At 47.7% G+C, this 144,179-nt stretch overlaps 1 protein-coding gene and 3 pseudogenes across 1 annotated transcript; 2 read left to right on the top strand and 2 right to left on the bottom strand.

The window, feature by feature from the left end:
* The first annotated feature begins 42,166 nt into the window (after positions 1 to 42,166).
* On the top strand, positions 42,167 to 131,768 carry AIF1L (allograft inflammatory factor 1 like). Its single transcript, XM_083160866.1, has 6 exons — positions 42,167 to 42,322; positions 42,537 to 42,598; positions 74,357 to 74,423; positions 87,859 to 87,900; positions 89,287 to 89,449; positions 131,130 to 131,768. The coding sequence occupies exons 1-6, from the start codon at positions 42,298 to 42,300 to the stop codon at positions 131,215 to 131,217; spliced, it is 447 nt and encodes a 148-aa protein (XP_083016992.1). The 5' UTR covers positions 42,167 to 42,297; the 3' UTR covers positions 131,218 to 131,768.
* LOC146039916 (5S ribosomal RNA) lies at positions 106,528 to 106,646 on the bottom strand (annotated as a pseudogene).
* Positions 113,136 to 113,254, bottom strand: LOC146039915 (5S ribosomal RNA; annotated as a pseudogene).
* On the top strand, positions 116,681 to 116,799 carry LOC146039914 (5S ribosomal RNA; annotated as a pseudogene).
* Positions 131,769 to 144,179: the final 12,411 nt, after the last annotated feature.

Raw genomic sequence — 144,179 nt, 5'->3', positions numbered from 1 at the left:
GGTAAGAGGATTGTTGTCTGTGTGCACTTCAAATGGTACTCCATATAAATAGTCATGAAGTTTGTCAACAATTGCCCACTTAAGGGCCAGGAACTCCAACTTGTGCACTGGGTAGTTTCGTTCACTGGGTGAGAGGCCTCGACTGATGTAGTAGACTGGTCTCAGCTTTCCTTCTTTCACTTGGTATAGCACTCCTCCAAGTCCCTCGAAGGAAGCATCTACATGAAGAATATATGGCAACTCTGGATCAGCATATGCCAGAACGGGTGCTTGAATCAGGCAGTTTTTCAAACCCTCAAATGCTTGTTCACACGATTCATTCCACCTTTCACCAAAGGTATCATTTACCCGGAACAATGGTTTTTCTTTCTGGTGAGAGCCTCTTGGAGCTGGGTAACCCCGAGTTAGATCTGTAAGAGGTTTGACAAGTTTACTGTAGTTGGGGACAAACCGTTTGAAGAAGTTACCAAACCCCAAGAATGACCTTAAGTCCTTCAGTTTTGTTGGTCGAGGCCACTCTATCACTGCTTCTATCTTTGCCGGATCTGTAGAAATTCCATTCCTGTCCACAATATGTCCCACATACTTGACTTTGGCTTGGCAGAAACTACACTTGTCAAGAGATAACTTCAACCCCTTCTTCATTAAGCGATCCAGCACCTTGAGGAGTCTTTCATTGTGCTCTTCTAATGTTCGGCCAAATACTATCAAATCGTCCAAGTAGACCAGCACTTCTCTGAAGTTCATGTCACCCACAACTTCATCCATGTATCTTTGGAAAGTGGCTGGGGCTCCTTTTATTCCTTGTGGCATTCTTTTAAACTGAAAGAATCCAACTGGACAGATGAAAGCGGTTTTGTCAGCATCCTTCCGACTCATCAATATCTGATAGTATCCACTGCGTAGGTCCAGCACAGAAAACCACTTGCTTCCCTGAAGACAGTCAAGGGCTTCATCTATCTTAGGGACTGTGTACTGGTCCGGAATAGTGCGCTTGTTTAAAGTCCGATAATCCACGCACATTCGTATTTTCCCATTCTTCTTTCTAGCTACTACAATAGGGGATGCATAGGGGCTCTCTGATTTCTCAATTACATCATTCTCGAGCATCTCTCTTAAATGTTCTCGAACATCATCCAAGTCAGCAGGTGCTAGGCGTCTTGACCGTTCTCGGAAAGGCCTGTCATCTGTCAGCCTGATGTGGTGTTCTACCCCTTTGGCTTGGCCCAAATCCCAGTCCCCTGAGGAGAAGGCAGCCTCTCTTTGCAGCATCTGCTCAACAAGCCATTGTTTGTCTTCTTGACCAGCATCACTTCCAGCAAAGCAGTGATCAAAACTTTGCATGTGTAATTTGGTATCTTTTGAAGAACTCTTTCCCTCTTCCTTCTTCTTATAAGCATCCAAACACATAGGGTGAATTTTAAGAGTTTTACCATAATTTGCCCCTCCTGCCTCTTTGCACCATTTGGCCAGTATCTCAAACAAGTGGGAGTTTGTTCCAATAATCACTGGGACATCTCGAGGTTCTCCTTCACTATTAGGGCAAACAAGTGCAACCACCTCTACCTCCTCTTCTATTCCAGCTATTTCTTTTGGGAACTTCAATGGTACAGTGATGTATCCGAGGTAGGGATAACTCTTGTCACTCAAGCCCCAGATAGTCAGTCCACATAATGGCTTGATGGGGAAGTCAGACAGATTCTTTCGGTACCAGTTCTCAAACACAATGGACACTTGAGAACCACTATCTAGCAAAGCTATACATGATCTTCCATTCAACGATGCAGGAACATGAGGCGTAGGGCCTAGCAATCCTTCAGGAAAATGGCTCCATCCTGGGTTAGAGTTCCCCACAGTGTTAATGTTCACTTTCTTTAGAGGGCCAGTGTGGGGTATCCTGGTCCTCCCCCTCAGTTTTCCGCCGGCTTCCCATTCCTTGGGCATGGTGAAGGAGACCTCCTCTTTCTCCACCTATGTGAACATTGTCTAGAGAAGTGCCCAACTTCTCCACAATTGAAACACTCTCCCTGCCTCCGAGCGGAGATATCTTCTGACATGGGTAGTCGTTCTGCAAGGTGGCCTTTCTGCATCTGGGACTGGATCTGTTTCTGCATCTCCAACAGCTGGGCAATCTGTTCCCCTTGTTTCTCCACAATCTTCATTAGCTCAGCGCCGGGAAGGGCAGCATCAGGTTTTGGCTGTACAACCTTGACTTTCTTGGTCACCCTTTCTCTGGACTCGACTATAGATTCCTCTTGCTTAACATCCTCTATTAGCTGAAGGAAGGTAGGTGATGTTTTCCCAAGTTGATAATTTCTTATCTTCATTGCTACTGGGTCAAGGGACAAAGCTCCCCTTAACAACTGTTGCATACGCATGTTGTCCACTTCTGCTAGGGATATCCCTTTCTTTGATACGATAAAATGGATAAGCTTGTCCAGCCGATAGATATAACTGGACAATTTCTCCCCGGACTCCTGGTAAGTGTGGCGTAGCTGGTATAGAAGATCAGTGGCATCCCCTGCTATCCCATATTCCCGGTCCAGAGCCGCTAAGTACTCTTGAGCAGTGGCTTGGGAATTACTTCTCCTTACAGCTTGGATTAATTCTCCAGCTGGACCTCTCAGGCTTTCCACTACCCGTTGTCTCTTATAGGGTTCTGAGCAATGCCATTCTGCCAGGTATTGGGAGGCCATCTCCCTCCAAGCTTCATAAGTTTCTTCCCCAGCAGGGACTGGCGTTAGTCCTGAGAAGATTCTGAGCCTTCTGTAGCTCCCATCATGCTGTGACTTTCCTAACTGTTCCACCAATTGCTGTACTGCAGTGAGGAACAGTTCACTTTGACCCTTGTCAGTTTCACTAGTACAGGAGGACGGCATAGGATTTTCTTCCCTGGTGGCAGAGAATACTTGTTGGCTAATATTTCCATCAGACACTTCAGCAATAAGAGGTGTTGTAGCTAGGGGTGTTGGCTTCAAAGGAATAACAATGTTCCATCTTTGTTTACTTGGCCCAACTATGATGGAGGGAAGAAAATCTCTATCCAATTTTGCTTGTGTCTCACATAATATCAGGCTGGTCTTGTCAGCATCTCTATGTTTCTGTCCAAGTATTTTAGGCTGTTCAATCCCATAAACCCTGTGAAGCACCTGCATGACTTCCTCCTCGGTCACACCTTGAGAATCCCCATAGATCCCTAAACATTGGGTTGGGTCTGCAGCCTGCTGTTCACACCACAAATACATTTCCTCTCTTATACTATCCATGGCGTCTGTGCTGAGTGGTGTTCACTGAGGGTGTCTTCAGAATCTCAGCATGTGCCTCCACTGTAACACCCCCTTCTGTAGTATGCGAAGTGAGGGTATATATGTACCAGATGATGTAGGTGTATCTCACCTCTGAACTTTATTGGCAGTGCCTCCACCCGAATCACGGCTTCTCTTCTGGGGAGTGTTCTGGAAGTACACCAGGGGGAGATTCGGGAAACCCCCTGCCCAGTACTAATATGCTGTGACACACTGTGTGCTGCAGAAGCCAACTTGGCACATTTATTTAACTGGGGCAACTAAATGCAGCTTTTATAATTTTATATGAAAATCATACATTGGAATGACATGACAGAATGACGGGAACAATACAATAATAGGACATTGGGGATGAAAGCATAACACCAGCTCCTAGCTTATACTGTGAACAATCGCTTAGCACAATAACTCTAAATGATTCCAACAGTCTCTGACATAAACATCACTTGTCATACACTGTTACACTGACTCAGTATCTCAGAGACTAACCTTACAGGTGCTGGCTAATGGGAATAACCACATGTGCTGTATGTAGCATATTTACTTATACCTCTACAATACCTTCCATGCACAATGATACCACACACAACCACACAAATGGAGCAGTGCACTGCAAGTTGGGGCCCTTCTATATTGATGTAAGCATGGCTTGGAAACACTCTCTGTCCAGTTTACAGCTTTGCAGGAGTTGTTAATCCTTTGCAGTAAAGTAGAACAATCCCACTGTGTACACATGTATGCAGCAACAAATAGTAATTCCTCAGCATGTATCCTTGCTTAGGTGTATCCTGAGACTTGTAGTTCCACAGCTTTTATTTATCATCAGGGGAATACCATGGAGTATAAGTTCAAATGCATGATGCTTGCTGTATATTTACCTGCCCTCCCATCTATCCCTAACTCTTCAGCCCTTGTGGCCAGACACAGTCCAAACCCCACTTAAATAACAGTTACTTATCTGCACACATGGGGATCACAAGACTTGAACTTGATTCTCATTCAAGATGGCTGACTAGCAATGTGTCCTTCCTCAGAGGTGCATGCAAGCCTCTCCCTGGTGCTCCTCACTGTCACTTCACAGCACTCCCCCTGGCTCTGGAATCCTTCTCTAAAACTGTGAGTTCTGTCTATATCAAGAATATTGTGACTTCTTGTACAGGGTCCCCTCTCCTGGACTTCTCACACAGCACAGTCTCTCTCTCTGGATACTCTTTGATCTCCTCTCCCTCATGCACTGGGGGATTCCAGTCCTCCCACACACAGATCCGTTTTTAGCTCTTCCCCCTTTTTACAGTGGCCTCCTGGGAGGTGTAGTTTCTCTTCCTGGAATGTTAAAAGACATTGTCCATCTCTCTCCTTATTTGTGTAGAAGTTATTAGTAGCCTCTGGGTGCTCAAGTCCAACTGCAGCACTCCCAGGGGTTACAATTACAAGACAAATATGCAATTAAACCAAATATTCAATTTACTAGAAAATGAAAGTGCAGAAATATCCTACTTATGTAACTGGTATATTTTCCTCTTTGACGCTTGGCTGCTTTGGCAGAAGTTAATTATAATGCATTTGAATCTGATAACATGCAGCAGGCTAGGGGTCCATTGATCTGTATGCCGTGCAGTAATGTGCGGTGACACGGGGAGCAATAATATAGGAGGAACCGTTGGGAGAGTGCCAGAAAATAATAGACGTTCTAGACTGCTTCTATACTGTATAAAAGTAACCATTAACATAGAAAATACCATTATTGTGTGTTGTATATTTCATCGACATTTATAATGTCAACACGAGAACGTCATCCTGCAGCATGTCGACATTGACAAAGTCGATATTCATCACGTTAACACTAATGAAATGTTGCCATGATTATAAAACATCCCTGGTGGTCTAGTAGTAACTCTCCTGTTAGAGGGGGGTCCAGCAGGTCTAGCGATGTCTACCGAGTCCGGTGATCATCTGATGAGGATTTGTAGTCGAATCAGCAGAACTTGAAGCTGTGAGCATGCCTAACCATGAGTCATCCCTCTAGTGAGTAACCCTTACCTCCACTTTCACAGCCTAACCCTAACCACCCCTGCAGTCTAATCTTAACCTCCCCTCCCGCACCCTTAACTTCCCCTATCATGGTCAAACCCTTCTGCCACAGCCTAAACTTAACCTCCCTTCCCATAGGCTAACCCTAACCCCTCCCACAGCCTAACCCTCCCCTCCCACAGTACAAACCTCCCCTCCTGCAGCCTAACCACCCCTGCAGTCTAACCTTTACCTCCCCTCCCGCAACCTTAACTTCCCCTATCATGGTCCAACCCTTCTGCCACAGCCTAAACTTAACCTACCTTCCCATAGGCTAACCCTAACCCCTCCCACAGCCTAACCCTCCCCTCCAACAGCCTAACCCTCCCCTCCCACAGCCTAACCCTCCCCTCCCACAGTACAACCCTCCCCTCCTGCAGCCTAACCACCCCTGCAGTCTAACCTTTACCTCCCCTCCCGCAACCTTAACTTCCCCTATCATGGTCCAACCCTTCTGCCACAGCCTAAACTTAACCTCCCTTCCCATAGGCTAACCCTAACCCCTCCCACAGCCTAACCCTCCCTCCCACAGTACAACCCTCCCCTCCTGCAGCCTAACCCTATCCTCCCCTGCAGTCTAAGCTTAACCTCCTTTCCCATAGGCTAACCCTAACCCCTCCCACAGCCTAACGCTCCCCTCCATGCAGCGCAACCCCATATCCTGAAGCCTAACCCACCCTAACCCTACCCGTCCCCACCAAAAGCCCAACCCTCCTCTGCCAGCAAATGCAGAATGTCATTGCAAACACGTCGACATGCTAACTTGTTCAATGTCGATATTTTAACAATGTCAACATCCTGACCATTGACATTGTGATGCTGACATTATAAACGTCGTCAATGTAAATGCCAACATTTTGACTACATCCCCTTCCCTCATCTATCTATAATCTTGAGACATTTGTTTTAGGCAAACTCAAACTACACCGCCCGCAGGGTGATGCTTCTATACTAAACTAGCAGGCAGCAAATACCATGTAAGCCGTTCTGTGAGCATAGAAAACAGATATTAACGTCTCAGAAGAAAATGCAGCCGTCTACCAGCTTGCACAGTAATTTAACAACCTGGTGGCACAGACGACGGGATAGCAGGCATTACGCGGGCATGACGCAAACACAAATAGGTATCTTACACTAATCATGTAACCAAGAACACACAACCTATAAACAGCACTGAGGAATACATGTCTGCGTGTCTCAGTAGTGCAGGCAGTACTGGATCTCCTGTTCTGTACATACAGTACTGTAGATAATATATATATATAATACAAATGGTAGATGAAAACCCTTGGCCCTTCATTTAGAAAAGCAAATGTATTTTACCATCAGCCCGTACTAGTCTAAAGTATCTAATTTAATGGAAAATCTCATCTGAAACCTTCATTTCGAGTGCCTCACTGAATAGAATGTGTCCCAGCTCGCTTCTGGAACAAGTAGATTCGGAACCAACTTGGAATATAAGATTGAGCTTAAACGCTCAGCAAGGAAAAACCAGGGACCTGTATAAAGAACATTCATATAGTGTCAATGGGTCTTTCTGTCTCATATAACGAGTGCTAGAACGTTGTCATGCGGAAGAGATGTATAAAAATCGCAGGGTCTGCAGCATAAATTCTGTTCCCGTCCAATCACCTGCTTCTAACAGGTGAAACTGGCTTTGCCTATAAGCTAATCGCTGCTTTATATCTGGCAGAAATCTAATTGGGGGTATTACATACCTCACAACTGTGCCAAATTCTGTAGGACAGTCCCGGGTTTACCTCTCACGTCCCACTAGGGACTGGCAGTGTCCTGTGGTGTGGGCATGTAAAGGTCAGCATGTGTGATGTCTACACCTAATCATGTGGACCAGGTGCCTGTTACTATTTAGAAAAGAAGAAAAAATCAGGCGCGAGAAATATAGGCAAATAAATGAGATGTAGGCGTCCAGCAATCTGAGCCCAACATATAATATATCTGTATTCTGTATAAGGGCCCAAGCATATACCAGCAGCTCCCAAATAGGTAACTGGACCACTAGAAAATAATAATGAATTGCCTGTTACTATCCCCTTTATAGTCCACGTGGATGGTAACAAAAATTGTCAAAAACGTATGTCGACCTTTATATTTATCCACCATTACCATGACAACATCGACGGATTGACTGTTGACCTAATGCCTATCATTCTATTGTCCAGATTCTCCCTAATAAATGGTGATACCCAAATGTTTTGTGATTGCATTGACAGTAGGCACGGGATAGGTAACATGTATAACACACCCACATAGCACTGGCCCAATGCCCAACGCGTATAGAAACACATAGCCTTATGGAAAGTCAGAATCTGGCTATTACCCAGACCTGCTGCCATTATGGTATGACATCATCATTATGCACCTGCCGCATCATCATCCTTCTCCCTTCTACATCACCGTCAGCAGCAGACAAGGAGGGTAAATGTACGAGATTGCCAATTGCAGGCATCTGCGACTGCACGGCAAGCCTGGCCATTACAACCTGGTTATTACATTTACCCAGGGTTACCTACCCTCCCGGAATGGTGGGAGGCTCCTGGAAATCAGGTCCGCCAAACCCCCCCCCCCCCCCTGGAAGGCGGGCTAGCTTCCCACAATTCCCACTCGGTGTGGGGTCCACGGACTCAATGACGCTAATTGGCGGCCTCCTCTAGCATCCATAAAAACTGTCTGCTATTAGGGGGCAGCCATTTTGTCGTGACATTTTTCATTACTGCAGGAGACGGAGCCCGGAGGCTATCTGCGGTGCCGGACTGAATGCGGCGGCGGCGGCATGCGGAGGGGTAAGGGGGGGTCTGACCAGAGTGCCCGGGCACCGGGGGCGCCACGCTGGCGCTTGCTCCCCCAAGCAGCCGCGGTGGCTGCCTTACGGTAGCTACGCCTCTGATTTGGGCACTTTTCCTGGCCCAATCTATTAAAAACCGGGGGAAAAGGGCCCAAATCATATAAGTGTATGGCCAGCTTTAGCAGAGAGACTCATGATGCTGAGCAGCAGCAGTCTCCATTGCCTAAACGATGTGCGGACGGGGGAAGAGGAGCAATCACACCGGCTGAGAGGTGCACAGCACGATACTGTGCTGTGCACCCTGCTGCAACTAAATTTTCATATCTCTTTAGTAAAGGGGTGTGGCCACACATCCATGATTAGACCACTCCCCCTACAGTACCCAAGTCTCCTCAGTTCTCTATAACCCTGCATATGATACTTACCGTCACACTTTAGTCAGGGGCTGGCTGGCAACCTTATACAATACAGTGACCATTCTATTGACCGATATACAAAACAGGGAGCATTACAGTACAGATAACATTCTAGCAAGCTATATAAATTAAAGATTGCTTACTTAAAAAAAAAAATTTCATGACAGGGGCAGCAGTGGATCCCAGTGCACTGCAGCTGCTGCACCAATGGTAGTTCCACCTCTGGACCATAGTGTCCAGAGTCTAAACCGCTGCTGGCTAGAGAGGAGGGTTCCAGACAGTGTCTACACCTGGGCCTCCTCCTCTCTAGAATGTATGTATCCAATGTTGCTTGTTATTGATGTTACAGTTGTGCATTTTGTGCTTTTAGCACTGGTTTGGACATAAACTAGTTACGTAGCCGTTACTGACTGAGAGCATTGGAACACAATTGATTGCTGGCTGCAGAAGCCACAATTTAAAGGGCACCAGGTAAAATCTTGCCTAAGGCACCAAACTGGTCAGGGCCGGCTCAGCTTGTATTCCCACATCTGACATTACTCCGCATTAAACAGAGAGAACGTTCCAGGGCTGAGTGGCACTTTGAGGACATGCGAGGTGTATAACACATTTGTTATAAAGGAAGGACACTCTTCCTGCATTGATAAAGCAGATTGCTAAGAGTGAGTTTAGGTAAATCCACGACTACTTATGGTATGTGAGACTGAATAAGTTGGCCTGCTTCCGTTCTGGTTCAACTCAGCAAAGACTTATTCCAAATCAGTGACAAAGGTCTTTATTCTGCTACTCCCAGGAGCCATAATGCATATTAGTAGCAGAGGAATCCGGCGTGTGGCACGACTCTGCCACCTGCTGGTAATAATTAATACTGCATGCAGGTGTCTGGCAGAGCTATTCCATTCATTTCATGTATTATTATTGTAGATGATAAGGCTCTATCTGGGCTTGTTTATCTGTATATATATTGCAGCAATCAAGTACTCATGCTCTACAGAATAAGCACCGAGCTATTAGCATGAGAGATAGGTGTAGCAGCACGCGGGATGGAACCTGCAGCATCCGGCATTAACCATCTCACTGCTAGTCTGATATGAAGAATATACTTGCATTGTGATACTGCGTCACTGTATTCATCCAGCTGGATCGGGGCTGAATAGAGGGTGTTGGCGGTTCTAGATTTGGGTGATACAAGGAAGCGACATCTAATCTAATAAAGGATTTTGTTGTCTGAGAGCCAGAGCCGAAGTGTTTGTGAAGCTGTTTCATGGCTCCCACACCCCGAAGGGTGGCAGATTCAAAGCTGCCTCCGTGCAGAGAGCAAACAGAGAATTAAAACCCGATAATGCACAAAGTGGTGGTTATGGAGCCCTGGAGATTTCGGGAAGAGATTAAACCTGTAAATCACATTCATTCTACAACGTTACAGTCAGATGGCTCAGTTGGGGCAGAGGAACATCAGGACAATGAAATGCTTTGGAGGATGATCATTGCAGTGAGCCTATTGTGCAATGACGCTATTACTGAGTATGAGTCTATTGAGTGGGCCGCTGCCGGGACAGACTATGCTGTGATCATACTGTATGTAGTATACTGCCTCTGACAGCTAGCCACAACCGCACACTCTAATCATCTGCCGGGACAGACTAAGCTGTGATCATATGTAGTAGTATACTGCCTGTGACAGCTAGCCACAACGGCACACTCTAATCATCTGCAGGGACAGACTATGCTGTGATCATATGTAGTAGTATACTGCCTCTGACAGCTAGCCACAACCGCACACTCTAATCATCTGCCGGGACAGACTATGCTGTGATCATATGTAGTAGTATACTGCCTGTGACAGCTAGCCACAACCGCACACTCTAATCATCTGCCGGGACAGACTATGCTGTGATCATATGTAGTAGTATACTGCCTCTGACAGCTAGCCACAACGACACACTCTAATCATCTGCCGGGACAGACTATGCTGTGATCATATGTAGTAGTATACTGCCTCTGACAGCTAGCCACAACCGCACACTCTAATCATCTGCCGGGACAGACTATGCTGTGATCATATGTAGTAGTATACTGCCTCTGACAGCTAGCCACAACCGCACACTCTAATCATCTGCCGGGACAGACTATGCTGTGATCATATGTAGTAGTATACTGCCTCTGACAGCTAGCCACAACCGCACACTCTAATCATCTGCCGGGACAGACTATGCTGTGATCATATGTAGTAGTATACTGCCTCTGACAGCTAGCCACAACCGCACACTCTAATCATCTGCCGGGACAGACTAAGCTGTGATCATATGTAGTAGTATACTGCCTCTGACAGCTAGCCACAACCGCACACTCTAATCATCTGCGGGGACAGACTATGCTGTGATCATATGTAGTAGTATACTGCCTCTGACAGCTAGCCACAACCGCACACTCTAATCATCTGCCGGGACAGACTATGCTGTGATCATATGTAGTAGTATACTGCCTCTGACAGCTAGCCACAACCGCACACTCTAATCATCTGCGGGGACAGACTATGCTGTGATCATATGTAGTAGCATACTGCCTGACAGCTAGCCACAACCGCACACTCTAATCATCTGCGGGGACAGACTAAGCTGTGATCATATGTAATAGCATACTGCCTCTGACAGCTAGCCACAACCGCACACTCTAATCATCTGCCGGGACAGACTATGCTGTGATCATATGTCGTAGTATACTGCCTCTGACAGCTAGCCACAACCGCACACTCTAATCATCTGCCGGGACAGACTATGCTGTGATCATATGTAGTAGCATACTGCCTCTGACAGCTAGCCACAACCGCACACTCTAATCATCTGCCGGGACAGACTATGCTGTGATCATATGTCGTAGTATACTGCCTCTGACAGCTAGCCACAACGGCACACTCTAATCATCTGCCGGGACAGACTAAGCTGTGATCATATGTAGTAGCATACTGCCTCTGACAGCTAGCCACAACCGCACACTCTAATCATCTGCGGGGACAGACTATGCTGTGATCATATGTAGTAGCATACTGCCTCTGACAGCTAGCCACAACCGCACACTCTAATCATCTGCCGGGACAGACTATGCTGTGGTCATATGTAGTAGCATACTGCCTCTGACAGCTAGCCACAACGGCACACTCTAATCATCTGCAGGGACAGACTATGCTGTGATCATATGTAGTAGTATACTGCCTCTGACAGCTAGCCGCAGTACACAAAACAGCACCGTAGGGTCAGCAGTGCACAAAACAGCACCGTTGAGTCTGCAGTGCACAAAACAGCGCTGTAGAGTCAGCAGTACACAAAACAGCGCTGTTAGAGTCAGCAGTACACAAAACAGCGATGTAGAGTCTGCAGTACACAAAACAGCGCTGTAGAGTCAGCAGTACACAAAACAGCACTGTAGAGTCAGCCGTACACAAAACTGCACTGTTGAGTCAGCAGTACACAAAACAGCACCGTAGAGTCAGCAGTGCACAAAACAGCACCGTAGAGTCAGCAGTGCACAAAACAGCACCGTAGAGTCAGCAGTACACAAAACAGCACCGTAGAGTCAGCAGTGCACAAAACAGCGCTGTAGAGTCAGCAGTGCACAAAACAGCGCTGTAGAGTCAGCAGTGCACAAAACAGCGCCGTAGAGTCAGCAGTGCACAAAACAGCACCGTAGGGTCTGCAGTGCACAAAACAGCGCTGTAGAGTCAGCAGTGCACAAAACAGCACCGTAGGGTCAGCAGTGCACAAAACAGCACCGTAGAGTCAGCAGTACACAAAACAGCACCGTAGAGTCAGCAGTGCACAAAACAGCGCTGTTAGAGTCAGCAGTACACAAAACAGCACCGTAGAGTCAGCAGTGCACAAAACAGCGCTGTAGAGTCAGCAGTGCACAAAACAGCGCTGTTAGAGTCAGCAGTACACAAAACAGCACCGTAGGGTCAGCAGTGCACAAAACAGCACCGTAGGGTCAGCAGTGCACAAAACAGCACCGTAGAGTCAGCAGTACACAAAACAGCACCGTAGAGTCAGCAGTGCACAAAACAGCGCTGTTAGAGTCAGCAGTACACAAAACAGCACCGTAGGGTCAGCAGTGCACAAAACCGCACCGTAGGGTCTGCAGTGCACAAAACAGCACCGTAGGGTCTGCAGTGCACAAAACAGCGCTGTAGAGTCAGCAGTGCACAAAACAGCACCGTAGGGTCTGCAGTACATACAGTAGAATGTAAAGAAACCACTCCATGAGGACAAGCGGGTGTGGACTGGAAACAGTAGGGTGAGAGGAGAGGGGCCCTGCTTGTGATATCATAGTGCAGGAAAGGGAAAAAAACGCATGGGGTGAGGTAAGCAAAGACTGACAATTACGGGGGGGAGTTAGTTTCGCTGGGGTAGGGCTTTCAAATAATGAGGAGCATAAAGACTTAAGACATGGACGGGGAAATGTACTAAGATGCGTATTCTACTTCACATGTGATGTTGCTATGGGCAACCAATCAGAATCTACTTCTTATATATTTACATACCTCCCAACTTATGTCCGTATGAAATAGGGACACTCGCGCGGCGAAGCCGTGCGAGCGTCCGAAAAGGGGGCGGGGCGTATGCAAATGAGGGTGCGGCTTATGCTAATTAGCCGCGACCTCATTTTCATACGAGAATAGACGCTGTGCGCATGCGCACAGCGTCTATTCTACTAGATTGGGGGTCTCCCAACTGCCACCCCCCCGCAGCGGGACAATGCCTGCCGCGGGTGGGACAGCGGGACAGGACCCGAAAATCGGGACTGTCCCTCTAAAATCGTGACAGTTGGGAGGTATGTATTTAGCACCCTCTAGAAGATAGTAGATAGGATCTGATTGGTTTCCCATAGCAACAACACATGTGAAGTAGAATACACATCTTAGTACATTTCCCGCGGAGTGTTAGCTGGTGATAGATGAGTTGTATTTCAGGATTCATTCGGTGACAGGAGGAGGTGGAAGAAATGAAGGAAGGAGATAAAAACTTGGACAATGGTCTTAAGAGTGCACCCTGGTAACGCTAAACGCGTCCCCTCGCGGGCTTCACAGGTGTCCGCGTCGCCACGGACACCTGTGAAGCCCGCGAGGGGACGCGTATAACTGTGAAGGTATCCGCGTCCCCTAGCGGGGCTCGCTGCGCTCGCCACGCTTCGGGCTCGGTGGCTCGCTGCGCTCGCCACACTATTCTATTCTCAACTCCACGCCGACGTGGATAGTAGGGCATGAAAAGGTCGGAGGACGCGTACCGCCGCCCCTCGCGGCCTCGCTGCGCTCGCCATGCTTCGGGTTGGCGTGGATCGTGGGGTGGCGTTAAAAATGTGGGGGGACATTTAAGGGTTAATTGTGCCTATTTGGGCTCTGTGGCCTATTTAACATTGATTCAAATCGGGTCCATTGAGGCATTTAACAGTAAAATCGCGTCGGTCGGGCCATTTAACATTGATTCCTATGGGAAATCGGGTGCATCGCGTCGTGGGCATCGCGGGTACATTTATGGACGGCCGCGACGCGACCGACGCGATTTCCATGTTTAACATGGGTTTCAATGGGAAATCGCGGGCATCGCGTCGGTCGCGTCGCGGCCACACATAAATGTACCCGCGATCACCACGACGGGCGCCCTTCTAGGTAAAGAGTACCAGGAAGATAGTGAAGGAGAGGAGGTTGTGCTCAGAGATCGGAAAGAATAACATAACTTAGACACAGACATGCAGAGCTGGCCTTGGGCATAGGAAATATAGAATACTTCTGATTACCAGTGTTCTTGGAGTGTGCCCCTGCATTTGGGGCCTACATGAAATAAACCACCATGGCCAAGGGGATAGTCCTGCTGCCAGCATCCAGTAGCGAGTAAAGGGGGTCGGGGAATAGAGTGCTGCCTGTTCAATGAATAGCTCATATTTTCTAGCAATAAATAAGTCTGACAAGCTTTAAATTCTACTTTACAATATTCCGTCCACACTGATGGCCTGGAGCTAGCCGGGAAGTATTAGTACATAGATGACACGGAACACATCCATTGCGATATCATTCCCAGCACAATCATATCCGACACCTGAAACATTAACACCTTCAGCATTCAGTTTACACCTAATATCTCACTTATTATACTGGCTCCCATACTGGGCTTTCCACTGGTGAAGGCACAGGGATTGCATTGCTGGAATTTGCCTCCAGGTCTAGCTACTAAATGAGTTTACCGTTCCCTGTGTCTTCTCTGATGTGCGTCGTCCAATTACAAGCTGCTCGCAGTCCTGTCGCTGTGCCGACTATATGGGGTTAAATGTAAAGATGTCAAACAGGCCTAGGTCGACATGAGTCATGAGTCTAGGTCGACATGGGTTAGGTCAACCGTGTCATTAGGTCAACCGTGTCATTAGGTCGACATGGGTTAGGTCAATGGTCAAAAGGTCGACATGTGGTTTTCACTTTATTTTTTTGAGCCGACGTGCCGACAGGCAGTATTTCATGCCCTACCATCCACTAGCGAGTGGTGGGAGAATAAAATAGGGTACTTGTTTTCTAGCACGGCGCCACCGATTTTAATTGTATGCAATCGGGTTGCAAAAATCGGGTCAATCGCATTGCATGCAACCAAATAGCATGCAATGTGATTGACCCGATTTTTTACATTGGAACCAATGTTAAATGGTCCCTGAGACACGATTTTTACATTGGCCCCAATGTTAAATGCCCCCCAGATCCCATTTTTTATTGTATGCCACCCCATTGTTAACGCCACGATCAATGTGAACCCGAAGCGTGGCGAGCGCAGCGGTACACGTCCTCCGACCTTTTCATGCCCCCACTATCCACATCGGCGTGGAGTTGATTTTCTATAGTGTGGCGAGCGCAGCAGGCCCGAAGCGTGGCGAGCGCAGCGGTACACGTCCTCCAACCTTTTCATACCCCCACTATCCACATCGGCGTGGAGTTGATTTTCTATAGTGTGGCGAGCGCAGCAGGCCCGAAGCATGGCGAGCGCAGCGGTACACGTCCTCCAACCTTTTCATACCCCCACTACCCACGTCTTGATTTTATATAGTGTGGCGAGCGCAGCGAGCCACCGAGCCTGAAGCGTGGCGAGCTCAGTGTGCCCCGCGAGGGGACGCACATTACTTATTACAGACATATTATGCGTCCGCTCGCCACGCTTCGGGTTGGCGTTTATCGTAAAGTGGCATTAACAATGGGGGGCATTTGACATAGAAATTACCCATCAGGTGGATATACAATCAAAAATTGGGTATGGGGGGCCATTTAACATTGGTTCCTATGTAAAATCGGGTCCATCGCATTGGTCGCATTGTATGCCGATTTTACATAGGAATTTAACATTACATACAATGCTTACAACAGTGGTTCCCAAACTGTGTGCCGTGGCACCCTGGGGTGCCTCGGGACCTTTGCAGGGGTGCCTCGGATTTGGGGTCCAGGACCAATGCAAATTATTAGTGGTCATTGTAATAGGCAAAACTACTGCTGGTAGCTGCCAATCATAAACTATGTGGACAAGCAGAAGTGAATCCAGTCCCTTTCCACATAATTAAACCTAAAGATAACATATTATCAAAATCAACCACACAATCAACTTAATTTAAAAAAAAATTCTCCTGCGACCAGCGACCATTAGGCAGTGCACACGGGAGCGCGCAGCTGGCGATTTATTGCCAGCTGCGCTCCAAATCACTTGCAATATGGTCGCTCAGCGACCATACTCCCAGCGATTTTACATGAAATTGCACCCGTGTGTACTCACCTTAACTGTTATACTATAGGATGCATTCCAGGTTTTTCTGAAATAGTTAGATACTTTGTTGTGTATAAATACAGTGAGAAGTCCAATATGCATTCTGAGCATGCTAGCCTATTACACTGGCCGAGTCTCAGAGAAAAGTCGGACATTACAATCTCAGATTCTGTGCGCCTTCTTTCACAGCTGCTAAAATTGCCTCCCATTCCACCCCGGCCATCATGTATCGCTAGTGCCGTTACAATCTCCTAAAATTCACTATACTTTTTGAAGATCACTTTCTTCACCAGCTGGTTCATCATTAAAATATATGGAATCAAAATCTAGTAGAACGAATAGTAAATCATATAGTGGAGGTATAGCAATTATTAAAGGTAGTGCACTGTACATTTGCGGCAGGGGGGAACACTTCACCATAATCAATTCCGGACCTGTGAGTAAATCCCTTTTCAACAAGGTGAGCCTTGTATCAGGAAATTGATCCATCTGTATTTAGCATTCTACAGAAAATCCATATGTTTTTAATTGTTTCCGGAGGATCAGTCTGTTCACAAAAGTCCAAGTCCAGTTTAATTTAAAATTGAATTTCTCTATCTAGAGCAGACCTCCGTTAGGACCACTTTGCTTTTTCTAAACTCTGGGGCTCTGAGAATACAATACTGGCAAACTCCTGACTTTGGTGGAATTCAATTACCAGTGGTCATGCAAGCGGGGCTATCCAATTAATTCTGAAGTCAGCCTGCAGGCTGCCGTTAATGAGGATTTTTTTTTTAAGCCTGAGCAGTTAAATTGGCTTCAGGTGCTATGACTGTGTTAACCAAATTTACCATGCAAGAAAAAGGGTCTGTAATTGAATAGCCTCTTTTACAGAGCTAAGTAAACAACATGCACCTGCAGTTTAATCAGCCTGTCCTTTAAGTCAAACACAATAGTAACACTCCGTTAAAAGATAACTATTAGCATTTATCCATACATGTCAACAGATCCTACAAGCCTGTCGATGGCTTGTTGCAGTATCACCATCGATGGCGACTGCACTGATGGCAATTATTAGAATTTGCACCTGGATCTGCCAATGGTGTTTTCAGATTTTCTCGCTAAAGGCGTGGTGTATGGGCTGCAATCTGCGTGCGCGACACCTATTAGTGACGGAATCCTGCTATTATTCCTTCTCTAGCCGTCGCAAGGTGATTGACAGGAAGTAGGCGTCAGGGGGGTGGTACCTGGCCGTTTAGTGGAAGTGTTAGGAAAAACGGAAACATCCCAGAAAAACCGCTGTAGTGTCCAGCAGGTGTGCTGAAGCATTTTAGCGTGACATCAGCTCCAGGCCGGATATGCCCGTACTCATGGCAGCTGCTGAGTACGTCCCTGGCTACTGGGAACCAAGGATTTTGGTCATTTTCAGTGGTCTGTGAAGTCTTCGCTAGCCGCGTACACATCTAGCACATTCATTCACAAGGTGGGATTTCACTGTAGCGGGGCTGCGTCTACTTGATCACTGGACAATATTCGTTCACACAGCAACGATCAGTTCATCAGGCCCAAAGTCCAAACATTTAGCAACAAGACTACAGTGTTTACTACAACAAATCCTTGACTGTCACCATGATGATGGTGGAATGGCCATAGGAATATACAGAGCTACTATATGGGTGCTGACAGCCATTTCTTCTGTCACAGAAGTAGGCCAGATGTACTACGCTTCTAAAGTGAGAAACAGCCAGCCAATCAGCTGCCACCTGTCATTTTTCAAACACAGTCTGCTAGGAGCTGATTGGCTGGCTGTTTATCACTCTCCATTTTATCACTTTCAAAGCTTAGTGCATCTGGCCCTGTATCCGGCCCCTGGATGGACGATGACTTGGTCAACCACTAATGGTTGACTACGCGACTAGTTAGATGCCTAAAAATGGTCGGCATACTGTACACTTGATATTTACAGAAGGTCGACACTAGCAAAAGGTTGACATGAACATGGTTGCCAAGGTCGACACCAGTTTTTACTGACTGGTTTATACTTTACTATCCCATTGGACGTAGAGGAAGAAAGAAATAGTGTACCAAGCGCAGCGACGCACCATGGCTGAAGCGCATGCGCCATGCGAGGGGATGCGGTACATTTATATGGTGTCCATGTTGACATATGTCGATATAGACACAACAAGCGTGAAAAGCTTGTGTTGACCTTTTCACTGTCGACCACTTCACTGACGCCCTTTTGCTTGTGTCGATTTTCTGTTACTGGAGATCTAGATGCTGCCATCTCTGCCATAACCCTGTAACATACAAACACGTAGCAATATGCTTGTGCACAGGTGTGTCTTCACTCATGCAAGCAGGGCATCATATCTGCAGTAAATCGCCCGGCCTGTGCGCTGTATAACAGTATGTTCTAATCCTTCCCGTGGTCCAATCTCAGAGACGCAGATAAATTGGAGGCGCGACAAGTGCAGCCATGAAAGTACTGCGGCCGGATGATGAAGCTCAGACCCTCATCACTCAACGTGAAGCTTTGACTTATATTCATAAAAGAAATGAACAGCCATGCGCTGGTGACACCGCTTCTCATCTGCAAGACCACGTACTGGGCCCCGCGGCTTTAAACCCTTCCATAAATAACCGGTAGGGTTCCAGGAAGAGATATGGACCCCAGCTGGCACCTCCTGACACTAACAATGAATCTCACAGCTCCATAGGCTGATTGTGTCTGGGGTCCTTGTTCTTGGTAAATAGGGTGGTCATAGACTGCACATGTGTCTACAGAACACAGGAACATCGGGAATACAGTGACAGGGGGTAACTAGCGTCTATTTTTTATTAGGGAAGCTCCATTGACTTTTACATTTATTTATTTTTATCTTTATTTTATTACGTTCCGTGCTATTATATCCTGCCGCATTAACTTTTATGTGTCTAGTGCAGTTTGGGCAGTGGCGGAGCTGCCGGATGTGCTGCTATGGTTTTAGAGCAGAATAGACATTTTTATTTATTAATGCCAGTAAAAATACCCCTCAGAGGGGCGCGTATAGCAAATGCTTCTGCGGTTTTGCAGTGCATATAAAACAATATATATTTTTTTAAGGTTTAACCCTTTGAGGGCCAACATATCTGTGAGAGATGCTAAAAATATCTGCTAAAAAATGCAGACGTCTCTCGCATTTGTTATATAAATTCAAATAAATATTTGGCACTTGTTTCCTAGCACGGCGCCCATCTGGTCCCATCGCATACCTTAACTTAAGGTATGCGATGGGACCCGACGGACCCGATTTTCAGGCTTTTTTTGAGGTTTCCCGACAAATGAAAAATCGGGTCCATCGCATGCCATTATAATGGCATGCGATGCGACCGACCCGATTTTACATTGTAAGCATTGTATGTAATGTTAAATTCCTATGTAAAATCGGGTCCATTGTATGCCATTATAATGGCATACAATGCGACCAATGCGATAAACCCGATTTTACATAGGAACCAATGTTAAATGGTCCCCCATACCCAATTTTTGATTGTATACCCACCCTGATGGGTAATTTCTATGTCAAATGCCCCCCCATTGTTAACGCCACCCCACGATGTACGCCAACCCGAAGCGTGGTGAGCGACCCGAAGCGTGGCGAGCGCAGTGAGCCCGCGAGGGGCGACGGTACTCGTCCTCTGACCTTTTCATACCCCCACTATCCACATCGGCGTGGAGCTGATATTATTTAGCGTGGCGAGCGCAGCGAGCCACCGAGCCCGAAGCGTGGCGAGCGCAGCGAGCCCCGCTCGGGGACGCGTAATACGTCTGAAGTAATGTGTGTCCTCTCGCCACGCTTCGTGCTCGGTGGCTTGCTGCGCTCACCACACTATATAAGTTCTACTCCACGCCGACGTGGATAGTGGGGGCATGAAAAGGTCAGAGGACGAGTACCGCCGCCCCTCGCGGGCTCGCCATGCTTTGGGTTCACGTTGACTGTGGCGTGGCGTTAACAATGGGGGGGCTTACAATGAAAAATGGGGTCTGGGGGGCATTTAACATGGGGGCCAATGTAAAATCGGGTCTCAGGCACCATTTAACATTGGTTCCAATGTAAAAAATCGGGTCGGTTTGGGTCAATCGCATTGCATGCAATTTGGTTGCATGTGATGCGATTGACCCGATTTCTGCAACCCGATTGCATACCATTAAAATAGGTGGCGCCGTGCTAGGAAACAAGTACCAAATATTTTTGTGTAAAAAAGATTGTACTTCCTTTATAAGGTAACATTACAGGTCATTATTATGAATACAAATGTGTGCTTAACAATTTTCACACCTATTTTGACAAATTCACTTGGCACTCGAAGGGTTCATTTTAATTGTTAGCACAAGATGCGGAAAAATCAGCATGTTTGCCATATCGGCAGAAGGAGGTGACGGGAGACAGTGTAGAGGGTACTAATTACCCGGGGCAAGGCTTGTCTGGGGCAGGCATGGCCAAGCTGGGGCTCTCCAGCTGTTGTGGAACTACAAGGCCCAGCATGTCCTTCCACTGATTTGGCATTCCACAACTGGAAAACTGTGAAAGGGCATGCTGGGATTTGTAGTGTCACAAAGCTGAAGAGCCACAAGTTTGCAGGCACCGTTTAGTGGATCTGGCATGAGAGTGTTAGCTTGCGAGCAGGGCCCTCACACCTGTGACTCTTTGTAATACCCTGTTTGTTGTATCACTGTCTCCATTTGTAGAGCGCAATGGAATCTGCTGCGCTATATAAGAAACTGTTAATAAATAAATAATTGAGCCCGGGCATGCCATGGTGCCATCCTTGGTCATGCTAAATGTCCCAGCGACTCTGCATGTCGGAACTGGTTATATTTGCCCCCAGAGAGCCTTCACAATATACATCACCTCTGTACAGTAATGAAGGGCTGATGCAGGACATTAAATATCGCAAGGTCAACAGTCGGTGCACCAGGTTATGAGCCTAATTCAGACTTCCTGCTAATTGAATACCCCCCACAGTATAGCACAATTCTGATGTCATTTGTGTGGAAGAGAAGACTGATCAGGTAGTGTAACTGTAAGCTCTTACACGTTACTGCTCAAGTAAGGGGATTTACCTGTATGGTGATCGCTGTGTATATGTTTGATAAGTAAAGGTGCCCACACACTAGAACTATTTTTTTGCCGATTTCTGATGTTTACCGATAATCGTTCAAAAATCGTCCGATTTCGGTCCGATGCGCGCTCCCGTGGATCTTTTGCTAAATCCTCTGATCTTATAAGATGCATTAAAGATTTAACAAAATATCCATAGGAACGCACACGGGATCTTGAGAGAAATCTTTGGTAAAGACGTGCGCTGCCCAGAACAGACAAAAGATTTGAAGGCTAATTTATGCGCACATCTTAAGATCGCAGATCTTTCTAGTGTGTGGGCACCTTAAGGGTTGTTAATTCACAGTGTTGGCGTGATGTAATGTTATCTGCAAATCTCCTATTCACAGACAGTGCCCTGTATAGCACCTGACGTCTGTGAATAGGACCCACTGTGTGAGGGATCCCTGTGTAGCACGGTGCACCTGACGTCTGTGAATAGGACCCACTGTGTGGGGGATCCCTGTGTGACAATGTGATACAATATCATTGTAGTAACAACCCCAGGCAGCGCTAGAGAATTAATACGTTTCCTACGCTGAGGGGGTAATTCTGGTTTTCTCAGTAAACTGCGCAGTTCAGCAAACACCAGAGCGGCCGCCTGCCGCCTTGATGAATACCTGCCCCTCCCTCCGCCGCTGATCCCCCTCGGTACCATGTGAGGGGATCTGTAACGAAAATACATCGCCTCGCAAGCCTCCGCTGCCGTAGAAATCATTCGATGTTCTCTAACCATCGAATGATTTCTCCTGGCTTTGCAAATAAAAGTCAATCTGAAATGACACCTAGCGTTCCCATGGGCGACCCCCGCTGTGCCCCCCCCCCCCGGCCCACCCGGATGTATGCGAATGGCTCAGCGGCTATGCAAGTCCCCGAAGTCAGCCTGCACATGCGCATAAAATACCACGTACACGCGCAGTCCCAAAACCTTTGAACGGGGCTGAGCAGGATTGCTCGTCAATCAAAATCACCCCCTTAGTTACCAAATGCTGCTGTTCTCCCCAGCGAAGTCTTTCATCATTCTGAGTAAATGGAATAGAAAACACACAGACAGACCAAAATAATAATCAGTTTATTTGAAGCATTTCCATCTCAAACAGTGATATAAACACCAAGACCAATCACTGCTTCCATTACATTTCACACTTTTTCTGAATGACTTTATTTATAAAGGACACCATTATCATATAAGGGGAAATATTCCTCCTAATATGACTTTTATGGGAATCAAAATATAAATTATTTTTTTCATTGGAGTCCCAGTAAAGAATCCAAACAGTGAATAATATAATATGAATATAATCCCACACGTACATGGTATAATATAACATAACAGAGAATATAATCCCACACGTACATGGTATAATATAACATAACAGAGAATATAGTCCCACATGTACATGGTATAATATAACATAACGGAGAATATAATCCCACACATACATGGTATAATATAACATAACGGAGAATATAATCCCACACGTACATGGTATAATATAACATAACAGAGAATATAATCCCACACGTACATAGTATAATATAACATAACAGAGAATATAATCCCACACGTACATGGTATAATATAACATAACAGAGAATATAATCCCACACGTACATGGTATAATATAACATAACAGAGAATATAATCCCACATGTACATGGTATAATATAACATAACGGAGAATATAATCCCACACGTACATGGTATAATATAACATAACAGAGAATATAATCCCACACGTACATGGTATAATATAACATAACAGAGAATATAATCCCACATGTACATGGTATAATATAACATAACGGAGAATATAATCCCACACATACATGGTATAATATAACATAACGGAGAATATAATCCCACACGTACATGGTATAATATAACATAACAGAGAATATAATCCCACACGTACATGGTATAATATAACATAACAGAGAATATAATGCCACATGTACATGGTATAATATAACATAACAGATAATATAATCCCACACATACATGGTATAATATAACATAACAGATAATATAATCCCACACATACATGGTATAATATAACATAACAGATAATATAATCCCACATGTACATGGTATAATATAACATAACAGAGAATATAATCCCACATGTACATGGTATAATATAACATAACAGATAATATAATCCCACATGTACATGGTATAATATAACATAATATAATCCCACACGTACATGGTATAATAGAACATAACAGCGAATATAATCCCACATGTACATGGTATAATATAACATAGCAGAGAATATAATCCCACATGTACATGGTATAATATAACATAGCAGAGAATATAATCCCACATGTACATGGTATAATATAACATAACAGAGAATATAATCCCACACGTACATGGTATAATATAACATAACAGATAATATAATCCCACATGTACATGGTATAATATAACATAACAGAGAATATAATCCCACATGTACATGGTATAATATAACATAACAGAGAATATAATCCCACACGTACATGGTATAATATAACATAACAGAGAATATAATCCCACACGTACATGGTATAATATAACATAACAGATAATATAATCCCACATGTACATGGTATAATATAACATAATATAATCCCACACGTACATGGTATAATATAACATAATATAATCCCACACGTACATGGTATAATATAACATAACAGAGTATATAATCCCACACGTACATGGTATAATATAACATAACAGATAATATAATCCCACATGTACATGGTATAATATAACATAATATAATCCCACATGTACATGGTATAATATAACATAATATAATCCCACACGTACATGGTATAATATAACATAACAGAGAATATAATCCCACATGTACATGGTATAATATAACATAATATAATCCCACATGTACATGGTATAATAGAACATAACAATATAATATATATAATATAACATAACAATACGGACCCATGCACACTGCGATGTTAAAGTAGTAAAACTTGATCCAATGACAATTTATGGGGGAAATATATAAACACAATTTCCAGGAGAAATTTACTGCACATTGTATTTGAGAAGGAAAGTCATTGTAACCATGCCTAGATTATTTATGACTTGTACTTTTATAAAATGTACACTTTTATGGGGGCACTTTTGCATTTAAATGGTGATTTCACTTGTCGCTCCAAATTTTTGTTGCAAGCAATAAGATGGTCCGTAGTAAACCTCGGTGTCCTTAATTTCAGTATTTTCTACAAAAATCTCCCTGCAGTCATATATGGTATGAATAAAGCCGGAGCGTCCAGAAAATATACCTCAGTATTTATCCTGCGAGTTTCCCTGGAATGAGGAACGTTCTCTGGAGAAAGATTCAGGTTTTGTCAAAATTGCAGTTAAGCATTTTATGAAAGATATATTTAATTTTACCAATTCTTCTCAGAAATGTTGGGACCATCTGTATTGGAAGTGAATACCATTATATTAAAATTGCCCAGTTCCAGTTTTTTAATTTCACTAGCATTAGATATTTGGGGCAAGATTTACTAAGCACCTAATTTGTAATGTGACGGATTAATGGCAGGTTTTATGCTGTAACCACAACCACAGTATGTACTAAACTGAGCCTGCTGTTAAACTCTGTTGATTTGTACATCCAGTTTCCATTGCAATTCCGTCACCACCATTGGATCTGTACAGCCTTGCATATTTTTTTTTACATTAGGCTGTAAATGGTAAAAATTCAAATTGCAGTAGCACTAAGGCTGGGGATACTCATAGAGTGTTACCTGTATGTTTTTAAGCTTGAGGCTACAACACTGCGATGTAGAGTGAGTTATATAGCAGTTAAACATGCACCTTGTTATTAGAGATGAGCAGGTTCGGTTCCTAGAGAACTGGACCCTCCCGAACCTACCTGACCTGAGGCCAGCTGTTCAACGATGGCTCGATCTTCCCATTTTCCAGATCCAAAGAGAGGCCGAACGCCATCATCCCGTTGTTGGATTCTCATGAGATTCGGACTCTATATACGTCCCAGTGATTGACGCCATCTTCATTCTGACTGTGAATTTCAGATACGGACCATATCAGTCAGGGGTGCTGCTAAGTGTGCCGTACCAGTCCATGGGTGATACTTAGTGTGCTGTATCAGCCTGGATGATCCAACGCTTCCTGAAACTAAACATGGCTAAAACTGAACTTCTAATCTCCCATCCCCCGAACATCATCTCTTCTCCCACTATCTCCATCAGCATTGGTGAAACTGAGATCTCCACCGACCAAATGCGCTGCCTCGGTGTCATCATTGACTCCTCCCTCTCTTTCACCCCCCACATTTGTGCTCTCTCAGTCTTGCCGCTTTCACCTCCTATTGTTTTTTGTTCCTCCACCCACGTCCTTTTAGTCTGTTAACTCTTATGAGCAGGGCCCTCCTTCCTCACGTACTCACCCTACCTCTTTACCTCACCAGTGCTCCTGTCCTGTTCTTCCCTTCCTCTACATCATCTTCAGTCTCCTTGACAATTTCCACACCTACTTCAGAACTGATGCTGATTTTAGTTCTACCAGCTATACCCCTATTTATGCTGTATTTTATCAACACACCCTGTACGTTACCTTGTAATTTGTTTTTTTGTTTGCTATGTGCGGCGCTGCGGACACTTTGTGGCGCCTTATAAATAAACAAACTACTACTACTACTATCAGTCCAGGGGTGCTGCTTAGTGTGCTGTACCAGTCCAGGGGTGCTGCTTAGTGTGCCTTATGAGTCAAGGGGTGCTGCCTAGTGTGCGGTATGAGTCCAGGGGTGATGCTAAGTGTGCCGTATCAGTCCAGTGTTTGTGCCACCCACTTGTGTCGCTTAGCATAGTCATCCAGCTACCTTGATGCAAGCTTCCGGCTTAAAAACAATATTGTGAGATGTGAGGTGCTCATCATAGACTGGAAATGTTTAAAAATTAATGTTATTGAGGTCAATAATACTGTAAGAACAAAAAAAATAATGTGATTTTAGCTGCTTTTGTGATCTTTTCGGAAAAAAAATACAGTACCCAAACCCAGGCAGGTTGGTATATTTTGACCTGCCCAAAAAAACAGGTGGATTGATGGAGTAGCCGCTAATCCCCCTGCTTTTGATGGAAACACAGACAAAACCGAAAGGTTTTGGCTGTGTTTCTGTCAATCTCAATCCAACATTAAAAGATGCCGGATTGAGGCAGGGAGGACAGCGCTGGTGAGCAGCAGTTTACATGGTGCCGTCTGTCACCACCCACACCCTCAGTCCGCCACAAACACCCTCCCACTGTCTCCTGTACCCACAAGCCGCACTCACCTGTCCCGCTGCTGGGCATCAATCAGCGACCAAATCCGACATCCAGATTTGGCCGCTGCATTGAATAATGGATGCCGGATCCATTCCGGCAAAGTAATATTGGAATGGATCTGTCATCAATTGAATGTATACCAAAACCTGAAAGATGTCTGGGTGCACACCTCTACATGTAATATGAGTTGCAGTACAAGGTGCCAGTTTTGACAGAAGCATGAACAGATCAGTGAGGTCCGTGCATGCTTCTGTCCAGGTGTTGCCTTGTAAATGATGTAGGTAGATTCGCTGCAATTCCCACGCAGCCTGCAATTTGCACTGCAGGCTACTATAAGTCTTATCATTGGTCATCACTGGCCTTTAGGAAAGAGATCCTACAGGGAATGTCCCTCTAAAAATCTACTGTGGCAGATTTCCACAAGGTGAATGCTCGTGTGACCTGTTGGTTTTTGGCCTTACAGCCAGGGCTATTTTTCTGCAGGCTCCAGCAGGAACTGAGGCCCCTATTCTAGTTCACTCTTTCTGACAAAATATTTCTTAGATGGACAAAACCATGTGCACTGCAGGGGGGCAGGTGTTACTTGTGCAGAGAGAATTAGATTTGGGTGGGGTTTTACACCTGCCTCACCTGCAGTGCACATGGTTTTGTCCATCTAAGAAATATTTTGTCAGAAAGAGTGAACTAGAATAAGGGCCTCAGTTCCTGCTGGAGCCTGCAGAAAAATAGCCCTGCTTACAGCCATTTAAGTTTGAGGTGCAACATTGTCCGCGGAAACAACACCTCAATGTGGATGCCCTTTCCCGGAGGTTTGCAGGTCCCGATCCTCCAAGCGACCCTATGGTGCAGCTAGGAGAAGAGGGTGAGGTGGGTGACCTCTTGAAACTGGTAGAGGGCTCTGTGCCTGGGCGGATGAGACAAGTAGGGGTGGGCGAGGTAGAGAGCTCTGAAAATTTAGTAGCTTCACCAGGGTGGTTGAAGCTAAGGGAGAAGGAGTGTGATATAGATGCAGCGTATTTTCACATGAGGAAAATGTGGAAAGTCCAGACCAGGTTTTAGAGCAGCAGCAGCAGCAGCAGGAAAATGAGATCCAGTCCAGGTTTCCTAACTGATGTGATCAGGGTTGGTCTGATTACCAGCACCTGTGGCTTTCTGATATAAGTGTTTCCAGTGCAGGAGGTCGGTGTACCTGATGGTGGACTAGCAGCCCAGGTAATAGGCGGCATGTGGGCTACTGTAGGGACCACTGGAATATACTGAGGAGTTTATACTATGCTGAGACACCTGTGTGCTGCAATGCTGTAACCATACTTGCCTATGCTGTTTACCTGGTATGCTGTTTACTTGCTACAAAATAAAAATCAGGACTTTGTCCAGTGTATGTGATTCCTTGTCACACTACTTTAAACCAATAATAAAATAATTTGCGTATCAATTCCCAGTTGCCGAGCCCTATGGTAGATTAAGTGTTAGAAGTCTCTTGTAATCTCTGCATTTTAGCAAATCGCCGCAGACACGTGAGACAATGGAAGTGGCGCCCAGACTGTAGAACAGCTGGTGACACCACAATAGCAGGGAGGTTCGGTATCAGCGACACAACACCTCATGAGAGCTGACAGTAAAACCTAAATCTGTTTAGCAGCGAGAGAGGCCAGCTCGGCCTCCTTGTGATAATTGGAGTCATCTTGCAGATTAGCAGTACATTGCATGCTAGACATGTGCTGGCGACAAAATATATGGGATTCCTTGCAAGCATTTAAAGCTTCCACGCACAGAACCTACTGTTTGGAATATCAAAATTGTCCTGCTCACTGAGGGAAAAAATAGAAGTTGCTAATTACACGCTGCCATATCTTCTGTAAAAGGGTCTCACACATTCTCCTGCTCTGCGATATATTTTATTGTTGTCAGTGTGCAACTAATTCATGTAACTGTTCTGTGTGTGTGTAAAACACCAGTAAATAGGTGTTTGTGTAGAATTGGTAAAAGCCTGTACACATAGAGCGATCCTGCCGATGCCGAGGTGGTGGCGGCGGGACCTGGCAGGAGGTGCATACACACTTGCCGATGCCGCACATGCGACTGCGGGGGGGGGGGGGGGGGGACGGGACAGTCATGCTGCAGCATGCACGATGTCCTCCCTCGTCGGAACATGCTTGGAGGGGATCGTTAAGGACGCGTAGGAGCATGCATCATTAATGCTGCACAGCGTACATACTGGACAATATTGCTCACAATATCGTTGAGTCCTTTCTGAGCAATATTGTGACCAATATCGTCTCATATGTATGGGCTTTTAGTTTGGGATTAACAATTTAGGCATTGTCTTCACTTCACTACATGTAAACCAAAATGTACCATTAACAGCCCACATATTGTTTTGTAATTCAAACAACCTGCTTTACATGTTCTTATTCAGACATGGTCGACATTGACGGTTGAGCGATGTTAATGTTCTTATTCAGAAATGGTCGACATTGACGGTTGAGCGATGTTAATGTTCTTATTCAGACATGGTCGACATTGACGGTTGAGCGATGTTAATGTTCTTATGTTAAAGCGTCTCACCACCGGATCTGCGGCTAGCGCTAGGGCTGTTGAGCCTGACTCGACGTTGGACCTGAAAGGGTTAATGCTGATATTTAACAATGAAAGTAACTACGCTGAGGTCATATTAAGCTACTTAATATAGGACATAACACACCTTACTGAATGTAAGTGGATCTCGGATTCTTTCCTAAACCCAAAAGTCAACATATTACACTAAATCTTATTATTACAACCTTCTCTCGATACTTATCACAGAAATAAGACATTGGGTTTATTCAGTCCGGGATTGCGAACATGCCGACCGTAGGAATTCCATACATTCTCGCCAGCTTCCGACAGTAACTTGACAGTCGGAATGTGATATTTTGACTGTCTATAGTCGGGAAGTCCGTGGATCGCCCAAAACGGCCTCGGATTGGCAGAAAATGTCCTGCGGATCCACCGCAGCATTGAATAGGCGAGTGCCCATATTTCCACCTGGGAACATTGGCACAGACTGAATATCCCCCATTGTGTACTAGGAGGGTGTTTGAGAAAACACTCATAGGATCACTTCGCCTCTCCTTCGGGACCTGGACTCACTCGATTGGGGTGATTCTGATCCCCACGCTCCCCTGAGTGTTCGTCCAGGGGAGCGATGGTGAGAGAGCTGAAATATTTGTTTGCCATCCTGTTCCCACCTAGCAGAGTCATGGACTCTGTGGGGGGGTCGGGTTCTCCGTGCACACTGCAGTGCGAGCCTGTGGGCGCTCTTGGGATCCGCGAGACCTTTCGGTGTACGCAGCTTTGCCGTGACATTTTACATAAGCCTTGTGGTAACCAGCCCACAGGGTCTGTATTATTAGTAACGTGGATTTAATTTATCCTTTGATTAAAAGTAATCTTTTAATGCACTAAGAGGCGCCCCTTCTATTCTGACGTCAGCGCCCGCCCCGAATTCATCGATTTGTGAGCAGATCCCCCCCCCCCCGCATGTTAGAGAGGGGGGATTCGATCCGCGAGGAGACGGCATGCGGCGCTTACCTATTCACTAGGCTGCAAACAGTGAACAGGTCTGAATCAGGCCCTGTAGTTTTATAGAGGGTGGTACAAGATGGCCGAAGACGAAGCACCTGTTGCCCTATGGGTGATTGAAATCATTGTTGGGGTTTTTACGAGCCATCAGGCAGATTGGTCTAGTCACCAATGTAATGTACACAGGGAGCAGTATTTGGCAGTAATGTTCTCTTCCCTTCACCCCTGTATTTCTGGTGCCGGAGGCGTAGAACGTGTGTGAGCTGCTCCCTAAGCATGCTGGGATTGCTTATTGTTGTACTGTACTTTTCTCACTTCCCCTATTTCTTTGTTTCACAATAGCTCCCAATTTGAGGTCATTTATTTAGTGTGTGGAGGGGAGAAGTCATCGGAGGCAGCGTAAGTGAGATGGAATGAATAGCTGGAGGCATTCTGACTGATTACAGGCACAGAGGAAGTGTCAGCTTGCGCTACACCACAGTTTTGGGCCCTAGAAGTGGCATTTAAACATCTGTTGGGTGGAGCTGATCTGGAAACAGCCCTTGGGTGATAGCCTCACTTGCTGGCGGCCTGCCCCATCCCTCATCCTGCTCCTCGATATGTGCATTGAGCAATAAAAAAAGACTTTTATAGGAAACGTTCTTTTAAGAGGCCACTAAATATGACACATATACAGGTCCTGGAGTCAAACACACGTGGAAATGCGGATGGATCCTGCAGACATCTGTAATTAGCGCAGACACCAATCACAGACTGCGCATGTGCTGGACCATGCATTCATATACTGGATGGAGACCAGCTCTGTTCACACGGTACTCTGTGAATTGGGTGTTTCTCTGTGACATCTGAGTGTCATGGGAGTGATGTGACCCCGTAGGATGGCTCCGCGCATGTGTGGACTGAGAAGCGACGACTGTTTCAGACAGATCTCTGAATTAGAAGAGAGATGATGACAAGTTATCAATAGAGCCGCATGTACCGTGAGCCAAGCAGCAGTCAGATAAATGGGGTGTTACGCCCAAAAAGGCATAAACAGCAAAAGGTCTATAACTGCGCTAACAACAAACGTAATAAAATGTTATTTCAAAGATGGAGGTGCCAATCATTTTGTATATTATGAAAACATGTTTTTAATGAAATTTAAAACAATTCAGATGACCTAAAAATGGTAATAATAAATTAAAAAGGAGATGAAAAAAATATTTTGTTTATACAAGCAAAATAAGTGCAGGAGCAAATAATGTCAGTCCACACAGTATCGTATATTTAGTATGTCCACAATTTGTCCGAGTCGTTTCTATTGTGCCTCATAGGAAAAACATGTCCACAATAATGGCTTTTAGGCGTCCTCTGCTGGTCGCTACATCAGGATTTCCTCCACCATGTACGAGGGTCCCGTGTCCCAAATAAGATCACTGAGGGATAGTACAACCGGGCGCTGAGGTGAACAGTTACCCAAGGAGGCTGCAAGGTTCTCCGTGGGAGATGGTACTAGTGGGCCACAGTGGTAAAAGGTTCTAGAGGCTGGCACAGTTGCCAAAGGACATATGTGGGTACTGAATAGACGCAGGACTGTAATGTGTGTACCCTTCTTCTTCTCCCCTAGCTACACCCTGTGTATAACACATGTAACTGTGACGGGGAACGTGGCCCCTCTCAGCTCTGGGCCCCATAGCAGCGGCACTCCCTGCACCTATGGTAGCTACACCTCTGTATATAACACATGTAACTGTGACAGGGAAGGTGGCCCCTCTCAGCTCTGGGCCCCATAGTAGCTGCACCCCCTGCACCTATGGTAGCTACACCCTGTATATAACACATGTAACTGTGACAGGGAAGGTGGCCCCTCTCAGCTCTGGGCCCATAGCAGCTGCACTCCCTGCACCTATGGTAGCTACACCCCTGTATATAACACATGTACCTGTGACAGGGAAGGTGACCCCTCTCAGCTCTGGGCCCCATAGCAGCTGCACCCCCTGCACCTATGGTAGCTACACCCTGTATATAACACATGTACCTGTGACAGGGAAGGTGGCCCCTCTCAGCTCTGGGCCCATAACAGCTGCACCCCCTGCACCTATGGTAGCTACACCCTGTATATAACACATGTAACTGTGACAGGGAAGGTGGCCCCTCTCAGCTCTGGCCCCATAGCAGCTGCAACCCCTGCACCTATGGTAGTTACACCCCTGTATATAACACATGTATCTGTGACAGGGAAGGTGGCCCCTCACAGCTCTGGGCCCCATAGCAGCTGCACTCCCTGCACCTATGGTAGCTACACCCTGTATATAACACATGTAACTGTGACAGGGAAGGTGGCCCCTCTCAGCTCTGGGCCCCATAGCAGCTGCACTCCCTGTACCTATGGTAGTTACACCCTGTATATAACACATGTAACTGTGACAGGGAAGGTGGCCCCTCTCAGCTCTGGGCCCATAACAGCTGCACCCCCTGCACCTATGGTAGCTACACCCTGTATATAACACATGTAACTGTGACAGGGAAGGTGGCCCCTCTCAGCTCTGGCCCCATAGCAGCTGCAACCCCTGCACCTATGGTAGTTACACCCCTGTATATAACACATGTATCTGTGACAGGGAAGGTGGCCCCTCTCAGCTCTGGGCCCCATAGCAGCTGTACTCCCTGCACCTATGGTAGCTACACCCCTGTATATAACACATGTAACTGTGACAGGGAAGGTGGCCCCTCTCAGCTCTGGGCCCCATAGCAGCTACACCCCCTGCATCTATGGTAGCTACACCCTGTATATAACACATGTAACTGTGACAGGGAAGGTGGCCCCTCTCAGCTCTGGGCCCCATAGCAGCTACACCCCCTGCACCTATGGTAGCTACACCCTGTATATAACACATGTAACTGTGACAGGGAAGGTGGCCCCTCTCAGCTCTGGGCCCCATAGCAGCTGCACCCCCTGCACCTATGGTAGTTACACCCCTGTATATAACACATGTATCTGTGACAGGGAAGGTGGCCCCTCACAGCTCTGGGCCCCATAGCAGCTGCACTCCCTGCACCTATGGTAGTTACACCCTGTATATAACACATGTAACTGTGACAGGGAAGGTGGCCCCTCTCAGCTCTGGGCCCCATAGCAGCTACACTCCCTGCACCTATGGTAGTTACACCCCTGTATATAACACATGTAACTGTGACCGGGAAGGTGGCCCCTCTCAGCTCAGGGCCCCATAGCAGCTGCAACCCCTGCACATATCATAGCTACACCCTTCTCTTACCTGATCTTCACATCGCATAACTCACATCTCTGTGTCCCTATCTGATAATACCACTGTCATCATTATAAACACAAATTCTACTTGAAAATCAGAGGTTGCGCTGTTATTGGACTGGTGCCTTAATCCTTCCCCTCTGTAGGATGACCCCAGAGTTATGACTGAGAATCTATAATACATCTTACATGAAAACACATCCAGCAGACAAATCTTCTGTGTCCTGTAATTCATTCAGTAAACGTGTCCTCGGCCTGCTCCTAAATATACAGGCGCAGATGCTCACTAATCCCATATTCCTCAGATTAAACATGCTGCCAGGGCACCTGACCGCTCGCTGTCATCTTCAGCACAGATGAAACGTCAGCTGTTAGGAGACAGTGATGGATCTGTGACTCACACCTGATTCATGGATGGCCCCCAATCTGTCCCCATAGACTGTAGATTAGAAAACTCTAGGACGCTTTGATAGCAGCAGTTGTTCACAAGCATTTTTCTAAACCCAGAGCATTAGCAATGCAGTCAGGAACAGCAGGACTGATTCAGCACCAGAACACAGCCACCAGTGGAATTATTATTTTCAGCTTCTCTCAGTTTTCACTGAAATGAACTAGAACTCAAGAGAAACAAGAGTACAAGGATTAATACTGGGAGGACTCTGGGGTGGGAACAGCTGCAATCACCAGACTGATAGATTGGATAGATTTTTAATAAATTCCCAGATTTGATTTCAGAAGACTCTGTTTTACACCAGGGGTTCCCAACCGCAGTAGTCACGGCACACTAAGCGGGGTATTTCATTAAGTCCATTTTTGTGCATATCGTTTAGTGTGTACCCACTATATTTTTAACAATGCTTGCTCCCACGGGTTGATAACGATACTCCCGTCAGCAACTGCATGTTCGGCGGGGGTCCCGGTGACATCACTAAACTACAGAGATCACACGTTATGTGGCACCGGAAGGCACAGACTGGAGGAGACAGTAGGAACGGCGAGGACAGAGGCGGAACTAGTGACTGGTCGGCCCAGGTGCAACAATATGCTTTGGGCCTCAATCCCGAATTAGAGACTCTGCACGTGTGCCCAGACGAAAGGCATCACCTTAGGGTACCAGTATTTATGTACCATGTGACTGAAGACTATTAGCAGGCTTAACAGCAGCAGGGTAGGGTTACGCTGCAGGTAGGGTTATGGATAGGCACTGGGGCAGTTAGGATGTGAGAGAGGAGGGTTAGGGTGTGGAAGGGTATGGTAAGGCTTTAGTGGGGTACGGGTTAGGCACTGGGGTGGTTAGGCTGTGAGAGAGGAGGTTTAGACTGTGGAAGGGTATGGTAAGGCTTAAGTGGGGTACGGGTTAGGCACTAGGGGGATTAGGCTGTGGGAGAGGAGGCTTAGCAACAGAAGGGTTAGAGTTGGCTGTAGGGGGGGTTATGGATAGGCACTGGGGCAGTTAGGATGTGAGAGGAGGGTTAGGGTGTGGAAGGGTATGGTAAGGCTTTAGGGGGTTAAGGTTAGGCTGTAGGATGGGAGGCTGCAGGAGGGGAAGTTTAGACTGTGGTGGGAAGTGAGGGTTCTATGGAGCTGTATGAGACGTAGACCCTGCTTGAGGGGACCAGAGCAAGTTAACCAATGGGGGACCTCAGAGTGCCAGAGAAAGGATTATTTATGTATTATATTTAATGTCTATTTCATTTAAATTGATAACAAAAAAGTGTCTTGCTTACTACTGGCTGCACACAGCATAGTGATTTCATGTTGATAATCTGTCCTCTTCCGATTCCCGACTTTATGGCCCAGTCTTCTATATCCCCCAAGACAGCTCCTCTCTCCAGTATGTAGTACTGAGTGCCTGCATACAGTAGATCTTCTAAAGGAGATCAGGGTGACCGCTGGTGACGGCAGTACAGTGCAGCAGTACTACCGTCTCAGCGCAGCAGTACTACCGTCTCAGCGCAGCAGTACTACCGTCTCAGCGCAGCAGTACTACCGTCTCAGCGCAGCAGTACTGCACCGTCCCAGAGCTGCAGAACAGTGTTTCAAATTGGATCTGCGGTGGCAGAAGGGGGATTGCGGGGGAGAGTTGGCAGACAGGGGGGTCCGGGGTACTTACCCTGTATAACCTTCCCTAAATCTGGCCTCGCCCCAGCATACTGTAAGCACCGAGCCCCACTGGACACCACTCAGCAGCCAGCGCTGCGCTACAATAGAGCCAGTGCATGCTGGCATAGAGCACAGCAAGCACCGGAGACAGTGTCCTGGCCGTCAATCAGGAGCAGCCGGTCCATGAACTCCTATTGGCTAGCTCCTTCTGCGTTTTATAACTGAGCTGAACTGGCATCTGTGGTTGTGACCTTGCGGGTAAGGTGGAGTGGCGGAGCGGGGTCCCGCGGCAATGAAAGGGCTCACAGCCGTGAACATTAATAGTACTTATGATAACATCCACCGCTGTAGGCCCTTTCATTAGCGTGGGCCCCGGTGCAATGCACCGGCTGCACTGCCGGTAGTTCCGCCTCTGGGCGAGGAGCTATTAATGCAGCTGGTAGCACTGGCACAGCCTGTATGTGTATACTCCCATGAGGCTTCCGCCTGCTGCTGAGCACTATTGTAGGTATCCGAGGAGCGTGGTAACCAAAGTTTGGTGTTATTTCTATAGAGATGAACCAAGACTCCATGTTTTCCAGTAGCCATGCTCTGGGCTGTGGGCCATTGGAACCCTGCCATGGGCTTTTGGGTGCAGTGGTGTAGTACATGTGTGATAGCCACAGGTGTACGTTGGTTGTGTTCTCTTATCCCGCTTGGATGGTGCTTCTTCTTCTTGGGGAGGAATTGAAGGCGGGAAACCAGGTATTGCTCAAAAGGGTTAACACTTTATTTGCACCACTCTACGGACAACATGTTGCTTTCATTAACGTTACTTACCACAATGACAGTTGAATAATGTACCGTGTACGCTATCTAACTACGACCACTACGTCCTTTGCTCCAAACTACAGGTGTAAGCAAATTAATGCAATTCACTCCTTGCTATTGGTAACTGTAATACTGTCCGGGGGGTACTCTCAACCCTGGGCATCATATTCACATAAATCAGAATAATACCGACAATTGTTATTGCATAGATAAAGATAAACGGTTAACAGTTAAATGTTATTGCGCAATAACCCGATTTTATAGTGCACTGTGAGTACCTGAGTGATATCACTGCTATAGTGTGTACACACAGTAAGATTTGGCTTTCGATGTTCCCGATATAGGGAACATCGGAAGTCAAATCGCATGCTTTTTTAGGGCTTGCGAGCCCGATGCGCTGCCGATGCGCACTCCCGTGTGAGCGCATATCGGCAGCCAGATAGAGAGGGCAGGCAACACTATATAGTGCAGATCTGCACTGTATAGTCTAAATTGTGCCCCTCTGTCATGCCGTGAGATGCGAGTTCCGATGCAATCTGATCGCGTCGGGACTCGCATCTCAGGGCAGGATCTGCCGTGTGTACACACCTTTAGTTCTTAACGCAATGTACCCCTTTCTTGTGTATATCCAAACAGAAGGGTAAAGTTCAGCTGTCCCTTATGAAGTTGGCGAGTGACTGAAATCTGAATCACTTACCTCCAAGTGGGGGTCCCGATGGGTATGTAAAATCCACGGGATTAAATATGTTAGTATGGATAGTGAAATGCCTTCCCTGAGAATTCCTCACCTGTGTTAAGCGTCCCAGTTCAGTGATTCACCATATTCTAGGGTGCTACTTACCAATCATTTCCAAGCAGAGGCTTCCAGTCCTCCCAGCTATGTAGGGGGAGGGAGTAGCAAGGGGTTAATAAGCCTCAGTCTGCTCCCTTCTGCCTTCCTCTCTCTCTCTTCAGCTTGGGCAGGGCACAGGTCTGGCTTCCCAATGGATCTTTGGTGGCGCAGGGGTCTCCGGGTGAGGATGATAAAATCCCTTAGGGGCCCTAATTGTGCAGTATCTTGGGGGTGGGTATCAGCTGCCCACTAATGAGGGTACAAAGTGGTGCCTCAGAGTCAGGCAGGTGTGGGCGGGGGTTGTAGGGACTCACCGGCAGGGTAACTGCGCACCGCTGCTCTGGTCCCTCCGGCTCCCTGGGTTCATCACCGCTGCTCTGGTCCCTGCGGCTCCCTGGGTTCATCACCGCTGCTCTGGTCCCTGCGGCTCCCTTGGTTCAGCACCGCTGCTCTGGTCCCTGCAGCTCCCTGGGTTCAGCACCGCTGCTCTGGTCCCTGCGGCTCCCTGGGTTCAGCACCGCTGCTCTGGTCCCTGCGGCTCCCTGGGTTCAGCACCGCTGCTCTGGTCCCTGCGGCTCCCTGGGTTCAGCACCGCTGCTCTGGTCCCTGCAGCTCCCTGGGTTCAGCACCGCTGCTCTGGTCCCTGCGGATCTCCCTGGGATCTGCACCGCTGCTCTGGTCCCTCCGGCTCCCTGGGTTCATCACCGCTGCTCTGGTCCCTGCGGCTCCCTGGGTTCATCACCGCTGCTCTGGTCCCTGCGGCTCCCTTGGTTCAGCACCGCTGCTCTGGTCCCTGCAGCTCCCTGGGTTCAGCACCGCTGCTCTGGTCCCTGCGGCTCCCTGGGTTCAGCACCGCTGCTCTGGTCCCTGCAGCTCCCTGGGTTCAGCACCGCTGCTCTGGTCCCTGCAGCTCCCTGGGTTCAGCACCGCTGCTCTGGTCCCTGCGGCTCCCTGGGTTCAGCACCGCTGCTCTGGTCCCTCCGGCTCCCTGGGTTCAGCACCGCTGCTCTGGTCCCTGCAGCTCCCTGGGTTCAGCACCGCTGCTCTGGTCCCTGCGGCTCCCTGGGTTCAGCACCGCTGCTCTGGTCCCTGCGGCTCCCTTGGTTCAGCACCGCTGCTCTGGTCCCTGCAGCTCCCTGGGTTCAGCACCGCTGCTCTGGTCCCTGCGGATCTCCCTGGGTTCTGCACCGCTGCTCTGGTCCCTGCGGCTCCCTGGGTTCAGCACCGCGGCTCTGGTCCCTGCGGATCTCCCTGTCTCCTAGCCGCCTGCTGCTGTTGCCATGCACCGTCAGCCCTCTGCTGGATCTCTGCAGCCCTGGGTTCAGCACCGCGGCTCTCGTCTGCTCGCCGCCGGCTCTTCTCTCTCTTTCCACGCCGCACTCTTCCTCACCACGCTGGCTGCCTCCTCCTCCTCTGCTCCGCGCCTCACCCACACACTCCACTCTCCGTCCTCCCTTGCTGCTGACGTCACGCTACGCGCGCTTCTTATCTCCTCCTGCGCCTGGTGACCCTTGACCCCCGCTTCCTGTACTCCATTCCACCACACAATGTAAGTGGATGCGGGCAGCCCAATAGACAGTATATGTATATCACACATGATGATGATGGAAACCGTGCGCTAGACATCAGGAATGGGATTTATGTTGCATAATGACTACTTGGATAACTACCACCCTCAGCTGTTGCCATACCTCCCAACTTTTGATGATTCTGTGGCGGGACCCAGCTGATGCGCGCCGCACGTTCGCAGTAACATGGGAACCGGTAGGCCCGGCAGGTGATTGTAGAGCCAAAGAATCTGTACCTGCAATGAATTTGTATCTGGATGATCAATATGTGGATTACCACATATAATATTGTATTTGCTGATCAGTGGCGTAACTATAAGGGCAGGATGTATTAATATACATCGCCGCCCACCCGCCGCGATGCCAGCGAATATGTACTAACATATGCGACTGGCATCGCGGTGCGGTAATGGAGACCCCCGCGATACCTGTACTGTGGTCTGCGGGGGGTCTCCGTCTCCTCCCTGCCGCCTCCTGCTGCCTTCACGCCGGGGACAGCTAAGCAGCCTGTCCCCGGCGCCTCCTCCTCCCCCCTGCAGCCGGAAGGACGTCCGGCTGTGGTGCTAGGGGGAGGAAGGGCTTACCTTCCGGGGTCCAGGAGGACCTGCAAGAAGGTAAGCCCAAGGGAGGGGGAAAGCGAGGCGGCAGGGTTGCGGCAAGGCGGGGGGCGGTGAAAACAAGCCCATAGGCTTCTATAGGGTATTGCCACCCAAAGGTGGCGATACCCTGGCCGGCGAAATCTGTGCGGCCGGGTAATAGTACATATGAAAATGCAGTAAAACGGGTTTTGCCGCATTTTCATACATCTCGCCCTAAATCTGCATCTCACGCAGCAGGAATGTTTCAGGCACCTCATGTTTCATCCAGGGGTACCTGTTCATTGTCATGGGATTCACTCACACACACACACACACACTTACTCACACTCACATACCCCCTTCACACTGCTGCCTCAGGTACGCCACAGGCCCTGGTGATTGTCAGGGGATTCACTCACACACACATAATTACACACACACACACACACACACACACACAGACTGCCGCCTCAGGTACGCCACAGGCCCTGGTGATTGTCAGGGGATACCCCCTTCTCCACAAGGCCAGGTTTGCACCCCCATACACTTTGCCACTTCTCCCGTCAGCGAAGTCACTACCAATCCCCCTTAAGCAGCCCGGAACCTTCTCGGGCGGCAGGATTGCATGTGGTACTTCTGCATGCGATGTATTGCATGCGATCCCCGCTCCCTGCTGCTGGGAGATGATCCAACCCAGAGATCTTACACGCGGCACTTATGATCTCGGATCCGATGCGCACAGGGTCACACATCAGATCCGATGTCCCACACACTCGGCCCGATCTGCCGGATTCGGGTGAAATCAAGCCCAAATCGCACAGTGTAGAATATCAGAGAAAACAGGTATTATTATAATTTACATGTCGGAGTTGTTAGGAATATCACGCGATCCCTGTGGAAATGTCTGTCAGATCTGTGACCCCACAGAACAGATTATTATTAGATGTATACTGGCAGCACAGTATGTGACTAATGGGAACAATACACTGAACACTCAGCAGAGATATCAGAGCCCAAGTGATAATAATAGGTCATAATAAAGCATGTACTGTACTGTATGCCCTGGTACGAAGTAAATCTCTAGGAAGCAGGTCCTGTAATTGGTGGTATCCTGCTATCATGTATCTGCAATGGGTGTGGTATAGGGTTCCGACAGTCGGGATCCCGGCAGTCATTAGCCCGACGTCGGAATCTGGCCGGACTCAGACAGCATGGCGAGCGCAACAAAGATTTCTGTCGGTGTTTGAACAGTCGGGATCCCAACGTCGGGTAAATGACTGTCGGGACCCCGTCCGGCACCCATCTGTAACCTGTGTTACACATATGTCTAGTAAAACGACTGAAGATTATGTATCATGTCATTTCATTCAATGGCAATAAGCAGAAACAATGGGCCTGATTCTAGTTTGATTCTAGTTTGCTCAGTGAGCTGCAAGGATCGCAGCTTACTAAGTATCTGAGACACCGCCTCGCCGAACACACGCCCCCCGCCGCTGATTCCCCTCACTACCATGTGTAACAAGTCCCCTCGCCTGCCTCCGCTCCTCTAGCATCCTCAAAAACTGTCTGCAGTATGGGGGCAGCCATTTTCCGAGTGTCACGTTTTTTTATTAGCAGCAGTAGCAGGGGGAGCCGGGACACAAGCGCCGGCAGCAAGGGCAGGCGGCAGTGGGTAACAATAGCCCCGCAGACCCCCTGGTGCCCACACCCTCTCAGCGCCTCCCCGCCACCGCGGGGGCTGCGGGGCAATAGTTACGCCACTGGGTCGCCCTCACCCCTAAATCCGCCCCTGATCGCAGTATAAATTTGTTCTCAAAATGGGCAAAATCATGTGCACTGCAGGTGGGGCAGATGTAACATGTATAGAGAGAGTTAGATTTGTGTGAGTTATTTTGTTTCAGTGCAATGCAATTTAGATTTCAGTTTCAACACACCCCACCCAAATCTAACTCTCTGCACATGTTACATCTGCCCCACCTGCAGTGCACATGGTTTTGTCCATTTTGAGAACAAATTTGTAATGCGATCAGATCTGAATAAGGGCCAAACTTATATATATATATTCTTGGTACCAACATTTCCTCTTGTAACAATTGTTTCCCCTTTAATATTACTTTACAATTTATAATAAAAGCGATAATGACCAGAAATGCTGGAGGTAAAGTCCCTGCAGTCCCTCCTCTTCTATCTCTGACTATGACAAGGTGGATAAAGGGGAGATGTCGCCCTAGGGGACGGTAGGGTGTGAAATACATACATGGGTCGACCTTCCCATTGTGTTGACGTTCACCGTAGCCATGTCCACCTCTTTCATGGTTTCACCTAAGCCCTGTCGACCTTTAGTGGTGTCGTCCTTCATACAGTCGACGCTAAGCCCCATACACATTACAAGTTACAGTGGCACAGAGGCTAGAACTCCTGGCTCACAGCACTGCCGGCACGGCCTGATTCCACCCATGTACCCACCGCTGTGGAGTTGGCATGTGTTTAACTGGTCATAAATTAGAAATGTCATTTGACCTGTCAGTAAATGCTGGGCCCAGCCAGCTGCATTCTCACAATGGCCAGCAGAGAGCGCTGCGCTAACTCCAAGGAACAAAGCTACTACAGTACGATTAAGATTGCAGCAGGGCTGAGCTTACTTCTCTGGGCTGCTTAAAACAACCAATGTGAGCAGCTTCCTATAACCATCTGCTCAAGAAGAGCAAAGAGACTGAAACAGGCATCTACGGCTCAGCAGCTAATCTCTCGCAGCCAGTCTCAGACACAGGTCTCGCCATGACATCCAACAACAGAACTCAAGGTAAATCCAACTTTCTGTGCTGTTCTATCGCCTCCTAACTTGTCACAGTGCAGACATCAGATGGATTTGTGCCAGCCAGAAGTATACCGCAGGCAGATCGCAGCCTGCCAGGTATACTGGCATGTGTAGTCCTCTCTCACGCTGAATGAAAGTAATGTATTATTTACACCAAGGTATTGCGTTTCCTAATTCATCTGTCTCAATAATTATCTAGGTGGAAAAGCTTTTGGGCTCCTGAAGGCGCAGCAGGAGATTCGGCTGGAAGAGGTGAACCAGGTGAGCGGATGGGGAACAGGCGGGTTACTGCTACTTGGTGTGTTGGTTTTGGAAAACTTTTTTCTAACTTTCTAGAATGGGAGATTGCTCTGGATCCTCTTCATAGCTGTCTTCTATACCTTATATATAAGCTGCGGCTCCCCACATGCTGCGGAACTAGAAGTCTCAGCAATGACATTCTGGGACTTGTAGTCCCACAACAACTACTGTAGTTGCCAGTGTCTGACTCTGATTGCTGCTGGTTTAATGCAGTGATGACGTACATCTGAGTAGTGAAGAATAACTGTCTATATCATGGGTCTTCAAACTGTGGCCCTCCAGATGTTGTGAAACGACAAATCCCAGCATGCCTTGCCACAGTTTTGCTATAAGGGAGTGTTAAAACTGTGGCAAGGCATGCTGGGATTTGTAGTTTCATAACATCTGGAGGGCCACAGTTTGAAGACCCATGGTCTACATATTACATTTAAATGAACCATTTACAGCCCCCCCCTAATCATAACCCCCCCCAGCGCAGACAGCCTCACATCTGAACTGACAGCTGTAGCCAATTATTCTGTTCATTTGGAGTACCCCCTTTATTAAACCTTTCCCAATCTCGACAAATGAGAGCACCTACCCCCTTCATCATTGCACCCTTCCTAATGTATGAGAGTACCCCTTTAACCCCACCCCATTATGTGGAGTTTTAGTACCACCTCCCTTTCTAGAAAGTGCTTGCAAAAATGTACAATGTAATGCCTACTACACACTATGCCACACACCGTAATGCCTACTACACACTGTGCCACACACCGTAATGCCTACTACACAATGTGCCACACACCGTAATGCCTACTACACACTATGCCACACACCGTAATGCCTACTACACACTATGCCACACACCGTAATGCCTACTACACATTATGCCACACACCGTAATGCCTACTACACATTATGCCACACACCGTAATGTCTACTACACACTATGCCACACACCGTAATGCCTACTACACACTATGCCACACCGTAATGCCTACTACACACTATGCCACACACCGTAATGCCTACTACACATTATGCCACATCGTAATGCCTACTACACATTATGCCACACACCGTAATGCCTACTACACACTATGCCACACACCGTAATGCCTACTACACACTATGCCACACACCGTAATGCCTACTACACACTATGCCACACACCGTAATGCCTACTACACACTGCCACACACCGTAATGCCTACTACACACTATGCCACACACCGTAATGCCTACTACACCCTATGCCACACACCGTAATGCCTACTACACATTGTGCCACAAATTATAATGTTTACATTTACTAAGATGGGAGTTCTGTATAAGATGGGATGTTGCCCATAGCAACCTATCAGAATCTTCTTCTAATTTATTAAGCATCTTCTACAAGATAATAGATAGAATCTGATTGGTTTCCCATAGCAACATCTCATCTTCAATGTAACTCCCATCTTAGTAAATAAACTCCCAATAGTTATGTACAGTATGAGCCATACGCTATAATGCAATGTAAAACAGCTGCAGCTCCCTGACCAGGGGGAAGTAGAATTGTTGTATTTAGCTAATAAAGTGCTGCTGCGGCTTCTGGCTGATCTGCCCATTACCGTGTTAATGTGTAGTGTGCGGCGCTGTGTTATCTGTGGACTTTATACAGTGCTGTGTGTAACCACAGTCAGAGTGTTGGGGGTCACTGAATGATACTGAATAGAACCAGAACTAAGTCACGCTGGGAAATTCCTCTCCGTGCGACTTCTCTTCTCACTACTGGTCTGTAAGTGGAAGTGAGAGCGCCAGTTCCTCTGCAGCTAAAACCATGACATATACCAGAGCCGGTGCCAAGTGTGCGCCAAGCAGACTGCCAGGAACGTTTATCCCTGCGGCTGGAATTGTCTTGGGATGACTGACGCCCTCCCGGACGTGTCAGATCCCTGGGTCGACAATGTCTATGTCGACAGTCACTATGTCAACCACTATTGGATAGCTGCGACTAGGCTGACACCTAAGAATGGTTGATGTGTCCTAGGTCAACAATGATAGAAGGTCGACACAAACTTAAGGCCAACATGACATGGCCGACACTCAAATGGTCGACATGAGGTTTTCATGTTATTGGGGTTTATACCGACTTACTTTACGATTCACGTGGGCATAGAGTTAGATTTGGTACTTGTTTCCTAGCACGGCCACAATCGCGGGCATCGGGTGTAATTTTTAGTGGTCTGCGACGCGACCGACGCGATGCCCCCGATTTCCCATTGAAATGCATTGAAAAAAGTCAAAATCACGTCGGTCGCGTCGCAGGCGGCTAAAAAAGGCTTAAATGGTCCACACTATTCTATTCTCAACTCCACGCCGATGTGGATAGTGGGGGTATGAAAAGTTCGGAGGACACGTACCGCCGCCCCTCGCGGGCTCGCTGCGCTCGCCACGCTTCGGGTTCACGTTGATCGTGGGGTGGCGTAAACTAATTTTGGGGGGCCATTTCACTGTTCAGGGGTGTTTTGGGGGGGGTTCTGGACCATTTAACATTGTTCCCTATGATGATTTGGGTAAATTGAGGCATTTAACATTGTTCCCTATGGGAAATCGCAGGCATCTGTACCATCGCACCCGATTTTTTAGTGCATGCGATGGCCGCGATGCCCCCGATTTTTACTAACGATGCCCACGATCATGATCGGTGTGGCCGTGCTAGGAAACAAGTACCTTAGATTCTAATAGTGCCCAAAGCATACCGCTGTCCTCTCAGCTGTTCTGCAGAATTACAGGTCCCAGAATCCCCCTGTCAGTCACACCGCCGTCCTCTCAGCTGTTCTGCAGAATTACAGGTCCCAGAACCCCCCTGTCAGTCATACCGCTGTCCTCTCAGCTGTTCTGCAGAATTGCAGGTCCCAGAACCCCCCTGTCAGTCACACCGCTGTCCTCTCAGCTGTTCTGCAGAATTACAGGTCCCAGAACCCCCCTGTCAGTCACACCGCTGTCCTCTCAGCTGTTCTGCAGAATTACAGGTCCCAGAACCCCCCTGTCAGTCACACCGCTGTCCTCTCAGCTGTTCTGCTGAATTACAGGTCCCAGAACCCCCCTGTCAGTCACACCGCTGTCCTCTCAGCTGTTCTGCAGAATTACAGGTCCCAGAACCCCCCTGTCAGTCATACCTCTGTCCTCTCAGCTGTTCTGCAGAATTACAGGTCCCAGAACCCCCCTGTCAGTCACACCGCTGTCCTCTCAGCTGTTCTGCAGAATTACAGGTCCCAGAACCCCCCTGTCAGTCACACCGCTGTCCTCTCAGCTGTTCTGCAGAATTACAGGTCCCAGAACCCCCGTCAGTCACACCGCTGTCCTCTCAGCTGTTCTGCAGAATTACAGGTCCCGGAACCCCCCTGTCAGTCACACCTCTGTCCTCTCAGCTGTTCTGCAGAATTACAGGTCCCGGAACCCCCCTGTCAGTCACACCTCTGTCCTCTCAGCTGTTCTGCAGAATTACAGGTCCCAGAACCCCCCTGTCAGTCACACCGCTGTCCTCTCAGCTGTTCTGCAGAATTACAGGTCCCAGAACCCCCGTCAGTCATACCTCTGTCCTCTCAGCTGTTCTGCAGAATTACAGGTCCCAGAACCCCCCTGTCAGTCACACCGCTGTCCTCTCAGCTGTTCTGCAGAATTACAGGTCCCAGAACCCCCCTGTCAGTCACACCTCTGTCCTCTCAGCTGTTCTGCAGAATTACAGGTCCCAGAACCCCCCTGTCAGTCATACCGCTGTCCTCTCAGCTGTTCTGCAGAATTACAGGTCCCAGAACCCCCCTGTCAGTCATACCTCTGTCCTCTCAGCTGTTCTGCAGAATTACAGGTCCCAGAACCCCCCTGTCAGTCATACCGCTGTCCTCTCAGCTGTTCTGCAGAATTACAGGTCCCAGAACCCCCCTGTCAGTCATACCGCTGTCCTCTCAGCTGTTCTGCAGAATTACAGGTCCCAGAACCCCCCTGTCAGTCATACCTCTGTCCTCTCAGCTGTTCTGCAGAATTACAGGTCCCAGAACCCCCCCTGTCAGTCATACCTCTGTCCTCTCAGCTGTTCTGCAGAATTACAGGTCCCAGAACCCCCCCTGTCAGTCACACCTCTGTCCTCTCAGCTGTTCTGCAGAATTACAGGTCCCAGAACCCCCCTGTCAGTCACACCGCTGTCCTCTCAGCTATTCTGCAGAATTACAGGTCCCAGAACCCCCCTGTCAGTCACACCTCTGTCCTCTCAGCTGTTCTGCAGAATTACAGGTCCCAGAATCCCCCTGTCAGTCATACCGCTGTCCTCTCAGCTGTTCTGCAGAATTACAGGTCCCAGAACCCCCCTGTCAGTCATACCGCTGTCCTCTCAGCTGTTCTGCAGAATTACAGGTCCCAGAACCCCCCTGTCAGTCATACCGCTGTCCTCTCAGCTGTTCTGCAGAATTACAGGTCCCAGAACCCCCCTGTCAGTCACACCTCTGTCCTCTCAGCTGTTCTGCAGAATTACAGGTCCCAGAACCCCCCTGTCAGTCATACCGCTGTCCTCTCAGCTGTTCTGCAGAATTACAGGTCCCAGAACCCCCCTGTCAGTCACACCTCTGTCCTCTCAGCTGTTCTGCAGAATTACAGGTCCCAGAACCCCCCTGTCAGTCATACCTCTGTCCTCTCAGCTGTTCTGCAGAATTACAGGTCCCAGAACCCCCCTGTCGGTCATACCTCTGTCCTCTCAGCTGTTCTGCAGAATTACAGGTCCCAGAATCCCCTGTCGGTCATACCTCTGTCCTCTCAGCTGTTCTGCAGAATTACAGGTCCCAGAATCCCCTGTCGGTCACACCGCTGTCCTCTCAGCTGTTCTGCAGAATTACAGGTCCCAGAACCCCCCTGTCAGTCACACCGCTGTCCTCTCAGCTGTTCTGCAGAATTACAGGTCCCAGAACCCCCCTGTCAGTCACACCGCTGTCCTCTCAGCTGTTCTGCAGAATTACAGGTCCCAGAACCCCCCTGTCGGTCACACCGCTGTCCTCTCAGCTGTTCTGCAGAATTACAGGTCCCAGAATCCCCTGTCGGTCACACCGCTGTCCTCTCAGCTGTTCTGCAGAATTACAGGTCCCAGAACCCCCCTGTCAGTCACACCGCTGTCCTCTCAGCTGTTCTGCAGAATTACAGGTCCCAGAACCCCCCTGTCAGTCATACCTCTGTCCTCTCAGCTGTTCTGCAGAATTACAGGTCCCAGAACCCCCCTGTCAGTCATACCGCTGTCCTCTCAGCTGTTCTGCAGAATTACAGGTCCCAGAACCCCCCTGTCAGTCATACCACTGTCCTCTCAGCTGTTCTGCAGAATTACAGGTCCCAGAACCCCCCTGTCAGTCATACCGCTGTCCTCTCAGCTGTTCTGCAGAATTACAGGTCCCAGAACCCCCCTGTCAGTCACACCGCTGTCCTCTCAGCTGTTCTGCAGAATTACAGGTCCCAGAACCCCCCTGTCAGTCACACCGCTGTCCTCTCAGCTGTTCTGCAGAATTACAGGTCCCAGAACCCCCCTGTCAGTCATACCGCTGTCCTCTCAGCTGTTCTGCAGAATTACAGGTCCCAGAACCCCCCTGTCAGTCATACCGCTGTCCTCTCAGCTTTTCTGCAGAATTACAGGTCCCAGAACCCCCCTGTCAGTCATACCACTGTCCTCTCAGCTGTTCTGCAGAATTACAGGTCCCAGAACCCCCCTGTCAGTCATGCCTCTGTCCTCTCAGCTGTTCTGCAGAATTACAGGTCCCAGAACCCCCCTGTCAGTCATACCGCTGTCCTCTCAGCTGTTCTGCAGAATTACAGGTCCCAGAACCCCCCCTGTCAGTTACACCTCTGTCCTCTCAGCTGTTCTGCAGAATTACAGGTCCCAGAACCCCCCTGTCAGTCACACCGCTGTCCTCTCAGCTGTTCTGCAGGATTACAGGTCCCAGAACCCCCCCTGTCAGTCACACCTCTGTCCTCTCAGCTGTTCTGCAGAATTACAGGTCCCAGAACCCCCCTGTCAGTCACACCTCTGTCCTCTCAGCTGTTCTGCAGAATTACAGGTCCCAGAACCCCCCTGTCAGTCATACCGCTGTCCTCTCAGCTGTTCTGCAGAATTACAGGTCCCAGAACCCCCCTGTCAGTCATACCTCTGTCCTCTCAGCTGTTCTGCAGAATTACAGGTCCCAGAACCCCCCTGTCAGTCATACCGCTGTCCTCTCAGCTGTTCTGCAGAATTACAGGTCCCAGAACCCCCCTGTCAGTCATACCGCTGTCCTCTCAGCTGTTCTGCAGAATTACAGGTCCCAGAACCCCCCTGTCAGTCATACCGCTGTCCTCTCAGCTGTTCTGCAGAATTACAGGTCCCAGAACCCCCCTGTCAGTCATACCTCTGTCCTCTCAGCTGTTCTGCAGAATTACAGGTCCCAGAACCCCCCCTGTCAGTCATACCTCTGTCCTCTCAGCTGTTCTGCAGAATTACAGGTCCCAGAACCCCCCCTGTCAGTCACACCTCTGTCCTCTCAGCTGTTCTGCAGAATTACAGGTCCCAGAACCCCCCTGTCAGTCACACCGCTGTCCTCTCAGCTATTCTGCAGAATTACAGGTCCCAGAACCCCCCTGTCAGTCACACCTCTGTCCTCTCAGCTGTTCTGCAGAATTACAGGTCCCAGAATCCCCCTGTCAGTCATACCGCTGTCCTCTCAGCTGTTCTGCAGAATTACAGGTCCCAGAACCCCCCTGTCAGTCATACCGCTGTCCTCTCAGCTGTTCTGCAGAATTACAGGTCCCAGAACCCCCCTGTCAGTCATACCGCTGTCCTCTCAGCTGTTCTGCAGAATTACAGGTCCCAGAACCCCCCTGTCAGTCACACCTCTGTCCTCTCAGCTGTTCTGCAGAATTACAGGTCCCAGAACCCCCCTGTCAGTCATACCGCTGTCCTCTCAGCTGTTCTGCAGAATTACAGGTCCCAGAACCCCCCTGTCAGTCACACCTCTGTCCTCTCAGCTGTTCTGCAGAATTACAGGTCCCAGAACCCCCCTGTCGGTCATACCTCTGTCCTCTCAGCTGTTCTGCAGAATTACAGGTCCCAGAACCCCCCTGTCGGTCATACCTCTGTCCTCTCAGCTGTTCTGCAGAATTACAGGTCCCAGAATCCCCTGTCGGTCATACCTCTGTCCTCTCAGCTGTTCTGCAGAATTACAGGTCCCAGAATCCCCTGTCGGTCACACCGCTGTCCTCTCAGCTGTTCTGCAGAATTACAGGTCCCAGAACCCCCCTGTCAGTCACACCGCTGTCCTCTCAGCTGTTCTGCAGAATTACAGGTCCCAGAACCCCCCTGTCGGTCACACCGCTGTCCTCTCAGCTGTTCTGCAGAATTACAGGTCCCAGAACCCCCCTGTCGGTCACACCGCTGTCCTCTCAGCTGTTCTGCAGAATTACAGGTCCCAGAATCCCCTGTCGGTCACACCGCTGTCCTCTCAGCTGTTCTGCAGAATTACAGGTCCCAGAACCCCCCTGTCAGTCATACCGCTGTCCTCTCAGCTGTTCTGCAGAATTACAGGTCCCAGAACCCCCCTGTCAGTCATACCTCTGTCCTCTCAGCTGTTCTGCAGAATTACAGGTCCCAGAACCCCCCTGTCAGTCATACCGCTGTCCTCTCAGCTGTTCTGCAGAATTACAGGTCCCAGAACCCCCCTGTCAGTCATACCTCTGTCCTCTCAGCTGTTCTGCAGAATTACAGGTCCCAGAACCCCCCTGTCAGTCATACCGCTGTCCTCTCAGCTGTTCTGCAGAATTACAGGTCCCAGAACCCCCCTGTCAGTCACACCGCTGTCCTCTCAGCTGTTCTGCAGAATTACAGGTCCCAGAACCCCCCTGTCAGTCATACCGCTGTCCTCTCAGCTGTTCTGCAGAATTACAGGTCCCAGAACCCCCCTGTCAGTCATACCGCTGTCCTCTCAGCTGTTCTGCAGAATTACAGGTCCCAGAACCCCCCTGTCAGTCATACCGCTGTCCTCTCAGCTTTTCTGCAGAATTACAGGTCCCAGAACCCCCCTGTCAGTCATACCACTGTCCTCTCAGCTGTTCTGCAGAATTACAGGTCCCAGAACCCCCCTGTCAGTCATGCCTCTGTCCTCTCAGCTGTTCTGCAGAATTACAGGTCCCAGAACCCCCCTGTCAGTCATACCGCTGTCCTCTCAGCTGTTCTGCAGAATTACAGGTCCCAGAACCCCCCCTGTCAGTTACACCTCTGTCCTCTCAGCTGTTCTGCAGAATTACAGGTCCCAGAACCCCCCTGTCAGTCACACCGCTGTCCTCTCAGCTGTTCTGCAGGATTACAGGTCCCAGAACCCCCCCTGTCAGTCACACCTCTGTCCTCTCAGCTGTTCTGCAGAATTACAGGTCCCAGAACCCCCCTGTCAGTCACACCGCTGTCCTCTCAGCTGTTCTGCAGAATTACAGGTCCCAGAACCCCCCTGTCAGTCATACCTCTGTCCTCTCAGCTGTTCTGCAGAATTACAGGTCCCAGAACCCCCTGTCAGTCATACCGCTGTCCTCTCAGCTGTTCTGCAGAATTACAGGTCCCAGAACCCCCTGTCAGTCATACCTCTGTCCTCTCAGCTGTTCTGCAGAATTACAGGTCCCAGAACCCCCCTGCCAGTCATATCGCTGTCCTCTCAGCTGTTCTGCAGAATTACAGGTCCCAGAACCCCCCTGTCAGTCATACCGCTGTCCTCTCAGCTGTTCTGCAGAATTACAGGTCCCAGAACCCCCCTGTCAGTCATACCGCTGTCCTCTCAGCTGTTCTGCAGAATTACAGGTCCCAGAACCCCCTGTCAGTCATACCGCTGTCCTCTCAGCTGTTCTGCTGAATTACAGGTCCCAGAATCCCCCTGTCAGTCACACCGCTGTCCTCTCAGCTGTTCTGCAGAATTACAGGTCCCAGAACCCCCCTGTCAGTCACACCGCTGTCCTCTCAGCTGTTCTGCAGAATTACAGGTCCCAGAACCCCCCTGTCAGTCACACCGCTGTCCTCTCAGCTGTTCTGCAGAATTACAGGTCCCAGAATCCCCCTGTCAGTCACACCGCTGTCCTCTCAGCTGTTCTGCAGAATTACAGGTCCCAGAATCCCCCTGTCAGTCACACCGCTGTCCTCTCAGCTGTTCTGCAGAATTACAGGTCCCAGAACCCCCCTGTCAGTCACACCGCTGTCCTCTCAGCTGTTCTGCAGAATTACAGGTCCCAGAACCCCCCTGTCAGTCATACCGCTGTCCTCTCAGCTGTTCTGCAGAATTACAGGTCCCAGAACCCCCCTGTCAGTCATACCGCTGTCCTCTCAGCTGTTCTGCAGAATTACAGGTCCCAGGAACCCCCCTGTCAGTCATACCGCTGTCCTCTCAGCTGTTCTGCAGAATTACAGGTCCCAGAACCCCCCCTGCCAGTCATACTGCTGTCCTCTCAGCTGTTCTGCAGAATTACAGGTCCCAGAACCCCCCCTGTCAGTCATACCGCTGTCCTCTCAGCTGTTCTGCAGAATTACAGGTCCCAGAACCCCCCTGTCAGTCACACCGCTGTCCTCTCAGCTGTTCTGCAGAATTACAGGTCCCAGAACCCCCCTGTCAGTCACACCGCTGTCCTCTCAGCTGTTCTGCAGAATTACAGGTCCCAGAACCCCCCTGTCAGTCATACCGCTGTCCTCTCAGCTGTTCTGCAGAATTACAGGTCCCAGAACCCCCCTGTCAGTCATACCTCTGTCCTCTCAGCTGTTCTGCAGAATTACAGGTCCCGGAACCCCCCTGTCAGTCATACCGCTGTCCTCTCAGCTGTTCTGCAGAATTACAGGTCCCAGAACCCCCCTGTCAGTCACACCTCTGTCCTCTCAGCTGTTCTGCAGAATTACAGGTCCCAGAACCCCCCTGTCAGTCACACCTCTGTCCTCTCAGCTGTTCTGCAGAATTACAGGTCTCTTTGTTGCTGTAAACATTAAACATTCCTTCAGTCTGTTCTTGGAGGTCATGGCTGGGGTCACATTGTTGGTTTGATCAAGGACTAGTGAAAGTGCTGGAAAGAAGCATCAGCCACGTGCACCTTATCACTGTAGTAATACGTACTGCTAAGAGGAAAGATATGGGGCTAGCAGGGGTGTAGCGGAGTGGAACACATGGGTGGTGTGTCTGCTTTAGGGGCCAATCCCAAGTAGTGTGGTGTTACTGTATTTCAGATGGAGTTAGCTGTTTTACCATGTGGGCTACAGATCGCAAAATTTCCCAGGGAGCGGGATCTAAAGGATCCCTCCCTGGAAACGGCTGCTCATGCATGTGTGGTCTGATGACACAGCAGGTCCCTGAACCTGGAAGCAAACTCATCTCATTAGCTATCACTTTTAGCACATGCCAGGGACTGGTTCCCATTTGATTTGCTCCCGTGTGTTTTTTTTTTTTAATACATCCCTGCGATCATTAATCTCTTATAGTTATGATAAGTGTCTTAAATCTAACATTGGATAAATATGTCCCTTAGTATTATAGCAAGAACAAAATAAACATTTCAGGGGACAATGCAGAGGTGGTCGCACAATTGGTGCTAATTCTGATCTAAAAACAAAACAGTGGCTGTAATAATAAGGTATTGCCACGTATAATCTCCTGGGGAGCCCTTGGCAGCATTGGCCCATGCATCTGGTTTGCTATACGTCATCATCGTCATCATTAAGGTGTATTTGCATATTCTCTGTAAAATATATACACATTATTGCTGGTCTGTACTTTGTCTTTGTGAGAACCCCCTTCACATCCCCGTTCTAAGGTTCCACTCTGCTGCAGTCACTTTGTGGACATATACCGCACAAGCTGGCATAGTGCTCACTGTCCTTCATACCCTATACCAGGCATGTCCAAACTATGGCCCTCCAGCTGTTGTGAAACTACAAGTCCCAGCATGCCTTGCCAGAGTGTTGCTATTAGGGAATGCTAAAACTATGGCAAGGCATGCTGGGATGTGTAGTTTCACAGCAGCTGGAGGGCCACAGTTTGGACATGCCTGCACTATAGGAAAGCTGTATCCAGCCTAGGATAGGGTTAAAGTGGCGTAGATATCCAAATCAACCAATCAGCTTCTGACGATTGAAAGCTAGATAAATGACAGAAGCTGAATGGTTGCTTTTAGCAACTTCTCAATTTCCTCTCGCTCCAAGACTTGATACGTCTCCCCCTCCTTTCCGTGTCACTATCATCATTTACCAACCATATGAGTGCAGGCTGTGATGAGGGTTCTTGTGATGTCATTCATGCATTGTGACACATCTACAAAGTTCCTACGTTCATGTGCGGTACTAGAACCTGTATTTCTGCTCCAGCTCCCTCGGGGCGTTTGGCCAGCCACTGATGTATGATAGAAGAAGCAGGTTGAGTGCCTGGTGTTTGAATCGTCGACAACTCGACGGCACAGGTTCATTTGTGCATACATCCCAACTGTCCTGCGTTTATTTAGGACAGTCCCACACCCTGCCTGGGGCCGTCAGTCTCCCGCAGTGGGGGGATGGGCAGCCGGGAGTACCCCCTTCGTATCGCTACCAGCAGAGAATAGGCGCTGTACATAAATGCACAGCGTCTATTCATACAGGCAGAGGGGCTGGGGGCATGGCCAGAAGCTTACAAAGCTCTGGCTATGCCCCAGTAGTGCTGAAAATGGGGGTGTGGCCTGCAGTCAGGGCACCCACTGTGAGGTCACGCCCCCTTTGACATAGGACACTCCCTGCATCCCATTTTCAAGGGTGAAAATGTTGTGAGGTACAGTATGATTGTGGGATTGAGGAAGGTCGTGACACCATAGAATTTGAAACCAGCATGTGTATAGATTATGGGGGAAATTTACTAAGACGAGAGTTCAAGTTCTTTTTTCATGGAGTGAAAACAGCCTGATTCTCCCAAAAAAATAACAGGGAATCGGGAGCATTGAATCCGGCCCAGTATGTTGATGACACACACCAACATGTCCATTAGATATGTAGGGTACCATAATCCTGCCTGTTATCCACACCACAGACACATCACGTATCCTATCATGTAACGGGATACGGTCGTATTGTCGACAGCACTTAGGTCGACATTGTTGTCGACAATACGACCGTTTCCCGTTATATACAGTAGTGACATTTTGCAGTTTCCTTGTGATTTATGAACTAGATCCTAGACATTGGATAAAGCTCATTAAAGGTGGAATTCCATTAGCTGTGATGCATTACAGTGGATAATTTGGGGGGGGGAGATATTTTCACCTGCCGGGTGGAAGAGAATCCCGGATCTTCTGTATGATCCATTTTCGCTATTGTGGCTCATGTGTGGATCCCCAACTGTGCCCATGGGTTTTCCCATAAACATGGGTACGTATTTGCATGAAAAAAAAATAATCAGACTGCAATCCAATTGCCAGATAAACAACAGACAGAAATAGTGGAAACAGAGTTTTTCTGTATTGGAAACGTTTCGTTTTGTTCGGTGTAACCCCCCGGCCGTTGTATTGTAGGTTGGCATGTAAAATACTTACCTACTGTACTTTTCCACCATTCACGTGATTACAATATAATAAGGATTTGGCTACGTCTCCTTCTTCCTCCTATTACTTGGGTGTATTTGGGTTAATGACAAGTTCATCTCATTCACCGTGTAACAGAATTAGTAATCTTTGCACAATACTCTATTTCCCCACAGCTGAATTAGTATAAATGCACGCTGTTAATCACAGTGATTACGGTAATTATCATACTATACTGCTAACTAACTGCTCCGAGTAACATGAATCAGTGGCATCGGACACATAACAAACGTGGGCTGGAATCCAAGAGATGCAGATTAAGGATTTCTAACACGTCACAGTGTCAGTCTGATCAGCTCACGTGCTCCTGTGCGCACTGTCAGTCTGATCAGCTCACGTGCTCCTGTGCACACTGTCAGTTTGACCTTGGTATCAGGAGAGAATTATTCTGGTTTGTTATGCTAGTAAAATAAATATATGTTAGAGGAATATACTTGCTTAAAGTATTGATACAGAGTGGAGGCATGCCCATTATATCCAGGGGGTGATAAAAAAAGAAGATACCTTTATGTGAATTGTATTCCTATGAACAGGGTGAGTGGCGTACGCCTTCTCGCCTATAACTTTAAGTACATAGCCTTCTGTCCTATAACTTTAAGTACATAAGGGACCAGACATAATAGTCTCTGAGTTTGGCAGCCATGTAGGATGCCGGGTGAACTCAGAGGCATCATTTTATCTTGTAAATGATTGCCCCTTTAAAAAACTGACTGGTGAAGAGTAAAAGAAACCTTTATATGTGAGACCAGTTTGTGGTTACGCCCACTTAATAAATACTTAAAGATAAGGTTTGGTGTTGGTTTGGGCATCTATAAATACATTTACCCCACTAAAAATGTATCCACACAAGTGCTATTCATATGAATTGAAGATTATACTACACCTTGGAAAACTGTTATATCATTTATTTCATGTATCACTGAAGAACACATTAATCTACATACGTATATAAAAGTCTCGCTGACTCATCTCAAAATCTCCAGAATCATGAGGACTAGGAACTTGAAATTTGGACAGTAGCTTTCTTTTATGACATAGGCACCCACTAAGAAGGAAGGTTTCAAAGGGGTGAAATGTGTTTGTTTGTTCTTTTTTTATGACTATGTTTGATGGGTGCGGTGATGCTGCTGCTGGCCGGAGACTTCAGACAGACCGTAATAACAGGAATTAAATGAACATATACGCTTGGAGCAGCCTCTAGGAGCACTTTTAAATGACACTTGATGATGTCTACACCAGGCACCGCTCCCAGAAGTGCTGCTGACAGAGGAGACTTTCAAAGTAGGCAACCCTACATCTGCTTCCAAATACAACTGACAGAAATCCGTTCCTCTCTGTGCCAGGGCCCACTTTAACCCCTGGTTACCAATCATTGATGGTTTGTTGCTCTCCACCATTAATGGTACAGACCCCCAGCCAGGGTTGCCTACCCTCCCGGAAAGGGGCACCTTTATTTTGCCCAGTAAGGGGGCTATACATTGGAGTAGCTGGGGGGAGAAAGAACACAATTCAGTGATTTTAAGTATAGAGCCCAGAGACCGATTTATTATAGGCTGAGACTCCGCAGCACATTGATGTTCTTTCTGGCTATAGGGACTTCTTCCGCTTCCCCCTAACTCGCCCATAATGAATGTAGCGAACAATGAGGACTGTAGCGTTCTGGATGACTTTTTGGCTGCTCTCTCCGCTGGGGTGCAGGGGAGGGGGCACGACACAGCTATGTGGGCAGTGCAAGGGGCTGATGCCACAATCGCAATACTGTGGCCCCGCCCACTGCATCAAGGCTGCCCTGAGGGATCATGATGAGATTCATTGCGAATTGCATTATTTGGACCGCCCACGTCACTCTGGGGACCATATATATATACAAAAGGAAGATTAGTTCGCTGGAGAGGTTAAATAAAATGGCTGCATAAGGGGAGGCGGTTACTATGCCGGATGTTGGGGATATCAGAGGTTGGAATTCCCTCACAGGAAACCCAACCAGTAACCACAATACCGGAGCAGGAATCCCAACAGCAGTAGATATGTCAGCGCCGGACTCCCGGTAGCCGGTATGCTGGGGTCTTGTAGGGTTAGGCCACAAGGAAGGGGTTAGGGCCTGGGGGGGAAGGTTATGGTTAGGCACCAGGGACAAGAATTAGGATTAAGCTGTGGGGGGGGGGAGGTTAGGGTTACACACTAATGGGTAGGTGTTGGGGGTGTTTAAAAGTATCCTAGCCCCTTGACCATTATTATTATTTTATTATTATCATCTTTCATTTATATGGCGCCACAAGGGTTCCGCAGCGCCTGACAATACACAGATGAGTGATTTACAGCACAAGGCAAATTAGGACAGGTACATGGTGAGGGAGAGGCAATCTTCCTCCTCTGGTCATTGCAGCCTGATGTCTGGACCTTTGATTATATCTGTTCCTCCAGCATGAGACTGATGTTGGTAATTAAGTGCGTGTTTGATAACTGCACAGATGTCAGTTTGCTTGGCGCTGTTTATGTGCTATGCACAATACTACGTCTGAAGCGATTGCCGCTGTGTTCAATTTAGTAATATTCAAATGCACAGTAATCTGCAGAGCGCCCTTCAGCCAATGAATTGTTCCTTATGTATTTCACCTTCGTGTCACTGTTCGGTTACTTATGATGCTGTATTTTATGCAGATAAATAATAAAATATACTGACCTTTTCTGTGCTCTGCCTCATAGAAGATTACATAACACTGTGTCAAATAAATCAGTAGTTCTGCCGAGCGGATGTAATTCTGTCATCTGATGAGAATTAACATGGAAATGTGTCGTTTTCTCCTGGTAGTTGTATCGTTCATCCATCTTCTCTGTCGATCTATGCTGTCTGGCCCGGTACGCCCAACTAAGCGGCCATACATCAGAACAACCTGCGTGCGACCTGATCGTACGCAGGTCATAAGTGCGGTCAAACGAGCGATCGTATCTGCTATTTTACAACCGCAGCGGAAATGATGTGCGGCACAATGGAGAGGGGGCGGAGCTAAAATGATGCGAAATGAACCATTTCAGCCCAGCCCCCTCCCCGAACTGCCACGAACACAGAGCAATGGGCAGAGGGTCAGGGGAAAATGTGGGTCACTTACCAACCTTTCCAGAGGGCTGGGAGGTGGACTCTATTTTCGGGAGCCTCCACTAGGGTACACTAGTATGAACCGTGCATGGGCTGTGCTCTCGCTCGCAATGAGGATTCCATGGAGAAGTGAATAACAGGAAGGGGCCATTTAGAGGTGTTTATGGGTGGGGGAAACGCAGAGGTGTCATAGATGGTTTTGGGGGTGGGGGTCTGGCTCTCTCTTCATTCCTGGGTGACGTTAGCGTCTTCCTACACTAGAAAATGACCTTTGTATACAAGCATGGATGAGGCCCATAGTTAGAAGGATAATAAGGATATACAATAGGCCAGAGACCAGAAACTATTGATTTTACGAGGATGACAAACCCTTGAAGAGTATAAAGGCCCCCGTACATCAGAACAAGCTGCATGTGACCTGGTAGTACGCTGGTTGTAAGTGCGATCGAACGAGCGATTTAAAAGCACATGCGATCCACTAATGACTGCAATGGCGGCACGTCAGATCTGGAGGCTGACCACTCCCGTGCGCACAGTGCATATAGTGTGCACGCCATCTTGTGTCATCTCTTCTGGGTGTGACCTATTCTACCCAGGGAAATCCTACGTAGTGCGCCAACATGGCTGCCTCACCTGCTACCTTTCGTGGGTGGAATATACAACCTGTGGAAGTTTTCACCCAAAATGACTACTCCTGAGTCTAAACTTGAAATGTTTCACTGAGAGATTGGCACTATTGATGTTCCTATGACTACAGCTATTGGTCAGCACCTGATTAACCCTTTAGGAGAATGACTCCACCACGTCTTGTGCGAAGAGGATATTCCTTTAAACCACAGGCAGACAAAGCTTCTGAAAGTCTGCATATTTGGCATAGCAGCTGGAGGCAAGGAGCGGAGTCCCAGGGGGGCACAAGCAACAGGGTCCTTATATGGAGAATATGACTGGGCCGATTGCTGGATGAGGGAATATTATTCCAGTCCCAACCTGGTGTTTATCTGGGTTATGGGGTTTTCTTTTTACTATTGAAACCTCTGTATTCTATCGCAGCGGCATCCTAATATATATCCGCGTGACTGAGATAGAATATTGGCCTTATCTGTGTGCTCCAACCTTTTGAGCGCATCCGATTACCAAACAATCTGGTAATCTGAAAGGGCCAGGTCTGTGCCAATCTCCCACTTATAAGGAAAGGTTGGATGGATCCTATTTTCGCCACTTTCACCCTGTACTGTGTTTGATAGAGGCTGTTAGTTGTAAACCTAGATGCAATGTAATATTTGTACCAAATTCATTGTTGTTTCATTTTCTCCCCTTTTTACTAAACAGTTATATTCCCAGTACATGCCTACAGTACTATTGGGTGCGGTGTTAAATTGGAAGTGTCCTCTGCTAACTCTGTGTAGCAGTCCGACCTTGTCTAGTGCAATAAGGGAGATCGCAAGTCTCTTCAGGGAGTCAGGGAGATTGCTACTATTTCAGGGAGTCTCCCTAACATTCAGGGAAAGTTTGTAAGTACATTATGACAGATTCATGATCAATATTTATGTGAATACAGGTTTCCGAGCACATAAAAAGGCAAACACTGATACAATGCGGCATTTTATATCCTCTTTTATGTTATCGGCCATTTAGGTTGTGTTTTATGGAGTGATCGGATTCTATAGGTGTGTTATATGCCATAGGTCCTGATTCTAGAGCCGGGTACACACTACGCGAGGTCTGTACCCAGCGATATTGGTGGGGGATATTGGATGCCAGCACAGTGCCTTCATCGCCAAGTGCATACTCACTAGAAATGGCGGCTGGAGGGAGCGATGGACGGGGGAGCAGAATGCAGCGTGCCCATACGTATACTGTCCGAAAATAGCTACATGTGGCCGCACACCGATTTACGTGCGACTCCCAATAAGGCCCAGTGCAGTGTGGTCACCCCATGGGGAAACCCAGGAGTAGTTATTAGCACCCTATCTCCAAAAATACATCAATATAATAGACATTATTTAGAAACATGCTAGTGAAAAGGTGCACGGGGTGGTACAATACGGGACTCATAGTTCTAGAGCAGCAATAACACTGGATCATGAGGTCGGTCAGAGTCTACAATAGTGCCAAATATTAACCAAGAAGGGGCAACGCTAGAAGGCAAATATCCGGTAGGCTGCTCTGTTCCTGAATCAGCACAGAGAGAAGGAGAGGGCAATAACGTAAATGCCCCATGGACTGCTCTGGTCCTGAATCAGCACTGAGAGAAGGAGGGGGCAAGTATGTAAATGCCCCATGGACTGCTCTGGCCCTCGCAGGTGACTCAGCACTGACAGATACATAAGCCGCCGTCTTCCATTGCTGCCCACTCGTCACTGCTGCCTTTGCCAACATCCCTATATCAGTATTCCCCAACCCAAGGCATAATCCCGATTATCTGAGAAAGGATCACAGCGGATGGACTGACGTGAACTGTGCCGGGAGCTCATTCATATAACCTCAGGAACACTGTAGTGTCTGGAGACGGCAAAAGGGAATCTTCTGGTGAAGACATTGTTTGAGTTCTTTAACAGATTGATTATGGGAACATAGCTGTGGCAAATAGCTTACTCTGATTGGTCAGGCCAATTGGGCACTTCTACAGGCCAACAAGACAAAGTGGGGAAGAATAATCAAACTTGGGGAGATTTAAAGTAGCGAGAAACAAAAGACCAACCAATCAGCTTCTGTCATCTTACAGACAGTGTTTTTAAAAATGACAGCTAGGAGCTGATTGGTTGGTAATTTATGTTTCTCCATGCATTGGTAAACCTCTCCCAGTGGCTTATAACCGTCCCAGGCACTTTTCTCTGGCTGTCATGGAGAGGAGGGGGCTACAACTTTTGGCAGGTTTGTGCCCATATCTGAGGACGTCCTGGCATTCCCACACTCGGTGTAGACCCCCGCCAGTAGCTACGTGGACTCAAGAATGAGTTTAGAGAATAGAGGCTGTGAATAGCAACTGGATAATACAATGGGCCTGGCAGTGTCAGTGAGAGACCGCTGTGAGTGTGTAAATGTATGCAGGCAGAGGGTGAGTACACAATGGGGTCTCATTCATGTGTCTTTCCCTATTAACCCCTTCCACGCTAACTGTATCCACCAAGCTACTGTCATCCTGCCCACCAAGAGTTACAGTACCATAAATCTGCATTTCCAGCCTCATTATCAGCATTGCCTAGCGCACAGTGACTGCTGCGTTTCCTCCTCACAGACTGTGTAGTTGTTGTTGTTTCTGCTGATTAAAGGAAACCTATTAGAGGAGACAGCTTCAAAGGACATCGTCCATAAACGTGTGCAGTACAAACAGCTTCATCACCAATATCGTATGAATGCGTAGTCCTATCCCCAATATCGTACGAATGCGTAGTCCTATCCCCAATATCGTACGAATGCGTAGTCCTATCACCAATATCGTACGAATGCGTAGTCCTATCACCAATATCGTATGAATGCGTAGTCCTATCACCAATATCGTACGAATGCATAGTCCTATCCCCAATATCGTACGAATGCGTAGTCCTATCCCCAATATCGTATGAATGCGTAGTCCTATCACCAATATCGTACGAATGCATAGTCCTATCCCCAATATCGTACGAATGCGTAGTCCTATCCCCAATATCGTATGAATGCGTAGTCCTATCACCAATATCGTACGAATGCGTAGTCCTATCACCAATATCGTACAAATGCGTAGTCCTATCCCCAATATCGTACAAATGCGTAGTCCTATCCCCAATATCGTACGAATGCGTAGTCCTATCCCCAATATCGTATGAATGCGTAGTCCTATCACCAATATCGTACGAATGCGTAGTCCTATCACCAATATCGTACGAATGCGTAGTCCTATCCCCAATATCGTATGAATGCGTAGTCCTATCACCAATATCGTACGAATGCATAGTCCTATCACCAATATCGTACGAATGCGTAGTCCTATCACCAATATCGTACGAATGCATAGTCCTATCACCAATATCGTACAAATGCGTAGTCCTATCCCCAATATCGTACAAATGCGTAGTCCTATCCCCAATATCGTACGAATGCGTAGTCCTATCCCCAATATCGTATGAATGCGTAGTCCTATCACCAATATCGTACGAATGCGTAGTCCTATCACCAATATCGTACGAATGCGTAGTCCTATCCCCAATATCGTATGAATGCGTAGTCCTATCACCAATATCGTACGAATGCATAGTCCTATCCCCAATATCGTACGAATGCGTAGTCCTATCACCAATATCGTACGAATGCGTAGTCCTATCCCCAATATCGTATGAATGCGTAGTCCTATCACCAATATCGTACGAATGCATAGTCCTATCCCCAATATCGTACGAATGCGTAGTCCTATCACCAATATCGTACGAATGCGTAGTCCTATCACCAATATCGTACGAATGCGTAGTCCTATTACCAATATCGTATGAACGTATAGTCCTATCACCAATATCATACAAATGCGTAGTCCTATAACCAATATCGTATGAACGTATAGTCCTATCACCAATATCGTACGAATGCACAGTCCTATCCCCAATATCGTACAAATGCGTAGTCCTATCCCCAATATCGTATGAACGTATAGTCCTATCACCAATATCGTACGAATGCACAGTCCTATCACCAATATCGTATGAATGCGTAGTCCTATACCCAATATCGTACAAATGCGTAGTCCTATCCCTAATATCGTACGAATACGTAGTCCTATTCCCAATATCGTACGAATGCATAGTCCTTTCACCAATATCGTACGAATGCATGGTCCTTTCACCAATATCGTACGAATGCACGGTCCTATCACCAATATCGTTCGAATGCGTAGTCCTATCACCAATATCGTACGAATGCACAGTCCTATCCCCAATATCGTACAAATGCGTAGTCCTATCCCCAATATCGTATGAACGTATAGTCCTATCACCAATATCGTACGAATGCACAGTCCTATCACCAATATCGTATGAATGCGTAGTCCTATCACCAATATCGTACGAATGCGTAGTCCTATCCCTAATATCGTACGAATACGTAGTCCTATTCCCAATATCGTACGAATGCATAGTCCTTTCACCAATATCGTACGAATGCATGGTCCTTTCACCAATATCGTACGAATGCACGGTCCTATCACCAATATCGTACGAATGCACGGTTCTATCACCAATATCGTACGAATGCATAGTCCTATCACCAATATCGTACGAATGCACAGTCCTATCATCAATATTGTACGAATGCATAGTCCTTTTACCAAAACAGCCTTTTGTATGTGATATATTTTTCTTTTTTACAGAATAGTGAAAATCATTTCCATAAAGAACGATAAATAGGAGGGGGAGGGGGAGGGTAAGACATGAGGAGAAAAAGAGGGAGGGCGGGGAAAGGGCATACTGTACAGCAACTTTCTCGGGAATGACATAACCAATATCAATCATTCTGTATATAGAAACACTTAGGAGGGTATTTAATCCCGTCCAGTGGAAATATTGGTGTCCGTATTCAATCCCAGACAAAAAGGCTCTGGGCTCACCAATTGTAGAATCCGCGGCCGTTTTCGACTATTGGCAGCCATTTTAACCGATGCACACGGTTTCCCACAACGGAAAAACAGCTGATATTGAATAGGTCGAATGTCAATTCAGGTCCAAAACAGATGATATTTGGCTTGTGGAAATATTGGGCCTGATTCAGTACCGCTTGCTAAGCAGCAGTTGTTCGTTGCTTAGCGAGTGGCTTAGTGCATGCGAATGGAAGCACGCATGTGTAGCTGACAAATCAATTCGCATGCGAGCGTACGAGGGAAAATAATTGGAATGTCACCAACCACTCAATAATTTTATCCCCGATCCGAAATAAGTCAGACTGAACTGACTTTTAGTTGGCTCGGAAATGTCCGAGAACATGGCGGGCACTGATGTCATGTCACCCGCCGCCTCGTATAGGCTTCGACCCCCCTGCGTTCACATGGGGACGCCCAGCATTTTTGTGGGTGTCCCAATGCCCCAGCCCCCTGTCCTTCCCCTGCCAGCCCCCTGCACATGTGTGTATTCGCTGATACTCATGCAGAGTGCCGCACCATTGGATAACGCAGTGGATTCGCTGGGGGCTGACTGATGTTGACACAAGCCCATTGTCTGAGATTGAATACCCCCTAAACGGTTCTAAACATTCTCAGGCTCAGTGGTATAGTACCTAAAATTACCTAAAGGTTGATGTGGTTTACAAAACAAATATTTGGAGTCAATGACCAAAGGTCACAGGGGGGGGGGGAGCACCGTGATATGAATGCCAGGGAGACCAAGCTGAGGAAAACCCAGTGGTTCCCAGTGTACTGAGGCATCCCAAACTGTGTGCCATGGCCCCCTGGGGTGCCTCAGTACCAGTGGCGTAAGTTCATCCCAGTTGCCCGGAGGCAAGATGTATATTGATGCCCCTCAACACATCCACATCCACACACATAACCATATATATATATATATATATATATATATATATATATATATATATACACATACATATACCTATGTCTCTTATGAAATATATATATATATATGGAGTGAGATAAAACACATATGTATTTCAGAACTCAGCCACAGAAGTTATTTTGATGGCTTTCAATTAATGGATTTAAACTTTCAGGGGAGGAGAGGTGCCCCCTTGAGTGCAGGAGCCCGGCGGCAGATGACTCCATTGCCTCCCAGAGTTCTGCCACTGCTCAGTACGCTGGCAGGGGTGCCTCGGGTTGCTGGTACAACAAACATTCTAATTATTTATGGCAAGTATACAAGACGAAACCAGTGCCGGTGGTTGCCCGTCAGAATAAGCAAATACAACAGGAGCACATCCTGTCCCTTACCACATAAATGACCTCAATGATGACCTATAAACACAATCTAGTTAAAATTTTTATATATTTTTTCTATATTTCTTTTAGCCTAAGGGTGCCATGAAAAACTTTTGATACTCTAGGATGCCGTAATTCAAAATAGTTTGGGAACCCCTGCGATAACCATTTATTTTCCACTCTACTGGATAGATCCTCCATATGGTATGTATCCCTATAAAAGAGATTGTAGCGGCCATGGAGGAGATAGATTGAGATTTCCAGTGCATTTCTGATATACCATACTCATTTCTGAGCGGGTCTATCGGTTCCTGGGACAGTGCAAGGTATTAAGTACGATGGTGATGCAAGGACATTACCAACTATGACCCGAGTTATATGTCCTTGTATCGCCTTCCAAATTGGAGTTAGTTTAGAGCACCCCATATGTATATGGAGCAGGGTGCCTTCCATCGCACCGTCCCTCCAGCACAGGTCCAATGAGGATGAAAAAGTTGTCTTAAAATGCATCAGAACCTTGATATATTTTTAAGTGCCTTATAGTTGCCAAGCACCTTTTCAGCTGGTTTCCACCTGTGTCCACCTGAAACTTAATCTGCAGTGTAAATATAATGCTGTCTAACCTTTGTGTGCTACATGCAAAAGCAGCCAGTATTCAACCTGCACAGAAAAAATCTACATGTATTGATCCACTGTACACACCACTGTGGGGTAAGAACTCAACCAAGCGTATCAGCTATAAAACACCTAGCAAATTTGGATACTTACTTTGAATACATTGTATACATTGAAAACATTATATCCAGTTGGTTTAAATGAAGGGTTTGAATTTCTCCCGTTTATTTGAATGTCAGGAAATATAGACTTTAGGATTTCCGAAATAGGCTGTCTAAGTTTTATGAAGTGGGGAAGGCACTTTAGGTTATGATACCGGCAGAGCCTAAAGGCCTCATACACTTTGCCACTTCTCCGAGGGGATTTTGTTGACTGGATAGTGCATGATATGTGTCATTCATCCAAAACTACAGCAAGGTTCAATAGAGGCCGAGGACTTTCTGGTTATTGGATTGACCGTGAAGAAGTTATAAAGAATGACTGTGCTGTGATAGGCCAGCCCTCTGATGAACTTTGTGGTGACGAAACGCGTAGGTACAGTCCCTAGTACAAGAACAGTGATGACCGGAGATACACATCTTCTATGTGGCACATGTGTATAATACTTACGGTGGTCAGTACCCTCCTATTGTGGGACCTGATTTGTAAACTGTTTTCTCTTGAGAGCTACGAGAATGAATACATTTTTATACGGATTTATGAGCGCACTTCTATTTCCCACTAACTTCAGCAATGTCTATACACGTGTACTCGTCCTGCAAGGTCTTGTAAGGTGATTTCTTTATGTACTTTGTTAGGCCCTGCAGATCCCTTGAGGCGCCATATAAATAAAGAATAATAAGAATACGCCTATATGCACAATATTAAGAGTTTGGTGACCGTCTGTGTCAGCTTATCAGCTTCCTCGCGGCTGTAAACACGACCTGTCTAACTCAGTGTTCCAAAGATTTCCTTACGCAAAGAATAAAGCGAACACTACTTCAGTCGGTTGTCGAGTTCCGTCGTACAGACCGGGGAATTGAGCTGGATGGGAAAGTTTAATTCAACTGTTTGAATTTAATGTGGCGTTAAGGTATATGAGTTTATTAACCTTTATATGTATGTTAGAGTAATGAAATATGCTACAGTACATCACATTTTTAGATTTTCAGTTTTGCTTTGCAGTAGACAGAACCTAATCTTATTTTATGGGCACCTGGAGTCTAATTCTTTATGGAAGGGGAAGAGCAGCAGCAGAGTGATGGCAGCTCACATCTATACTAATAGCAGCAGAGTTATGGCAGCTCACATCTATACTATAGCAGCAGAGTTATGGCAGCTCACATCTATACTAATAGCAGCAGAGTGATGGCAGCTCACATCTATACTAATAGCAGCAGAGTGATGGCAGCTCACATCTATACTAATAGCAGCAGAGTGATGGCAGCTCACATCTATACTAATAGCAGCAGAGTGATGGCAGCTCACATCTATACTAATAGCAGCAGAGTGATGGCAGCTCACATCTATACTAATAGCAGCAGAGTGATGGCAGCTCACATCTATACTAATAGCAGCAGAGTGATGGCAGCTCACATCTATACTAATAGCAGCAGAGTGATGGCAGCTCACATCTATACTAATAGCAGCAGAGTGATGGCAGCTCACATCTATACTAATAGCAGCAGAGTGATGGCAGCTCACATCTATACTAATAGCAGCAGAGTGATGGCAGCTCACATCTATACTAATAGCAGCAGAGTGATGGCAGCTCACATCTATACTAATAGCAGCAGAGTGATGGCAGCTCACATCTATACTAATAGCAGCAGAGTGATGGCAGCTCACATCTATACTAATAGCAGCAGAGTGATGGCAGCTCACATCTATACTAATAGCAGCAGAGTGATGGCAGCTCACATCTATACTAATAGCAGCAGAGTGATGGCAGCTCACATCTATACTAATAGCAGCAGAGTGATGGCAGCTTACATCTATACTAATAGCAGCAGAGTTATGGCAGCTCACATCTATACTAATAGCAGCAGAGTGATGGCAGCTCACATCTATACTAATAGCAGCAGAGTGATGGCAGCTCACATCTATACTAATAGCAGCAGAGTGATGGCAGCTCACATCTATACTAATAGCAGCAGAGTGATGGCAGCTCACATCTATACTAATAGCAGCAGAGTGATGGCAGCTCACATCTATACTAATAGCAGCAGAGTGATGGCAGCTCACATCTATACTAATAGCAGCAGAGTGATGGCAGCTCACATCTATACTAATAGCAGCAGAGTGATGGCAGCTCACATCTATACTAATAGCAGCAGAGTGATGGCAGCTCACATCTATACTAATAGCAGCAGAGTGATGGCAGCTCACATCTATACTAATAGCAGCAGAGTGATGGCAGCTCACATCTATACTAATAGCAGCAGAGTTATGGCAGCTCACATCTATACTAATAGCAGCAGAGTTATGGCAGCTCACATCTATACTAATAGCAGCAGAGTTATGGCAGCTCACATCTATACTAATAGCAGCAGAGTGATGGCAGCTCACATCTATACTAATAGCAGCAGAGTGATGGCAGCTCACATCTATACTAATAGCAGCAGAGTGATGGCAGCTCACATCTATACTAATAGCAGCAGAGTTACGGCAGCTCACATCTATACTAATAGCAGCAGAGTGATGGCAGCTCACATCTATACTAATAGCAGCAGAGTTATGGCAGCTCACATCTATACTAATAGCAGCAGAGTTATGGCAGCTCACATCTATACTAATAGCAGCAGAGTTATGGCAGCTCACATCTATACTAATAGCAGCAAAATGATGGCAGCTCACATCTATACTAATAGCAGCAGAGTTATGGCAGCTCACATCTATACTAATAGCAGCAGAGTTATGGCAGCTCACATCTATACTAATAGCAGCAGAGTGATGGCAGCTCACATCTATACTAATAGCAGCAGAGTGATGGCAGCTCACATCTATACTAATAGCAGCAGAGTGATGGCAGCTCACATCTATACTAATAGCAGCAGAGTTATGGCAGCTCACATCTATACTAATAGCAGCAGAGTGATGGCAGCTCACATCTATACTAATAGCAGCAGAGTTATGGCAGCTCACATCTATACTAATAGCAGCAGAGTTATGGCAGCTCACATCTATACTAATAGCAGCAGAGTTATGGCAGCTCACATCTATACTAATAGCAGCAGAGTGATGGCAGCTCACATCTATACTAATAGCAGCAGAGTGATGGCAGCTCACATCTATACTAATAGCAGCAGAGTGATGGCAGCTCACATCTATACTAATAGCAGCAGAGTTACGGCAGCTCACATCTATACTAATAGCAGCAGAGTGATGGCAGCTCACATCTATACTAATAGCAGCAGAGTTATGGCAGCTCACATCTATACTAATAGCAGCAGAGTTATGGCAGCTCACATCTATACTAATAGCAGCAGAGTTATGGCAGCTCACATCTATACTAATAGCAGCAGAGTTACGGCAGCTCACATCTATACTAATAGCAGCAGAGTGATGGCAGCTCACATCTATACTAATAGCAGCAGAGTGATGGCAGCTCACATCTATACTAATAGCAGCAGAGTTATGGCAGCTCACATCTATACTAATAGCAGCAAAATGATGGCAGCTCACATCTATACTAATAGCAGCAGAGTTATGGCAGCTCACATCTATACTAACAGCAGCAGAGTTATGGCAGCTCACATCTATACTAATAGCAGCAGAGTTATGGCAGCTCACATCTATACTAATAGCAGCAGAGTTATGGCAGCTCACATCTATACTAATAGCAGCAGAGTTACGGCAGCTCACATCTATACTAATAGCAGCAGAGTTACGGCAGCTCACATCTATACTAATAGCAGCAGAGTTATGGCAGCTCACATCTATACTAATAGCAGCAGAGTTATGGCAGCTCACATCTATACTAATAGCAGCAAAATGATGGCAGCTCACATCTATACTAATAGCAGCAGAGTGATGGCAGCTCACATCTATACTAATAGCAGCAGAGTTACGGCAGCTCACATCTATACTAATAGCAGCAGAGTGATGGCAGCTCACATCTATACTAATAGCAGCAGAGTTATGGCAGCTCACATCTATACTAATAGCAGCAGAGTGATGGCAGCTCACATCTATACTAATAGCAGCAGAGTTATGGCAGCTCACATCTATATTAATAGCAGCAGAGTTACGGCAGCTCACATCTATACTAATAGCAGCAGAGTTATGGCAGCTCACATCTATACTAATAGCAGCAGAGTTATGGCAGCTCACATCTATACTAATAGCAGCAGAGTTATGGCAGCTCACATCTATACTAATAGCAGCAAAATGATGGCAGCTCACATCTATACTAATAGCAGCAGAGTTATGGCAGCTCACATCTATACTAACAGCAGCAGAGTTATGGCAGCTCACATCTATACTAATAGCAGCAGAGTTATGGCAGCTCACATCTATACTAATAGCAGCAGAGTTATGGCAGCTCACATCTATACTAATAGCAGCAGAGTTACGGCAGCTCACATCTATACTAATAGCAGCAGAGTTACGGCAGCTCACATCTATACTAATAGCAGCAGAGTTATGGCAGCTCACATCTATACTAATAGCAGCAGAGTTATGGCAGCTCACATCTATACTAATAGCAGCAAAATGATGGCAGCTCACATCTATACTAATAGCAGCAGAGTGATGGCAGCTCACATCTATACTAATAGCAGCAGAGTTACGGCAGCTCACATCTATACTAATAGCAGCAGAGTGATGGCAGCTCACATCTATACTAATAGCAGCAGAGTTATGGCAGCTCACATCTATACTAATAGCAGCAGAGTTATGGCAGCTCACTTCTATACTAATAGCAGCAGAGTTATGGCAGCTCACATCTATACTAATAGCAGCAGAGTTACGGCAGCTCACATCTATACTAATAGCAGCAGAGTTATGGCAGCTCACATCTATACTAATATCAGCAGAGTTATGGCAGCTCACATCTATACTAATAGCAGCAGAGTTATGGCAGCTCACATCTATACTAATAGCAGCAAAATGATGGCAGCTCACATCTATACTAATAGCAGCAGAGTTATGGCAGCTCACATCTATACTAATAGCAGCAGAGTTATGGCAGCTCACATCTATACTAATAGCAGCAGAGTTATGGCAGCTCACATCTATACTAATAGCAGCAGAGTTATGGCAGCTCACATCTATACTAATAGCAGCAGAGTTACGGCAGCTCACATCTATACTAATAGCAGCAGAGTGATGGCAGCTCACATCTATACTAATAGCAGCAGAGTGATGGCAGCTCACATCTATACTAATAGCAGCAGAGTGATGGCAGCTCACATCTATACTAATAGCAGCAGAGTGATGGCAGCTCACATCTATACTAATAGCAGCAGAGTGATGGCAGCTCACATCTATACTAATAGCAGCAGAGTGATGGCAGCTCACATCTATACTAATAGCAGCAGAGTGATGGCAGCTCACATCTATACTAATAGCAGCAGAGCTATGGCAGCTCACATCTATACTAATAGCAGCAGAGTTATGGCAGCTCACATCTATACTAATAGCAGCAGAGTTATGGCAGCTCACATCTATACCAATAGCAGCAGAGTTATGGCAGCTCACATCTATACTAATAGCAGCAGAGTGATGGCAGCTCACATCTATACTAATAGCAGCAGAGTGATGGCAGCTCACATCTATACTAATAGCAGCAGAGTTACGGCAGCTCACATCTATACTAATAGCAGCAGAGTGATGGCAGCTCACATCTATACTAATAGACAAGTCGAATATGACCACAGACTAACGTCTGCCTAAATGTTATTCATGTGCATAAAATGGCATCAACTACGGTGACGGGCCGTTTTGGGGGTGTTGCGTCGGCGTTGTGGGGGCACTGAATGGATAACGCAGGTGCGTCCGGACTGTTTGCGGCCAGGCCGAAGTAGTGCAGCTCCTACGCCTCAAAGATGGCGGCCTGGATATTGGCTTTACAGTTAGGCTGCACAGCAAGGGGGCCACATTTAACATGCTAGCGTAGAGTGAAGCACTTGCATGTTAGTGGTGGTGGGGTCTTTGGCTGGGCGGCTTCCCACATAGTAGCACCGTTGGTTGTAGTTTTGCGATTGCTCTCAAAACTACAACCCAAGCTGAATTAGGCTTTAAGTGTGCTTGCATTAGGGGGTGATTCAGGTTGGTTTGCAAAAGCAAACTCCTTCTTTAATGGACCAAGCCATGCTGCATTGCAGGTGGGGCAGATGTAACATGTGCAGAGAGAGTTAGATTTGGGTGGGATGTGTTCAAACTGATATCTATATTGCAGTGTAAAAATAAAGCAGCCAGTATTTACCCTGCACAGAAACAAAATAAATCACCCAACTCTAACTCTCTCTGCACATGTTACATCTGCCCCACCTGCAGTGCACATGGTTTTGTCCATTAACCCCTTCACTTTCAATCCTGGAAATTTTCCGGGCTATGCTTCAGTGGTAACACTGGCATTCACAGAAAATTTCAGGGATTTCCAGTGTCTCCCTCTTCTTGGCGCTGTGCTGAGATAGCGATGAGTTCAGCTTCAGCCGCTGCCCAGCTCCCGCGCCTTCCTCCTGGCTGTGTGCCGCGTGAACTTGCTAACGTGACGCTGCATGTTATATCTTATACCTGAGTTAACAGTTAAAAAGGTATTCAATATGCTATAAAATTAAATAAAAAATAAAAATAATAAAAGAACAGAGATTTTTTTTTACTTGTTTAAAAGCAAAAACACAAAATGTGAGAAAAAGTTAATATTTAAAATAATATTACAATTAAAGGGAAGTTGAACTTCCTTTTCCTATGTTTATCACTGTAATACAATTTATGAAGCTTTGAAAACCAGTATCTTGCCAAAATTACAGAAGTATTCAGATCTGATCGCAGTACAAATTTGTTCTCAAAATGGGCAAAACCATGTGCACTGCAGGTGGGGCAGATGTCAAGGTCGACACAAGCATTAAATTGACAATGTCTAGTTCGACAGTCAAAAGGTCGACATGGTTTTTTACTGTTTTCCTGAATGTCGATATAGTTAACTTGAACGCCGCTGCGCTCGCCATGCTTTGGGCACTATTACAGTATATTCTCCCTATTATGTGGGTGTAGCAATCTATTTCTTTGTACTGGAGATAACGGGGTGCATTCATTGACTTTTGCGAGCTGTGGCAGCGAGCAGTGCTGACTGGTCAGTATTCAACTGATCCCCCTGCAAACGCCGTTTCCACCTCGCTAAGTTTTTGTAACGACGGGGAAACGGCGTGTTTGGCCACTAAAACAGCGAGGCTCGCGGCTACATACATCGGGCTACCTGCATTAGCCACGAGCCTCGCTGTTTGGTAGGATTGGGGGAATCATCGCCGTTCTCTGACAGCGAGGGGTCCACAGAAACATAGAAGAGGGTGAACGGCCGGTGCGGGGGTTAGACAGGTAGGGTGGTTTGTTTTGGGCGATCCCCGCCGTTTAACCCCCTCGCCAGCCACATTGAATACGGGCCAAAATGTTCTTGCTGCTATATTAGGATTCAGTAGAGTGTAATGACAGACTAGGCATGGAGGGGATTAATCCCCAGAGGCGGGGGCAAGCCTGTCGGGCATTATGTGTAAGGGCTTCTACTGAAGGCACTAAATGATATGTCCAACATGCAGGCCGATGGGGGATTTGTATGCAGTTGGCAGATGCCAGCATCCTCGCCGGGTTCTGTTGCTGTTGATGTACACATTGTATATCGTGCACCCAGTTTTAACCTTAGAGATTGTGTGGGGCCTCTTTTGGGGGGCTCCCCCCCCCCCCCCACACCTGCCATATTCTCTAAGGTAGTCATGGCCAAATTGTGGCCCTCCAGCTGTTGTGAAACTACAAGTCCCATCATCCCTTGGCACCGTTTTGCTATTAGGGAATGCTAAAACTATGGCAAGGCATGCTGGGATGTGTAGTTTCACAACAGCTGGAGGTCTGTTTGGCCATGCCTGCTCTAAGCGAATGATGCGTGCCAACGTTGTGCAGAGCAAAAAAAGGGCATGTGGTCTTAAAAGGAAGGGTCATGGTCACACGAGAGGAACCCCTTCATTCAAATGATGTCACACAGTAGCACAATCATATTTTTGCTATGGGGCAATGCCAGCGCTCTGTGATCTGCTTGCCTATAAGCAGCCATGTGGTTTGGGTTGATGGGAGAAGCCCTGTCTGGTGACATCTAGTGCGGTCGTCTGAGAAGTACAGTAGGCTCCTTTCCATTTAGTACACGATGCTCCGGTGACCATTCCTGGTACATAAAACCACCCATAGGCCCAGTTCTTTATGGACTCTGAGAACCAGGACAGCCAATTAGCGCTATACTGTACAGTAGGTCGGTATCACAGATTTGTGCAGGAACATGGTCATATGTGTTTCCATTTCTGGTCTAATTCTACTAAGTCCAACATTTTTATTTTCTGCTCCGCAGGAATTTCTTACGGATGAAAAGTACATGGATATAGAGGATATAGAGGAAAAACTGGCAATGTGCAAAAGTAAGTTTCCCTCCAGCGCTGACATCACCTTGGATCAAGCTCAGTTTTTAAAGCATAAGTCAACTTTTTGGAGTTTTCCAGCAGTCTACTTTTCCGTGCACAGCAGAGATTTAAAGGCCTAATATGTGTAAATACAGCCCCTAGTAATGGGACAGTTCTCTGCACACACGTGCTCCTACCAGCACGTCACCTTCGTCATCTCATAAATCTGTGGGAAATCATTAAATATTAATAATTTTTCAAAAAATGCAAAAATAAATAATTCCTTGCTCATCTCCGCAAACCAATATTTTAGTTAAGTACACTGTTTGTAGACCATACACGGGTGTGATACAAAATGTGAGCGCAGAATCGTGGCACAAGTAAGCTCTAACCCTGACTGTAGTCTGAGGCCCTATACTGACTGAGCGATATTGCGGTTCGATACTGTTTATAATATCATTCATTGAGTACAGTCAATATCGCTAACAATGCACACTCCAGCACATCGTTAACAAATACCCCCCTCAGTTTTCAGAACGGCATGCACAATGTTGGCTATACCCTCAATGGGGCATGCTAGCAGCGGGGGGCCGGGTGAATTGGATTTTTGTGGCACTGCTGGATGAACAATCTATCACACATACACACGTTAACAATATCATTCAGTGATGTCACTGGATAACCCCTTAACCCCTGCTGAGCACGCAGTCATTACTAAGCTGCATGCAGACGATGTGGGGGGGTCATTATTCACCTGCAGAAGCGTGCATCATTCATGGCTCACACAATACACTCTGGGTGATATTTTAAACGATAACGCTCTGGTGGGCTAAAATGATCCCAGCTTACATCAATATCACTAATATCAATGTTTTGAATATCAACATAATGTCCATGTTAAATGAGCAATATTGTTTATAATATCATTCGGTTTGTACGCTCAATATCGTTAGCAATGCACAGTCATGTGCATCGTTAAAGAATCCCCCCCATATCATCGTCTGTACTGCATGCCCAATGTTGACTATATCCCCAACGAAGCATGCTAGCAGCGGGGGCCGGGTGACGTCCGTGAACCAAATCATCATATCGTCCAGTGTGTGTGTGCACTATAACGTTTATCCGTGAGCGCCGACAATATATTAATTATATAATTCCCAGAGTGATTCGTCAAGTGTGTAAGGGTGACACTGTTGGGTGAACAATCTATTGCACATACACACTGAACAATATTGTTACCGATAGTATTCAGTGACATCACCGGACACCCCCCCCCTGCTGAGCATGCGGTCATTTAATGATATGTCAGACTGAGCTGCATGCAGACGATGTGGAAGTGCATGTTCATACCGTACATACTGTGCGATAGTTTAACGATATCACGACCCGTGTGCGAATGCACGTTAACACTAACATGGACTGTTGATATTGTGCCTACTAATATCGATGTTTTGACTATCAACATAATGTCCACATTAAAATGATAAACGTCAACATGGAGACCATGTCGAAACTCTGGCGTTGACAGCACACCGTATAAGTATTAGTGGTTGATGAATACGTAACAGGTGTATTTTTAAGGTTGCACTAACATGAAATAAAAAAATAACAATCTGCTTGCGTTCTGTATTACCCCTTTCAGACATATGACCCAGCAATTACCCGGCATTTAGATTGCTGGGTCATTTTGCCAGGAGCACCCTGACCACCTTTCACACTGAACAGCAAATTAAAAATTTCAACCCGGTAATTTGCTGAATAATACGGGTATTTCTTCTTTCTGAAAGGGTCAACCCGGGTCGTAAATACCAGGTCCTCGACCCTGGTAAATTATTTACGACCGGTGTTGAACGGCAAATTACCGGGTAGAACTGCTTCAACAGGTAATTTTGTTTTCCAGGTGAAAATGGGTATAAGTAATCCAATTAAATATAGATGTTGTCTAGCATGCTATCAAAACAATCAAAAAATATAAAAAAGAAATACCTCGGCCACTAAGTGGTTGATAAATATTGTACAGGGTGGTGTCAGATGGGCCCCTAAGTCCACAGCCATTTCTATGCGTTTTCATCTTACCTTTATTGTGTGCGCACACACTTTAGATTGCCGCAGACTATTGCAGCTGTCGCCATCGGCCACTAGGAATTACTGCCAAAAATGAATTAGACAATAGTAGTAGTGTTAAAATTAAAGGAATTCAAATTTTGGAGATTGGTTTACTGTATAGGACAGTTGTTCCCAAACTGTGTGCCGGGGTGCCTTGGGGGAGTGGTCCAGGTCCATTTCAAGTTATTTATGCCCATTATAATAGTCCAATTGTAGACAAACAGAAGTGAATCCTGTCCATTACCACATAACGGATCCTAAGGATGAGATAGAAATACAATTTATTTAACTTAATATTTGTACTGACTTTCTCAATGAGAAACCTTTAACCTAAGAGAGCAGCGAAAACATTTCTGATGCTTTGGGGTGCCGTGATTCAAAAACTTTGGGAACCCCTGGTATAGGATCAGATCATATACTGTACAAAGTGCTTCGGAATATGCGGGTACCTAATATGTTAATAATAAGGATAATACATGTATTTTGCTGGCCATCCACTTTCCCACAAGCTGCACTGAAACCCCCCCCCCAATGTGCATAATCCTGTTAAACAGATTGTGAGACAGATAATAGCTGCTTTTTCCCTGCACATCATTAGTTCTGACAATTTGGGTTTGTGCACTTGGTTCTCCATTAACATTATGACTGTAGGTGTAAAGCTATGTTCCGTCAGACAGTGGAAGCCTTGAGTAGGGTTCCCTCCTCCAACCCACGTGCATTTGTCCATCTCAAGATTTCCTTAGTGCAGTCCCAGAGTCCCACAGAGTCCTGATTGTATAAGCTCCAACATTCCTCTCCACAGTGGAGGCTTCAGCTGTTCCTTGGGATAAGTCTGCAGAACTGCGATACAGAAAGGCAGATTTTAGTGCAGCTAGGGTGTGTCAGGCGCAGAGTTCTGTCACTTCCACTTGGGATGACATGTTGGGAACTTGTGATCTCAGTAATCTGGACAGTGTTTGACAGATGAACTTGTAAATTCAGTTGCTTTTTTTTTTTTTTTTAAGGAGAACACAGGGGGTTATTCTCGTTCACTCCTGACAGATTCCTTCTTAGATGGACAAAACCATGTGCACTACAGGTGGGGCAGATGTTACTTGTGCAGAGAGAGCTAGATTTGGGTGGGGTTTTACTTCAAAGTGAGACATATATAACAGGTATAAGAGCTGCTGCAGGAGCAGGACGTGTGACTACTGATGGGGGGTCCCAGCTGCCAGTGTCCCGTTCCCGATTGTCGCTGTGCGGTGCTCCGCTCTCGGTGGGTCAGGCTGCGGGGGCTATTGTTATGCTGCTGCGGGTGGTGGGAGGAAGGGGCTGGCGGGGGAATAACAGGTATAAGAGCAGGAGCAGGACGTGTGACTACTGACGGGGGTCCCATCTGCCAGTGCCCCGTTCCCGGTCGTCGCTGTGCGGTGCTCCGCTCTCGGTGGGTCAGGCTGCTGGCGCTATTGTTATGTTGCTGGCAGCTCGGGGTTTTGTTTTGAGTGGATTTTCTGGCTGCACAAAATCGGCCCGCAAGGCCATCGGCCCTTATGGCATTTGCCAGAAGTGCCAGATGGCTAGTCCGGCCCTGAGCGGTGTAAAAATCTCCCAATGTTCTCATTGTCATTATGGGGTATTGTGTGTAGAATTTTGAGAGAAAAATGTATTTATTCCATTTTGGAATAAGGCTGTGAATACTTTCCGGAGGCACTGTATCTGTATACTGGCCATTGGACAGGACAAAGCATTGTACACTGGTCAGTAGCAGCCAGTATACTGGGCATTGGACAGGACAGAGCATTGTACACTGGTCAGTAGCAGCCAGTATACTGGCCATTGGACAGGACAGAGCATTGTACACTGGTCAGTAGCAGCCAGTATACTGGCCATTGGACAGGACAGAGCATTGTACACTGGTCAGCAGCCAGTATACTGGCCATTGGACAGGACAGAGCATTGTACACTGGTCAGTAGCAGCCAGTATACTGGCCATTGGACAGGACAGAGCATTGTACACTGGTCAGTAGCAGCCAGTATACTGGGCATTGGACAGGACAGAGCATTGTACACTGGTCAGTAGCAGCCAGTATACTGGCCATTGGACAGGACAGAGCATTGTACACTGGTCAGTAGCAGCCAGTATACTGGCCATTGGACAGGACAGAGCATTGTACACTGGTCAGTAGCAGCCAGTATACTGGCCATTGGACAGGACAAAGCATTGTACACTGGTCAGTAGCAGCCAGTATACTGGCCATTGGACAGGACAGAGCATTGTACACTGGTCAGTAGCAGCCAGTATACTGGGCATTGGACAGGACAGAGCATTGTACACTGGTCAGTAGCAGCCAGTATACTGGCCATTGGACAGGACAGAGCATTGTACACTGGTCAGTAGCAGCCAGTATACTGGCCATTGGACAGGACAGAGCATTGTACACTGGTCAGTAGCAGCCAGTATACTGGCCATTGGACAGGACAGAGCATTGTACACTGGTCAGCAGCCAGTATACTGGCCATTGGACAGGACAGAGCATTGTACACTGGTCAGTAGCAGCCAGTATACTGGCCATTGGACAGGACAGAGCATTGTACACTGGTCAGCAGCCAGTATACTGGCCATTGGACAGGACAAAGCATTGTACACTGGTCAGTAGCAGCCAGTATACTGGCCATTGGACAGGACAGAGCATTGTACACTGGTCAGTAGCAGCCAGTATACTGGCCATTGGACAGGACAGAGCATTGTACACTGGTCAGTAGCAGCCAGTATACTGGCCATTGGACAGGACAAAGCATTGTACACTGGTCAGTAGCAGCCAGTATACTGGCCATTGGACAGGACAAAGCATTGTACACTGGTCAGTAGCAGCCAGTATACTGGCCATTGGACAGGACAGAGCATTATACACTGGTCAGTAGCAGCCAGTATACTGGCCATTGGACAGGACAGAGCATTGTACACTGGTCAGTAGCAGCCAGTATACTGGCCATTGGACAGGACAAAGCATTGTACACTGGTCAGTAGCAGCCAGTATACTGGCCATTGGACAGGACAGAGCATTGTACACTGGTCAGTAGCAGCCAGTATACTGGCCATTGGACAGGACAAAGCACTGGTCAGTAGCAGCCAGTATACTGGCCATTGGACAGGACAGAGCATTGTACACTGGTCAGTAGCAGCCAGTATACTGGCCATTGGACAGGACAAAGCATTGTACACTGGTCAGTAGCAGCCAGTATACTGGCCATTGGACAGGACAGAGCATTGTACACTGGTCAGTAGTAGCCAGTATACTGGCCATTGGACAGGACAAAGCATTGTACACTGGTCAGTAGCAGCCAGTATACTGGCCATTGGACAGGACAGAGCATTGTACACTGGTCAGTAGCAGCCAGTATACTGGCCATTGGACAGGACAGAGCATTGTACACTGGTCAGTAGCAGCCAGTATACTGGCCATTGGACAGGACAGAGCATTGTACACTGGTCAGTAGCAGCCAGTATACTGGCCATTGGACAGGACAGAGCATTGTACACTGGTCAGTAGCAGCCAGTATACTGGCCATTGGACAGGACAAAGCATTGTACACTGGTCAGTAGCAGCCAGTATACTGGCCATTGGACAGGACAGAGCATTGTACACTGGTCAGTAGCAGCCAGTATACTGGCCATTGGACAGGACAGAGCATTGTACACTGGTCAGTAGCAGCCAGTATACTGGCCATTGGACAGGACAAAGCATTGTACACTGGTCAGTAGCAGCCAGTATACTGGCCATTGGACAGGACAGAGCATTGTACACTGGTCAGTAGCAGCCAGTATACTGGCCATTGGACAGGACAGAGCATTGTACACTGGTCAGTAGCAGCCAGTATACTGGCCATTGGACAGGACAGAGCATTGTACACTGGTCAGTAACAGCCATATTTGTAGGCCTGATACTGGAGTGGATGCGGTCGCGGTCCGTCTACCTTTTCTATTGCTGCCGTTACAACTGCCGGGAGCCTTTCTAAAAAGGTCCTAAATGAACTCTATTTTAGCCCCTATATCAAAGCAAGTGTAGGATTTCCCTGAAAGCAATAGCTCAATGATCCATTGTATTGCAGGGAATTACCCTCCTTGCAGGAACTGTTCGAGGGATCTTCCTGTATCACGCAATTTGCCACACAACGTGAATTGTCAGCACAAAGCTGAGAGTTCCCCGACATCGAGGGTATCCCCTTAGTGATTGCTACATTCTGCCCAAGGCAGCCATGGATCGGAATGTGAAGCAATACTACAGACCGATGCCAGGATTGAAGACATATTGGGACTCTTGCAAAATACAGAAACTACAGAGGGAACCTTCCACAGAGGCATTGTTCGGTTACATTCCAAGCTATTGTTCACAAATTCTTCATCGTTGTGGAACCTGCAGCGTGATTCATGTTACACAGGCAGTGACCATGTAAACTGTGCTGACATCTCACATGGATTTAATGTCAGAGTGAAATACATAAGGATTTTGTGTAGATGACAGACCTCCCAACTGTCCCGCTTTTTTCGCGGGACCGTCCTGCCTTTTTTGGGACATTCCGGGGCCGGCAGTGTCCTGTGGCGGGAGGGGGGGTCAGTTGGGAATCCCTCCTGTCACCCTTGATTAGACTATTCCTGCAGCCAGATGGTCAGCAGCTCACAGTGCCGCTGGCTAGGCCTCCACAGTGGCGAAAACAGGGCATGGCCATGCGGGAGCGTTGCATGTATAGGCCACGCACCATGCCCCCAAAATTGTCGCCTAGTGGCAAGTGCCACTGACCACGCTTCAAGATCGGCCAATGTTTGTAGGTGACTTTGGGTGGATACTGTAGGAGTAGCGGTGTGTCACTGTAAAGGCCCCCATACACTAGTGAGATTTAGGGGGGTATTCAATCTGAGGGTCACGGCAGTCGAGCTTGCCGTGACCCAGTCCCGTTCTCGGTCAGCTCGACAGAGAACATGCAGGCGGGATTCAATTACTCGCCTGCTGGGGAGCGAGAAGGGGGCGTGGCCGCGAGTGTGGCCGGGAAGAGGCGGGCTGCAGCCGGTAGCTCGTCACTTCCCGGCCATTCTCGGCAGAACGAGCCCAACAGCTTGTGATGAAACCCTGCTCAATGCTGTTGGGGAAGACAGCACTGAATAGGGCCCAGAGAGCATCTCCTCCACGGGATTCAATATCCCCCTTGGTTTAATATGACCCGATTCCAACAGATCAGACCAAAAAATCGGACTAAACTTAATCTTGACCCGGGGGTTCTGGGATATAGTGGGGCGGAAGCAGAGAGGTGTGCGGGGGACGCAGCGAGCGATGTAATGCAGAGAGGCATATCATTAAAACAATACCATCAAAGCACAGTTACACACAGCTTGGATGAATATCTGTGTCCAGCATAGTAAACCCCTATCGCCATAGCATCACCAAGTCATCACAGGAACAGACCAGTTCTAAAATCGAAATTAATAAATAAAAATCGGAACACACACACACAGGGCCAGTGTAAGGCTTCTCAGCACCCTAGGCAAAACTTCAACCCACTATGCACCCCATACTGCCACTAATACCCACTTTCCAACCCCTTATGGCATACTGGTCTAAGATTCCTGAACGCCCCCCCCCCCCCCCCCCCCCAGATCCCAGCACCCTAGGCAGATACCTAAAGCTGCTTAATGGTAGAGCCAGCCCTACACACACACACACACACACACACACACACTCTGATTTACATAATAACATGAATTAGATTGGGAAGGGGAAGATAGAGAGTCTTCACTTGGTGTGTGAGCATTGGTCAGTCCTGTCACTATATATTTCTTACGTCTTTATCTAAATGCCTGAAATCTTGTTCAGTGGAAGAGGGATTTACTTCCAAAGATTTACTTCCAAATGTGTGTTATGAATTACTAATGCAAGTTATGCAAATATATTAAAAACAGTGCCCTACAGCGGTAGCGCCTTCAGATTCTATAATCATTTTTTTATTATTTGGATACATTTTTATTAGAAGTTTAATAAAATATAAATGCACCGCAAGTGAAATAATAACATAAAAATGCCCTATAAAACCAGATTGAGGAGGAAGGAGGAGAGGAGGAGGAAGAGAGGATGAGGAGTGGAAGAGAGGAGGAGGAGAGGAAGAGAAGATAAGGAGGAGAGGAAGAGAAGATAAGGAGGAGAGGAAGAGAGGATGAGGAGAGGAAGAGAGGAGGAGGAGAGGAAGAGAGGATGAGGAGAGGAGGCGGAAGAGAGGAAGGAGGAGGAGAGGAAGAGAGGAGGAAGGAGGAGAAAAGAGGATGCGGAAAGGAGGAAGGAGTATATGAGGAATTTGAGGAGAGGAGGAAGGCGAAGAGGAGGATGAGAGGAAGGAGGGGAGGAGATGCAGAAGGAGTATAAGAAGAATTTGAGGAGAGGAGGAAGGAGGAGATACAGAAGGAGTATAGGAGGAATTTGAGGAGAGGTGGAAGGATGAGAGGAGGAAGGAGGGGAAGAGAGGATGAGGAGAGGAGAAGGAGGAAGGAGGAGATGCAGAAGGAGTATAGGAGGAATTTGAGGAGAGGAGGAAGGAGGGAAATAGAGGAGGAGTAGAGGAGGAGGAGATGCAGAAGGAGTATAGGAGGAATTTGAGGAGAGGAGGAAAGAGGAGAGGAGGAAGGAGGGGAAGAGAGGATGAGTAGAGGAGGAGGAGATGCAGAAGGAGTATAGTAGGAATTTGAGGAGAGGAGGAAGGAGGGGAAGAGAGGATGAGGAGAGGAAGGAGGAGATGCAGGAGGAGTATAGAAGGAATTTGAGAAGGGGTGGAAGGAGGAGAGGAGGAAGGAGGGGAAGAGAGGATGAGTAGAGGAGGAGGAGATGCAGAAGGAGTATAGTAGGAATTTGAGGAGAGGAGGAAGGAGGGGAAGAGAGGATGAGGAGAGGAAGGAGGAGATGCAGGAGGAGTATAGAAGGAATTTGAGAAGGGGTGGAAGGAGGAGAGGAGGAAGGAGGGGAAGAGAGGATGAGTAGAGGAGGAGTAAGGAGGAGTATAGGAGGAATTTGAGGAGAGGAGAAAGGAGGGGAAGAGAGGATGAGGAGAGGAAGGAGGAGATGCAGGAGGAGTATAGAAGGAATTTGAGGAGAGGAGGAATGATCAAATCAGAAACATATATCAGAGTAAGAGGAATGGTAAATGGGGATGAAACTATGGAGGTGATACAGACCCGCTTGTTGTGGGCTGAATTTGGTCAATAGTGGGGGATCTGCGCATGGGCAAAACCCCTGAGCGAAGTGGGAGGAATGGGAGCGGGCAGGTGACTGGAGCAGGGGAACACCATGTGTTGTGGGCGTTCCCATAAAACACTGGGCGTTCCCCTGCACACGCAGGAGTGTTGATGCCTGCTTGGGGTGAGCATAACACCCGTCCCAAGATAAAAGTCCATCTAGACTGATGCTCTAAGCAGACATGTCTGCCCACCATTTTTATGGGCAGACCCCAGCAACCACCCCCCTGCCGCCCTCTTCCTGCCCATCATGGAGTGAATGCTTGGTGAGGGGTTCGCTCTGAGGGTTTGCACACACTCACTTTCATGCATGCGCAGACCCCCACCACCGGGGATGGGGACAAATTCGGACCGGTCTGAATCACCCCATAGGATGAACTTGATGGACTGATGTCTTTTACTAGGTTACTGTGAACTCTGTATTATTACACTTCCTTATTGGAACGTTTCTTTTAGATTGATTCCAGACCACCATTGCACTAATCACTACAGTTATTGCACTTATTGCTTTTGACAATTTCCAGGAATTTCTTGGCCTTTATAGAACCAAACCCAGCGCCGTCCCCTCATGACTTCATATCACCAGCTCACACAGGACAGCTGCCAGATTAGTCATCACACATGGCCTCTGCTGAATGATTGTGGTCGTGTGCCAACAACTGTTGTGTAGCGTGCACACTATGTACACAATACAACATGCGGCAATGAAATCAGTGGCAGAACTATACATTTTGCTCCCCCCTTCGAAAAAGTTTGTGCCCCCCCAGCTCCTCTCCAGCGTGTTTCCCCAGCGTGTGACGTGATGTCACACGCATAACGGAGAAGCAGGAGAGAGGCAGGGAGACCAGCAGACACTTCTGCTTCCCCTGGCTCAGATGCGTCCCAGGTCGCCCGAGTACGCCCATCCTGTACACAGTAGCCAATGGCCGTCTCTGTGTACAGTCAATTGAATCAGTGGGGGGATTTGTCGTCACTGTCATGACTGACTCGCCTCCGGTACTCAGCCAGCAGGCAGCTTCAGGAAGCAGCATGTCAGTGCGTCGAGCGGGTGCTGGTGCCCACACAGACCCCGCTACTGCTTGCTCCCCCAAGAGGCTGCTGGGGCTGCCTTACAGTAGTTACGCCACTGAATGAAATAATATGAGCATATATCGGAGGCCTGAGCCACCAGCCCATGTTACCAGTGACTGTGGGTTATCATATGTCTCTGAGTATCTGAGTAGAATAATTGGTGCATTATTACCCATTAACCCTTCAATTGTCAGGTTCCTGTACAAGTATGGCTGGGCATACTGGCAGGCCGCACTTTGCTCTAGTATGTCGGCTACATCCCTTTGTTTCCCCCATGCTGCAGACTGTGTTGCTCCCTGCGAGCAGGTGTACTGTATTTGACAGCATAATGGAATAAATGGGAATTGCATTATTGTGCATTCTAAAGGAAATTCTAGCAGAAACAATGCTTAAGGCCTAATTCTCTACGGGAACGTGCATTGGGTCCTACAGCGTCAGGCACATCAGATTTTGTCCAATCCATCTGAATTGGGTCAAATTGACAAAATCTCATAAGTGTAAGGGGCCCTTAAGTGTATGACAGATTTCTTTAATTTTATTTGAATTTTTTGGGTATATATTTACATACATTATTATTATGTTTATTTATATGGGCTACAAGGGTTCTGCAGCGCATAAATGAGTAAAAACAAACAAATAATGAATGACAGTATAAGACAATTTAGGACAACTAAATGGTAAATAAAGACAGGGGACTGATGCAGCTATCAGGGTGGCAGAGATGTATATATTCTAAGAAAAGCACCTTAGGAGAGAGGGCCCTGCTCGTGAGAGCTAACATGGGTGTGTATAGCGTACTTTACATTGCCTGCCTGTAATTGCAGTAATAATAACTATTATCCTGCAGTTAATATGTGTAATTACATCTATAATATTTACAATGCACTGGAACGTACCCAGAGTACATGGAAAGCTGCCAATGCACCAATCAGGTGCCCTCAGTGTTACTGCCCTTCTGTATACGTTGGAATATCAGAGACTCTGCGGGTCATCTTATCAGAGGTCCCCGGGGGCGTCTTCATCTTATCAGAGGTCCCCGGGGCGTCTTCATCTTATCAGAGGTCCCCGGGGCGTCTTCATCTTATCAGAGGTTCCCGGGCGTCTTCATCTTATCAGAGGTCCCCAGGGCGTCTTCATCTTATCAGAGGTCCCCGGGGGCATCTTCATCTTATCAGAGGTCCCCAGGGCGTCTTCATCTTATCAGTGGTCCCCGGGGGCGTCTTCATCTTATCAGAGGTCCCCGGGGGCGTCTTCGTCTTATCAGAGGTTCCCGGGGCGTCTTCATCTTATCAGAGGTCCCCGGGGCGTCTTCATCTTATCAGAGGTCCCCGAGGCGTCTTCATCTTATCAGAGGTCCCCGGGGCGTCTTCGTCTTATCAGAGGTCCCCGGGGCGTCTTCGTCTTATCAGAGGTCCCCGGGGCGTCTTCATCTTATCAGAGGTCCCCGGGGGCATCTTCATCTTATCAGAGGTCCCCGGGGCGTCTTCATCTTATCAGAGGTTCCCGGGGCGTCTTCATCTTATCAGAGGTTCCCGGGCGTCTTCATCTTATCAGAGGTCCCCAGGGCGTCTTCATCTTATCAGAGGTCCCCGGGGGCATCTTCATCTTATCAGAGGTCCCCGGGGCGTCTTCATCTTATCAGAGGTCCCCAGGGCGTCTTCATCTTATCAGAGGTCCCCGGGGGCATCTTCATCTTATCAGAGGTCCCCGGGGCGTCTTCATCTTATCAGAGGTCCCCGGGGGCGTCTTCGTCTTATCAGAGGTCCCCGGGGCGTCTTCATCTTATCAGAGGTCCCCGGGGCGTCTTCATCTTATCAGAGGTTCCCGGGGCGTCTTCATCTTATCAGAGGTCCCCGGGGCGTCTTCATCTTATCAGAGGTCCCCGAGGCGTCTTCGTCTTATCAGAGGTCCCCGGGGGCGTCTTCGTCTTATCAGAGGTCCCCGGGGGCGTCTTCGTCTTATCAGAGGTTCCCGGGGCGTCTTCATCTTATCAGAGGTTCCCGGGGCGTCTTCGTCTTATCAGAGGTCCCCGGGGCGTCTTCATCTTATCAGAGGTTCCCGGGGCGCCTTCATCTTATCAGAGGTCCCCGGGGCGTGTTCGTCTTATCAGAGGTCCCCGGGGCGTCTTCATCTTATCAGAGGTCCCCGGGGCGTCTTCATCTTATCAGAGGTCCCCGGGGCGTCTTCATCTTATCAGAGGTTCCCGGGGCGTCTTCGTCTTATCAGAGGTCCCCGGGGCGTCTTCATCTTATCAGAGGTCCCCGGGGGCGTCTTCGTCTTATCAGAGGTTCCCGGGGCGCCTTCATCTTATCAGAGGTCCCCGGGGCGTGTTCGTCTTATCAGAGGTTCCCGGGGCGTCTTCATCTTATCAGAGGTCCCCGGGGGCGTCTTCATCTTATCAGAGGTCCCCGGGGGCGTCTTCGTCTTATCAGAGGTTCCCGGGGCGTCTTCATCTTATCAGAGGTTCCCGGGGCGTCTTCGTCTTATCAGAGGTCCCCGGGGCGCCTTCATCTTATCAGAGGTCCCCGGGGCGTCTTCGTCTTATCAGAGGTTCCCGGGGGCGTCTTCGTCTTATTCAGATAGAATAAATGATCAAGTCTAAACTCAGATATCTGATAAGTATGCTGCTATATAACAAGCAACATACAACTTGTTATCTCCTTAACTCATGGAAATGGCTGTTTCTTAGTAAGAAAGGCTCTTTCTACACTTAAAAATAGTTTGTCGTTTGCTGAGCTGCGGCCGTCAGAATGATTTGCAGACATTCATGTTCTTGAGAAAATAGTTACTTAGTCATCTCCCAAAATAAGAAAATATTTAATGAGTGAAGCTGCATTTTGCCTTCGGTGGTAAGGACGAGGCTGTGTGTGGGAGAGGCTGGAAGGAGAGGGTGTAATCTCAGCATAACTACATAGTTCTTATTACAGTATGTACAGTAATATTTATAGGATACAATACAAAGATGCTTCTGTGCTGATTCATTACAATTCCTCCTATTCATCATCTGTTCTCTCCTTGTTCCAGGCAAATTCATGGACTTTGACCTAAACGACCAAGGGGAGATTGGTGAGTGCGTTTATCCACAGTTGCTGGAAGTATTTCCAAATTATATTATTTTTTTAATTAAAGCTAATGGACCCTATTGTAGTAATTTCCAAATGTATGGGGAGATATATCCAGGGGTCATTTCTGGGGTCACAGCTGAAAAGACCTCTTTGGATGTGCCACCAAAAATGTGGGATGTGGCCTCATGGGAAGGGGCGTGGCCATGCAGCCTACATCTCGTTAAACCAGCTAAAAGAAGATTGGTTGATATGAAATATGAACAACAACTTATCCACCTATCAGCTTCTATCTATCGTTTTATAAAATGTACTTGATAAATGATAGCTAGAATCTATATAGTTGCTACGGGCAACTTCACCATTTGTCCTCTATAGAAGCTTTGATACATCTTGCCCTAAATCCATATCGTACTCAGAATTTTCATATATATAAAACTGTTTTCAAGGTAATAATTGATTTTGCTTGACCAAAGCGATCTCTTTGTATCTATGGCTTATTGCGCTGTCTCCAGGCTTCCCTAGATCTGGGTGGTTTACGTAGTTATTACCCCTTTATCCTGATAGTGAGGTCTGCAGGTAACCTGTAACATATGTGGGTGCATCTTAACATGTGGGCACACTGGGCAGCTGCCATGATAGTGGTCTTCCAGCAACACAAGTGTCTGGGCAACCACTGGTCTCTTCCCCTGCGCTGTGTGGGATCCCCTTGTAGTATGCAGGTAAGTTGGTCTGTGCCTGGCAGCTGCAGGTCACTTTGTACTGAAGGGCTACGGAGAGATGCCCCCACGTCATACCCTGCTCCACCAATCAGCTGCTCTGGACCAGCCGATATACTGTAAGGCTTTATATAACTGCAGGGAAAGAGAGAACATTATACCAATAGTGCCAGGGAATGTGCATAATGTGCAGCTGCTCCCTGCGATTGTGATGCAGGTACAGAACGATGCTCCCTGGTGGCTCTTATTGTCAATGACACACAATTTAGGGCAGCCAGGCAGCATTCCCTGCCAGTAATACACTGCCTGGGTGCTATGAATGCCGACATTTAATATGACTTTCAGCATTCCCTACTTGCCCAGCAATCTGCAGCCAGACAGTGTATGCCTAGCATCTTGCTGATTGGTAGATGTCTGGAGCTGTCCACCAGTGAGTGCTGACAGCCAGTCACTGTATGGAGACAGCGCAAGCATACATTATGGGTAATCCCGTCAATGGATAGGTGGGGGCCCTAGGGCATTGCTTTGCCGGGGCCTACAATATTAAGACAGCCCTGTGGGGGTCTGCACCATCAGTATTATGTCGGCCTGTGCTTTTGAAGGATTGGTTCATGTTGTTCTTTTGATTGCACTGAATCGATGAATGGCCTCTGATCTGTTGCCTCCTTTAGACATAATGGGTCTCAAAATGATGATGGAGAAGTTGGGGGTCCCGAAAACTCACCTGGAGGTAAAAAAGATGATAGCAGAGGTGACCGGCGGGAACAGTGACGCTATCTCCTACCGAGACTTCATAAAAATGCTAATGGGAAAACGTTCTTCAGTTCTTAAAATGTAAGTAGTCCTTAGATGTCTTCATAGCCACAATGCAGCAAGTGACTCAAATCAGTGATTCTGTTACACTCTGATTTCTGATTACTGGTTCAAACCTCAACCAGGAGCTCATGTCGGCCATTTTATCAGCCCCTTCCTGTTGTGGTTAGCTTCAAAGTAGCATGCTATATATATATAATTACAATATCTTCCTCCTACTACACCAATTCTAAATGCAGTGTCAGTTTCTCTAGACACAGTTGGATTGCCTGCAGGGGTGTAGGTAAAACCCTCCGTTGGCCCTAACTTGCCATGGGCCCGATGTCCTCTACCTGGTGCCACGTTACACTCTGTTCAGGTCCCTAATGGTCAGCCAAGCTGCTGATTTGGCTGGCTACACCCTCTCTTAATGCTGGACACACATCTTAATTTGGACCCCAATGGGTCCTTCATGCCCCTGGCGGACACTGTCTCTAGATCACTTCTCCCATTTATGTCATCCCTAAATGATTGGTTATTTGCATTAAGTATCTATATATGCATTTCTAAAGTCCCTGTCTATATTTATATATAAAAGGCTAACTACCCCTTACCTCCATGAGGTGAAGTACCGCTAGTGACCACTAGAGGCCACTCGACAGAACCAAATTACTCCTTAACAGAAAGTCATCTGTTTCAAACTGTCTGGGTATGGAGAGAGGGGGCGGTGAGGACAGAGATTGGAGCAGGGAGCAGATAGGGACTAAGCCGTCATTTTGACCGTAGTTACTAATAAGAGGGATGCGGGTCACATTTACTTGTTCTTACAATGAGCCTTTCATGTATTGGACAACTGGGTGGTTACATTAGCGCACAGTACTTCCCGGATGTGTTGACGACAGATATTAAGGGTAGATTTTGCTAGAAAGCATCAATGTGTTGTACTCCGGTTACAAGGAAAACAGAAGCGCACCTGTCGCTTTGCTTGGTAAGCACCTTACTGAGAGTATAAGGATCAGGGAGGTGGCGGTGGGGGCGGACGTTGGGACGGGCAGCGTCTCTGGTGCTCGGTACACACCTTACTGAGAGTATGAGGATCAGGGAGGTGGCGGTGGAGGCGGACGTTTGGACGGGCAGCGTCTCTGGTGCTCGGTACACACCTTACTGAGAGTATGAGGATCAGGGAGGTGGCGGTGGGGGCGGACGTTTGGACGGGCAGCATCTCTGGTGCTCGGTACACACCTTACTGAGAGTATGAGGATCAGGGAGGTGGCGGTGGGGGCGGACGTTGGGACGGGCAGCGTCTCTGGTGCTCGGTACGCACCTTACTGAGAGTATGAGGATCAGGGAGGTGGCGGTGGGGGCGGACGTTGGGACGGGCAGCGTCTCTGGTGCTCAGTAAGCACCTTACTGAGAGTATGAGGATCAGGGAGGTGGCGGTGGGGGCGGACCCTCGGACGGGCAGCGTCTCTGGTGCTCGGTACGCACCTTACTGAGAGTATGAGGATCAGGGAGGTGGCGGTGGAGGCGGACGTTCGGACGGGCAGCGTCTCTGGTGCTCGGTACACACCTTACTGAGAGTATGGGGCTCAGGGAGGTGGCGGTGGGGGCGGACGTTCGGACGGGCAGCGTCTCTGGTGCTCGGTACGCACCTTACTGAGAGTATGAGGCTCAGGGAGGTGGCGGTGGGGGCGGACGTTCGGACGGGCAGCGTCTCTGGTGCTCGGTACACACCTTACTGAGAGTATGAGGATCAGGGAGGTGGCGGTGGGGGCGGACGTTCGGACGGGCAGCGTCTCTGGTGCTCGGTACACACCTTACTGAGAGTACAGTATGAGGATCAGGGAGGTGGCGGTGGGGGCGGACGTTGGGATGGGCAGCGTCTCTGGTGCTCAGTACGCACCTTACTGAGAGTATGAGGATCAGGGAGGTGGCGGTGGGGGCGGACGTTCGGACGGGCAGCATCTCTGGTGCTCGGTACACACCTTACTGAGAGTATGAGGATCAGGGAGGTGGCGGTGGGGGCGGACGTTCGGACGGGCAGCGTCTCTGGTGCTCGGTAAGCACCTTACTGAGAGTATGAGGATCAGGGAGGTGGCGGTGGGGGCGGACGTTCGGACGGGCAGCGTCTCTGGTGCTCGGTACGCACCTTACTGAGAGTATGAGGATCAGGGTGGGGGCGGACGTTCGGACGGGTAGCGTCTCTGGTGCTCGGTACACACCTTACTGAGAGTATGAAGATCAGGGAGGTGGCGGTGGGGGCGGACGTTCGGACGGGCAGCGTCTCTGGTGCTCGGTAAGCACCTTACTGAGAGTATGAGGATCAGGGAGGTGGCGGTGGGGGCGGACGTTCGGACGGGCAGCGTCTCTGGTGCTCAGTAAGCACCTTACTGAGAGTATGAGGATCAGGGAGGTGGCGGTGGGGGCGGACGTTCGGACGGGCAGCGTCTCTGGTGCTAAGTAAGCACCTTACTGAGAGTATGAGGATCAGGGAGGTGGCGGTGGGGGCGGACGTTGGGACGGGCAGCGTCTCTGGTGCTCGGTATGCACCTTACTGAGAGTATGAGGATCAGGGAGGTGGCGGTGGGGGCGGACGTTGGGACGGGCAGCGTCTCTGGTGCTCGGTAAGCACCTTACTGAGAGTATGAGGATCAGGGAGGTGGCGGTGGGAGCGGACCCTCGGACGGGCAGCGTCTCTGGTGCTCGGTACACACCTTACTGAGAGTATTAGGATCAGGGAGGTGGCGGAGGAGGCGGACGTTCGGACGGGCAGCGTCTCTGGTGCTCGGTACACACCTTACTGAGAGTATGGGGCTCAGGGAGGTGGCGGTGGGGGCGGACGTTCGGACGGGCAGCGTCTCTGGTGCTCGGTACGCACATTACTGAGAGTATGAGGCTCAGGGAGGTGGCGGTGGGGGCGGACGTTCGGACGGGCAGCGTCTCTGGTGCTCGGTACACACCTTACTGAGAGTATGAGGATCAGGGAGGTGGCGGAGGGGGCGGACGTTCGGACGGGCAGCGTCTCTGGTGCTCGGTACACACCTTACTGAGAGTATTAGGATCAGGGAGGTGGCGGTGGAGGCAGACGTTCGGACGGGCAGCGTCTCTGGTGCTCGGTACACACCTTACTGAGAGTATGGGGCTCAGGGAGGTGGCGGTGGGGGCGGACGTTCGGACGGGCAGCGTCTCTGGTGCTCGGTACGCACCTTACTGAGAGTATGAGGCTCAGCGAGGTGGCGGTGGGGGCGGACGTTCGGACGGGCAGCGTCTCTGGTGCTCGGTACACACCTTACTGAGAGTATGAGGATCAGGGAGGTGGCGGTGGGGGCGGACGTTGGGACGGGCAGCGTCTCTGGTGCTCAGTAAGCACCTTACTGAGAGTATGAGGATCAGGGAGGTGGCGGTGGGGGCGGACCCTCGGACGGGCAGCGTCTCTGGTGCTCGGTACGCACCTTACTGAGAGTATGAGGATCAGGGAGGTGGCGGTGGGGGCGGACGTTGGGATGGGCAGCATCTCTGGTGCTCGGTACGCACCTTACTGAGAGTATGAGGATCAGGGAGGTGGCGGTGGGGGCGGACGTTGGGACGGGCAGCGTCTCTGGTGCTCGGTACGCACCTTACTGAGAGTATGAGGATCAGGGAGGTGGCGGTGGGGGCGGACGTTGGGACGGGCAGCGTCTCTGGTGCTCAGTAAGCACCTTACTGAGAGTATGAGGATCAGGGAGGTGGCGGTGGGGGCGGACCCTCGGACGGGCAGCGTCTCTGGTGCTCGGTACACACCTTACTGAGAGTATTAGGATCAGGGAGGTGGCGGTGGAGGCGGACGTTCGGACGGGCAGCGTCTCTGGTGCTCGGTACACACCTTACTGAGAGTATGGGGCTCAGGGAGGTGGCGGTGGGGGCGGACGTTCGGACGGGCAGCATCTCTGGTGCTCGGTACGCACCTTACTGAGAGTATGAGGCTCAGGGAGGTGGCGGTGGGGGCGGACGTTCGGACGGGCAGCGTCTCTGGTGCTCGGTACACACCTTACTGAGAGTATGAGGATCAGGGAGGTGGCGGTGGGGGTGGACGTTCGGACGGGCAGCGTCTCTGGTGCTCGGTACACACCTTACTGAGAGTACAGTATGAGGATCAGGGAGGTGGCGGTGGGGGCGGACGTTGGGATGGGCAGCGTCTCTGGTGCTCAGTACGCACCTTACTGAGAGTATGAGGATCAGGGAGGTGGCGGTGGGGGCGGACGTTCGGACGGGCAGCATCTCTGGTGCTCGGTACACACCTTACTGAGAGTATGAGGATCAGGGAGGTGGCGGTGGGGGCGGACGTTCGGACGGGCAGCGTCTCTGGTGCTCGGTAAGCACCTTACTGAGAGTATGAGGATCAGGGAGGTGGCGGTGGGGGCGGACGTTCGGACGGGCAGCGTCTCTGGTGCTCGGTACGCACCTTACTGAGAGTATGAGAATCAGGGTGGGGGCGGACGTTTGGACGGGTAGCGTCTCTGGTGCTCGGTACACACCTTACTGAGAGTATGATGATCAGGGAGGTGGCGGTGGGGGCGGACGTTCGGACGGGCAGCATCTCTGGTGCTCGGTAAGCACCTTACTGAGAGTATGAGGATCAGGGAGGTGGCGGTGGGGGCGGACGTTCGGACGGGCAGCGTCTCTGGTGCTCAGTAAGCACCTTACTGAGAGTATGAGGATCAGGGAGGTGGCGGTGGGGGCGGACGTTCGGACGGGCAGCGTCTCTGGTGCTCAGTAAGCACCTTACTGAGAGTATGAGGATCAGGGAGGTGGCGGTGGGGGCGGACGTTGGGACGGGCAGCGTCTCTGGTGCTCGGTATGCACCTTACTGAGAGTATGAGGATCAGGGAGGTGGCGGTGGGGGCGGACGTTGGGACGGGCAGCGTCTCTGGTGCTCGGTAAGCACCTTACTGAGAGTATGAGGATCAGGGAGGTGGCGGTGGGGGCGGACGTTCGGACGGGCAGCGTCTCTGGTGCTCGGTACGCACCTTACTGAGAGTATGAGGCTCAGGGAGGTGGCGGTGGGGGCGGACGTTCGGACGGGCAGCGTCTCTGGTGCTCGGTACACACCTTACTGAGAGTATGAGGATCAGGGAGGTGGCGGTGGGGGCGGACGTTCGGACGGGCAGCGTCTCTGGTGCTCGGTACACACCTTACTGAGAGTATTAGGATCAGGGAGGTGGCGGTGGAGGCGGACGTTCGGACGGGCAGCGTCTCTGGTGCTCGGTACACACCTTACTGAGAGTATGGGGCTCAGGGAGGTGGCGGTGGGGGCGGACGTTCGGACGGGCAGCGTCTCTGGTGCTCGGTACGCACCTTACTGAGAGTATGAGGCTCAGCGAGGTGGCGGTGGGGGCGGACGTTCGGACGGGCAGCGTCTCTGGTGCTCGGTACACACCTTACTGAGAGTATGAGGATCAGGGAGGTGGCGGTGGGGGCGGACGTTCGGACGGGCAGCGTCTCTGGTGCTCGGTACACACCTTACTGAGAGTACAGTATGAGGATCAGGGAGGTGGCGGTGGGGGCGGACGTTGTGACGGGCAGCGTCTCTGGTGCTCAGTACGCACCTTACTGAGAGTATGAGGATCAGGGAGGTGGCGGTGGGGGCGGACGTTCGGACGGGCAGCATCTCTGGTGCTCGGTACACACCTTACTGAGAGTATGAGGATCAGGGAGGTGGCGGTGGGGGCGGACGTTCGGACGGGCAGCGTCTCTGGTGCTCGGTAAGCACCTTACTGAGAGTATGAGGCTCAGGGAGGTGGCGGTGGGGGCGGACGTTGGGACGGGCAGCGTCTCTGGTGCTCGGTATGCACCTTACTGAGAGTATGAGGATCAGAGAGGTGGCGGTGGGGTCGGACGTTCGGACGGGCAGCGTCTCTGGTGCTCGGTACGCACCTTACTGAGAGCATGAGGATCAGGGAGGTGGCGGTGGGGGCGGACGTTCGGACGGGTAGCGTCTCTGGTGCTCGGTACACACCTTACTGAGAGTATGATGATCAGGGAGGTGGCGGTGGGGGCGGACGTTCGGACGGGCAGCGTCTCTGGTGCTCGGTAAGCACCTTACTGAGAGTATGAGGATCAGGGAGGTGGCGGTGGGGGCGGACGTTGGGACGGGCAGCGTCTCTGGTGCTCGGTACACACCTTACTGAGAGTATGAGGATCAGGGAGGTGGCGGTGGGGGCGGACGTTGGGACGGGCAGCGTCTCTGGTGCTCGGTACACACCTTACTGAGAGTATGAGGATCAGGGAGGTGGCGGTGGGGGCGGACGTTGGGACGGGCAGCGTCTCTGGTGCTCGGTACACACCTTACTGAGAGTATGAGGATCAGGGAGGTGTCGGTGGGGGCGGACGTTGGGACAGGCAGCGTCTCTGGTGCTAGGTACACACCTTACTGAGAGTATGAGGATCAGGGAGGTGGCGGTGGGGGCGGACGTTCGGACGGGCAGCGCCTCTGGTGCTCGGTAAGCACCTTACTGAGAGTATGAGGATCAGGGAGGTGGCGGTGGGGACGGACGTTCGGACGGGCAGCGTCTCTGGTGCTCGGTACACACCTTACTGAGAGTATGAGGATCAGGGAGGTGGCGGTGGGGGCGGACGTTGGGACGGGCAGTGTCTCTGGTGCTCGGTACGCACCTTACTGAGAGTACAGTATGAGGCTCAGGGAGGTGGCGGTGGGGGCGGACGTTGGGACGGGCAGCGCCTCTGGTGCTCGGTAAGCACCTTACTGAGAGTATGAGGATCAGGGAGGTGGCGGTGGGGACGGACGTTCGGACAGGCAGCGCCTCTGGTGCTCGGTACACACCTTACTGAGAGTATGAGGATCAGGGAGGTGGCGGTGGGGGCGGACGTTGGGACGGGCAGCGTCTCTGGTGCTCGGTACGCACCTTACTGAGAGTATGAGGATCAGGGAGGTGGCGGTGGGGGCGGACGTTCGGACGGGCAGCGTCTCTGGTGCTCGGTACACACCTTACTGAGAGTACAGTATGAGGATCAGGGAGGTGGCGGTGGGGGCGGACGTTTGGACGGGCAGCGTCTCTGGTGCTTGGTACGCACCTTACTGAGAGTATGAGGATCAGGGAGGTGGCGGTGGGGGCGGACGTTGGGACGGGCAGCGTCTCTGGTGCTCGGTACACACCTTACTGAGAGTATGAGGATCAGGGAGGTGGCGGTGGGGGCGGACGTTGGGACGGGCAGCGTCTCTGGTGCTCGGTACGCACCTTACTGAGAGTATGAGGATCAGGGAGGTGGCGGTGGGGGCGGACGTTGGGACGGGCAGCGTCTCTGGTGCTCGATAAGCACCTTACTGAGAGTATGAGGATCAGGGAGGTGGCGGTGGGGACGGACGTTCGGACGGGCAGCGTCTCTGGTGCTCGGTACACACCTTACTGAGAGTATGAGGCTCAGGGAGGTGGGGGCGGACGTTCGGACGGGCAGCATCTCTGGTGCTCGGTACACACCTTACTGAGAGTATGAGGATCAGGGAGGTGGCGGTGGGGGCGGACGTTGGGACGGGCAGTGTCTCTGGTGCTCGGTACACACCTTACTGAGAGTATGAGGCTCAGGGAGGTGGGGGTGGACGTTGGGACGGGCAGCGTCTCTGGTGCTCGTTACACACCTTACTGAGAGTATGAGGATCAGGGAGGTGGCAGTGGGGGCGGACGTTGGGACGGGCAGCGTCTCTGGTGCTTGGTAAGCACCTTACTGAGAGTATGAGGATCAAGGAGGTGGCGTGGGGGCGGATGTTGGGACGGGCAGCGTCTCTGGTGCTCGGTACGCACCTTACTGAGAGTATGAGGATCAGGGAGGTGGCGGTGGGGGCGGACGTTGGGACGGGCAGCGTCTCTGGTGCTCGGTAAGCACCTTACTGAGAGTATGAGGATCAGGGAGGTGGCGGTGGGGGCGGACGTTGGGACGGGCAGCGTCTCTGGTGCTCGGTAAGCACCTTACTGAGAGTACAGTATGAGGATCAGGGAGGTGGCGGTGGGGGCGGACGTTGGGACGGGCAGCATCTCTGGTGCTCGGTACGCACCTTACTGAGAGTACAGTATGAGGATCAGGGAGGTGGGAGTCCCTGTTATTATTGCAGCCACTGCTGTTTCTCGCTTGTGGACATCACACTCCTCTGCAGGGTGCAGGGGGGTGAACGGTCACTTGGAATGTGCTGGGTCATGTCATTCACACATTAGAGAGCAGCTGGCTGCAGCTGGTGGCCTTGTGCTGTTCTCTTATCCCCCACCGTGATTGCTGAGCCATGCAGGCTGGTTGCTGATCCCATGGGCTGTAGAAGTCACAATAACGCAGGCAGGGGAGCAGAATACAGTGTAGTAACCATCCTTACAGTATCCGCGATGGCAGGAACCGGGCCCTAATACTTATTGGGGCTCATGTAGAATTGGATGCAGACATGACTCGTGTATGGCAGTTATACCAACTGCACATGGGTACCTACTGCAGCATGCGTGGGAGGGGTCTGTGCATGCTGTGCCGCAGGAGACAGCCAAACTGAAGCTGAATTAGGCCCTTTGACGACTATTCTGTGGTCTCTTCACACTTCGGTAAGCACTCTATTGCTGTTACTATGAATACATATATAAAAGGCTAACTACGCCTCACCTCTATGAGGAGAAGTACCGCCACTGACCACTAGAGTCCACTCAACGGACCAAATATTTTCTTTGTGTGCTCGAAGATGTCATAAGGGACACCAATCGGTTGCTGGATATGGAGAGAGGACGCTGGGAAGTCAGAGATTGGAGGTAGGAGAAGATAGGGACTGGGGGTGGGGAGGAGAGTTTGTGGGCTAAAATCTGTCACAGCTCAAATTGAAAGTAAAATCTGTCACAGCTCAAAGTGAAAGCAAAATCTGTCACAGCTCAAAGGGACATTGCAGAAGCCGCCATTTTGACAGGCGTTTAACTAGTGTATAATTAACAATATAAATGTAACTACCATATGAAACTAAGTATGTTTACTTTACCTAAATAAATCCATGTAATTGCTGAATATACTGGTTCATCTGCATATACACAGTAGGCGGTGTCCTAGGCGGCTGCACTCACATTCTGTTCTCGTACACAAACACACACACACTGTAGAGAACACTTACACATACTGTATGTATTATACAGGGCGATGACTGGCAATACGACTCATGCCGTTAATATGCCCTCTGATGATCTGTACCCGCTGATAGTGGCACGCCTATCCCCTGCCATTCTTACATCACTGACAATGGGATTCCATCTCGGAGATTTCATTCTGGTAAGGAAGCGAGAATCTGTCAGTGTTCCCAAACCCAGCATTGTCTCCGCACTGACGCCTACTTGCAGCTGGCATTGCAGAGGGGAACCTGTTCTGCATCCTGAAATTCCTGTCTGCACATTTAACAGCAAGGTAAATAATGAGTGACGGAGAAGGGTCCAGAATACGGAATGAGATCTTTGCGTCACATCAGACAGTCAGAACCTGGCGTATACGGAATGTGACGCATGACGCCCGATGTTGTTATACATGTCTGCAGGCATGTGTGATGTTAAGGTGAACATGGCTTAGTCGACACATAAATTAGGTCAACATGCCTAAGGTTGACATGGTTGGAAGGTTGACACAAGCATTAGGTCGATAATGGCTAGGTTGACAGTCATAAGATCGACATGGAGGGGACGCGGTACACTTAGACGTTGACCGTGTCGACATTCGGGATGAATGGACCCCGTGCATGCACACAGCGTACTGTTACTGTTACATGCGCAGTTTTCCCATAACCGTCAGTACTGCAAATTCTCAGCCCTGGGTCTGAATCGGGCCCTTAGTTTCTACCAGATGCTCCATCTATTCCCAGTGTCGGGTGAACTCTTTGGGGCTGATGCAGAATATAACGGTCATCAAAGCGCAAATACAACACGTTCTGCTGCAGAGCTGGCCATATACAGTATGCGTCCATTGCTGCGCGCAGAGCACGTGCGCCACTTTATTCCTGTAATGAGCAGTCCGGTGTGCGCATGACATAGGCCGGGGACTGCGGCTCCGCAGTGGTAGCAGATTATGTCACAGTTACATAATACATATCATACATGTCTGAGTGTGGCCGTATATCGCCATGGACGCCGTATAAGTGCATCGCATCCCATCCCCTTCTGTCTAGGGTTCCACCTACAGCATGTTCACCTTCTGCAGTATTTACACATAGGGGGTATTCACAATCCCGGCCGAGACTCGCCTGTCGCAGATTCCCCTCCCTGTGTTATCGGATTGGCCGTGGATTGCTGAATCCGCGGCCGTTTTTTGACAAAACACTTCCGTTTTTGCCACACCAGTTCCGACACTCGACAACATTGGAACATTGAATACCGACTGTCGAGTTGACTTCAAAAGCCGGCAAAAACATTCCCTGAATGCAATCCAGATTGAATACTCCTCATAGTCTACAAATACTGGGCAGCTTTATTATTAAATTGCAATTTAGACTTGCATTGGATACAACCCTCTGTAAATGTACTTGCCGATGGCGGTGGTAGGGACCCGGTGGGGGATGGCAATGCCAGCTCAGAAACTAGCAACGGTGTTAGGGGAGCGACGGCCAAGCTGCAGCAGACCATCCCTAGCCTGAACATGCAGGACAAGGGAGGGGGGCGTTAAAAATGCACAGGAGCACACATCGTTAATGACATTCAGAGTACACACTAGAACAGGGGTCTTCAACCCATGGCCCGCAGGCCACGAGTGGCCCGCCGAGTTGTTTTAGGTGGCCCGCCAGCGCGCTGTCCCCTTAAAATCCTTCTGCGAGCTGTCCCCTTAGCAGTGGGACGCGGCGGAGGTGGATGTGCTGGCTGGGGCGGGCGGGACTGTGCGCGAACATGCGCATTGTGTACTTCCTGACGCCGCGCACCCGTCCCGCCCGTGCCCTTTCAGACAGCCGGGAGACTGAGTGAGTGTGACAACCGCAGGCAGCCGCGCACCTGTCCCTGCCTGCTCCTTGGCTGTTAAGACAGCCGACGCCGCCAGCAGCAGCAGCAGCCCTCTGAAGGAGACCTCTGCAAGGGACACTAAGGCAAGTGTCTCATGAAAGGGTGATGCTGGCTAGCTACCGCGGTGCTGACTAGGGGGGAGGGGGGGCTGCCAGTGCAATGTGGCCCTGTGTATGGGGAGGGTGCTGACTATGGGGGAGGGGGGCTGACAGTGCAATGTGGCCCTGCCTGTGTATGGGGAGGGTGCTGACCATGGGGGAGGGGGGCTGGCAGTGCAATGTGGCCCTGTGTATGGGGAGGGTGCTGACTATGGGGGAGGGGGGCTGACAGTGCAATGTGGCCCTGCCTGTGTATGGGGAGGGTGCTGACTATGGGGGAGGGGGGCTGGCAGTGCAATGTCGCCTGTGTATGGGGAGGGTGCTGACCATGGGGGAGGGGGGCTGGCAGTGCAATGTGGCCCTGTGTATGGGGAGGGTGCTGACTATGGGGGAGGGGGGCTGGCAGTGCAATGTGGTGCTGACTAAGGGAGGGCTGGCATGCTGCGCAATTCAGTGCTGACTATGGAGGGCAATACTAGGGCATTTTGTGAGGGACACTACTGGTGGCATTTTATGAGGGACACTACTGGTGGCATTTTGTGAGAGGCACTGCTGGGGGCATCATATGCATAAGCAGGAGTATTGGGGGCCTTATAGTGCAAGGTGTAATGGGCATCATGATGTGAGGCATAATGTGCAATGGGTGTCACGGTGTGTGGCATAATGTGCAATGGGCATCCCGGTGTGTGGCATAATGTGCAATGGGCATCACGGTGTGTGGCATATTGTGTAATGGGCATCATGGTGAGTGGCATAATGTGTAATGGGTATCATGGTGTAATGGGCCTTCATGTTTATATGTCACTGTGCGGCCTTTGGACAGCCAACTTAAGCGTGGAAGGACAACCACCATTCCTGCGGTACCCAATGTCTGGTCATGCAGGTTGCAAAAGTGAGATGTAATTTTTTTCCTGCTAGTTCACACTCTTATAATTAGACCACACCCCAATTTGGGAGTGCGCAATTTCTTAAATACCGAATTATGTATGCGGGGGCTGCTATTTTAATTTTGTTCATACTGGGACCCTAATTGTTTAGAAATAGCCCTGGTGCAGACTATATATTGGGGGCAGGGCTTATGTGTATGGGCAGCTGTGCCAACTATCTATGCGGGGGCTGTGATGTCTATCTATTAAGAGCTGTGCTAAATACCACAGTAGAGCTTAGTGGCCCTCGGGCTTCGTTGAATTTTTTAGTGTGGCCCACACTGTCTTAAAGGTTGAAGACCCCTGCACTAGAAGATGAAGTGAAAGATATCTTTTAAACTTATCTTCTAGTGTGTATGGAGATTTATATTCTGGTCTCATATTTTAGGCACTTTGACGCTGCAGTGCTAAATAGTGCACCGACCGCACTGTTTATAATATATAATCTGATATACTGAGAATTGCGTACAGAACATAATACCGTGTACAGTACATTATCCGCTAATAACGACCTTCACCTGCTGACAGTTACTTTGATAGACAGATTTGTTCATTTTCATTGCCGTTGAATACGCCACCAGACCTGTAGATACAATTGTAACCAGCACACAGACCTAAGCTTATGTGTTGCGTGCCACCGCCGCCAGAAAGCTGTTCTCAGATTCTCTCCTCCGAAGAGGGGAACGGCGTCAGCTCAGGCTTTTGAAACATTTTGAATGGTGTAGATATGACATTAATCACAGAAGCGCACCCTGTAACAATTCCCATACGCCTACTATTCAGGCAGATACAGAATGTAATAATACAGAACAGCAAACCTAATAGATACAGTCTGTGAAAAACATCTTTGTTGTGCATTTTTATACCGCTGGTACGGGGAGAGCGGTGACAATTGGAGCGGCCTGCTATGATTTATAGGGTCACAGAGTACGGCAGCGGTTTCAGGCTCTGCTCGTTATAGAAGGTACAGCAGCGGCAGATTACTGTATGTCACACTAGATGCTCAACAAATACAGTGTACAGTTCTCTGTCATTCAATATTAAGGGCATATCCCCCCAAAACACCCAGTTTTGTGGGCTACCTGCAAATGTTACGGATCACCCCAATGTTCCATGAAAGGACTGAGATACCTCCTAGCTCCCTCCATTTCCACCAGCAGTCGCTAACCATGCGTGTGGGGCAGCTTTGGCTTTAGATCATGCACGTTTCTGTACTGCAGCTAATGCCATCTTCAGATGCCATGGTCAGGCCTACATAAACAAATGTCTAGGGTGCCATTGCTCCAGGGTGGGCGACTAGCAGGAACGATGGACTGCACCCATGGTTTTTAAGTGCCAACAGTTAAAATCTTGCATGGGGTACTCTTGCTGCAAAGAAAGCCATATACTGTAGAGCAGGCATTCCCAACCACGGTCCTCAAGGCGGCACACCAACAGTGCAGGTTTTAGTGATATCCAGGCTTCAGCACAGATGGTTTAATCAGATTCACTCAGATACTAATTAAGTCACCTGTGCTCAAGCCTGGATATCACTAAAACCTGCACTGTTGGTGTGCCTTGAGGACCGTGGTTGGGAATGCCTGCTGTAGACAATGCTTGTTCTTAGTAAATTAATAGTCTATCTTCTCACATTGATTCAGTGTACAAAATGGCTGCCTTCCCTGGACACCTGCCAACTTGTGTGCCAGAGATTGGTATGTGATTCTGGTAATTTGTAGCATGGCGGCTTCCTGTCCTGGCAGAGCCGCCTGAATTTGGAGATTCTGAGAGAGACGACATGTGTCCCCTCAGTGCGCGGGTGATGTATACACATTAATAACTGATCCAGTAGATATGAGACATAAGATACCTGGGAACCTCTTGTGCTCGAGGGTAAAGCGCTACAAGGCACCAAGTGAAGATGCACCTGCCTATTGTTATCAGAGATTCTGCATACTCCTTTCTCCTGGAGCGGCAGAGGCCAGATCTCAGGGAACCCATCTGAATCCTGAATCATCTCTTTGCGAAGCTAGAGGCTTTCATCGTAAGACCCCGTTCCTGGCTCAGTAATGCCTTTCATTTATAGGAGATCAGAGATGCTGTTCCCTTTATCAGCAAGCTCTCTGCATACTGTATATAAGAGATTACAAGTGCATTACAGCTGCCCGAAGATGAGGGCTATATTTAGCAATAGTGGGAATGAAGAAAGCTCAGTCTGTACCCCTTTATCAGCTCTTATCACATGACCAATAATACCCCTGCGACTAGCACTGGTGTGAAAGGTTCCCGGGCCAAATTACTGGATACATTTTCCGGGATTTGCTCCCATGACCAGCCCGGGTTACTGGCTGGTGTGAAAGGGGCCAACCCAGCTTCCCGGCTTCTACTCACCAGAGTCAGTCTGTGGAGTCTGGGAGATGGCGACAGCCAGGGTGCTGGACCCCGGGGGATCCCATCCATGTGGGGTTAGTGCCGGTTCTGGAGGTCAGGCCTGAGGGGGGTGGGTTCTGGTCAGGGGGGTCCGGCCTGTAGCTGCTGGTGGAGAGTGCTGAGCCGCTGCTAGCAGTAACGTCACCCATATCCTGCGGTTTCCCGCCCATCCCGCCGTTGGGAGAAGCTGCCGGGTGACTAATGGGTATAGTTCCACCCTGAGCCAATCCCTGACCGGCCCCGCTAGCATCATTCCAGCATCCCGCCGCCTGCCCCCTCACACCAGAAAATGCCAGGACTAGGCTGTGAAAGGGGCCAACCCAGGAATGTCCCTGCATTTTCTGGTGTGAAAAGGATTTTAAGGAAACCTCAGATAATGAAGCAGATGTACTAAGCATCAAAAAGCTATAAAGTGGAGAGTGACAAACTACCAGCCAATCAGTTTCTACCTGTCATTTTTCAAACCCAGTCTGTAACATGACAGGTAGGAGCTGATAGGCTGGTTGTTTAACTGGTCCAATGGCGGAAATGTCAGCAAGTGTATATCAGCCTTTACATAATTATTATTCCAAGCCCTAAAATATGGCCTCTGAGCAGCAATTTCACCAACATGTATACAGCCCCATGCCCAGGTTGGTGCTCACCATATCTCAGCACCAAGCACCACCATATAAATCCGAATGCCCAGGATAACACTGTGGTGCCCACCATTGAAATTAGGTACATTTAAAACATTTCCAAAATCAACCAATCAGCTTCTGTCATTTCACGGTCTGTGCTAGATCAATGGAGCTGATTGGTTGCTCTGGGAAACTTTTTTTCCTCCATTGGCTTGATACATCTTACCCATTGTCTTGAAGAGGGGTGATGGATGGCAATTAGGGTAAACAGGTGGAAGGGGGAGGGTAGATTACAAATAAATGGTGACAATGCCATGAAGAGGGGCTTGAGGGCAGATATGGGGTAATTATTCCATGCAGGGAGCATAGGTGGCAGATAAGGAGTAAGAATTCCATAAGCCAGTGGTTCCCAAACATTTTTGAATCACGGCACCCTAGAGCATCAACATTTTGTCAAGGCCCCCCCTAGGCCAAACATTTCTTTTTAAGAAATTCTTCAACAAATATTAAATTACTGTGTTTATTTTTCAACCTAATCCACTAGTCAGATTTCATCAGATTCAGATGCATCTGACAGACCGTAAAGAAGACCATATCCGAGCTCCCTCAGATCAGATGTGCGGCTGAGTCTCAGATCCATCTGACCAACAAATCCTACCTGCTGCACCAAAGATCCATCTGATCTGAAGCTGTCGGGGTTTAACATAGAATTGACCAGATGGATCTGACTGAATCGAGCTCAGGGTCAGGGTCAGATCAGATACCTGGGAGAGTTCAGGGGAGATCTGAAGAGATTTGTAGCTTCAGGAATGTCTGCGGAGTGGATGGGGGGCTTTAGGGTCAGTTATATGGTGACGGACACAATGTGCTTCTGATTATACACATCGTATGATTGGCAGCCACCAGCACTGGTTTGGTGTGTTACATTGGCCATATATTTGAATTGGTCCTGGACCACCAACCCAGGGCACCCCTGCAAGTGTTCTAAGGCACCCCAGGGTGGGAAGCACTGTCATAAGGAGATGGTAGATGGCTGATAAGGGGTAAGGATTCCATGATGGGAACTGATAGATTACAAATGGGTAGAGGATGATAGTAGGTAGCAGTCTCAGTCTGCATACCATAGGGCTTTCTGTTCATTCATCTGGAAGGTAGACTTGTCATGTTAGCACAGGTCACCTGACTGCATGCACACAGACAGGAGCTATGTGGAAGTGTGCGCTGTGGGCTGGGTATGATACAGTCACTCAGCAATTAGCGGCATCTCACAGGAATAGCTGGGCGCAGACAAAACATCCCTGACAGCCATCCGAATACTTCACAGCAGCCACTCAATCTGCTAAATAACTAGGTGATGTTTCCTCAAAGGACAGACGTGCGCTTTGTGGCTTTCTCTATTAATGTACAGGTGTGTTTATTAGGGATTGAGATAGGGGTTGGGCTGGCACAGGCTAAGGAGAAGAATAAATGGGTATAATTACAATGTAGTTAATTAAGGTAAACCAACATAAGGAAAAAGGGCCGAGCGGGAAGGACCCCGACAGGCTGATTTTACTGGTTGGTGGTGCTCCCAAAAAAGAGTTCAAAATATAAACTGAAAATGAGGTAGCCTAGAAGAGGGCTGAAGAAGAACCAACAGGGTTTTTGGGGCACACTTGAAAAGATAAACAATTAGATGTATGTGTAAATGGAGATAACAATAAAACTTAACTTTTAATTAAAAGCTTAATTAATAAAAAGGTTCAAATAACAATATCTACACACCGATTATGTGATTATTAGGGGGTACCAGACGCGATGGACTCCCGCCACTATTTGTGGCAATATCAGACAGTAATAATTGATACAAGAGCGAAAATGTTTAGATAAGATTGTTTGCCTAGACCCGATTTTTATAAATAATATACGGTATCGGCAATCGGACAAGACACAGGTCACTGTGCACCACCATTAAATTATCCACCCCAGTGTCGGCAGAGATGGGTATGGACAGTTGGGGCAAGAGAGGAAAAGAGAAGGGAGGGTTTTAAGATAATTGTGGCTGCACCTCAACAGAGTTAACAGGCGTACTGCCCCAGTGGATGAATACAGCACTGGATATTCCCTATAGGTCCCCCATGTAGGTACTTATCCAGCCTATCACTGCTTAGCTTCTGTGTTCGGATGGATTACAGGCGGTCCAGTGAAGTATGGCTGTATGGCCCTTGCTGGTTACTTCCGGTGTCAATTCGAAGGGTGAGCCAAGGTGAGCTTCTGCTGTCCAAACCGTTCAGATCAGAGCAGGCCTGTTACTCAAATAGCATTGCAGGAGTGCTTGTGCTGGCTGGGTGGATGAGAGAGCCACGAAAAGATGGATAGCTTAGTGGTAGAAGGTGCTAACAAACGGGACCCTCATCTCTGCTGTCAAATATCATGCTAGCATCGAATAATTTGATGAGAGTCAGAGGATCATGCAATAGCTCCTCTAAACTGAAAGGGGAAAGATGAGGAATAGGTGCCCTTAGTGCTTGAAGACAATAGGTTTTATACACAAGCGGGGGTTAATTATGGAGAAAATTTTTTTTTTTTTTTTTTTTTTTGTAAATGTACCCACGGTCCCTCGATAGAAGGGAAATCGGTTCCTAGTGTCAGTGTATATGTTACAAAAGACACCAGAAGCACACCGGGGAATCCGGTTATTGATTGGGAGGATTAGGGCTGAGAATAATGGTTAATTCAGTCCTTACAATTCTGTAAAGTAATAGGTATACACATAACTTAATAGAAAGTGTGAGGTCTCCCAACAGACCATACAGATGTAATCAGACACTGATTAAATAGGTATTATGGGTGTCAAATGTCCAAATACTGAACATGAGTGGAGGGTTAGTGAGAATCACAAATGGGTATTGGCAAAATATTTAGCTGTCACCAAATATGCAGGGTTAATTACATGCACATATGTAATTTATAAATGTAACAATAGCAGTTCAGAGGCTAATATTCTGCTGAATAACCTATAGACACATATAGTGCACAAACAGGATAGTGATACAGATGGTGCTAGTCAAGATCACAAATAGGTATAGCACTTAGAGAAACTATATATATATGCTGTCACAAGGTATGCAGGGTTAACAGCACGCACATATGTACTGGAAAAATGCCACTGTAGCGGTTCAGAAGTGAATATTATGCTAGATAAACTAATAGACACATATAAAGTACAAGCATGATAATTATGAAGGTAGTGCTAGTTGAATCCACGCTGACAATTGCAGTCTAACTAAAAAGGGGGGTCCCACGTTTCACAATTTACCGATTTTACAATGGATATAGAGATAATAATGTAATTAGTAAATGCTGGTGAGACCAGGGTATGAGGGGGTTTACCCCCGTTACCTGCGCCGGCTACGGCCGGTGGGGAGGACAATGTTCACAAATGGGAAGTAAGTCCAAGGCAGGAGCGTGGACGGCTGCAGTGAGTGCAAGCCGTATGGTGCGCACTGAGGCGCCGTGCATATGATGACAGAGGGATAGCTGGAAGACAACTCCGTCTCAGTATGGAGTTGTTAGCCGGCACTGGTGGGGGCGGTGGGCGTGGCCACGTGCGTCCTAACACGTGTTTCGCGTAAGCTTGGTCACAGGGGTGTGTGCGGATGGGAGGGTTAGGAGGTAGTTTATATTGGATGAGCGTCCAATGAAGAAGGTGGGGGCGGGTAGTCAGCCCGGCGTCTGCGTGGCTGCGTGCAGTCCTAATGGCTGCTAGGATGGCTGAGTGGAAACAAGACAAATCAATGGGACGGGGTGCCTTGTGAGGAGGAAAGACGCCTGCGGGTTGGCATGGAAACCGGCAGTAGACGCGTTTAACAGAAATGACGCGATAGGGACGGAGTAAGTCACTGTGGGAATACTGGGAGATGCTGATCGTATGTGTCCCTTAGGGCAGGATCCATGAATCAGGGTACTAATGACTACTATATGAACAAAGATTGGGAAATACTAGGGAAGTTAATAATTGGAATAGATATGAGTGAACTGAAAAATGAGAGCGACTGGAGATGCATGTACAGGGACAGTGATTTATAAAGGGTGCTGCATGGGGAGAGATAAATAGATAAATGAATGCATAAATATATCCCTGTGTTGCGGTTTTAGAGGTGGATAATGGTGATCTGACCAGGAAGGGCAAGGGATAAATTTATGATATATAATATAATATATAATATGGGCTGCGGGCAGAAAAACATGTACATATATATATATCTCCTTATCGGGGAGGATGACTGGACAATGAAAACAAACAGATCAAACTATAAATGAGGTGAAATGGAATATGGTAAATGGTACTAATATGATAGAAGTAGATATTAGGATATTAATAAAAATAGTGAATTAATGTTGTAAATAATAATAATAATAATAATAAGGGGGGCACTGGATAGCCTGAGGTATTAGTAAGCAAAGTATTAAAGGTATGTGGTGTGAGTAAGGACACCAGATATACTAATTGGCGTGCAGGATATGGAACTACTAGTCCTAGCTAGCGAAGAGTGCTGCCTGGTAGGCCATATCGGAATGGTGTTGGCCAGGAATAAATAAAATGAAATGTAATGAAGATGTAGTCCTGCTATGGGCACGATTATAGTTAAGGACTGTCTAATGGCAAAAATGAGCAGAGGAGAGCAATGTTAAGGTGCATGTAAAATGCTATAATTAAAGAAAAGCACTGTATTTGATTTCCTCGTTAAGGCCATTAGGGGCAAGGGAACCTAGCTGGAAAATCCACCAGCTTTCCCTGCGAAGGAGTGCCTGGTTCATATCACCGCCTCTTCGGCCCAGGTGTATTTGTTCGAGGCCCGAGAATTTTAAATCATCAGTATTGGAAGCGTGCACCCTAAAAAAATGACGAGCAACAGAGGTCAGGGTTTTGAAATTGTCCTTGTCCCTGGAGGCATTGCGGATGTTACCTACATGCTCCAAGATCCTTTGTTTTAAAGGGCGGGATGTCATGCCGACATATCTGGTCTGGCATGGGCAGGTGATGCAATAGATGATGTTTTGACATTTACAGTTGTAAAAACCCCTGATCCTGATGTCGTCACCATATCTATCTTTAATTGTCTGGGTATTGATGACGTGTTTGCAAGCCTTGCAGCTGCCGCATGGGTAACTGCCTACTGTTGTGGGTTGAGTAGTACGTCTTGCCACGTAGTGGCTACGAACCAGATTGTCCTTCAGATTAGGAGCTCTCCGCCAGCTCATATCAGGTTTCGGTTGTAATTTGGAGGCCAAATCAGCGTCTGTTAGTAAAATGTGCCAGTGTTTCTGAATAGAGTCCCGGATCTCTCTCCATTCATTGCAGAAATCACCTACTATTCTGATGATTGGTGGAGTATCATCAGTTGGTTTAGTGTTGAATAGGATATCATCTCTGGTCTTCTGTTGGATTGATTTCATGGACCTCTTAATAAGTCTCTTTGAATAGCCTCTTTCCTGTAGCCTTTTAGTGAGATCCTGACACAATAGGTTATATGTGGCATCATCAGAGCAATTGCGTCTCAGTCTGAGAAATTCGCCTTTGGGGAGGTTGGTTACAGTTGGCGGGAAATGAGAGCTGGTCCTGTGCAGCAGGCTATTAGTAGAGGTGGTCTTTCTGTAGAGTTCCGTGGCTAGGACATTATTGAGACCCCGATAGATGCGAAGATCAAGAAATGTAATGCTGTCTGGACTCCAATCATACGTGAATTTCAGATTCAAGGTGTTCACATTCAATCTTTGGATGAAGTGGGTGAGATGTTCCGGTGATCCCTTCCAGATTATCAATATATCATCGATATATCGTGTCCACATATGGACACAGTCGATGTAGGTATCATCCTGAAGGACAACCTCTTTTTCCCACCATCCAAGGAAGAGGTTAGCGTATGTAGGGGCGCAGGCCGCCCCCATCGCTGTTCCCCTTCCTTGGATGTAGTAGTACTGTTCAAAAACGAAGTAATTTTTGTGTAGTACAAAGTCTAGGAGGATCAGGAGAAAGTCATGGAAGGGGGTAAGGCCCTCTATCTCCAGGAAGTATCGTACGGCCGCAATCCCGAGATCATGTCGAATGCAATTATAGAGGGATTCAACATCTAACGACACAAGGAGATGGTCGTCATCCAAGTAGATGTTATTGAGTTTCTTCAAAACCTCCGTTGTGTCCTTGGTGTATGAGGGTAAACTCATGACGTGGTGCCGAAGATGGACATCCAAGAAGATACAGGCATTCTCTATGAGAGACCCATTGCCGGACACAATTGGTCTGCCCGGGGGTGACTGTAGATTCTTGTGCACTTTGGGAAGAAGATAGAACGTGGCTATCCTTGGGTTGAGGTTCAGCAGAAAAAGGTGTTCTGGTTTGGTAATGGTACCTTCTGATAGGGCTCTATCTATTAGTCTTTCGAAGGCCACTTTGAAATTGGAGGTGGGGTCGAATAGGGTTTTAGCATAGCAAGATTTATCGTCTAATTGTGAATGAACCTCTTTAAGGTACATATCAGTTGGCCATAGGACGATATTACCCCCTTTGTCCGAGGGTTTAATGACGACGTCTTGCCAATCTCTGATCTCTTTGATAGCTGCTTTTTCGGTTTTGGTGAGGTTACCCTTAGTTCTATACCTTTTGTTTTTGCGATATAGATCATCGAATTCCTTGGAGACCAGGTTTACGAATACCCTTACTTCCGGGCATATGGTGTCCTGTGGGAAGAAGGTGGACTTTCTCTTACAGATTGTTCTGTTGTTCGTAGCAGATGTTTCTGTTCCTTGTAACATTTCCAGGTCAGCAATAGCCTGTAATTCTTGTGGTGTCCAAGTAGTTGGGGTGTCAGGGGTGTCTGTTTGTCGACGGGAATGGAACTTGGCTAAGAGTAATTTTCTACCGAACAGATTCAGACTGGTTTCCCAGTGGAATCTGTCGAAAGTTTGGGCTGGAGAGAAAGATAGACCTTTTTCTAGAACTCTGGTCTGTTCCAGAGTGAGGGAGTGGTCAGATAGATTGATAATTTGTAATTTGGTTACAGCGGAGTTTATTGTGGGCGCTTCCTTTGGGATTGTCGGCTCGGTTGGCGCGGTTCCCATCTCGTCCAGTCTCGTCTTCCTCTTCTTCCTACTTCGTCTGGTCTTCCTCTTCCCTGATAGTGTCCTCGGCCTCTGCCAAACTCTAAAAAATCACTTCCTCTAGTGCTGGTCTCGTCAGTATGAGTGCTGTCGTCGGTACTGGAGTATTCAGATTCGGAGACTGATTGTGGGCCTCGTTGGTCTCGGTTGTATGTTTGCCTTATTGATCTCTGAGGTCTTGTCCAGTTAAAGATTTTGCCTGTAGCAAAGTCGTGTTGATCTCTCATAAATTTATTCTTCTTACGTTCCGTGATAACGTTTTCATAAGTTTCTAGGTCCTTTTTGATCTTTTCGAAAGTGCTCTGAAAGAGAGGGTCACTTTCCCACTTCTCCAATTTTTTGCCCAGTGTGTCTATCTTTTGTGTGCAGTCTTCAAGCGTCAAATGATTATGACGAATTAGTATGGTCATCAGTTCCTGGGAGCATTTAAGGAGACTGGCCTCCCATTCTTTCTTTAGAGCCTCAGTCTGAAGTTCAAATGCCGGGAAAGTTTTGGGTCTCAGACCTCTCGGAGTGATTTTTTGTTTGCAATAATTTTCCAGGCTGGATAGGTCCCAGCTGGAACGTATTTGTTTTTGAAGTGTCTTTTTAAGGTTTGATAGATCTTCGTCCCAATTGGTGTCAATACTGGTAGAGGTAGATTGCGAGGGAAAAATAGCATCAAAATTGCTACTTTTGTGTTTGTAGATTAATTCATTTCGCAGATTGAACGCAGCCATTTACGTAGAGGTGGACGTTTTGGATAAAGTTGCACCTGATGAGGAAAATCGATGCGGTGATACCTCCTAACACAAAGGTATATGCGATGCGAGGTAAAGCTTTATGGGGTTTCAGATAAGGGGTAGCCGTGCACAGCCGAGAAACTGAGACAGGCCTCAGTAAGTATCTGGGATTGAGATAGGGGTTGGGCTGGCACAGGCTAAGGAGAAGAATAAATGGGTATAATTACAATGTAGTTAATTAAGGTAAACCAACATAAGGAAAAAGGGCCGAGCGGGAAGGACCCCGACAGGCTGATTTTACTGGTTGGTGGTGCTCCCAAAAAAGAGTTCAAAATATAAACTGAAAATGAGGTAGCCTAGAAGAGGGCTGAAGAAGAACCAACAGGGTTTTTGGGGCACACTTGAAAAGATAAACAATTAGATGTATGTGTAAATGGAGATAACAATAAAACTTAACTTTTAATTAAAAGCTTAATTAATAAAAAGGTTCAAATAACAATATCTACACACCGATTATGTGATTATTAGGGGGTACCAGACGCGATGGACTCCCGCCACTATTTGTGGCAATATCAGACAGTAATAATTGATACAAGAGCGAAAATGTTTAGATAAGATTGTTTGCCTAGACCCGATTTTTATAAATAATATACGGTATCGGCAATCGGACAAGACACAGGTCACTGTGCACCACCATTAAATTATCCACCCCAGTGTCGGCAGAGATGGGTATGGACAGTTGGGGCAAGAGAGGAAAAGAGAAGGGAGGGTTTTAAGATAATTGTGGCTGCACCTCAACAGAGTTAACAGGCGTACTGCCCCAGTGGATGAATACAGCACTGGATATTCCCTATAGGTCCCCCATGTAGGTACTTATCCAGCCTATCACTGCTTAGCTTCTGTGTTCGGATGGATTACAGGCGGTCCAGTGAAGTATGGCTGTATGGCCCTTGCTGGTTACTTCCGGTGTCAATTCGAAGGGTGAGCCAAGGTGAGCTTCTGCTGTCCAAACCGTTCAGATCAGAGCAGGCCTGTTACTCAAATAGCATTGCAGGAGTGCTTGTGCTGGCTGGGTGGATGAGAGAGCCACGAAAAGATGGATAGCTTAGTGGTAGAAGGTGCTAACAAACGGGACCCTCATCTCTGCTGTCAAATATCATGCTAGCATCGAATAATTTGATGAGAGTCAGAGGATCATGCAATAGCTCCTCTAAACTGAAAGGGGAAAGATGAGGAATAGGTGCCCTTAGTGCTTGAAGACAATAGGTTTTATACACAAGCGGGGGTTAATTATGGAGAAAATTTTTTTTTTTTTTTTTTTTTTTTTTTTTGAGCTGGCGGAGAGCTCCTAATCTGAAGGACAATCTGGTTTGTAGCCACTACGTGGCAAGACGTACTACTCAACCCACAACAGTAGGCAGTTACCCATGCGGCAGCTGCAAGGCTTGCAAACACGTCATCAATACCCAGACAATTAAAGATAGATATGGTGACGACATCAGGATCAGGGGTTTTTACAACTGTAAATGTCAAAACATCATCTATTGCATCACCTGCCCATGCCAGACCAGATATGTCGGCATGACATCCCGCCCTTTAAAACAAAGGATCTTGGAGCATGTAGGTAACATCCGCAATGCCTCCAGGGACAAGGACAATTTCAAAACCCTGACCTCTGTTGCTCGTCATTTTTTTAGGGTGCACGCTTCCAATACTGATGATTTAAAATTCTCGGGCCTCGAACAAATACACCTGGGCCGAAGAGGCGGTGATATGAACCAGGCACTCCTTCGCAGGGAAAGCTGGTGGATTTTCCAGCTAGGTTCCCTTGCCCCTAATGGCCTTAACGAGGAAATCAAATACAGTGCTTTTCTTTAATTATAGCATTTTACATGCACCTTAACATTGCTCTCCTCTGCTCATTTTTGCCATTAGACAGTCCTTAACTATAATCGTGCCCATAGCAGGACTACATCTTCATTACATTTCATTTTATTTATTCCTGGCCAACACCATTCCGATATGGCCTACCAGGCAGCACTCTTCGCTAGCTAGGACTAGTAGTTCCATATCCTGCACGCCAATTAGTATATCTGGTGTCCTTACTCACACCACATACCTTTAATACTTTGCTTACTAATACCTCAGGCTATCCAGTGCCCCCCTTATTATTATTATTATTATTATTTACAACATTAATTCACTATTTTTATTAATATCCTAATATCTACTTCTATCATATTAGTACCATTTACCATATTCCATTTCACCTCATTTATAGTTTGATCTGTTTGTTTTCATTGTCCAGTCATCCTCCCCGATAAGGAGATATATATATATGTACATGTTTTTCTGCCCGCAGCCCATATTATATATTATATTATATATCATAAATTTATCCCTTGCCCTTCCTGGTCAGATCACCATTATCCACCTCTAAAACCGCAACACAGGGATATATTTATGCATTCATTTATCTATTTATCTCTCCCCATGCAGCACCCTTTATAAATCACTGTCCCTGTACATGCATCTCCAGTCGCTCTCATTTTTCAGTTCACTCATATCTATTCCAATTATTAACTTCCCTAGTATTTCCCAATCTTTGTTCATATAGTAGTCATTAGTACCCTGATTCATGGATCCTGCCCTAAGGGACACATACGATCAGCATCTCCCAGTATTCCCACAGTGACTTACTCCGTCCCTATCGCGTCATTTCTGTTAAACGCGTCTACTGCCGGTTTCCATGCCAACCCGCAGGCGTCTTTCCTCCTCACAAGGCACCCCGTCCCATTGATTTGTCTTGTTTCCACTCAGCCATCCTAGCAGCCATTAGGACTGCACGCAGCCACGCAGACGCCGGGCTGACTACCCGCCCCCACCTTCTTCATTGGACGCTCATCCAATATAAACTACCTCCTAACCCTCCCATCCGCACACACCCCTGTGACCAAGCTTACGCGAAACACGTGTTAGGACGCACGTGGCCACGCCCACCGCCCCCACCAGTGCCGGCTAACAACTCCATACTGAGACGGAGTTGTCTTCCAGCTATCCCTCTGTCATCATATGCACGGCGCCTCAGTGCGCACCATACGGCTTGCACTCACTGCAGCCGTCCACGCTCCTGCCTTGGACTTACTTCCCATTTGTGAACATTGTCCTCCCCACCGGCCGTAGCCGGCGCAGGTAACGGGGGTAAACCCCCTCATACCCTGGTCTCACCAGCATTTACTAATTACATTATTATCTCTATATCCATTGTAAAATCGGTAAATTGTGAAACGTGGGACCCCCCTTTTTAGTTAGACTGCAATTGTCAGCGTGGATTCAACTAGCACTACCTTCATAATTATCATGCTTGTACTTTATATGTGTCTATTAGTTTATCTAGCATAATATTCACTTCTGAACCGCTACAGTGGCATTTTTCCAGTACATATGTGCGTGCTGTTAACCCTGCATACCTTGTGACAGCATATATATATAGTTTCTCTAAGTGCTATACCTATTTGTGATCTTGACTAGCACCATCTGTATCACTATCCTGTTTGTGCACTATATGTGTCTATAGGTTATTCAGCAGAATATTAGCCTCTGAACTGCTATTGTTACATTTATAAATTACATATGTGCATGTAATTAACCCTGCATATTTGGTGACAGCTAAATATTTTGCCAATACCCATTTGTGATTCTCACTAACCCTCCACTCATGTTCAGTATTTGGACATTTGACACCCATAATACCTATTTAATCAGTGTCTGATTACATCTGTATGGTCTGTTGGGAGACCTCACACTTTCTATTAAGTTATGTGTATACCTATTACTTTACAGAATTGTAAGGACTGAATTAACCATTATTCTCAGCCCTAATCCTCCCAATCAATAACCGGATTCCCCGGTGTGCTTCTGGTGTCTTTTGTAACATATACACTGACACTAGGAACCGATTTCCCTTCTATCGAGGGACCGTGGGTACATTTACAAAAAAAAAAAAAAAAAAAAAAATTTTTCTCCATAATTAACCCCCGCTTGTGTATAAAACCTATTGTCTTCAAGCACTAAGGGCACCTATTCCTCATCTTTCCCCTTTCAGTTTAGAGGAGCTATCGCATGATCCTCTGACTCTCATCAAATTATTCGATGCTAGCATGATATTTGACAGCAGAGATGAGGGTCCCGTTTGTTAGCACCTTCTACCACTAAGCTATCCATCTTTTCGTGGCTCTCTCATCCACCCAGCCAGCACAAGCACTCCTGCAATGCTATTTGAGTAACAGGCCTGCTCTGATCTGAACGGTTTGGACAGCAGAAGCTCACCTTGGCTCACCCTTCGAATTGACACCGGAAGTAACCAGCAAGGGCCATACAGCCATACTTCACTGGACCGCCTGTAATCCATCCGAACACAGAAGCTAAGCAGTGATAGGCTGGATAAGTACCTACATGGGGGACCTATAGGGAATATCCAGTGCTGTATTCATCCACTGGGGCAGTACGCCTGTTAACTCTGTTGAGGTGCAGCCACAATTATCTTAAAACCCTCCCTTCTCTTTTCCTCTCTTGCCCCAACTGTCCATACCCATCTCTGCCGACACTGGGGTGGATAATTTAATGGTGGTGCACAGTGACCTGTGTCTTGTCCGATTGCCGATACCGTATATTATTTATAAAAATCGGGTCTAGGCAAACAATCTTATCTAAACATTTTCGCTCTTGTATCAATTATTACTGTCTGATATTGCCACAAATAGTGGCGGGAGTCCATCGCGTCTGGTACCCCCTAATAATCACATAATCGGTGTGTAGATATTGTTATTTGAACCTTTTTATTAATTAAGCTTTTAATTAAAAGTTAAGTTTTATTGTTATCTCCATTTACACATACATCTAATTGTTTATCTTTTCAAGTGTGCCCCAAAAACCCTGTTGGTTCTTCTTCAGCCCTCTTCTAGGCTACCTCATTTTCGTGTTTATTAGGGATCCAGGTCTGGGAGAGACACAGGTGGGGACCCAGAGTCGCTGTCTCTGTAGTATACCGACTGTTTATAGCAATGTAAACTCCTTCAGGGTCAGTAGGGACGGTGTAATGGTTAGTATTACTGCCTCACAGCACCCGCACTTGGGTGGGTTTCCTCCGGGTACTCCGGTTTCCTCCCACAATCCAAAAATATACTGGTAGGCTAATTGGCTCCCAACAAATTAACCCTAGAATGTCTGCGTGTGCGTGTACATGTGGTAAGGGAATATAGATTGTAAGCTCCACTGGGGCAGGGACTGATGTGAATGTTCAACTATACTCTGTACAGCGCTGCGTAATATGTGTGCGCTATATAAGAAACTGGTAATAATAGTCTCTGTACAGCGCTGCGGAATATGTGTGCGCTATATAATAACTGGTAATAATCTCTGTACAGCGCTGCGGAATATGTGTGCGCTATATAATAACTGGTAATAATAGTCTCTGTACAGCGCTGCGGAATATGTGTGCGCTATATAATAACTGGTAATAATAGTCTCTGTACAGCGCTGTGGAATATGTGTGCGCTATATAATAACTGGTAATAATAGTCTCTGTACAGCGCTGCGGAATATGTGCGCGCTATATAATAACTGGTAATAATATTCTCTGTACAGCGCTGCGGAATATGTGTGCGCTATATAATAACTGGTAATAATATTCTCTGTACAGCGCTGCGGAATATGTGTGCACTATATAATAACTGGTAATAATAATCTCTGTACAGCGCTGCGGAATATGTGTGCGCTATATAATAACTGGTAATAATAGTCTCTGTACAGCGCTGCGGAATATGTGTGCACTATATAATAACTGGTCAAATTCTCTGTACAGCGCTGCGGAATATGTGTGCACTATATAATAACTGGTAATAATATTCTCTGTACAGAGCTGCGGAATATGTGTGCGCTATATAATAACTGGTAATAATATTCTCTGTACAGCGCTGCAGAATATGTGTGCGCTATATAATAACTGGTAATAATAGTCTCTGTACAGCGCTGCGGAATATGTGTGCGCTATATAATAACTGGTAATAATAGTCTCTGTACAGCGCTGCGGAATATGTGTGTGCTATATAATAACTGGTAATAATATTCTCTGTACAGTGCTGCGGAATATGTGTGCGCTATATAATAACTGGTAATAATATTCTCTGTACAGCGCTGCGGAATATGTGTGCGCTATATAATAACTGGTAATAATAGTCTCTGTACAGCGCTGTGGAATATGTGTGCGCTATATAAATAACTGGTAATAATAGTCTCTGTACAGCGCTGCGGAATATGTGTGCGCTATATAATAACTGGTAATAATAGTCTCTGTACAGCGCTGCGGAATATGTGTGCGCTATATAATAACTGGTAATAATAGTCTCTGTACAGCGCTGCGGAATATGTGTGCGCTATATAATAACTGGTAATAATAGTCTCTGTACAGCGCTGCGGAATATGTGTGTGCTATATAATAACTGGTAATAATAGTCTCTGTACAGCGCTGCGGAATATGTGTGCGCTATATAATAACTGGTAATAATAGTCTCTGTACAGCGCTGCGGAATATGTGTGTGCTATATAATAACTGGTAATAATATTCTCTGTACAGTGCTGCGGAATATGTGTGCGCTATATAAATAACTGGTAATAATAGTCTCTGTACAGCGCTGCGGAATATGTGTGCGCTATATAATAACTGGTAATAATATTCTCTGTACAGCACTGCGGAATATGTGTGCGCTATATAAATAACTGGTAATAATAGTCTCTGTACAGCGCTGCGGAATATGTGTGCGCTGTATAATAACTGGTAATAATAGTCTCTGTACAGCGCTGCGGAATATGTGTGCGCTATATAATAACTGGTAATAATATTCTCTGTACAGCGCTGCGGAATATGTGTGCGCTATATAATAACTGGTAATAATAGTCTCTGTACAGCGCTGTGGAATATGTGTGCGCTATATAAATAACTGGTAATAATAGTCTCTGTGCAGCGCTGCGGAATATGTGTGCGCTATATAATAACTGGTAATAATAGTCTCTGTACAGCGCTGCGGAATATGTGTGCGCTATATAATAACTGGTAATAATTGTCTCTGTACAGCGCTGCGGAATATGTGTGCACTATATAATAACTGGTAATAATTGTCTCTGTACAGCGCTGCGGAATATGTGTGCGCTATATAATAACTGGTAATAATAGTCTCTGTACAGCGCTGCGGAATATGTGTGCGCTATATAATAACTGGTAATAATAGTCTCTGTACAGCGCTGCGGAATATGTGTGCGCTATATAATAACTGGTAATAATATTCTCTGTACAGCACTGCGGAATATGTGTGCGCTATATAATAACTGGTAATAATAGTCTCTGTACAGCGCTGCGGAATATGTGTGCGCTATATAATAACTGGTAATAATAGTCTCTGTACAGCGCTGCGGAATATGTGTGCGCTATATAATAACTGGTAATAATAGTCTCTGTACAGCGCTGCGGAATATGTGTGCGCTATATAATAACTGGTAATAATATTCTCTGTACAGCGCTGCGGAATATGTGTGCGCTATATAATAACTGGTAATAATATTCTCTGTACAGCGCTGTGGAATATGTGTGCGCTATATAATAACTGGTAATAATATTCTCTGTACAGCGCTGCGGAATATGTGTGTGCTATATAATAACTGGTAATAATAGTCTCTGTACTGCGCTGTGGAATATGTGTACGCTATATAATAACTGGTAATATTCTCTGTACAGCGCTGCGGAATATGTGTGCGCTATATAATAACTGGTAATAATATACTCTGTACAGTGCTGTGGAATATGTGTGCACTATATAAATAACTGGTAATAATATTCTCTGTACAGCGCTGCGGAATATGTGTGCGCTATATATTAACTGGTAATAATAGTCTCTGTACAGCGCTGTGGAATATGTGTGCGCTATATAATAACTGGTAATAATAGTCTCTGTACAGCGCTGCGGAATATGTGTGCACTATATAAATAACTGGTAATAATAATCTCTGTATAGCGCAGCGGAATATGTGCTCGCTATATAATAACTGGTAATAATATTCTCTGTACAGCGCTGCGGAATATGTGTGCGCTATATATTAACTGGTAATAATAGTCTCTGTACAGCGCTGCGGAATATGTGTGCGCTATATAATAACTGGTAATAATATTCTCTGTACAGCGCTGCGGAATATGTGTGCGCTATATAATAACTGGTAATAATAGTCTCTGTACAGCGCTGCGGAATATGTGTGCGCTATATAACTAACTGGTAATAATAGTCTCTGTACAGCGCTGTGGAATATGTGTGCGCTAAATAATAACTAGTAATAATATTCTCTGTACAGCGCTGCGGAATATGTGTGCGCTATATAATAACTGGTAATAATATTCTCTGTACAGCGCTGCGGAATATGTGTGCGCTATATAATAACTGGTAATAATATTCCCTGTACAGCGCTGCAGAATATGAGTGTGCTATATAATAACTGGTAATAATATTCTCTGTACAGCGCTGTGGAATATGTGTGCGCTATATAATAACTGGTGATAATATTCTCTGTACAGCGCTGCGGAATATGTGTGCGCTATATAATAACTGGTAATAATAGTCTCTGTACAGTGCTGTGGAATATGTATGCGCTATAAAAGAAACTGTTAATAAATAAATAATAAAATCAGAGACGGGATATTTTGGCTTTCAATAAGAATTATGTTTACAACATGTATATTTATAGCATGAATTTATTTATTTAATTTTTATTAATTTTACGTCCGCAATTTAGCACGACCAGCGTTCAGTTAAGCCATCGCCCGCTAGAGTGAAATCCCACCTACTTCCTGACAATCACCTTGCTAATGGCGGGCGTTATGAAAAAGTAGCAGGACGGCGTCATAGTGAGAGCCGTACGCTTGCGCAGTGTATCAATAATCAGCCGCTGTGCGAATTCACAGCCTTGTGTTCCGTGTGAATTAGGCCCACAATGCCAAAGATAGGTTATGTCCTGTGTGGTCTACGATCCTCAACCACCCAAGATACCTGCCATGTTGCCCTTCCTTCTGGCCCATCTTTCCCATCATGCCATCTGAAAGATACATTTAAAAAATAGCTATGTCCCCCCCCCCAGCAGCACCCCGATGTGCCAATCTAACCCCCAATCTGCCCAGATATACCCTCTATGCCCACAGCCCATTTGACCTATGAACACAGGGAGTGTTTGGGGTGCGTTCCGGGGCTCCTGGGGTTCTCAGGGGTATTATCTCTCTGGCGCTTTTCCTAGATTTCGGGCTCGTGCAGGAAACATTGAAGATGAACGAGTTTTACTGATTCTGTTTCAGCTGCTACTCAAATAGACTGAGGCCTTGGAGAGTGATACAGTAGAGAGAGATGAATACCGACCAATCAAGCACAGTCTGTGACACGTCAGGAGCTGATTGGTGGGTACTTTATCTCTCTCCAAAGTTGGATACACCTTGCTCAGTTCACAATTCGCCTCCCTGGCTGATGGCGCTGGTTTGCGCATGTTTCACACACGACGGGACGTTCACAAAGCGACCATCGAATGATTTCTAATTCCGCATGCGAGTGGGTGTGTAAGTGTGCAGATCCGCTTACATGCTAGTGCTGGGATTCGCTCGGTGGGGGGGGGTGGGGGGATGTATGCTGCCTAGCGAGCAGGTCTGAATTGGGCTCTTAATCTTGAAGTGGGCGCTATGGTTATTTGTTGGCACCAAAGCCAGACACTACATGGGGAAGCCGGTGACGCAGGCCGGTATGTTACGTAGGGTCTATCCATCACTCATGTGTGGAGGTACTCGGTATCAGTCATGTGTGGAGGTACTCGGTATCAGTCATGTGTGGAGGTACTTGGTATCAGTCATGTGTGGAGGTACTCGGTATCAGTCGTGTGTGGAGGTACTCGGTATCAGTCATGTGTGGAGGTACTCGGTATCAGTCATGTGTGGAGGTACTCGGTATCAGTCACGTGTGGAGGTACTCGGTATCAGTCACGTGTGGAGGTACTCGGTATCAGTCACGTGTGGAGGTACTCGGTATCAGTCATGTGTGGAGGTACTCGGTATCAGTCACGTGTGGAGGTACTCGGTATCAGTCACGTGTGGAGGTACTCGGTATCAGTCACGTGTGGAGGTACTCGGTATCAGTCATGTGTGGAGGTACTCGGTATCAGTCATGTGTGGAGGTACTCGGTATCAGTCATGTGTGGAGGTACTCGGTATCAGTCATGTGTGGAAGTACTTGGTATCAGTCATGTGTGGAGGTACTCGGTATCAGTCACGTGTGGAGGTACTCGGTATCAGTCACGTGTGGAGGTACTCGGTATCAGTCACGTGTGGAGGTACTCGGTATCAGTCATGTGTGGAGGTACTCGGTATCAGTCATGTGTGGAGGTACTCGGTATCACTCATGTGTGGAGGTACTCGGTATCAGTCATGTGTGGAGGTACTTGGTATCAGTCATGTGTGGAGGTACTCGGTATCAGTCACGTGTGGAGGTACTCGGTATCAGTCATGTGTGGAGGTACTCGGTATCAGTCACGTGTGGAGGTACTCGGTATCAGTCATGTGTGGAGGTACTCGGTATCAGTCATGTGTGGAGGTACTCGGTATCAGTCATGTGTGGAGGTACTCGGTATCAGTCATGTGTGGAAGTACTTGGTATCAGTCATGTGTGGAGGTACTCGGTATCAGTCATGTGTGGAAGTACTCGGTATCAGTCATGTGTGGAGGTACTCGGTATCAGTCATGTGTGGAGGTACTCGGTATCAGTCATGTGTGGAGGTACTCGGTATCAGTCATGTGTGGAGGTACTCGGTATCACTCATTTGTGGAGGTACTCGGTATCAGTCATGTGTGGAGGTACTCGGTATCAGTCATGTGTGGAGGTACTCGGTATCAGTCATGTGTGGAGGTACTCGGTATCAGTCATGTGTGGAGGTACTCGGTATCAGTCATGTGTGGAGGTACTCGGTATCACTCATTTGTGGAGGTACTCGGTATCAGTCATGTGTGGAGGTACTCGGTATCAGTCATGTGTGGGGGTACTCGGTATCAGTCATGTGTGGAGGTACTCGGTATCAGTCATGTGTGGAGGTACTCGGTATCAGTCATGTGTGGAGGTACTCGGTATCAGTCATGTGTGGAGGTACTCGGTATCAGTCATGTGTGGAGGTACTCGGTATCAGTCATGTGTGGAGGTACTCGGTATCAGTCATGTGTGGAGGTACTCGGTATCAGTCATGTGTGGAAGTACTCGGTATCAGTCATGTGTGGAGGTACTCGGTATCAGTCATGTGTGGAAGTACTCGGTATCAGTCATGTGTGGAGGTACTCGGTATCAGTCATGTGTGGAGGTACTCGGTATCAGTCATGTGTGGAGGTACTCGGTATCAGTCATGTGTGGAGGTACTCGGTATCAGTCATGTGTGGAGGTACTCGGTATCACTCATTTGTGGAGGTACTCGGTATCAGTCATGTGTGGAGGTACTCGGTATCAGTCATGTGTGGAGGTACTCGGTATCAGTCATGTGCGGAGGTACTCGGTATCAGTCATGTGTGGAGGTACTCGGTATCAGTCATGTGTGGAGGTACTCGGTATCAGTCATGTGTGGAAGTACTTGGTATCAGTCATGTGTGGAGGTACTCGGTATCAGTCATGTGTGGAAGTACTCGGTATCAGTCATGTGTGGAGGTACTCGGTATCAGTCATGTGTGGAGGTACTCGGTATCAGTCATGTGTGGAGGTACTCGGTATCAGTCATGTGTGGAGGTACTCGGTATCACTCATTTGTGGAGGTACTCGGTATCAGTCATGTGTGGAGGTACTCGGTATCAGTCATGTGTGGAGGTACTCGGTATCAGTCATGTGTGGAGGTACTCGGTATCAGTCATGTGTGGAGGTACTCGGTATCAGTCATGTGTGGAGGTACTCGGTATCACTCATTTGTGGAGGTACTCGGTATCAGTCATGTGTGGAGGTACTCGGTATCAGTCATGTGTGGGGGTACTCGGTATCAGTCATGTGTGGAGGTACTCGGTATCAGTCATGTGTGGAGGTACTCGGTATCAGTCATGTGTGGAGGTACTCGGTATCAGTCATGTGTGGAGGTACTCGGTATCAGTCATGTGTGGAGGTACTCGGTATCAGTCATGTGTGGAGGTACTCGGTATCAGTCATGTGTGGAGGTACTCGGTATCAGTCATGTGTGGAAGTACTCGGTATCAGTCATGTGTGGAGGTACTCGGTATCAGTCATGTGTGGAAGTACTCGGTATCAGTCATGTGTGGAGGTACTCGGTATCAGTCATGTGTGGAGGTACTCGGTATCAGTCATGTGTGGAGGTACTCGGTATCAGTCATGTGTGGAGGTACTCGGTATCAGTCATGTGTGGAGGTACTCGGTATCACTCATTTGTGGAGGTACTCGGTATCAGTCATGTGTGGAGGTACTCGGTATCAGTCATGTGTGGAGGTACTCGGTATCAGTCATGTGCGGAGGTACTCGGTATCAGTCATGTGTGGAGGTACTCGGTATCAGTCATGTGTGGCGGTACTCGGTATCAGTCATGTGTGGAGGTACTCGGTATCAGTCATGTGTGGAGGTACTCGGTATCAGTCATGTGTTGAGGAACTCGGTATCAGTCATGTGTGGAGGTACTCGGCATCACTCATGTGTGGAGGTACTCGGTATCAGTCATGTGTGGAGGTACTCGGCATCACTCATGTGTGGAGGTACTCGGTATCAGTCATGTGTGGAGGTACTCGGTATCAGTCATGTGTGGAGGTACTCGTTATCACTGCACAAAGCAGCGGCGCAGTGGAATGTGCTCCCTGGACTTGGGAACGCTTCTATGGAAAAGGATAAAGTGGGGTCTTTGTGATCAGGTAACATGTCACCTTGCTGAGAATAAAGCTCCAGTAACACAGTCACACACAGCAGGTTCTGTGCCCTCAGAGTCTCCTCTGTGCCTCCAGTTACACCTCAGCCCAGCCTGGGGAACACTGCGAGTCTTTGTCAGGGTACCCTCCCTTCCCTGTCCCTGTTTCCATCCTTCTCTCCCCTTCACCTCTCTGTTATCAGCTATTATCTGCCGGAGCATTACCATGGTGTGGAAGGAAGGGGTGTCAGCCTCTGGTGTGTGTGAGCCTGGCTCAGATGTGGCACAGCGCCTAGACTCTCAACAATCTGCGTTCTGTGCTCTCCCAGCAGGAACAGGCTATTTCAATGCATTCCCAGGGGGTGCCCAAATGGGAGCTCTGTGTCTCTCACTCTCTGAAGAGGGGATCAGGGGACAACAGGAGGGAGGAACTGGCTGCAATGCCTCCTTCCATGTTGTTGAAGCACTCGGAGAATTATATATATATATTTTTCAAAAACAATTTTTATTTTATTGTTATAAATGCAGGTAATGTACAACATCAAATGAATTAATAGAATTATATATATTTTATATCATATATATTATTTCTAGAAGGTGATACTTGACCAAAATTGATAAATGAGGTACTATTTGAAAGATAACTTCTTCCCTTTCTGACGTGGATAGTGGGGGTATGAAAAGGTCGGGAGGACGCGTTCCGCCGCTGCTCGCCACGCTTTGGGGTGGTGTGGATAGTGCCCCCCCACTATGGTGCCTAAATCACATTGCATCTCATATAAGTCTATAGTAAAGTAAATGGCATCGCACCCTATAAAATTGCATGCGATCACATGCGATTTTTGCGTGCGATGCAATGTCATCGCACCGCCCGCGGGTAAAAAAGAGAAGTGAATAAATTACATACGAAAATCGCATGTGATCGCATGCAAAAATCGCATCCGATGTGATGTGATATTTTTTATGCAGAATCGCCCACTAAGCAATTTGCTTAGTGGGCTTCGTGCTAATACACAAGTACCTTAATGTTTTCTAAGACTAAAGCAACGGAGACTGGTTTGGCTTTGTATTGCCATCTCCTGGCCTTATGTGGTACTGCAGCACTTTTTTTTCCACCTTCTGAATCAATAATATTTACCAAATCGGATCCCAATTCCCCGCTCCCCATTCACCTTTCAGCATTGATATGTGTTAGCAAACTAGCTATGTGTTATTATTCACATTCATTGAGCCACAAAGGGGAGATTTATGCAGGAAACTACTATACACTTTGTGCACTGCAGGTGGGGGGGATTTATTAGTGCAGAAAACAGCTGACTCCATATCAGACAATTAGCGATGGATTGCTAATAGATCCTTTCACTGTATTTGCTCATGCAGGCGCGCTACGATCCGTAGGCAAGCACAGTCATTTGATAATCGAACAGATTGCAAATCCGCACATCAGTGATCAACTCTGAATCGGGCCCTTAGATGGGTGAAGAGCAAGTCCAAACTCAAATCTAAAAAGCAGTGTAAGAAGAAAAGCTGTGCAGCATTTGTGGGTAACATGCTAAAGCAGCCAGTATTTACCCTGCATGCAAAAAGAATAGGTGTATTTTTCCCCCTTACATTGTCACATGATTTCTCCAGGTGTCAAGTCGCGGCATCCTCCGCTAAGTGATATGGCTCCGTTAAGAAGGCGCTATGAATGTTATAGAAATAAAGTTCCCAAACGCACAGTCACAGACACCGCAGCTGTCACCGCGTCTCTTCTCTGGCACCGTTCTGGAGTTTGGGCCGCAGTAATGAAATATTCTCTATTGTGAATGATTTAATAGTGGTTTGCGGTAAGTCTGTGGCCTTGCCCTGTATCCCACCCAGCAGATTACATGTTACTGCAGCCAATATCTATGTGCCAAGTGTATATTCGGGGACGGGCGTCCATCCCAGGAATGTTACAGCTGTGTGATCCCTGTTCTCCAGCTTTGTTTTTTAATGCGTTACTCCCTCATTTATTACAAACAGGCTCACTCCATCTTTTACTAAGACACATTGTTAAGTCTGTTGCTGGGTGCACGCCAAAGGGGTCATTCTGACTGATTCGGGAAGCTGCGAAGTCCATGTGACACCGCCCTGGTGCATCCTCGCCCCCTCCTGTTATGAAGGCACACCCCTCGCATGTGCCCGCAGCAGGAGAAATCATGCGATGGCCGGAGACAGACTTATATTTAAAGACAGGGTCTGAGGCTGAGATCATGTGACGTCTCCCGCCCACCCCCGGCAGGAATCAGCCTGCCCACATACCCATGGGAATGCCCAGCGCCGCCACCGCCCCTGCCCGCCCCCTTCCCTCCCTCCCTGCTGCGAACAGCCTGGCGACACTGTAATCACCGAAGCTGCTTGCAGTCGCAGTTTGCACCTGCACAGATATGCGCAATCCCTGACCATCGGGGCAGGACGCAAATTCGGTTCACTCCACGAGAACCAGTATCGGCCCCTAATACGGCTTTTATACCAAATAGCCAGGTCGCACCCGGGAGTTTGTATCCAGCCCCAACCTGGTTGTGACCGGGTCTGTAACCCTTTTCCACTTCCATCAGTACCCAGCATATTGCCAGGCTGGTGATGGCACTGGAGGCGGGTCCTGAGCCGGCGCTGGGAGATGAGATCAGCTCCCAGCGCCGGCTATTTCATTACAGTGAACTAGTAGTAGTAGTTTGTTTATTTATAAGGCGCCACAAAGTGTCCGCAGCGCCGTACATAGCAAACAAAAAACAAATGACAAGGTACCGTACAGGGTGTGTTGATAAAATACAGTATAAATAGGGGTATAGCTGGTAGAACAAAAATCAGCATCAGTTCAGAAGTAGGTGTGGAAATTGTCGAGGAGACTGAAGATGAAGTAGAGGAAGGGAAGAACAGGACAGGAGCACAGGTGAGGTAAAGAGGTAGGGTGAGTACGTGAGGAAGGAGGACCCTACTCATAAGAGTTAACATACTAAAAATAGGTGGGTGGACGAACGAAAAACAATAGGATAAGTAGGAACGGATGGGAATGGATGGAGGGGTAGGGTAGGCAGGATAGGAGGAGCGAAGGAGGTTAGGGGGAGGAGGGATAGGCCAGTCGGAAGAAGTGGGTTTTGAGGGAGCGCTTGAAGGAGGTAAGGGAATCAGAAAGCCTGATGGGTAGCGGGAGGTTGTTACAGTGCAGGGGGCAGCGCAAGAGAAGTCTTGGACACGGAAGTGGGAGGAGGGGATTAGGTGAGAGGTCAGGGGGCGGTCGGTGGCAGAGCGAAGAGGACGGGAGGGAGTGTGGAACTGGTGTGAATATAACTATATAGAACTGATAAATGGCGGATCATTGCATCCCGCTGCTCCGTCCCAGTAGACCTGCGGCGGTTCACCAGGAGTAGAAGCTGAACCATGATTGTTCTATATTGGGCAGAAAGAACCCCTAGCAATGACTCAGGGGTTCGCTATTCATTGGTAATTTCTTTGAAACACTTCAACTAGAATCTGATTGGTTGTCTTATGCCGGGTACAAAGATAAAGCGGCTGACTGGCCATTGCCCTGACCAAGCAGCCAATTGGTAAGCTATACACCTAATCTGTCGCTCAATATGTCAAGCCACACATCACATTTGGGCGGGCATTTAAATTGGCCCGCCCAGCTGTGATGTCAGTGTCGGCGGGGCTGCATCCAATGCACAGGTGGTCGACGGTTCGCATGTACACAAAGGGAGACACTATATAGCAGGGCTGACCTGTGGACAGTGTCGGTCAGACATATTGGATGCACACAGCTGTCAATGAGCTACAGATATATCATTAGTCATTAGCAGGGCCGGATTATAATGGAGGCACAAGGGGTCAGTGCCCCTGGGCCCCCCACTTGCTAGGGGCCCCCTGTGGTTGGCACGTATTTTTCAAAAAAAAAAAAATTTTTTTTTTTTTTTAAGCTAAATGTTTTGTGCATGGGAGTGGGGTAGTGCTGCAGCTTCACCTATCTGCCAATGTGACAATGTGCCAATGATTAATGGTGCTGAGCATCAGGAGCCAAGGCACACTGATTGCACAAGTGTGCAGTGCATTCCTGGGAGTTGTCTAAGTCCCATGACACTTTAAACCAGAGGGCAGAGGCTGAGAGGATTGTGCTGAGCTCTAATTGGTGGAGCTCATTACATGCCCATGGAGAACAGCAGCAGCAGCTTAGTCATGGGAGGGTTTTTAATCAAAGGCAGCACTAGGACTGTGAGGTCTCCTACAGAGTAAGGTGCAGAGGGACAAACACAGGCTTTTCATATGGTATGTATTTATGTGTATGTGTGTGTATATATATGCAGTTACCCATTGACCAAGTTTATACTGCCTTTACTCTGTGTTTTGACAGTGTAATATTCTCCCATGCAGTGTGCGGCCAGTAATGTGGGGGCCCCCCTGGCTAAAGTACCCCGGGCCCCCCGAAGGCTTAATCTGGCACTGGTCATTAGACAATGTGCAGTGTACAGCCGGCCAGAGCAGGCTCCGCCGTGTTATCAAATAAACCACGCGGCCTGTTACAATAGATTTATAATGTTGGAGAGAAGCCATTTACCACTGACACCAGCAGTAATTAAGCCTTAGTATAGATCATTGCAGTCATTTATCAGCTGCCCAGAGAAGCACTGAGTTATATATATAGCAGGGTTGCCGGAGAGGAGACTTCCAGCTGCAGTTCGGGGGGCGGGGCTTGAGCTTTACATCATTAAGCCCCGCCCCCAGGATGGTAAAACCCCCAATTCACGGATCTCCGTGGAGGGGCTAAAATGACGCGATTTTAGCTCCGCCCCCTCCTTTGAGTCCCGCGGATTGATGGATTTCAATCCAAAGGTATGGGGAAGACACCGCAATCGGGGGGTGGCGTGTTGGTCCCCCGGAATCCGGGAGGGTTGCCCACCTTTCCGGGGGGCCGGGAGGAGGACCCGATTTTCTGCAACCCTGATATATATACTGAGATATATATATATATATACACACACACAGTATATAGCTCTGTTTCCAGGATTTTCTGTTCTGTCTCATATCGGGCGCCATGTATCAAGCCTTGTAGAGAAATACACTACCAACCAGTCACCTTCTGTCCGTGTGTGAGACGATTGCTGGATTCATACATCTGTTGACGCCTCGTTCTGTGAGATGGTATCATCAGGTAGTACTACGGGTAACAGCCGCAGATATGTCTGGTCCTGTGTATATTATATGGAACTGTTGTTGGTGGAACACATTGTGAATCTATGTGTAACACTCATTAGCTGATATTTACCAAACGTTCTGTTCTACCTACAACTTAAAATATCTGCACGGAAGGTGTAATGGTTAGAATCACAGCACTGAGGCCCATGGCCAGTGGCGTAACTATGTACATGTGGGCCCCATAGCAACATTTTGTAAGGGCCCCTATTGACCAACTTATGCTGAAAAATGTATACAGCACATGATACTTTGACAGGCAAAGTGGGCCCCTCTCAGCTCTGGGCCACATAGGAGCTGCCCCCCCTGCACCTATGGTAGTTACGCCCTTGCCCATGGCTCTAACTGTGTGCAGTTTGTATATTCTCCCCGTACTTGCGTGGGTTTCCTCTGGGTACTCCGGTTTCCTCTTACAATCCAAAAATATACTGGTAGATCAATTGGCTCCCAACAAAAAAACGAACCCTAGAATGTCTGTGTGTCCATGTACATGTGGTAGGGAATATAGATTGTAAGCTCCACTGGGGCAGGGACTGATGTTAATGTTCAACTATACTCTGTACAGCGCTGCGTAATATGTGTGTGCTATATAAGAAACTGCTAATAAATAAATATCAGCAGCTTTTTCCCCTATAACATTTCGTCTGTTATTTGTATGTTTTCCAGAATTATGATGTTTGAAGGAAAAGCCAATGACAACTGTACAAAGCCAGCGGGTCCCCCTCCCAGGAGAGACATCAGCAGCCTTCCCTGAAGGAGATGACCGGAATGGCCGCCTGCACCATTTTCCTGCATAAAACCCAAGTACTTTCGGAGCTCTGCAACGATGGACATTTAGCAGCGGACAAAGTGCCTGGAGAGAACAGTCCTCTCTCCCACCTCCTATTCTTCATGTTTTTATCCTGTCAGCCAACTTTACCCCCAAACTGTCCAATACTATTTATTACAGGGATGGGCTCCGGGGAGGCGATAGTGGTCAGATACCAGTAGGGTAATATTACTGAGGTTTTACAGGCCAGACCTTACCAATCTATCTCTGAAAGCAACAGCAGCAGCTAGCGTTACCTCAGTGCCTTTGCTTAGTTAACACATTCTTGATATGTGGTCATTTTTGCAATCTATTAGAGTGTAAGCCCTTCAGGGAACAGATTTTCGTAGTACATACCGAACCATTGCGTGGAGCAGTGTGCGTTGCTCTACAGTGGCATAAAGGCGTAATTTGCGTCCAGGGTGTTTTTTGTTTTGGCCTAATGTTCTTATGTGATATCTTAATAATGTATATTTTGTAAAGAGTTGTCTATACTATTCCGCATCTGCGTCTCTTCATTCTCAGCCCAAATATAAAAAAAAATAATATGTCATTTGGGTGGATGGGGAGTTTTGAGAAGTGGATACAGTACATCAGGACTTCTGCAGTTTGTTTTCAGACTTCCTGTTCTGCAGGAGTAGAAGGTCAGTGGTTCAGGTGACGTATAACCCCATGCCCGCTCCTGAATGTGCTTGAAGCTGGCAGTGGTGGCGGCAGCATGGGAGCAACTCCTGGAGGATTCACATGGGCAGATTTACTGCACATGGGCGATGGTGCCACCTACAGATCCCTGCGCTCTGGTGCACACACCTAGTAATGGACCAAATTCTAGGAGTACTGTAGGTGTGGTCATCAAAGGGTCACCATTGAGAAGTCCTTCAACACTTGACATTTGTGGTGGAAACTATTGAGGGGAAAATAATAGATGACTTCCCAAACTGGGGTGGGCTTCCACGGGGTACTTGCAGGGGTGCAGCCTAGTGTAGCCAATCCTTCCTAGTGTATCGGGATCCCGGGATTTGACCCAAAAATTGCTGTGATTTCAGTCCCGGGATTGGACTGTGCATGCGTAGTCAAATGCCGCTCAGATGCTGCCCAACTGTTCCCGACTCGGCGAGCGACTTGGCCCAGTGTGACATAAAGTCAGAGGTCACACTGCCAAGACACTCCCCCACACACACGGCTGCCACTCGCTCTACTGTTGCCGCCTGCCCACTCATTGCGGCACCCTAACACTGCCCGTCCCACTCCCCGGAAGGGGGCATTTTTTTTTAATTAGGGACGCCAATCCCGGGATCCTGGGCTTGAGCATTTTGTAATCCCGAATCTCAGGGTTGAAAAAATGCACGGGATTGGCATCAGTTTGGTGGTCAAAAATGAAAACAAATGATTTATGGTCAATGCGTTGGGCAAAACCAGAGTTGATGGCTGTCAATTATAAAACATGTGTAAAACAAATATCCAAACATGTACGAATGTGAGGATAACAGGTAGGCGAAATGTACTGCATTTAATAACTTGCTTATAAGAAACCTTACAGCCTAGGGGGTCCGTGAACAAAGGGCTGTTACAGTACATTGGGTGCTGTGACTCAAGAATGTTGGGGACCACCCTCATCACTACTGTGTAACATGTGACTCCAGTGAGCCAATCGGGGAACAGATGGTAACAGCATATAGCAGACAGCTCGGGGCACAGTGCAGGACAACAGGCACCATGTCCTCCCATTTCTATTGCCGTTACTGACCTCTTCTCATCAGCAGTGTTGCCATCTCTCTGCCAGACTGGAGAGCCTGTGTCATGGAGGCATCACCCTGTCATCCAATTGAATTCTGGTGGAAGAAAGCAGCTGGGAAAGTGTCTGCACGTGTCCCCTGGCAGCTTGTGGTGGGCATATGGCATATGCTGGGCACTTGTCTGTTCTGCAATTCTAGACTTACTCTGGGCACAATACACAGAGCTTCATATGCTGGCCAAGCTGGGCACATAGCTGCACCCCATGGGTCCACCTTGTCCTTATCAGCATTTGGCTCATGCAAAAACAACAACACAACAAATAAATCACAACGTATAATGATAACGGTGGCTGCAGAGAGGAAGGACTTGAGGCGTCCTTGGCACAGATCTCAGTGAGTATGAGGAAGTTTATCCTGCTGATCTGAACATGACTGGCTGCCAGAAGGACAATATACAGCAGCCTTGTTACGTTAGATCAATGTTCCACATGACATGGACCACAAAAGGCGACGTCTGGTGTGTAGCCTCCCAGAGTCACGGATTGTCAGACAAAAGGGCTACCAGTAACCCAAACATGATACTACCAGTAACCCAAACATTATACTACCAGTAACCCAAACATGATACTACCAGTAACCAGTACCAGTAACATTATACTACCAGTAACCCAAACATTATACTACCAGTAACCCAAACATGATACTACCAGTAACCCAAACATGATACTACCAGTAACCCAAACATGATACTACCAGTAACCAGTACCAGTACCATTATACTACCAGTAACCAGTACCAGTAACATTATACTACCAGTAACCAGTACCAGTAACATTATACTACCAGTAACCCAAACATTATACTACCAGTAACCAGTACCAGTAACATTATACTACCAGTAACCAGTACCAGTAACATTATACTACCAGTAACCAGTACCAGTAACATGATACTACCAGTAACCCAAACATTATACTACCAGTAACCCAAACATGATACTACCAGTAACCCAAACATGATACTACCAGTAACCCAAACATTATACTACCAGTAACCAGTACCAGTAACATTATACTACCAGTAACCAGTACCAGTAACATTATACTACCAGTAACCCAAACATTATACTACCAGTAACCAGTACCAGTAACATTATACTACCAGTAACCAGTACCAGTAACATTATACTACCAGTAACCCAAACATGATACTACCAGTAACCCAAACATTATACTACCAGTAACCCAAACATGATACTACCAGTAACCCAAACAGTGTATCTGTCACTTTATAAAGTGACAGATACAGATAAAACACAACACAAAAGAGGAAGATTTAATAGGATAAGAGAATCAGAAAGCTAGAAATTTGGTAAGAAATCTTCAGTTTTTTTAAAGCGGCAATCATTTACACATCAAAAATAGTTGAAGTGTAAATGATTGCCGCTTTAAATAAACCTGGAGATTTCTTACCAAATCTCTCACTTTCTGAATCCTATTAAATATCACCCAAAGTTTAGATAGTTTACCGGTTGCTAGGCAACATAGGCCCTGATTCAGATTTGTTCAGTTGTCTGCGTATATTTATATATTTATATTTATATAGCGAACAGCTCAGCGCCACCCGCATCCCCTCGCTAGCATACAAGGAAAAAGCCAGTGCTGAAAAGGGGGGTGGGCACTGACTATTGTGACATCAGTCTTCCGCCCCCTCAGCAGGCATCAACCTGTAAAATACTGGGTTTTCCCCGCAACCTGCCTCCTGGCCACGCCCTCTGCAGCGACTGGGCCAGCAAGTGTGCAGCTCGCCGAAGCCATTCGCTCCCGTTCAAACACCCCACCATCGGAGAAAGGGCCAGATTCAGACCCAAAGAAAGGGGGCTAAATCGGCACCATAATACCTCCGGAAGGTCTTTAATGCTTCATTTTTACTTACATTTTCTATTATCTATGCTATTGTATTGACAACAACAAATATCCCCTTACTACAAATGATCATAGTATATATTGATAGCAAACATTTGTCAGCATAAATGCAGCCAGCGGTTATGTGTGAGACCTAAATTGCACAATTTGCACACCAACATGTCTGGGTTATCTGGATTGACTGGCAAGATCCTAAGCAGTGAATCCACTCAAGGACTATCCTAAGTAGTGAAGCCACTCAAGGACTATCCTAAGTAGTGAATCCGCTCAAGGACTATCCTAAGTAGTGAATCCGCTCAAGGACTATCCTAAGTAGTGAATCCGCTCAAGGACTATCCTAAGTAGTGTAATCGCTCAAGGACTATCCTAAGTAGTGTAATCGCTCAAGGACTATCCTAAGTAGTAAAGCCATTCAAGGGCTATCCTAAGTAGGGAAGCCGCTCAAGGACTATCTTAAGTAGGAAAGCCGCTCAAGGACTATCCTAAGTAGGGAAGCCGCTCAAGGACTATACTAAGTAGTGAAGCCGCTCAAGGACTACCCTAAGATGTAAAGCCGCTCAAGGACTATCCTAAGCAGGGAAGTCGCTCAAGGACTATCCTAAGCAGTGAAGCCGCTCAAGGACTATCCTAAGTAGTGAAGCCACTCAAGGACTATCCTAAGCAGTGAAGCCGCTCAAGGTCTATCCTAAGTAGTGAAGCCGCTCAAGGACTATGCTAAGTAGTGAAGCCGCTCAAGGACTTTCCTAGGTAGTGAAGCCGTTCAAGGACTATCCTCTGTAGTGAAGCCGCTCAAGGACTATCCTAAGTAGTGAAGCCGCTCAAGGACTATCCTCTGTAGTGAAGCCGCTCAAGGAATATCCTAAGTAGTGAAGCAACTCAAGGACTATCCTAAGTAGTGAAGCCGCTCAAGGTCTATCCTAAGTAGTGAAGCCGCACAAGAACTATCATCTGTAGTGAAGCCGCTCAAGGACTATCCTAAGTAGTGAAGCCGTTCAAGGACTATCCTCTGTAGTGAAGCCGCTCAAGGACTATCCTAAGTAGTGAAGCCGCTCAAGGACTATCCTCTGTAGTGAAGCCGCTCAAGGAATATCCTAAGTAGTGAAGCAACTCAAGGACTATCCTAAGTAGTGAAGCCGCACAAGAACTATCATCTGTAGTGAAGCCGCTCAAGGACTATGCTAAGTAGTGAAGCCGCTCAAGGACTATCCTAAGTAGTGAAGCCGTTCAAGGACTATCCTCTGTAGTGAAGCCGCTCAAGGACTATCCTAAGTAGTGAATCCGCTAAAGGACTATCCTCTGTAGTGAAGCCGCTCAAGGACTATCCTAAGTAGTGAATCCGCTAAAGGACTATCTTTAGTAGTGAAGCAACTCAAGGACTATCCTAAGTAGTGAAGCCGCTCAAGGACAGGGTCCAACAGCACAAATACCCTTTCATAAAGTTTTGTTGCATCATGCTATTTTTGCATGAATGTGAGATGCACCCAGAAGAGCTGGTAAGGATGGTGGTGATTGCTGGGATGCATCATTTGCATCTTCTGAAGGGAGGAGGCGGGAGGAATAGGGCACTTTACACTAAATAATAAGGGAACGCACACATCCTTAGCATTGCCAGCAAAACCACTGCAGTGTAGCTGGCTGGATATGGGACTGGGTGCGTGGCCATCGGAACCCCATCAAATGTTTACCATTTTACCAGCGACTAACATTGGAATGCCACGATCGAATGGTACAACGTCTATCAGAAACATTGAAGGTTGAGACACATTGAGGTCTGAATCAGACCCTGAGATTCAGGTTGGAAATGAGCTGAAAGAGAGACTTTTTGGAAAGAATACTGAACATGGAAACACAACCTGGGGCTCATTAGAATCAATTCATTTGAATCATTAGCAGAAACCACAAGTCTGAGCTGAGAGTGGGCGTAGGATGAGATGATCTGAGCCTGAACTCTTTGGCTCTGTGTGATTTGGCCACAAAGTCAAATACACCCCATAGAAATGATCAGAGATATTGGCAGATAGTTCACATAGTGCTGTAGCTGTGTAAGAGAAGTCCAGCAGAGTATACAGTATACACTGAATAAAGACAACCAGCAATACAATGTGGGTATTCAATAGAGGGTGTGGTAGGGAACAGTGCGTTCCATACAATAGACAGCTTAGGTAGCACACAGTCATTATGTGCAGCTGCTGGACTGTATAGGAGTTAGGTGTTTGGAGTCACGGAGAGGGCAGGATTGGAGGTACAGAATGGTAGGTGCTTCGTTGCAGTCCTGTGCTGATGAAAGACACACATGCAACACCTCCTGGACCGGACACCTCCTGGACTGGACACCTCCTGGACCGGACACTACAAGCTCCGGAATGCAGAGTTTGATGTCTGGTCTGGCGTTCCGGAGTCTTGTCTGGGTCCGGTTTTTACTGTCATCACGCTATGAAAGTTTGCGCATGTGGCTGCGACTGCTGCACATGAGAGTTTTAGACTTTTGTGTCCGAAGCTGAATAGGGCCCCTAGTTCACCTTACTGATAGGATGTGAAGGGTCATCGTAGGTAACCCAAGTGAGTGCCAAGTGAATTTGGCAAAATAGGTTCGAAAATTGGCAAGAAAACATTTTTATACATCATAATGACCTGTAATGTGAAATATATTCTTTTTTTGTATGTTTTTTATTTGAATTTATATAACAAATATGAGCGACGCTGCCATTTTTAGTGGATATTTTGCACATCTCCACATGTGTAGGCCCCTGACCCACTGCCCTAGTGGGGTCTTAGGTGTAACCTTTGCGCCTGGTCACGGCATACTATTCAATGTTTCAGAGTCAGCTCATTGTTTTCATGTAAACATTAGTCATGTAATGTTAGGCGGAAGTGTGTTGTGTAACACTAGCACTCAGCACTATCACAGCTGCATCACTTCTCTGTTCTCTGTAATCTCTGCACTGAAAGACTCGCTGCTGACACTCGCTTTATTGTAAAGTTATCCCAACTGAACCGAGCCGCAGCCCACGGGTCTACTACAGGCTGATGGTAGAAGGAGCAAACATTTAGCTTTGGCTGTTCACTCTCCTGGACCAGATGTACTTAGCCGTGGAGAGTGATATAGAAGAGAAAGATAAACTTCGGATGGACAGATAGGGCAATGGGCGGACAAATGGACAGACATACTGTAGCACCATATGCGGGCATATATGTACATTGGTGACATTGACGGACCGACGGACAGAAGAACTGCTCCATAGATGGACAGACGAGAGAGGGCATAGGTAGGCAGACGGGAGGGGGTGTAGAAGGCAAATGGACTGATAGAGCACCACATGGGGGTATAGACGGATGGAAGAGGGCATAGATAGTGGCATGGGAATACAGATGGAACACATGGGATCATGGATGGACTGGAGGGGACAAAAACAGAAGGGGGCACAGACAAGAGGGGCAGACTAATAGAGGGCAGGTGCATGGATGGACGGGAGGGGGCATAGATGGACAGAAGCGAGGGGGCATAGACAAGAAGGGCATAGACTGACAGAAGGGAGGGGCATGGATCGACTGATGCACAGAGTACCATATGGGGTATAGACAGACGGACAGAAGGGGGCATAGGCGGATGGATGGGAGGGGGCATAGACATGGCCCGGACCCTCTAACCATAGAGGGTGCAGGGGATGCAGCTGCTATGGGGCCGGCAGCTTATTATTAATGACTGTTGCTGCGCTGCAGTGTGAGTGTGATTATATGGGCACCGCCTGCCATGCCAGGTGTCGCTGTGTGAGTGTGATTATATGGGCACCGCCTGCCCCATGCCAGGTGTCGCTGTGTGAGTGTGATTATATGGGCACTGCCTGCCATGCCAGGTGTCGCTGTGTGAGTGTGATTATATGGGCACCGCCTGCACTTCCTTCCATTGTCATTGTGGGCCAGACAGTCTCTTCTTCAAATTGTAATTTTTTCTTTTTTTTTTGGGGGGGGGGGGAGGGAGTATCCTATTCCCTGGCTGGGAATCTGTGGACTTTCATGTTTTTTTCAAGAGCGGGGTTTGGAGTGGGTCTGGGCCCACTGTGTCGACATGGACACAGTGTAATTTTACCGCGTCCCCTTGTCGGGAGGGAACAGCCAGGTCGGCTCAAAGATGGCAGGACTCTAAAGAAAAGGTGGTGTTCTAGGGTGAGGAGAGATACGATCACAATCCTGCCACTGGAATATACTTCCCCATGCACTCTGCAATCATTTCCTACCATCGGGTTGGGACCTGTAATCACCATATACAGTAGATCTGGGGGTAATTCTATTTCAGTACCATTACTGTGATGATATGTCCTTTACCCTGGCAGCACAATAGCAGTGTTGGTGCTGGGAGCCAGGTAAAAGCAGGCGCTCCTGAGTAATCCTGAGGTATTATCAGACGACTGATTCAATGGCAGCGGTTGTAGCTACAGAAAGTACGATTATGTTATTCCGCTATAAGCCTCGGAGGTGCAACCCTCTGCAGTTAATGACGTTTATTACTAGCAGCGCTACAGGTACAAATCTGCAGTAATACCACAGAGACCAGCCAGCAATTAGCTCTAGGCTGCGGACTCACGAGAGTTACGGTTTAAGACATTAATGAATATTCGTAGGGTCTATTATTGTCACTCTTAGTGCAAACATTAATCTACGCTCACAAGCTTAAAGACTTAAGTAAAATGGAGTCTGTGGGAAGAACCATCGAGTAAATGGGGGGGGGTCTTTCAAGAAGCTGAGTAGCACATTTCACGGCATTTAGCTGAGAAGGTCTGAATCAGGCCCATAGTACACTGTGCTGCAGGGACACTCTTCTAGCAGCACATTCAGACCTGCTCGTTGAGCAGCGAATTTGTCCCTGACTCCGATGGTGGGACATGTAAAACCAACCTGCACAAGCCCCCGGAGAGAACGCCTTCGGATAGTTTTTCACTAGTGTAGTGATTTATAGGCAGGGGCCGGCTGTGGAGCTCCGTCCAGTGTTTCATGAGCGTGCCCACAAACACGGTGGGCGCGGACCTCAGCGAACACAGGCGTGCCCCTTTCTGCCCACCCCCAAGTCGCACAAAAACAGCCAGGATAAAAGTAATGGTGTGTACACACGGGGGCGATACGCCGTGCGATACGAGTCCCGATGTGATCAGATCGTATCGGGACTCGCATCGCACGGCATGCAGTGGCACAAATTACACTATATAGTCTTGCCTGCCCTCTCTATTTGGCTGCCAATTTGCGCTCACACGGGAGCAAGCCCTAAAAAAGCATGCGATCTGCATGCGATATGGCTTCCGATGTTAACTATATCGGCAACATCGGAAGCCATATCTGCCATATGTACAGACTATTAGTCCAGAAGAGAGGACAAATCTCTCCCCCCCCCCCCCCCACACTTATTATATCTCTGACTGATGGCTCTCAGCATTCGTCAGTGGTAACACTCATGGATTGTACACTGTGAATGCAGGACGGACCTCCGATATCCCCTACATCATAGCTTTAACAAATGTCGTCAATCCCAAAAGTTCTGAAAATCACGTTAGTCTGCATGGTTTATCAGAAATCTTACGTCATTGACAATGCGGAGGAGACTGGGGGGAGGGGTGTATTGAATATCAGACAATATTTTCTATAGGCGGAAATATCGGCAATCAGTATTCAATCTACGTATTAAAAAGTTGAATTTGTATTGTTGCTGGATTTCGACTATTGGCAGACATTTTTCGCCAATCGACAGGCTTACAGACTGAATGCAAGTTAATCTCATACTTGTCTACTTTCGAAAAACAGTTTTTGGGAGATTGTAGTTGGTAGTAGAATTCTGCACAGCGCCCCATTGAAGGGGCGTGTCATGCTCCACCCAAAGGGCGTGTCTAGTTCCATATATGGAGAGATTGTGAACGTGGCACCTAGAAGCGTGGGTGTGCGCTGCTACATCTGAGAGGAATCTTTTAAAATTACTTATATCCAAATGTAGATGAGCCCCAAAGCAGTTAGTAAGAGTTACTATGCTTGGTAAAGTGCTGGGAAATGGCGCTGATGATTCAATGTAAATGTATCTATCTCTCATTCCCTTTTTCCCCCAAATATGTAACAGTGTAATGTGGGCTAGGTGACATGAGGGAGATTGCTAGACTAATGAGGGAGAGAGGGAGATTGCTGCTATGTCAGGGAGTCTCCTGCAGAATGCAGGAGGGGAGGTAACTATGGTATAACTGTAATGTGGGCTAGGTGACATGAGGGAGATTGCTAGACTAATGAGGGAGAGAGGGAGATTGCTGCTATGTCAGGGAGTCTCCTGCAGAATGCAGGAGGGGAGGTAACTATGATGTAACAGTGTAATGCGGGCTAGGTGACATGAGGGAGATTGCTAGACTAATGAGGGAGAGAGGGAGATTGCTGCTATGTCAGGGAGTCTCCTGCAGAGTGCAGGAGGGGAGGTAACTATGCTGTAACAGTGTAATGTGGGCTTGGTGGCATGAGGGAGATTGCTAGACTAATGAGGGAGAGATGGAGATTGCTGCTATGTCAGCGAGTCTCCTGCAGAATGCAGGAGGGGAGGTAACTATGATGTAACAGTGTAATGTGGACTAGGGGACATGAGGGAGATTGCTAGACTAATGAGGGAGAGAGGGAGATTGCTGCTATGTCAGGGAGTCTCCTGCAGAATGCAGGAGGGGAGGTAACCATGGGTAATCCTGTAGTGAAAGTATGGTAAGGGGGGCACTGGGTTACAGGAAACTCACCCTAAGTGCATTTCTGGACAGTTATAAACCTCAGAGGATAGGGCTATCACAAATTATATTTAACTAATCACCATTTGTTACTATCACAAAGTATGTCATCTGCAAACATGTCGGATCTCTCAGTAGGCTAATTAACACAGTGCAGCTGGTGCATGGAGAATAGTAATCTAACCTCATGTGTCTATGTGATAAACGAGCACCTAGAAGCCACAAAGGACTTTACCATTATCTGCTATCCAATAACAATTACACTTTGTGCTAATTAGTATCTCTGGAAACGCTCTATCTGAATGCAGTCATATTTATCAAAGAATGTTCATCGCTCTCTGTGAAGACAAGCGGATTAAAAGGAAATCAGACAATAGCAGTAGACACAATACAGCTATTAATATAGATATAGCAGTGTAATAATGTGGTCTGTGGCAGGAGAACAACACTGATATAACAGTACATTATCAGTAATATTATAGTGACAATGTGCTAACACCGACACCTGACACAAGGGACAGTCATCACTTCTACCAAATACACAACACGGGAAGGCAAGTAATCCGTAGTAAATACGGAATGAGGTGATTCCCATTTGGGTGGGGTGTGTTCAAACTGAAATCTAAATTGCAGTGTAAGAATAAAGCAGCCAGTATTTACCCTTCACAGAAACAAAATAACTCACCCAAATCTAACTCTTTCATTCTCTGCGCATGTTACATCAGCCCCTCTGTCTCCGGGAATAGACGCTGAGCACATGCGCACAGCATCTATTCACCACTACTCAGCAGAGGAGAGCCCCCCACCACCACGAGACATGGGACCATCCTCCAAATAATGGATGGTCCCGCTAAAATTGGGACATTTGGGAGGTTTGCTATTATAAAATGCGCCACTGCAGAGAAGCATTGCACACAACTACCGCGTGATCCCTGTGCTGTGCTAGTCCCTGCGCTATGCTAGTCCCTATGCTGTGCTAGTCCCTATGCTATGCTAGTCCTGTGCTGTGCTGTCCCTGCGCTGTGCTGTCCCTATGCTATGCTAGTCCTGTGCTATGCTGTCCCTGTGTTGTGCTAGTCTCTATGCTATGTTAGTCCCTGTACTATGCTAATCCTGTGCTATGCTGTCCCTGTGCTGTGCTAGTCCCTGCGCTATGCTAGTCCCTGCGCTGTGCTAGTCCCTGTGCTGTGCTAGTCCCTGTACTATGCTGTCCCTGTGCTGTGCTAGTCCTGTGCTGTGCTAATCCCTGTACTATGCTGTCCCTGGGCTATGCGAATCCTGTGCTATGCTAGTCCCTATGCTGTGCTGTCCCTGTGCTATGTTAGTCCCATACTATGCTAATCCTGTGCTATGCTGTCGCTGTGCTGTGCTAGTCCCTGTGCTGTGCTAGTCCCTGTACTATGCTAATCCTGTGATGTGCTGTCGCTGTGCTAGTCCTTGTGCTGTGCGAGTCCCTGTACTATGCTGTCGCTGTGCTGTGCTAGTCCCTGTGCTAGTCCCTGTACTATGCTAATCCTGTGATGTGCTGTCGCTGTGCTGTGCTAGTCCATGTGCTATGCTGTCGCTGTGCTAGTCCCTATGCTATGCTGTCCCTGTGCTGTGCTAGTCCCTATGATATGCTAGTCCCTGTGCTGTGCTAGTCCCTGTACTATGCTAATCCTGTTATGTGCTGTCCTAGTCCATGTGCTATGCTGTCGCTGTGCTAGTCCTGTGCTATGCTAGTCCCCTGTGCTATGCTAGTCCCTATGCTATGCTGTCCCTGTGCTGTGCTAGTCCCTATGATATGCTAGTCCTGTGCTATGCTGTCCCTGTGCTGTGCTAGTCCCTGTGCTATGCTGTCGCTGTGCTAGTCCTGTGCTATGCTAGTCCCTATGCTATGCTGTCCCTGTGCTGTGCTAATCCCTATGATATGCTAGTCCCTGTGCTATGCTGTCCCTGTGCTGTGCTAGTCCCTGTGCTATGCTGTCGCTGTGCTAGTCCTGTGCTATGCTAGTCCCTGTGCTATGCTAGTCCCTATGCTATGCTGTCCCTGTGCTGTGCTAATCCCTGTGCTATGCTATCCCTGAGCTGTGCTAGTCCCTGTGCTATGCTGTCCCTGTGCTGTGCTAGTCCCTGTGCTATGCTAATCCTGTGCTATGCTGTCGCTGTGCTAGTCCTGTGCTATGCTAGTCCCTATGCTATGCTATCCCTGTGCTGTGCTAATCCCTATGATATGCTAGTCCCTGTGCTATGCTGTCCCTGTGCTGTGCTAGTCCCTGTGCTATGCTAATCCTGTGCTATGCTGTCGCTGTGCTAGTCCCTGTGCTATGCTAATCCTGTGCTATGCTGTCGCTGTGTGTTTGAATGTAAAAGGAATTCCTGTAGATTTCAGCTCAGACAAATAGACCAATCCATGACATACAGATGGGGCCCTCCTCGTCGTTTCCGCCAGCGCGCCATACACTGATATCCGGTGGATGGCGAGCTGGCAGATGTAGACGTGCGAGCCGAGAATGGGGTGTCCGAGCTTCTCT

The sequence above is a fragment of the Crinia signifera genome, chromosome 9 (assembly GCF_055691185.1).
Source record: "Crinia signifera chromosome 9, ASM5569118v1, whole genome shotgun sequence".
Taxonomy (NCBI): Eukaryota; Metazoa; Chordata; class Amphibia; order Anura; family Myobatrachidae; genus Crinia; species Crinia signifera.
This window is presented reverse-complemented; position numbering and strand designations above follow the sequence as displayed.

What these genes read in the sequence shown, in the direction of transcription:
- AIF1L (XM_083160866.1), top strand. Translation starts at nt 42,298, where the DNA reads ATGACATCCAACAACAGAACTCAAG. An exon ending in GGCTGGAAGAGGTGAACCAG is followed by an intron (nt 42,599 to 74,356) that starts GTGAGCGGATGG and finishes TCTGCTCCGCAG; the next exon opens with GAATTTCTTACGGATGAAAA. An exon ending in AAAACTGGCAATGTGCAAAA is followed by an intron (nt 74,424 to 87,858) that starts GTAAGTTTCCCT and finishes TCCTTGTTCCAG; the next exon opens with GCAAATTCATGGACTTTGAC.